Source organism: Clytia hemisphaerica, unplaced genomic scaffold (genome assembly GCF_902728285.1).
Source record: "Clytia hemisphaerica strain Z4C2 unplaced genomic scaffold, Clytia hemisphaerica genome assembly, whole genome shotgun sequence".
Taxonomy (NCBI): Eukaryota; Metazoa; Cnidaria; class Hydrozoa; order Leptothecata; family Clytiidae; genus Clytia; species Clytia hemisphaerica.
The window spans coordinates 80,621-224,799 of NW_027104216.1; the positions used below are offsets into that span (position 1 = coordinate 80,621).

The 144,179-nt window shown below is 35.0% G+C and overlaps 5 protein-coding genes across 8 annotated transcripts in view; 3 read left to right on the forward strand and 2 right to left on the reverse strand.

Annotated features, from left to right (window-relative positions):
* The window catches only part of LOC136815740 (TBC1 domain family member 5-like), a 23,651-nt gene extending 13,905 nt beyond the window's left edge, over positions 1 to 9,746 (forward strand). For 2 of the 4 annotated variants that reach the window (XM_067072190.1, XM_067072188.1), the window contains 13 exons: positions 362 to 412; positions 809 to 896; positions 1,234 to 1,287; positions 1,581 to 1,696; positions 2,742 to 2,884; positions 3,799 to 3,905; positions 4,287 to 4,362; positions 4,560 to 4,729; positions 6,086 to 6,251; positions 6,497 to 6,726; positions 7,257 to 7,359; positions 7,726 to 7,805; positions 8,333 to 9,745. In XM_067072190.1, the coding sequence (XP_066928291.1) occupies positions 362 to 412; positions 809 to 896; positions 1,234 to 1,287; positions 1,581 to 1,696; positions 2,742 to 2,884; positions 3,799 to 3,905; positions 4,287 to 4,362; positions 4,560 to 4,729; positions 6,086 to 6,251; positions 6,497 to 6,726; positions 7,257 to 7,359; positions 7,726 to 7,805; positions 8,333 to 9,136 (2,188 nt within the window). In that variant the 3' untranslated portion in view covers positions 9,137 to 9,745. Of the gene's footprint in view, positions 1 to 361; positions 413 to 808; positions 897 to 1,233; positions 1,288 to 1,580; positions 1,697 to 2,741; positions 2,885 to 3,798; positions 3,906 to 4,286; positions 4,363 to 4,559; positions 4,730 to 6,085; positions 6,252 to 6,496; positions 6,727 to 7,256; positions 7,360 to 7,725; positions 7,806 to 8,332 lie in introns of all 4 variants that reach the window. The other 2 variants (XM_067072186.1, XM_067072187.1) reach the window with 2 other exon arrangements.
* Positions 9,747 to 11,846: 2,100 nt separating this feature from the next.
* Positions 11,847 to 63,846, forward strand: LOC136815741 (zinc finger protein GLI3-like). The gene is made up of 6 exons (XM_067072191.1): positions 11,847 to 12,052; positions 39,394 to 40,495; positions 51,478 to 51,759; positions 56,507 to 56,671; positions 56,988 to 57,098; positions 60,981 to 63,846. Exons 2-6 carry the CDS (start codon positions 39,446 to 39,448, stop codon positions 63,066 to 63,068), a joined length of 3,696 nt encoding a protein of 1,231 aa, XP_066928292.1. The 5' UTR covers positions 11,847 to 12,052; positions 39,394 to 39,445; the 3' UTR covers positions 63,069 to 63,846.
* Positions 63,847 to 65,157: 1,311 nt separating this feature from the next.
* Positions 65,158 to 111,011, forward strand: LOC136815742 (methionine--tRNA ligase, cytoplasmic-like). The gene is made up of 26 exons (XM_067072192.1): positions 65,158 to 65,463; positions 68,151 to 68,188; positions 68,587 to 68,645; positions 68,868 to 68,952; positions 69,152 to 69,271; positions 70,472 to 70,544; positions 71,221 to 71,330; positions 87,832 to 87,925; positions 88,850 to 88,881; positions 92,970 to 93,070; positions 93,429 to 93,545; positions 94,194 to 94,269; positions 94,745 to 94,872; positions 95,417 to 95,506; positions 95,799 to 95,850; positions 96,224 to 96,283; positions 96,531 to 96,605; positions 97,176 to 97,227; positions 104,266 to 104,422; positions 104,783 to 104,846; positions 106,259 to 106,510; positions 107,041 to 107,120; positions 107,503 to 107,634; positions 107,958 to 108,327; positions 110,139 to 110,276; positions 110,749 to 111,011. The coding sequence occupies exons 1-26, from the start codon at positions 65,256 to 65,258 to the stop codon at positions 110,905 to 110,907; spliced, it is 2,922 nt and encodes a 973-aa protein (XP_066928293.1). The 5' UTR covers positions 65,158 to 65,255; the 3' UTR covers positions 110,908 to 111,011.
* On the reverse strand, positions 88,876 to 91,647 carry LOC136815743 (innexin inx2-like). The gene is made up of 2 exons (XM_067072193.1): positions 90,833 to 91,647; positions 88,876 to 90,224 (listed from the first exon to the last, which is right to left on the reverse strand). Exons 1-2 carry the CDS (start codon positions 91,373 to 91,375, stop codon positions 89,565 to 89,567), a joined length of 1,203 nt encoding a protein of 400 aa, XP_066928294.1. The 5' UTR covers positions 91,376 to 91,647; the 3' UTR covers positions 88,876 to 89,564.
* An 11,596-nt stretch (positions 111,012 to 122,607) lies between the features above and the next one.
* On the reverse strand, positions 122,608 to 132,658 carry LOC136815744 (protein FosB-like). The gene is made up of 4 exons (XM_067072194.1): positions 132,544 to 132,658; positions 126,370 to 126,597; positions 123,600 to 123,707; positions 122,608 to 122,800 (listed from the first exon to the last, which is right to left on the reverse strand). Exons 1-4 carry the CDS (start codon positions 132,565 to 132,567, stop codon positions 122,624 to 122,626), a joined length of 537 nt encoding a protein of 178 aa, XP_066928295.1. The 5' UTR covers positions 132,568 to 132,658; the 3' UTR covers positions 122,608 to 122,623.
* Between the last annotated feature and the right edge of the window lie 11,521 nt (positions 132,659 to 144,179).

The following is a 144,179-nucleotide window of genomic DNA, read 5'->3' on the forward strand; positions in this document are numbered from 1 at the left end:
TATTAGCACTTAAAGTACTTTGGAAGCCATTTCTGGAGATGCACTGCTGAACTACTCTGTACCAGAGTGTATTTTATGTTTTTATCGCTTCGTAGTACACTCTGTGCACATTGTCTGTTTGATAAAAAGATTCCGGTATGGAGACCGCTGCGATGAAGTATGATTTATAAATAGCAACACTTCTCTCATCATCTCACCTGCAGTCCATTGCAGCGGTCGGTTTGAAAAATCTCAAATAAATGAATAAATGACAACAGACCCTCTACAGCAATGAATTTTGAAATTAGGGGTATAGATACTACTGCTGAACCTTTATGAAGAGTAAAAAAGCTTCATTGAATATTATTTTTTGTATTTTTAGCGAAGATGTGAAGAACATTGTCGATTTTGAGTTCATTGAGCATGATGCTTAGTAAGATTACATTTTTGACCTCTGATGCTCTCCTCTGAATTTTTTCTGGTCTATTTTTAGCGGTATTTGATGAAATTGAGAAAACTTGGTACTCCAAACTGCTTGCTCTCTTAAAAGCTTTTTAGTTAGAGGAAAATTTGACTTCTATGATAACACATGGCGGTGACCCTAAAAAAATCTAAAAAAATTGAATATATTTATTTGTTTGTGGGACGTTTTACTTTATTGCTCTTGCACATTGAAACGGAGATTGATAGCATTCGTGGTTTTCATTCTTTTGGAAATAAAACTCCTTATCATTAGGCCTTCTTCTCCATAGTGTAACTATTATAGGGAGTGAGTAAGAAAGATATTTTTTTCAATATCTTTATCATTATTTCTAATTATCTTCTCTAGTTTGTTATTTTACAATATAATGGAATCCATTCAACCTTGGTATGTTGACTTGAGACCAATCGAAGCACCTCCTACCCAACAGCAGCAGGTGAGAATAGATTCCTATTTAGAATAGAATACCATCTTCTCTTTTTGTTATTATTGTTTCATGATTTAACTTAGATTTATCCAAGTTATGGCAGTTTGTCACATCTTGATGTACTAAGCAAGCTAAAACATAAAAAAAATTGAGCTTTAATATTTCTCAATTTTTTAAATGAATCACTTATTTAGTAAAGTTATCGTAAGAGACTTGAGCTCGAATTCCATTTCAGTCTAACCCCCCCCCCTTCCATCTCAAAAACACACATTTAGGGTTATATTAAGAGGATTTAGGGTTTCCATATGATATTTCAAATTTAATCTAACTTTTTCCTTTTCTCTAGAGTCTCAAGAACCATGGATCAAGTGGTATGTTTCAGAAACCTGACAGCAAACCTGTAAGTTTGAGACTCAAGTTCTTGATATTTTAATATTGAGGAGAATTTTAATTAAATATGTATCGAGTACGTTTTGTTTGTACAGTGGAGACTCTTTAACTCGAACCTCTACAACTCGAATTTCTCCTTAACTCGAACTATTTTTATGGTTCCTACATCTATTTAATGCCTTATAAACCTTACTCCATAATTCGAAATTTCCTTAACTCGGAACTTTGTTCCTCGTGCGTGTTCGAACTATGGAGACTCCGCTGTACTATTATAACTAAAAAACACTGGTTTTCTATATCTAGGTGAATGCTATCTCCAATAAATTACAACTTATTCAAGGAAGCATGTTACAGAAGTATGATCCTGACCTGGCTGCACATTTGAAGAAAATGAGTGTCACACCTCAAGTCTATGGAATGTGAGTAATTATTTGCTAGAAATCTATATAATGATAGCCGTATGTGCCTGAAGTCTTTTTTGTAGTGTTTTTGTTCTCACTAGCGGTTTTAGCTTTTGCGAGACTTTTATTAGGGGGTGTTGTGTCATTCAAAAGCAATAATTTTCTGCCTGTTTTATTCAAACTACGAATAGTCAAATCCCCCTGTTAAAACCATTAGCAAGTCACAAAAATAATTGCAAAATAGGGTAAAAACAGCATTACTTCAAACACATTTTGTTAGTCATCAAATTCTTCGATAAAAGATAATTAGCAGTAGAAATAAATTATACTTTCATAACGGGTTTGAATGTCCGAAGTGTGATTTATTATTTCTATCAGAGCTGATTACATAAACTTTCCATCGGCTAAGTCAATTCAACGACTGAGGTGGCTATTCATGATGACAACACTTCTTAAAATATGTTTTTGAGTTCATGATATTCTTGACGTAATGTTTTCTATGGAAATACCCCGGTTTTAGCTAGTAGTGGCAAATTTCAACTAGACAAAAGTTGTATAAAGTTTGCCACTACTGGCAAAAACCGGAGTCTTACTAATGTTTTTTATAATTTTTTATGACGCTGAGTCCAGTGAAGTAGACTAGGAGCGTTTGAGAGCGTCATTTTGAGAGAAAATGTTAAAAATCCAAATAACAATAAAACTACTTGGAGTTGATAGATATAATCAAAAATGAGCAACAAACATCAATAACAGATTTGCAATCCCTTATATTCTCAAATAAAATATTGCTTCATACTGTTTTACTTTCCAAAAACAAATAGAATCTGGCAAAGCAAATCCAAACCAAAAGCATATTGACATATACTACCGGGCCACTTAATCGCGCCATCCAGTCTATAAAAAAAGCTTTATAACGTGGACCCCGGGCTAATGTGATCCTAACCTGGTATATCAGGTGTTAACTCCTGGTACTAGGGTTGAATTAAGAACCTTTCTTTAAAAAATTTGACGAAATGATTGTTGGCAAATGACTCTCCTTAAAAAAGTCGTTCTTACCTTCTAGTCGGTGGGTTCGTTTACTGTTCGGTCGAGAATTTTCGATGGATGGCTTACTGGTTTTGTGGGATGCCATCTTTGCTGATGGAATGGCTCTGGAACTCGTAGAGTATATTTATTTGGCAATGTTGATGCATCTCAAGGCTGTCTGTAAGTTTGAACTTGTCTTTAATGAGAGCCTTCAATAGTTTGCACATTACAGGATTTAGTCAGAACTTTTCCTCAAATGATTCAATTAATCTAGTTCGGCGTTTAAAGGACTGTTGATTACTTTCAAATTATATGCAACTTTATTAAAGGGACATAAAAGTAGTAAAATGTGAACATTGCGCGAACCACGTGTCATTAAAGAGAACAATTATAATCACGTTTCCCAAACAAACTTGTAAAACAATAGACGATATCGGCTTTACCGAATTCTCCCCGAATGATTACCCATGATGCATTGCGCAAAAAAATTCACGGACGATAACCCAAACCCTAACAATGCATCATGGGTAATCATTCGGGGAGAATTCAGAAAGCCGATATCGTCTATTGAAACAATCAAAATCATCCATATTTTTTTTAATTTTTATTATACGGTTTGTTTACAAATTTCGAAAGTGCTTTTATGTCCCTTTAAATACACACACAATTCTTGCTCTAAAATAATACCCTGATTGAAATCTTTCAAATTGATTTCAAGAGAAGAGGGCTTAATTACCAAGTACCAAAATTAGCAATCTCCGATCAGATTCTGATACTCCGCGCATGACACATATTCACTATTAAGGCCAAGAATCTGCCTAGGTTGGCACACCGCTTTGATATTTTTCATCCAGATTTAGACCAATAATAAACATAGACAATAAAACCCAGTCGCTCTTGATTTCGTTTTGAAGCAAAAAGCAACGCGGTTTCGATTGTTTTGGCTAAACAACCAGGTCAGATAGTCAGATTCGCCATATCCCTTTAGAGCAGAGCGTATTATGCGGAGAAAGGATGATTTGTTATACGAGATTACAAAATTATGGACCAGTGCCTGTCTTTTTACTTTCTAGCTCTATTTTTATTCTTTTTAGTGCTGCAAAGTGATTTTAGTCAATGTTTGTCATATTTGATGAAGTTCCCTCAAGATATTGACCCGAAACTGATTTTAAGAAGAGCTGTTGAGCTGAAACAAATGAAGGTTTAAACTGTTACGACTGGTTGATTGATTCCATTCATATTTTATTCAAGGGTTTTTTCTTAAATCACTTGTTTGAATTAAAATGGTATTCTTGTCTTACGGACAGCTGACGATTTCCCTCTCCTTCAAAGTTCAAGCCTATTGATGAAGTTCAATTTTTTTAAATATGTTTCGATTTTTAACAACCTACTAAAAAATGAAGGACTAGGAAAAATTCCATTTTCAACTTACCTATCTACCGACGCACATCACCCAGTATCATGCATCATCAGTAATGTTAGTATGGTTCTAATTGAAATTTTACAATTATGGCTTTGGAAAGACTATTTGTAAAATTAAATTGAATTTTATGATTCTTTAATGTACAAAATACATTTTTAGAACAAACCTATGCATCAGCACCGCCAACAACAACAAACGCACCATCCGTTGAACAGCCCCAAAATATCATCTACAGGTACTTAATAAAATGAATCATTAAAACTTTTGTGTTTTTCCGTTAGGCCCAGACATTTTTCTACAACCTTTGGACGCACCCACTCGAGGGTTTTACGCCGCTTTAGAAATGAATAAAGTTTCTTAATTTACTAAATTCTGAATGTAGACCACTTCAATTTAAAATTAATCAAAAAACATACATTCTCTTTTTCACAGCAACAGGAAGCAGACAAAATAAAAGACACCCACAACAACAACCACAACAGCCTACAACGTCAAGACACCAACAACATAAACAAAAACAAGGCGGTGGTGGAATGGGCGTCAAAATCAAACCGTCGATTCATCCTGTTAGATATCGGCTTGGCGAGACTGAAGAACACATGGTAACATTTTACATTATATATATGCTTGCAATTTATCTATATATTAATAGCCGTAGTCTGTATGTCTGTTTGTTTGTTTTTTGTGTGTCACTTTCGTTTTCGCAAGCAATTTTTTTTTGTTCTCGATAAGTTTGTTTTGATTGACAGATCGGATAGAGCCTGGTTTAGACTTTATCCAGCCTTTGTTTTGAAATTTATAGCCCGTCTACATTTAGTGATTTTAATTTCTGCCCAGGCTTGCCCACCAAAGGTTTTTCTCTTTTCTTTTGTTTTAAATGTTTTCGAATGTGATTAACGATCGTATTTATTAATGACATTCGAATTCTTTTCAAAATAAATGATATATATATATAAAAAACATTCGAGTCGTCGTTACTGTTAAAAAGTGTGTACGACATTTTGCATATCTAAATTCGAAAAGTTAGATGTGACAAGGGTTTAAAAAAAGCAATTTAGTATTGTCTTATTATATCTTTTTAATCTGATAAAAACATAGAGTTGCACTATTCTTTGTGGCTTTCTTTCCCGCTTTTTCCTGGACGGTATATTTAATGCGAGCGAAGCGGGACTAAAATCTACTTGCAGATTTAAAAACAACAAATTAAGTCACGGTGACAGTACACAATCCAAATATGGTTAAAAGATAAGCCACCCAGGGGAGGACTAGGGTCAAACTTTGAAGATTTTGTATGCAGACTTTGAGATTTCTTTTTTATATTTGATCGTGCTTTTAAGCCACCTTCAACATCCAAACAAAAAACTTTTAGTGCGTTCAGCTACAGCTTAACCGGCGTGCGACGCCGGGTACCGGCTAGTCTTTAAATTATTTCATGTATACTTCAAAATCTAGCTAGTTAGCGTTACATATTACAGTTACACAGAACGCTCAATGAAATGATCACATCAGGTGAATGCAGTCGCTCTGTATTTGTCTTCTGACCAGACCTCAGAACCGTCGGAAAGCCAACGGACGCAGTTAAACTCAAACTCAAAACCAATAGTATGGGGATTTCCCTCTTCCATTGAGCTGCAATATGATTACAATGTGCAAAGGACAAAATTCAAGAAAAATGTTCTATGGCCAAGCCTTACAGTAGAGCTAATAGTCGATTGATTCCAATGCGCTAGCGAAAACCAGAAATTTGTTTGGGTTCCACATGGAACCGTAGCTCAATGCTAGAGTAAATACGCGCAAATGCTAAAATGGTTGTCATTGCATATTATGTACAAAGCTTCAAATTCTTATAAACGAATTTTTTACTTACTTATTTCTCCATAATATAGACAGTTAGAATCTGGTGGCCCAATAGTTACATCCAAAGCTTCTAATAAATCTTTCCATCTTATTCTCCACAGTATGCCCAAGCTCTGGGATCTGGGGGACCATCAGTTGCATACAAAGCTTCAAAGAATCAGCAAGACGGATCAAGAAGTAATTTCTTCGTTGAAGATGCACCAGACGGAGGTCAAGACGATCATCGTATTCAAGAAACAAGTCAAACCGTTAAAGCTGAATTCTCTAGTAGGTTCTCATACGACCTAAATCTTTTATAAAATGAAAGTTTTTGTTATTTTAGAGTATTGTTAAAACTTGGGAAATCAGAAAACGTTGGATCTTATTATGGCGGTCGGTCATTTTTTGATAGTTTTTGCTCACGTGATTTGCCGAAAATCTCGCATTATCGTAAGAAGCTGGAGGTCTCAACCAGTTTAAAAATTGCTTATAAAGCTTCGAAAGGCCCTGAAGAAATTCTCATTTTTATATAGAAGGGGAACCTCATCACCATGGCAACAAGTTAAACGCAGGAATGGTGGGTAACCTGCGTGAGCGGATGGGTAGCGGCGCTCAAATCATATCAAGGATACCAAACACTTTACGAGATGCAATGAACAGCCCAAAACATCTCAGCAACCAATCAATAGGTCAGCAAAGTGGTGTTAGCAGTGCTGGTGCTGGTGGAGGATCAAATAATAGTTACATCAATGCTATTATTGAGGTACAGTTGAAATTTTTCTGAAACGGAAAAAAAAGAGCTTCAAGGAGAATCAGAACCAGAACCCGGCGAAATTGAAGAACAACTTCTCCCACAGTTTTCAGAAATTGATGATTTTCAATTTTCATTTTTAGGAAAATAAACTAGTCATATTAAGAACATCAAAAACAGCTGAGCCGAAATTTACTGGTTATCTTCAAAAAAGAATATACAGTTGACTCCAAATTCGAACGGAGAATCTTATTTTTTGAGATTACAGAGAGATTCAAATTAAAGAAAGTTTTTTATAGGGTTTCTCTTTGACGGGAACTGGAAGGAAACAAGCTCGAATTATAGAAAGATTCGAATCATAGAAAGTATATTAGGAGGTTTTCTCCTTGAAGGAGACTAGAAACAAGTTCGAGTTATAGAAAGATTCGAATAATAGCTAAGTTCGAATAAGCGAAATTTTATTGTATCCGCAAATTGTTTAAAATACAATAAAGACCAGTAACAATAATTTGAGTATAATTTATTTTCATTTCTTTTCCAAGGATCATACACGATTGCAACGTCAAGTATCTGAGTTGAAATCTGATTTGGACAGTGCTCAAGCCATGGTTCTTTATTGCTCACAGAGAATGGAGCATTATTTGAGTAAGTACAAACAAATATGCTAGTAGTTCCATCGCACTAGAAATTGAAGGTTTTTTACTGTTTGTTCCCCAAGTATTAAGTAGAATCAGTTTTGTTAGAATGGATATTCAAGTCAGATCAACTAAGGGTCGCGGCTAATTATTTAACTGTAAAGAAATCATTGATTTGACTAAGCGAGAATGTGTTCCACCCTGAATTTTGGATGCAAATGTATCTCGGGTAAACTATACTGTAAACACCATTAAGCATTACATTCGAATTCCAAAAAAGTCCAAACAACCAGGAGGCAACAGTATTTGAATTTTCTGTGACGAAAAAATAAAGTTTTCTGAAACTAAAATAATTTTTGAAAATTCTTCATCATAGATGTGATGCAAGAGAGGATGTTTCAGGAAGAAAATTTCGTTGATGAGATTGCGATCCTCGGTTTTGCTGGTTTAAAACAGGTAATTTAAATCGTCGTCATCGTTATTGACAGTTGTTTCTGTACAATTCTTCTTTCATTAGTATTAAAGGAATGTTTTTAATTCTTCCTTTCATTCAAAAAAAAAAAAAACTCACAGAAATTACATACCACCCGATGACAAGAAAGGTCGGGAAAATTTTCAACATCATGAAGTTTTAGATTGGAGGATTTTGCAGCAGAATGACCAAAGCCCTTGTTTTGGGTTCAATTGCGTTTTTGTTATTATTTACGGTTTTGGACAGTTAAACCAGACTGGGGATGCGGCTGATAAACGGGTGACTACCATTCCTCACCGATGCAGAATATGCCGGCTCCTTGAACTTATTCTGCCATCGGAATATGAGATAATTAATTTCAGATAAGAAATGCTTTTAAAACTGATCCGTCGGATCGCGGGAGTTATGACAACCTAGCAAAATCCTTTATCCATTTGATATCGGACAGTTTTTCTAAATAGAAAGATTATTCGGTTACTTCTGCATCAAACATTCCCATTTTCTTTTTCAGGTTCGCGAGATATTAAAAGGTCAGGACATGGACGATGTTGATTTCACCGATATTGACCGCCATATCGGCGTTGCCAGGGAACGCGACGCTTCCAAAAATCATGACAGCCAAGATGGAAAGAAAGATGGTCTACCGGTTGCTGTATTAGCTGACTTCAATCATTATGATGATAAAGATGATGAAATTCAATCTGACGAAACCAAAGATCTTAGTAAAAAGATAGCAGAAAGTGCAGACCCGGTCGAAAAACAAACGCCAGAAAATGAAAATCTGGACATGAAACTTAATACTGAAATTGAAAATTATTCATCTGAGATGCCACTTAGAAACGTATTTCAAAATGAAACTCAAAGTAACGTTTCCACAGAAATTTCAATCGATGAAGATTCGAATATAGAAACTCCAACAACAGTAAATATTGAAGAGGAGAGCAACCCTGAAGACATTATTGTAGGTGACAATCATACTTTAAATTCGAACGTTTTAGAATCATCAGGTAATCCTTTATCTGAAAGCCCTGGTGATATTGGGGATCATATTCAAGCTTTAGGAGATATAACACACGAGTTGGAAGTCTCTGATAAGGCTGATGACAGAGTTGAGATAGATTTAGAAACAGGTACTACTGGAGATGACGAATCTAGCTCTTCAATAAATCCAGATCCTTTGAGCACGTTAGTTGACGAGGGTTCTGAATCGGTTAAGATGGTTGGAAATTCAAAGTCAGAGGTTGATAAAAGTTCTACAGGATGGGTGGACCCTCTTCAAAGCAGTGATCCGTTAAACTCTGATACAGATGCGTAAAGTAAAAATTTCTATGTTGGCAAATTTGTGGATACTCTTGATGGGTTTGATGTCAGATGCTGTCGTTTCCTTTAGCTTAAAATTGGATTTTAATGTTGATGACTCCTTGACTCTTTGTTATTTTTCATCATTAGCAGATAAGATTAGATAAGTTTTCTATTCGCACAATGATTTTCAGAATTTTTTAATAAAAATACAAAAGCATTTTGAATTGTACATGAAATTTTTTTGTTTTATCCAACTTTATTTTCTGACAACTGAATTGAATCATTTTCGTTGATTTCTTGCAGTATTATTGTAATTTATGATTTAAATTATATAGTATTTTCTATTTTTTTAAACAAAATTTTTCCTTTTTTCTAAAATAATTCACTTTCTTATTTCATAAGGGGGAGTAAACATACATCTGCCCTCTTTAAATTGCTAACGTATCCGATTCTCAAGGGATATGGAATCGCAATTATCTTATTATTTTCTTTCATATCATGGATATAAATCCAGGTTGTAGCGTAGGAAATCTTGCAAAATCCTATTTGGCGATCTATCTTGCCCCCCCCCCCTATCTTGAGAGGTTTTTCGGCAAAACCGCGAAAACTAGAGCCCGCGAATTACAAATTTGCTCACCTTTCATCAAAACATGAAAAATTGATTCCCTCGAAATGCATTTTTTTTTCGAATTGCGAAAATTAGTTCCCACTAAAATTAGGGTACTCTTAAGGTATGCTTTGGAATTTATTTTCTGATATCGGTATAAAATTTTGAGATCGCCTAATAATTGTGATTTGTTACTTTTCAACTTCAGTTACCTTATTATTTTCATAAGATATTTAAGTTATTTTTGTAACACACGCCTAGGTTATTAAAAAAAAGTGAGAAATTTCGTTCGTCCTTATTTCGCCAAAGACGAGACCGTTAGTAATTATGATTCATAGTAACAATTTTCTTGACATCCTCAAACCTGAAGTGGTCTATACATTTGATTAATTTCAAAAAACTACGTTTTCTGAACCTTAAAATTTGATACCTCCAAATTTAAAAGATGAAATTCTATTTAATACGTTTTTTTCAGGATTTTATTTAGTTTATTACCATAATAATTATTTTTAAAGTTCATAAAATGAAATTAATAAATTTGAAAAATGTCAAAATTCTTTTCGAGGCTAACAGAATTCCAATCTTGGTTTTCTGGTAATATTGGGTATTCTGTTGACATGATACATGCCTTTTTTATAAGAATGTACACTATAAGAATTTTTAAGTTAAGAATATGCCAAAAATAACATCATAAAATTTGGCATCTTAACCTAGGATTAGTTAATTTGGAACCTATTCTTACCGCTGTGAATTGCTAATTATCTCCCAGCAATGCTCAACATTCCACAAAAATATATTTTTTGCCATATTTTCGCTACATGTTAAATTTAGGTTGATTAGGATCCTGACCTGAGAATCCCTTAACCCTTTAACTGCCGCGCGTATTTTTTAAGGTTCGACCTATTTGCCGGCCTATTTTTTTACACCCTCGACCTATTTGCTAGACTGGAGTTGTTTATAATGCGTGTAATACTAATAATAGCAATACTAATAATAATAGTACTACGGGATTTAGTTTGTAAAAACGACTGGAAGAATCTGGTGTTCCAGCCTTATAGATACAGGGGCTAGCTACGCAGAAACTTGCGTAGCGAGAAAACAATTTTTCAAGCAACAACAAACTCTCAAAACGAAATCAACTCAAATGAAAAACTTTCAATACACAAATCCACACATATTTTTTTTCTCAAGAATTACTTTGAGCAGGAAAAAATTATAATTGCAATATTGACACTTTTCTTTTGTTTGGAGGTTTCTAGACGACTAAAATTGTTCCATTCATTACTTTTTGCTTTATTTCTACTATGTATAAATACCTATTTGCCAATGTCGGCATATGCCGACATGGGAAAAAAGTAGCGATTTTGACTTCATTTTCTGAATAACATATGAAGTTTCAGCCGAAGACTATAATTTTGAGTTGAACATTGTAGAATAGTTATTTTTTCAACATAGAAAAGTTTTTAACTATTCATTTTTTTCATTTCAAACCATCAAATGGAAAAATCTTGTAAAAAATGGTAAATTTTCGGCAAATAGGTCGAAATTTCGCATGTCGGCAAATCCCGACAATGGCAAGGAAATAAAAAATGCGGCATATGCCGACATCGGCACGGAAAGGGTTAAGAATATTTATAGATTAATTTTCTTAAAAAGTTTAGAATATCCTTGATGAAATTGAAAAACACCATAATTTTTCTAAATTTTAAGGCTTAAATGTTCTTACGATGTCCTTAAAAATGGGTTTAAAATCTGCTGAAATCTGTTGAGTCAGTACTTCCTTAGTAATCTGAGGCTCAGATCGTTCTTAATTTGTTCTTATGTTTTTTTATACTCATCACCAGACTCAACGCCATCAAAATTATCAGAAAGTTTAGTCAGAAATATTAGCCGTTAGTCTATTCTGACACCAACTTTTCTCTCCGCAAAAAGGTAATTCCACAAGTTTTGTGGCTGGTGTAGAAAACTACAATTACGTTAGTCCATTAGGGGTCAATGAAGAAATTTCGCTCATTCAGAGTGACTATTTGAGACCCGCTTTTATCAATACCAATCTTTATGTAAGAAACGTCAATTGTGATCGAATTTCTATGTTTTTCTTTGTCTTTCTAGGGTAAAAGATTGAATAAAAAAATTAAAACGATCATTCATCTACTAACCCTTGGTTGAAACTATGACGTAATGTGACAAACGGAAATGACGATGTAATGAATGGAGATTATACCCAATAAAGGAGAGTGATGACGTGTGAGGCCTTGCCCTTAACCTGATGGGTGTTCAATGATGAAGTTGCTGACTGGCTTGGGCTGATATGGAAACTTGGTATGTTTCTTTCATATTTCTCATGACTCCATAGCATATACAAAGACATAGAAGAAGTGTGTTTATATATATGATACCTTAAAGGGGACGTCAGCTTTTTTGGACAAGATTCATCGCGTATGTACAATAGAATGCATAATATTCGATTTAAAAAAGAGAATTCCCTGCAAAGTATTAAACACCACAAATGATTTTAAGCACTCTAATTTACTCTGGAACGTAGAGTTTTAACTCTGAGTTTTAACATTATAGACTTGGGACCAGCATAAGCGGGCGGTGTTAGACCCTGTCGAACCTATCAGATGAAGAGATTTGTAATTGTGATTTCATTGTTTTTTAACGAGCGTTGCACTCCTTCGCATGTTTCTGACGTACTTGCTCTATCGTTTTGAATCCGCCAGTGGCCAGTAGCGTGGTGAGTTGACTAAAATTCGGGCTAACTGGAAAGGCAATTTTGGTAAATTTTGATTTTGGCGCCCCCTATGAAAAGTAAATGTGTTTGTAAAAAACAGCGAAGCGAAAATTTTGGAGTATTTTCTCTCTTTTTGGCCAAAAACTGCTATATTCTAAGGTGTAAAAGAGCAAATGAGCGCCGAAATTAGTAATCGGAGGCGTCTTTTGCGCCCTTTGTATTTCGGCGCCCCCTAAAAAAATCGGCCGTCCAAAATCGAAATGTGCAATTAAATAATGGAAGTGTTGAAAACACTTCACCATATTGAAGACATTGCGTGATGTAAAAAATTTTCATTCATTCATTCTTGCAGGGGAAAATGGCGGCCAATCGAAACTGAAACCTTTGAGGTATACTGCCTTAGAGAAAAATATTTTAAAAGTAAAAAAAAACAACAACAAAATTTTTACAGTTCAATTCATTATCCTATGAAACTGAAAAGCCTCTATTTTTCCCTTCATCCAACCAACGTGGGTGGTATTCCATCCTTCGTACATTACAGTGCAAAAGAGGTCAAGTGTAATTCGGTTTCATTCACTGAAATCAATACTTTGCATTGTACATTTTGAAAAAAAATATATAGAACCACCATTTTCTGTCGACAGACCATTTTTTGTAAGGGCTAAAATAATAATATCTAAATTCAGGTCCTAAAATATAAATAAGTTCTTATCGGCGATCCAATAAATATCTGCAATCTGATTAGTTAAAAAAGAGTACAATATATCTTGTATTTTACATGTACAAAATATAAATTGACGAAAAGATATTGTTGCATTGTAGCGGTAGGAGCAATCTAACGTCACTCGCCTAAAGGCTCGGAAAATATTGTATGGAATAATCTTGGAACTCGTCCGATAACTACATATTGTAATAATTATTTTACATGCAAACGAGGCTAGTCAGGTTATTACTTAATCGAGTTTTGCAATGTCGCCTTTTCGAATGATTTGGTTTTGTTTCTATTTAAAACTCAAGTGGTCTATGATTTTATAGTGATTTTAAGAAATTTGTGGGCTTTTAAAAATAAATTTCTTTAGAGTCCTTTCATTTTTTGACATACTCTTAAGCTTTCCGAGTGGTAACTATAGATTTTTAAATTGAGATCTGAATAGTAGGAGAAATAATATAAGACCACCTTTGAGACTATTTATTATCCAGGCTGTAACTTTTAAGTCCTTTCCTTCTGTATCGTAGCCTCACTCATTCCCGGCGGAACAACCGTAAAAGTGGGGAGGCTGGAGGCTCAAAATGAGATAAAATTCGCTAGCAATTTGGGAAAAAAATCTTCTTTGCTCAAAAAGGGGGAGGCTGAAGTCTCCCCAGTCTCCCCACTTCCGCCGGGTCTGTCTCTCTGGAATCTTTTTGTCAAAAACGAGAAGAAATAGCTGTTAAAATCTATTCGCTTTAAGTCTGTACCCCTTTTTTGCTACAATGTGAAAACCATGTCAACGTTGATATAGTATTTCCCTTGTAAGTGGTTTCCACATGATAGCAAAATAGCAAAACAATAGTGTAAGTGTAAAGGTAATCTGTCTCCCAGGTAGACCTATCCCCATCCTCTCCTTCTCTCAGTCAGACCAGTCTGTTTTTCACTACAGTTGACACTCGCTAATTCAAAGTCGGAATTTTACTTAATTTGAACGGGAAATCTTCTTTGTTCGAATAACAGAGATATTCGAATTATAGAAAGTATTTTAAGAGGGTTTTTTCCTTGACGGGGACTGGAAACAAGTTCGAATTATAGAAAATTCGAGTAATAGAAGTTCGAACAAGCGACGAGTTTACTGTATCTAAAGTAAAAACACAAACAAGAAACTATAGAAGTTTTAAAAGGAACTTGAATAATGTTGATAATATAGTACTCGCAGTAACATATAATTTCTTTCTGAAAATGTCACTCAATTTTGAATTTCATTGTGTAAAAATGCCGCCTCACTCACCAGACCATTTCCTTAATAGACTAAAAAATGGCGGCATTTTTTGACAATCTGAGTCATGCTATACCTGGACAAAACTATCAAGCACTCTTGAATGTTGCTTGTAAACAAACCACTCATTCTGGTCATGAATTTACATGCAAGATGGCTTCTTTTCGTTGCATTTAGAGAGTCAATGCTTGGTCTTGCTTTAACTTGATTTTTTTGGGGTATTTTCAACACCAACTGTGATGATTTTGTATGTTGACCGTTTGCTTTTGATGTTTGTATATTTCTGCCGGTTTGGTCCTGTTTGATAAAATAGATGAAACGAAAAAAGATAAAAAAGGATTAAATGTTACAATCGATGCATTTCCTTGAAAAAGCGCAAGGTAAAGTTTCTAACGGTAGCTCATAGTTTGGAAAAAGGTATCAAATTTTAAAAAGGTTTTATGGATTTCTTTATGAAATTTTAAAGAGATTTTTTATCTTTTTAAATTTTCGAGATTTTTTTTTCAACTTTTTTTTAATGGCCAAAACTCAGAACAATTCCGCCAGCCTCATTTTCTAGAAATGGCTATGAAAATGCTGATTTAAGCCTCTTAAAATCTCAATAATAACATGAGCAGACAATAAAAATTTAAGACTGAAAAGCAACAACCCAAATTTGCTGGTTTTGATAAGAAACTGGGAACGAAACAGTCCTCTGTAACTCGAATGTTCATATGGTAATCAGTTTAAATTTGTTTGATTATTGAGGATTCGTGTATAAATAGAAGAAAATAAAAGAAGATGTGCTTATCGAGCTATGTCGAGTGTTTATCGTTTTTGTTTAATGTCGAGTTATTATTGAGTGTTAGCTAATCCATATTACATGTTTTTATAAGAACGATTTTATAAAGAACACGAGGCTGAAAATTTGCCAAAACCTAAGAACAAATTAAGAACAGAGATCAGAGATTACTAAGAAAACACCCCCTAGGATTTTTCAGCTAGTAGGAGTAAAAATAACAAACTGAAACTCGATGGGGATTAATATTCCCATAGTTTTTGTGGCTGGGGATTTAAATTCCATTGTTTTTAAATCAGAACATTCATAATATTTTACAGTGTGAGGATTGGTTTATTCGATTACTTTCAGTGGGGACAAATATTGGAGTATAATTTTCCACCGGGAACGATATTTTGGCCAATTTTTCCAGTGGGAAGGGGTCCCAGTGGGTCTGTGAGAAAGGGGTGTAAGAAAGTACTGATTTAATCAGATTTTAACAAATTTAAACCCATTTTAAGTTTTTAAGTAAAGAAACTAAGCGTATTATCAAGAACATCGTAAGAACATTTTAAGCCTTAGAATTTCAAAAATTTAAGAACTGGGCTGTTCCAAAATTTACTGGACTTTAGAATTAAGTGTGTTTTTTTTTATTTAAAAAATTACACGTAACCTTTTTCATTTTAGTGATATAACCTGATATTAAGTAGCCCGGGGTCCACTTAAAGTTTTTTATAGACTGGATGGCGCGATTAAGTACTTCACTGGACTGGACTCAGCGTCATAAAAAAGTTTAGTCAAAAGTAGACTCTAGTCTAGATTTTGAGCAACCTACAATTCTTTACCTACCAACAAAAACAATAAGTCTGGCTTTTTCCTTGATATCAACCTACTTGTTTTATCATGATTGATTTCCAATAAAATGTATAATATTAAGATGAAGAGCTCTACACAGCATGACTCTTCGTGAAAAAGGTTCATAACAGGGGGTCCCAGATTTTATTTCATCTTCCAAGATAAGAAGTTTTTATGTTTAAGATCATTATATTAATTCTCATTTAGATCGGTTAATTTAGTTCTAAACATTTTATTTTTCATTTGCGAGGGAAGAATTTAGAAAGATTTTTGTTTATTTTTCCCCGAATTGAACCGAAAGAACAGTTTTTCATTTAACGACCTTCTAAAAGTACAATTTGTTTTTGTTTTTGGATGGAATTACAAAGCAACAAGAAAAACCTTTATTTTTCGTGATTTTCCGAGCATTATATTTATACCAATTGAAACTTGTTCCGTTCTCTTGAATGCTTAAAAATAAAGTTGTTGACTTACTTACGAGTGTTCTCCACTAAAGTAAAAAATTAATCTCTCACAGAGGTGTCAACAAAATTTATGCAATTTTCACCGATGATAAAACTAATGCCACGAACAGGGATAAATGAAGTTTTAGATGACGTCAGCAGAAATTTAGCAAAAAGTCGATTTTTTTGAAGAAAAGAAATACTGAGGTCACCAAGAAATTTCAAAATTTTAGATATATAATTATAAGTAGTTCTATCATTGGTGATGATTTTGTTAAGTTTTTGGTTTCATTAAGTTGGCTTTTGAAATACTCTAATTACACGCTAATTATTTTCTTGGAGATTTCGTATTTTGGGTGTTTTTTTCTTACGTTTTATGTTTTTTTTAGGAATTTGGGAATTTTTTGAGATGTTTTGAGAAATGTTCGAGATTACTATTAGATTACAACTTTTGATTCTGATGCAATACAGAGAACATTGATTGGTTATGATCGGTGGAATTATGAGAAATTAAGGGGGTCAAATTGGTAAAAATAGGGTATGAAAGAAATAAGAACAGGTTAAGAACAATTTTTGCCTCAAAGTGCTGAAAATAATAAAAACAGCTTAACTCCCTCAAAAAATTACTGATTCTTATAAAAAAAGAGTGTACAACAATTAGTTCAATTTTCTAGTTTACTAGAGAGGTAGCTCAAAACACACTAGATTATCATCCAGCCAAAATTTCTTCCGCCTTTCTACTGAAAGAACATCACGTACAAATCAAGTTAAAAGCGTCTCCATGGATTATTATTTCGGTTCCGTACCAAGAGACCGGTGACAGAACCAGGAAACAATCCATCATTTCTTGAATGCTTTGTTTCAGTATTTACTTTTGCTTCTAACAATCTTTTTCATATAAGAAATTTTGACGAAACATTGACTAGGTGTAGTTGTAGTTGTAGATTTCAAGACATTGTTAAGAGCAAGCTTGAAAATCAGAATTTTCAGAAATGCGAGGCTCATCTAACTTTAAATTTTGGTTTAAATTGAGTTGTTTGTTTTTCATAGGAAAAGAAAGGTCTCTAAAACGTTTGTCTCGATTTTCTACATTTGCTTGATAGTTTCTAATTGTAAAATACCATGAAATTTATGTGTTTGATAGACAATTATTCTTTACTTTAAGTCTTTCAGGGTGACTTCAAGTGTTGGATTTTTCAATATAATTGCAGCTTTTCTTCGTGAATTTAGCCAAAAAGTCACGTTGAATTTTTCCTCTTACACGACGTAATTGTAGTGCGTTAAGCAACTAGAGTCCAGAGTCCAAGGTTGGACGGACCAAAAGGGTTTCAAAATTGTTGTTACCTTACTCTTACAATTAATACAAAGAGGAACTAAATTGCATTAATTTTCTTCAAAAATAACTTATTCGTACACCTGAAAAAAATGCCACTGAAATAAAAGTAGAAACGCCTACTCAAATTTGTATTTCCTTTTAAAAATAAATCTGAGATTTCCTAAATTATTCCGATTTTCTTTTCAACTGTAAAAAAGTTAAACTTTTTCTCCGATTTTTCTTCATTCTAAATATTTTGGTCATATCCAAATCAACTTTTCAAAAGTATTTCAAAGTTTTTTTTATCTGTCAAAATAATTGGTCAAAATATAAATAAAGTTCTTTGACTGTCAGGATCACGAGTATCCATTAGTGGATGGCACCACCCTCAGACTTTTCTAAAACTTTAACTTTGCCAATTACAAATATGTCATAAGAATTTTCTTAGACCAAAATTTACAATATTTTTCTATCAAGAGCAAGCAACAAAAAGTGCGGATTGTTAATTTTTTGGATCCGCTTGTCTATCATCCTAAATTATTCTTATGTTTATAATTTTTCGGAAACTTGCTTTATGTAGTCAAGGTTGGTTTTCAATAGCAACAACCAACACTATTGATTATTGCTATGGTTCTTAGTCACAGTAACTGTTGCCATTAGTAACCTGGCATCCGTCGCCATGACTAACTTAGAAACAGAGTGGTAATGACGTCATTATGAAAATTAATGTAAGGTCGATGCCAAATAAAAATCGATATAAACTACAATCCGTGCCATAATATATTTGCACTTTTGGCTAATTCACCATTTTTCGAAAATTGAAGTTCGAGCGAGAATGTCAATTTCAGGCCCTCAAATTGATTTAATCGATTATTTCGATCTGGGGGGGATTTATTGGTTTCTAGGCTATATTTCAAGCCCTACTGGACCATTTTTGAACTTTTGGATCCTCAGATCCTAAGGTTCTAAGTCTTAAGTCTAGCGTTAAAACTCAGAGTTAAAACTCTACCCTTCGAACCTACTTTAGAGCACTTACAAATTGATTGTGGTTTCAAAACACCCCGGTGAATTTCTCTTTTGTGCCAAGTATTTTGTCCCTGATTGTAGCGGTGCAGCATGAAGAGCTGTCAAATTGTGCATTACTTTCTCTTTGTTTTAGCAACTCATTGCATTTGAGTTCAAGTAGTTTGAACAGGTTTGCAAGGTGACAGGTATGTCTGAGCCAAATATCGAAAATTGACTCTGTAAGAGACTAGATTTAGGAAGTCTTGTCCCTTTTGATGATGTTTTTACGACCCTTTGAGAGACCTATGTTCCAAATTCTCTGCCAAAGTTTTCAAACTTTAGTCCAAATTACGAGAATTTATTTATTCCTTTCAGGAAGTCAATTTTATGATATTTTGTAATTTTGGGACCCCTGTCAGAGATTCAATGGTTGTTTTATGGTTTATATACCCCTGTGAGAATGTGAGAGACTTTCGAGGGTGTAAAAAAAAACCCTTTTTGATTAAGTACACACCCCTGGGTCCTCAATTCATGAACCTTGTAATCACAGTGAAGAGCCTGGATAAAAATGTGGTCAATTTTAAAGAGATAATCAGGTGGTTTGAGATCTTTTGCCCGTAGTTTCCTTCTGCTCATCCTCTAGTGATAAGATTTTCTTAGAGATATAGGAAGTATCTGCGATTCAGACTAGTAGTTTTCTTTCATTGTCATCAGGGAATATCTCACAGCCCCACTAAAACTTTTTTCCTCATTGGGGATAAAAATTCCTATTGAAATCCCGATGGGGATAGAAATTCTGTTGTGTGCAATTTTTAAACCACTGAATTTCGAATGGGGATGAAATCAAAGTCACTTTCCCAGTGGGGCTGAAATTCAAGGGTATTCCCCCCCCCCGGGGACGAAATTTTTGCCAAATATTCCAGTGGGGCTGGAGCCCCAGTGGGTCTCTGACACAGGGGTGTGGTAATTATATAACCAAATCTTTTTTGCAATCTAAGTCCTTTAGAAAGTGTCGAAGTGAAAGCATTTTTAGTGAAGAATTTGTTAGAGAGAATGTTTTAGTTTTTATTAATTCATGTTCACCATGACCTTTATTGTTAAAACCGGAAATTCGGTGATGATGTGACAAGGTTGACGAACTTTTGAAAGGAAATTTGTAAACATAGAATATAACTGTAATGATTTGTTGTTTAGTAGAGTTTAGGTAACCTTGTATAAGGAATGTTTTCTCTAAAGGTTTATGGAATTGTTGTGTCTTAAATCTATAAGTGCTCACGATTAAATTATATTTAAAAACAAGTTAACTCTCGCACTAAAGTCCGTGTCAAAAAGGTGTGCAGTGTTTTTACTTTTGGCCATAACTTTCCAACCAGTTGTCATCTGATAAAAGGTTTGGTATCGTTGGAAAGATATTTAAATGCGCTTATATTTTCCACTAATTAGTTTTTCAAAATTTTTTCAAGAAAATGAAGAAAAAAACGAAGAAGAATATTTTCTACTTTTGATAGAAAGCTGCTACGGAAAATTATTTTTTCATCAATCGAAAGCTACGGCCACTTGTTGGAATAGTCTCAAATTAACCAGATTTTTTCTGATTCTTGCCATTCTCTGCAGAACTCTTGGTGCCGGGAAAAAGAATAGCCAAAATTAAACGCTTTTTTATTAGAAGAATTTTTATAAGAACCCGGGGCTGAAAATTTACCAAAACCTAAGAACAAATTGAGAACGATCTGAGCCTCAGATTTTAGAGATTACTAAGACAGTACTGATTTTAACAAAATTTTGAACCCAATTTTAGTTTCTATGTAACGAAACTAAGCGTATTAAGAACATTGTAAGAACATACAAGCCACAAAATTAAGAACAAAGCAGTTTAAGCCAAGATTTACTGGTTCTTATAAAAAAAACGTGTAAGTTAAAATTTTTCCTTTTAAAAGTTGTAAAAATAAAACAAAAAGAGAAATGTTGAATATTTATATGAACTAATCTTTTAATTATTATTTAATCAGATTTAATGGTAATTTACGACATACAATTAGTAGGGTGCATCTCTTTAACAAGCAAAAACGATGGAGCTCATTGCTTATTAGCGAAAATTATCAAAAGAATTTTTTAAGAGTATAATATATAAGAACTATGGCTTTGATGGCCAAAATATAGCCACAACATTCGAAGACTTCAAAAATTTTGGATGTTCTTATAAAAAAACGTGTAAAGCATGAATTAATGGTATTTCTTAATTACTTCTTCTTCCCACAGCTAAATCTATTGTTTTCTTAATGCGTTGATATTTCCTTAAATACCTTTTTTTACCAATAATTAATTGCTGTTGAAAATATAATGACTTTTTTCAATTGTTTTTCCAGTATATAATTAATGGATTATATTTTATTATGGTTTTTTGATGAAGAATTTAATGAATTCATTTTTTTTTCTTTTTATGTATATTTTTCAAAATGGGGTCAGATCAGCCCTTGATGTTGCCTAAATCATGGACAAACCATCTCTTTGTAGATGAACTTGTTTTGAATGCAAATGAGGTTTGGTTTTATATTGGAGTTTGGGTTAACGCAGTACTTTTTTTGGTGATTTTGAAGAAACTTTATTCACATGTTCTTTGAAACTTTCTGTTATATTAGTGGCTTTCAAAACTTTCAAGTCTTTCAATCGAGTGAAAATTTTAAGAAAAGTCTCTCTAAGGGTTCCCAAAAATGCCAATTTTTTCTTCTCTCTAAGGGTCGATTTTCAATTTTTGGCTCGGACATACCCGTGACTTCACAAACCTAGTACCCCCCGGGTTCACTTGTTTTGGACACGCAGTCAGTGTGTGACACTGCGCATACGGCTAGCTCATTTTAATCTGTTTACAAGTGATGTCTATTTATTATTCCAAAATATCAGATGTTAATTGGATTAAATGTAAGTAGGGGATGACATCCATAAATACTTTATTGAAGTTTTGGGACAAAAAAATCTGTATTTTAATTTTGATAAATTTCAATTGATACAATCTGGTAGGACATTTTTGTGAAAGGTATTTTTTTATTTTCTTGGCAATAGATATGAGGGTTCTTTCTCGTTCAAGCTGAGAATTTCTAAGGACGAAGGCAGCGGCAAATAAACTTGTGGATCTTGTAGACCTAATATACATAGCACTGTTTTGTACACTAACAGCCCCCCAGTCTTCTTATGTCTATAGTTGTATACTAAAAAGATCTTGAAATGAAAATTGGATAATTTTTTTTTACAGTAGATTCTTTATGGATGGTAAAGCTCATTTAGGGCCGATTCTACTAAATGCTTTAAAGGTTTTGTTTTTCAATAAGAGTAGTATCGTTTGCTTACTCATCAAATTTAATTCACAAACTTTTTCACATTGGATTGACACGGATGTGGAGCAAAATTGGTCAGAAAAAGGAACAGGAAAAACATTAGTTACTTATATCACTATTATAATAGGCAGACACTGTCCTGGTATGAAATGTGTCTGATATGAAACGTGAACACTTATGTAAAATAAAACTTTTAGTAAGAATTTTTGCATTAAAACTTTAAAGACAGTCCTTAATACGTATACATTAGTGCGTAGGTTTTTGGAATTGATGGTTGTAATAAGAACGTTTTAAAATATGGAGTAGTCTTGTTGTTGTTGTTGTGTTGATGTTGTTTTTCCAGTTTTAGTCTTTTTTATAAAATCATTTTTTAAAATAGAGTACTAAAGTCTAACTATATTGCTTCAGAATACCTCTATGTAGCTGTACTTACATTATTACCATTACTAGCATCTAATGGTGTTTTTGTCTCGATCCTCCGTCCAAAAAAATATTACCATTAACCATTACTAGCAAGGGGTTATTTATCCTTGTCACTAGCATCAAATGATGAAAAGTTGTTTCTTTCTTCATTTTTCATCTTCATTTTCGAAAGATTTTGAAATTATTTTTTTCTCAAATATCATATTGCTCTGAAATATCTTTTCAACGATTGGTAAAGAATGGCAAGCAAAAAAAGAATTTGTGCACACAGTGAAGGGAAGGGAATGACGAATTTTTCGCCAGTAAAGCCTTTTGTTCTTATAATATTTGTTCTTATAAAAGAAAACGTGTAATAGAATTTGAGTTTCGTAATAAATAACGTTCAAATGCAGCCTTACTATTTCTAAATCAAAGAACTGCTCGAGCGGCTCTTGCTTCAAAGTTAAGTAAGAGCTAGACTGGAGTCGTTTATAATGCATGTAATACTAATAATAAACACAAACAAGACGACTCAGAGTCGAAAATTTCGCAAAGTATTTGATTAGTGGGGGCCACTATGTCGCGAAAAAGCTTCTCGTGTGCAGCAGCTTGTGCAAAGGGATTTTATGATTGAATACAACCTCGTCCCCGTGTATCCCAGGCTTTATTTACGCTACTGATTGACGCCAGAGAATACCCTGGTGCTGGTGTTGGCTGATGCTAGTTCCCCCTCTGAGAGGGGGAACTTCTCAAAACAATACGTCATAAAAAAATCTGACGTTACAAAGTTACACTACAATGCAATGGTTTCAAATTCAGGAACAAATGAAATCTGACGTTTTGTTTCTGAATTACGTAATCTTACGCGTTCGAAAACCAGCAAATTCCAGGGTGTTATCTAGCGCTATCAGTAAGCATCAAAAAGCTAATAATACGCAGGGAACGAGGTTGGATTGAATATCGTTCCTTGAATGTAGAAGATCAAAATTTGAGAGGTGGGGCCGGGTGGGACCACCCGCTGCCATGGAAACTAACGTCATTGGTTACTATGGCAACCAAAGTAGAAAGTCGTCAAAATTGAAAAAAAAAAATTTCCATTCGAAAGAGCATGAAAAACTGATAAAGAAAAAGATCACAACCTATATCTGAAAATGAACATATCATGAGATATTAAGGAAATAAGGCAAAATGACATCATGAAACGATGACGCCATCGAAAAATAAAGATTTGTCAAAATTCAAATTTTTCTTTTTTTGGAAAGAATACCTTCCAGTGTTGAACATAAAATATTATTACGAAAAAGTCAGAAAATCCCTTTTAAGAAGTGTATTAGCCAAAATTGATATTTTTAAATTTTGCCTGTAATAATGTGCTGACTGGGCGTACTCCCAAGCTCCAACCTTCGACAGGCAAAAGTTGAAAATATCAACAAGCTGCTGCACACGGGAAGACATAGTGGCCTCTACTATTATTCATAAATGAAATAATCATATTAAACAACTGGGGAATACAAGGGTTGAAGAATGTCTTTAACAGAGAATAAAGTTACCCTTACAGAGACAAGGCGAAAAAGTGACTCTTAGAGCACATTTTCAAAAAATGTTCTAACCTTCTAGAGATTTTTTTGACTTTTCAAGTTTCGTACCTTAAATAATTCCGAGACTTGGGAAGGTCAAAAACAGAACCTTAGCATCAGCATATACCTGGTATATACCTATTTATGCCTAAGTACCCCCCCCCACACCTTCACCATTAAAAGAATGCAATAAATAGAACGGGGCTAGAGCTATATTGTCACCCAAATGTGAACTGTCCCAGTTTAGCCAAGTTACATTTCAATATCATACCAATATCTTTGACTATTTACAAAAATATTAAAATGTTTACACCTTGTAGATAAATCAAAAGTAACTGTTTCAAGGCTCGAAAAGCACAAATTTGGAAAATTACATAAATATTTTAAATTTGATGGAAATTAATTTAAATTTTTAAGGCCAATTTTTTTTCTGCAAAAATGTTTTACCTTAAAGCTACTGCTACTTTGTTACTGTTGTCACTTGCCTTGCATCCATATCATTGAGACGTGGAGTTACATATTTTTGAGAATTTATTGATTGACTAGTAGGAAATCGATTTTGGAGCAGGTCGATCAAATTTGATTGACTTCCATTTCTTTTTTTTGATGAATAACCAATCAATTTGTTCCAATATTTGATAGGTAATGAAGCCCATTAAAAATTTTTGAGTATTGATCATTAATTGGATTTGAATGGTAGCATAAAATCATCGAATACCTATCAATTACTGTACGTTGGTCTAATGTCAACATCCCCCTTCTAATTTCAACATCCTTCTTTAAAGATAGGAATAATTGGAAGGTCAGAATCGCTGATGGAAACTATTTTTCTTTGCTTAGCGATCAGAGAAGAAAAAACCTTTTGTCTATAAGTGATCCCAACCTTCCTATTATTCCTATCTCTAAAGAAGGGTGTCAGAATTAGAAGAGGGATGTCGACACTAGACCAACTTACGGTACCAGAACCCATCGATATCCAGTCAATTGATTTGTTATCGATGTGTCATCGATAGAAAATAAATCAATTGTTTTGGGTGGGAGTCTGACACTGTATAAAAAAGTTTGTCTTTGAGTTATATATCTGATCAATCAAAACCCAAATCCATTGTATATACAGTATTCAATCAAAGTTGATACAAATTTTACAGTAAGATTTTGATATAGACTTCAACAACAGTCTTGCCGTTTTCCCTCGCATCCATTTGGGTTGACCGGGTGAAGGCTCGTACACTTTCCAAGTGAACCGCTGTGAGTGGGAATCCTAAACTTTGACGCCTGCGTAGCAATCGGTTGGCAAATGATATCATACTCCAGGATGCATCGTCTCTTATTTCCCCCCTATTTTCTACTTTCATATCTTCTATCCTGATTTTCTATCTTTCTCAAGTGTTTCTAACTGTTTTCTAAGTATTTTTCTGAAATTTGCCCGTACCGTTGAAACAGATTTCCCACCCCGGCTCGAACCACAAAATGCAAGCAACCTTGGTTTGCAATCCCAATGCTTAACCGCTTGCGCCAACGAGACTCGGCAGAAAGCTGTCATTTACAAATACTTATAGCGTGCAATTTACAGACCATAATAAAGAAAGCTCCCAACCCTACCGGTGCCCCTACAAGGATCCCTACGGCGCTACGGGATCCAAAGTTAAATCTTAGGGTACAAATGCCCCTAAGAAGGCCTTCTGCCTTATATTGTGACTCTCGAGCTCCAACCCTAACCCTAACTGATAATAACCGAACCCTCGTCTAGCGTCCGCGGATTGGAAAATTTCACTTGCATCCTGGAGTATGATATCGTTTGCCAACCGTAGCAATCAAGGTAACTTTTTCCAATCGACGACTAATCGATAAATAATCAATGGATTGGATATCATTTGATTTCAATAATTGATACATGATAGACAGAATCGATAATCAATATTTTACGGGAAGCTCGATTGCCTATCAATTGTATTTTGTGATCCATTTTCCATCGATTTATTCTTAAGATGTTCGATTGATCACAATTGATTGTAAAAACTAATCTATTATCAGTTAGAATAGTCTCGATTATCGAAATCAATCTAAATCCAATCAATTGGTTGGTTATCAATTAGTCATCGGTTGATATTGAGCCTGGAGAACGACAAGTATTAACACATCGCACCTACCTAGCTAGCAAAAGGTATATAACTTCTCTATCACTTATAGATTGACACCCCCTGCCAGCCTGCTATAAATTCTTCTGTGGAATACTTAGTAAATGATAATCTGTCTTACAGCACAACTTAATCAAATATCAACAAATAATAGTCGCGCGGCTGAGGTCGAAAAAAGTGGCTAGAAAATGATTTTCGTGATACACCTCTTAGATTCCACTTTTTTCGATGGAAACTCTCGAATTAGTATATGTAGATTCCAAAATCAAAAAGTTTCCACGATATTATCGTGCAAGTAACGAGTAAATGGCGATTTTTTGCGTTTCCAGGCAAAATTGCAAGGCCTGGAAATTCATGATTTTGGGGGGGTCTTCAAATTAAAAAAAGACCTATATCACATGATAGAGCTTTTCAAACTGAGCAAAAAAGTATATTACACCAAAGTCCCAACTTCTCTAGATCAAAAGTTATGGGCCTATTTGTGGTAAAAAACTGATGGAAAACAGGGAATTTCCCCACAATCTGCATTAATTTATGCAAAATTAAACACCTTTTTGACCACAAATAGGCCCATAACTTTTGATCTAGAGAAGTTGGGACTTTGGTGTAATATACTTTTTTGCTCAGTTTGAAAAGCTCTATCATGTGATATAGGTCTTTTTTTAATTTGAAGACCCCCCCAAAATCATGAATTTCCAGGCCTTGCAATTTTGCCTGGAAACGCAAAAAATCGCCAATTACTCGTTACTTGCACGATAATATCGTGGAAACTTTTTGATTTTGTAATCTACACATACTAATTCGCGAGTTTCCGTTGTTTTTTTTGGAATCTAAAAGATGTATCACGAAATGAAACGTTTTTCGACCTCAGCCGCGCGACTATAATTCTAATTGTAAAAACGAAGATCATACCTGTCTGTGTTGTCTGTATTATTGTTGTTGTGTGTAGTGATATGTTCAAGAGCAAATCTAATTGTAAGATTCCTATCACTCTATTGGTGCATTACTATCTACACAAAAATAAAATACTATGCTGTTGTAAAGAAATATAAACCTCTTTAAGTACTCTAAAAACATCAAAAATATGATAAAAATACAAAAATCCAGAGCAAGTCTGACAGCATGATCGAATCCGCCATTTAAAAAAACTAGCTATGTTTACGAATGCTTGGTTCCACCTACCTAAGCACTTGCGGACTGGAATCATTAAATTTTATTTTAGCGAGTGAGTTCATATTTTAGAATCTTCGAGAATGTTCTAGAAGTTTCAACTACTTTCGTTTTCTAATTTTTTTTCCGATGACACCGCCGCGAAAGGCTATCGTAATACTTTCGCTATGCGAAATTAATAATAATACGGGATTTAGTTTGTATAAACGACTGGAAGAATCCGGTGTTCCAGCCTTATAGATACCGGGCCTAGCTACGCAGAAACTTGCGTAGCGAGAAAACAGTTTATTAAGCAACAACAAACTCTCAAAATAAAATCAACACAAATGAAACATTTTTAACACACAAATCCACACACATTTCATTTTCAAGAATTTTTTTTGAGCGGGAAAAAATTTTAATTGCGATATTGACACTTATTTTTTGTTTGGAGTTAGTGCACAAAGGTTCCTAGACGACTAAAATTTACTTTTTTGCTTTATTTCTAATATGTCTGAATTAGTCGTCTAGCTTGCTAGACTAAGTAAGAGCCAATATAAATTCATCCAACGATCGCGTGCTCTCTCTCTCTTTAGGATATACATTTTAAAATTTCATTAAAAGGATCTTCCCTGCCACTAACCAGACTATATTAATTATGATCTCTTTTTTGACATTTTGACATACACGTTTTTTATAAGAACGTCCAAAATATTTGAAGCATTCAGATGGTTTGAGTCTTCATCCTAAAAATGTTCTTATGATGTTCTTTTAGTATTTTTGTGTAACTCCGTAAGAAATTGGGTATTTTAGACTCTTTTTAACATTAAATTGTTCCTAACTTTTTCTTAACATTTTGGACATTGAAGCCTTGATATTCTTATATAGTTTGTTCGTATAAATCACGTGTAAAGGTACTATATATCCAAAAAGAAAAAGAACATCTTTTCCATATAAGGGCATTATAACAGATTAGACGACGGACTCTCCCCCCGGGTAAATAAGTCTTCTAAAAACAGCTACTCTTTCAATATAAGGCATGATGAGAAAATGCTTTTGATGCGATTACCCGTCTTTTTGTATTGCGGAGGTATTCTATTATGAAAGCTGGTGTAAAGATTTTTTTAAATGAAAAACTGGATTAACATAAACGTATTACGGTGGTTTGTTAGTGCCATGTACAAAACAGATATAATTTGATAACTAGGCCCAAAACCCAATATATTGTGACTTAGCGTGCTAACTCGACTTACTGTTCTAACTCGACTTAGCGTGCAAACTCTACTTAGCGTGCTAACTTGACTTAGCGCCCTTACTCTACTTAGCGTGCTAACTTGACTTACTAGGGAGACGACAAAAGTTTGACCCCTAAAATGGACCACCAAATGGAACCCCTCGAAATTGAGAAATGCGGCTGTTTTTGGCTGTAAAACTCTGATTCAATGATCGATCTGGTGATGGTGACGAAGGCTCTGGTGATTTTGGTGGTGGTATGATTGTTCTGGTGATTAGTTAGTTATGATGGATCTGGTAAATCTGATTATAGTGATGATGGATCTGGTGGTGGCGATGATTTTTCTGGTGGCTATGATGATGACTCTGGTGATTCTGATGGTGGTTCTGAAAATGGAATCAATTTTGTTGATGAATCTGATGTTGGAATCGATACTGACAAATTTGATGGCGAATCATTGGTGCTGGTGAATCTGACGATTGAATTAATGATGCTTATTGATATGAATGTGATGATGGGAGCAATGGTGCTGGAATGTGATTGGAATGATTCACCATCAGATTCATCAACACTGTTGATACCACCAACAGATTCAGCAGTACAATTTATTCCATCATCCATTGGTTTCAGCATTAGAATCGCTAGCACCATTGAATCCAACATTAGATTCATTCAGCACCTTTGCTTTAACTTCAAGATCACCAGTACCATTGATTCTAGCATTAGATTCATCAACACCATTATTTCAAGGGTTCACCATCAGCACCATTAATTCCAGCGTCAAACTCACCAGCACCATTAATTCTATTATCAAATTTACCGGCACCATTAACTCCACCATCAAGAGTTCAAGTTACCGGCACCATAACTCCACCATCAAGAAGCACTAGCTCCTCATCATCATCAAACCACCAGAAGACCCCAATCCATCATGAATCAGGGTTTACAGCCAGAAACAGCCCGTATTTGAATCCATTTTGGGATGTATTTCAGGGGTCATTTGGGGGTCTCCAAACTTTGCCGTCTCCCCGGTAAGTCGAGTTAGTACACTAAGTCGAGTTAGTGCGCTAAGTCGAGTTAGTGCGCTAAGTCGAGTTAGCACGCTAAATCGAGTTAGCACGCTGAGTCGAGTTAGAACAGTAAGTCAAGTTAGCACGCTAAGTCATTATATATTGGGTTTTGGACCCAGTTAGTTAGCAAATTATATCTGTTTTGTACATGGCACTAACAAACCACCGTATGAACGTCATATGGCCTCAATGTGACCTGATACAAATATTGTTTTCCAAAGAGAGAGGAACATTAGTGCTGACGGCAGATTCGTCAGAGTCGTTTAATTGTCGTACATAGGCTTTTACTCTATACTTTAAAAAAAAAACTGGATTAGCATAAACTCAATATGGGTTTCTCTGACCTAAATAATATTTTTGACCCAGAGAGAGAAATTGTGGTATGCGACTAGAGCGCAGAGTCACAGAGTAGATTAACGTCCGTATCAGGAAAAATATGCCGCCGTTTTTTTTATATCCATACAAAAGGGTGTGACGAAAACTTTAAGAACCAAGGTGAAGAATTTCAAGGGGTTCTAAAACAGTTTTTTTTTAAGAGTGTAAAAAAGTATATTCAGGGTATAGTGGTATTGTTAGACGATTTTAGTTCCACTGACTTTAAGGTATGAAAGAATTTTCCAGGGTTTGCAAAAATCGCTTTTAACTTTAAACATTTCGGCATTTTTCGTAAAAGGTTCTCCAGCCCTGTATTGAATTTATGAAGTTTGTTTCTTAAAATAGTTCATTCTAGTGAAAGGTTTTCTTAGTTGTGCATGTTCGATAGGAGTGACTGGAATAATACCTATCGTAATAGCTTAGATTTGAACCACTGGAAAAATAAAAATCTTTGTAAATTTTTAGTTTGAATAGTAATTCATAACGCAGAATACATTTGTAGTTTAGCAATGTCATAAAGTCCGCATCGAAAAGTAGTCAGTTTCAATTCTCACGACGCATCGACGTCGTTTTCGGAAGCATTCGTCAACTGCCTGCATTTTTCCGATAGTGGTTATTTTTATTCGAAGCGTTAAAAATTCGCTTTTTTATTTCGGTCTTCTTTCTCGTGTCGCTAGTTCTCCCAATGTGTTTCACCCCAAGGGCCTGAACGAAAACCTTTAACCCGTCTCAGGCAAAGAGAAATTAAAGTTTTGTTTAAGCCTTCTCCGGTAGGAACGCGCTTAATCATAACAGTTGTTTTAGTGATTTCCTGTGTTTAAACTCATTTTTTGAAATTCAGCATCTAATTTTGTTTGTTCAATCCCCTTTTGTGACAAAAAAACTACGGGGTCGGGGGCGTTCTATGCGGAAAAGGTAACCCTAGTCCTTTTTAAACTCGATGGTTTCTCCCAACTAATATGCTTCATATAATTACCATTCTTTTTCAAAAATTTAATTTTATTATTCATTACCACGAAGTTAAGTTGTTGTTAAAGAGCGTTTGAGGTTTTAACCAATTACTTTAATCAGTACTTTCTATTCAGTTCCGTTCTTTTGTTCTTATTTTTGATTTTTTCGTTCATTGTTTCTCATAACGTTTCTTATAAACAAGAGTGTAACTTTATTGTCTTGATTAGTTTGTCGTAAAAGCGTTATTGCGCCTTTCTGTTTAACGCCCTCTTGTGGCTTTCGGAATTTGAAAATTGACCGGAAAATTGTATGAGTGGGTTGCTTGGCTTGATGGGTACGCGGCCGGATTCGCCAATCAAAAAACATTGCTTCGATTATCAGAAAAGAAAAATACTTATGGAATAGCTATGTTAATTACAATTTAATTGTATGTAATAGAGTGCTCTTTTGTTGTTGTTGAATACCATTAAATTGCAATTGTTATATTATTGGTGAATTTTGACAGTTTTTTTATGTGATGAGATAAAAGTTAATAGAGTTGTACGTGCATTGAGAAACGTTCTATTTTGAATTTGAGAATGTGATCGATTTTACTTTGTGTTTGTAGACCCTTACCTATACCGTCGTTTTGTATATGTTTCTCACTTCTACCTTAAGATTCTTGTCACTTTACAAGCGGGAAAAGAACTTCGGGTGGTTGAGAAATAAGCTTCGGAAAGTTAGGCAGTTTCGTGAGTAGACACAAGATTTTCTCTACCTTTAGAAACAAACCCTTTTCATGGGAATGCTGGTATCCCGGAAAAGATAGCGGAAAGATTCCGGAAAAGTGACAAGAATCTTAGTGTGGAAATGGGAAACTTATACATAACGACGCTGTACCTGTAGGCTTAAATGCTTGTCTGAGTCAACGCTTTTGTATTTGTATCAGATTTTAAAAATATCTCATTTTCACTTTTTAAGAAGAATTTTTTTACTGAACTGTATGAAAGCACGATTACGGATACAAGATCCGTAATCGTGCTCTCTTACACAAATTTGTCGACACCCCTGAGAACGCTACATACTGAATTTTATGTACTTTATTGAAAACGGTTGGACCTTTTATAGAAAGGGACAAGGTTCGGTTGGGTTAGCACACGTTTTTTTTTATCCAAAAATTTTGAAGTCTTCGGATGTTATTAACTTTTTGAGTTTAAGCTTAAAAATGTTCTAATTTTCGCCATTTTGTGAGTTTTTTTGTGTGTCATTTCTTAAGAAATCGATACTTCAGGGCTCGCAAAGACTGACAATGCTCTTAACTTGTTCTTAATTTTCTGGTCATCGAAGCCTTATGTTCTTGTAAAGTCTGTTCTTTTAAAAAACGAGGTAGATTAATATTATTGAAATTGCTGCTGACACTCTTGAATACACCTTTTCGACCGTAGTCGTGCGGTCAGGCGCGTGCCACTTAATTATTCAATGATCCCCCTAAACTCGATCCAATCCTTTTTTTTGACGCATTTTTTTATTGTCTATAGGTGCGAAAAAAGGACTGGAACGGTTTTAGTGGGATAAAGGGAGAAAAAAATGCGCTCGCGGCAATTGGCGGCTACGGTCGAAAAGGCGTATTTGATCATTCCAACAAAAATCAAAAGCAAAAGTAAAAAATGATAATTACATAAAGTAATTAAAAATAATTTCAAAAATACTTTGCTCTGACGTCTTCATCTGATTATCAAATCGTTTCAACACAATTTCTCAAGAAATAAAATGACGGTCTTCTTTTCATTCTTTTTCATGAACAATTATTTGCTTCCTTAATTACTTAGCAACTGGGCCTTAGCAACAAAGTATTTTGCATGAGAGCATGATATTGATCATGAAAAAGTATATCCTAGTTTTTCCTCATTCTTGTTTTGTTCGTGACTACACGTTTTTCTTTTAAAAGAACAAACTATATAAGAACAAGGCTTCGATGGCCAAAATGTTAAGAACAAGTTAAGAACATTTCAAGGCTTTGTGGACTCAGAAACACTCTATTTCTAGCAAAATGGTCAAAAATAAGAACAAATAAGAACATGTTTAAGAACATTTTAGGAAAACATACATTTTAAAAACTCAAAAAGTTAAGTTCAATCAGAATTCTAACTTGCAACCAGTTTTCGTTTTCAATAATTATGATAGCTAAATATAAGGTGTTCTCAATATGGCCAGAACTCCCATTACCAAAAGTCCGATTTTCTTTTTTTAGATAAAACTCACTTTAAGAACCTAGTTTCTTTTCTTTGCAAATTTTAGGAGCGGGTTTTTAATCAGTTCCAAAATTAAAAGAAAAAATTGAAAAAATTGGTTAACATTTTAAACGAGTGCGTGAATTGGGCCCCCTATTTTTAGTGTGAATTCCCCCTATTTTTAGCGTGAATTCCCCAGAGGATAGGGTACGTTGCGTTAGGCTCATTTTTGATTGGATACTGTCGGTAGGGACCTAGGAACGCCGCTACCCACGTACCATTATTTCATAGCACCCATAAAGGCTCAATCGGGTATAAACTCCAACCGTGGTTGACAACTTCTCGGAATGGCCCTCTATCGCGGATAGCCACTTTTTAACCCATCTCGCCAGGAATCCGAATTGGCTTAAATTTCTAGATCGAGTATCCAAAAAATCAGATTACGTTAACTTCAAATGAAATATTGCAACCAGGGTGTGTGAATTTCTTAGAAAGAAATTGAGGTGCTACTTTTTAGCTTTGAATATCCTTAAAAAGGCGAATTTACAGGAAATTTGTTGTTGTCATTTGATGTTTACGTTGCTTGTATATTTAACATTCATTGCCAATAAATTTTGTTTAGAAAGATTTTTGCGATATTTTTGCGGTCATTCATCAAAGAATCGTATTACAAAGTACAAAGTCTTTTAAAGTGAATTTTCAGAGAGTTCAATTCTGTTTTTATTTTTCAAAGTGTATAAATATACCATACTCTTAGCTGGAAGTGGCCTGAAAATTTCGAGGTCAATTTTTTTTATTAGAATAACAGTATTTCTTGTGCTTTTTTAAAGATTGGCTGTTTTAATTTAACTTAAATTAATAAATATTAATAATAATTAATAAAAATTAATTTAAATGTTATAAAGCCCTGTTGGTCAGGCTGTACCAGGCTGTTTAATTATTTAAGAGTTAAATACTCTCGCGAACGAAACTTTCACAAGGTCGAAAAACTCGATATTTATAACGACTATAACATAAACTTTCGTGGTAAGAAATTTCAGAGTGATCCAACAAATTGAAAAAACAGAAAACATAATTCCATACCCATTGTGTTATGTGCCTTGAAAATAACGCATGCAGAACCAAAACATTAGACTAATTTAATTTTGAAAAAATCACGAAAGTTTAAATTATGTTCTTAATCAAGATGGCTGGCAGCCCCGAAAATTATTCAGAATTGATTGAATGAATTGACTCGTGCTTCTGAAGAGGAACCGTTCTAACGAACCTCGCAATCGTTTTTGTATCATCCACTCCTTGTCAGAGTCTTGGAAACTCGTTAATCTTTTTAAAAAATTGACCTTGAAATCACTACCATTTTTGGATCAAGAATTGGCTTTATTTTGAACACATTGGGGTGACTCCAGATATTTTTTGCACTATTTAATCCCGAGTTACCTCCACCCCAAACTCCTTTGGTGTAACTTTTGGTATATGAGTTCTTATAAACAAAAGATGCTTCTAATTTTGCACAAAGCAGGAGCCAAGCTAGCTTTTACCTGTCACTATTTTCAAGGAGGCGCTTTATTACAGATGCTTGAGATTATCAAAAGTGGTTCAAATCTTCACATCTCAAAATATCATAGTCGCAATGGAGCTATTAAGGAGCGAAAACATTGAAATTTTTTCTAGATTAGCAGAGAAAAGTAGTGATCTGGTCTGGGTCATTTTTGGAATTTTAGGAATTATTATGACTGTTCTTGATTTTTTAGATTTTCTGGAGATTTTTAGAAATTTTGTTCATTATTTTTGATGAGGAATGTTTAGGAGAAGTGTTTGTGATTTTTTCTCGAATGATTGCAACTGTACCCCATCGGGCTAAACTATCCAACTGGTACTCAAGTGCCATTTCCATTTCTGGTATCTTGCCCAGTCTGTAATTTTTGGGAAAACTTTCTAAATAACTTCAAACCCAGAGATTTTTTCTTCAGCAAAGTGTTTGGATTATGTGCTATGGATGCGGTATGGATGATTCACAAAAAGAACTTTATTTGATGAATTGAAAAATGCATTCTCAAATATCAGACATTCTTGAGACCTCGAGTTATTATACCTTTTTCGTATAATTGTCGACTTTAGTTTAGGATGTTTGGATTAAGAAGTCTTTGTATATTTATTGTTGACAAATTTCGTCATTATATATTTTAACGGTTTCTGCCTAGCCTTATCCATTAACAAGTTGTAACAGTCCCAATATCTTTCCCGATATCGATTGCGCAATACCCAAACACGGGAAATTCAACATGAAAGCGAGGCTTGGTTTAGTAGATTTCAAAACAAAGCTTAGCGCACAGTGAAATTAGATGTAAAATTGAGATTATTACTGCCACAACAAAAGTTTTATTCTACGTTTATACACCATATTGATGGTTGGTGGTGTGTTTGTGAATGACCCGGCAATGACGTTTCTATTTTGAAAGATTTACATCTTCTCTTTACCAAATGCACTTTCAAATTTCTAAAATATGAGAAGTAAAACTCTGATTCATGGGAACTTTCAAGAAAAAAATTGCAATATGATTCTACGATTGTTCATTTCTGTCGCTTGTTTGTAATGAAATACTTTTGGTCGATTGTTTATTGTGTTTTTACGTGTTGAACTGCCGATTCATTCTTGACCTAAAACAGGACCTGAACTTGCCTGAAATTGAATCAACCTAATGTTTTGATTTTGTTTGCGTTATTTTCAAGGCACATATCACAATGAGACTGGAGTTCTGTTTGTCTGTGCTTCTGTTTTTTTAATCATTTTTTAACGAGTTGTGCTGCTAACTCATTCTTGTCCTAAAACAGAGACTTGAACTAGCCTAAAAGTGTGTTTGTACAATACGATAATGTAAGGTTGAGGAATCACGGAGTTATGAAAACTTGAAATTAAAGTACGCCTTACGTCTATTTGACTGGTTAAAATATACCACCAAAAAATTTCGTCACTTTCGTCACCTGCCAAAAATTTTATATTTAGGTAATTTCCCTGCTCTTCTTTTCGAAGATACCCGAGAAATTAGATTTGTTTACATGGAAACTGTTTATTATCATTGCTTGAGTTTCTCAGAAAGGTCAACACACATTGCAGAGGCTGTAATTGTAAAGGCGTAATAATGAACATCAAGATAGTCATTAACGAAAAAGTAATTATGAGATTTTTATGAGTGCGTTTTTTATGTTTTCACAATAAAATGTAACAATAGCTTTAATAGTAATTTTTCAATTTGACAATCAATTTTGATGGCATGATGATAAGAGAGAAGAGGGAAGGAGTATTTTCTGTTTGTTTCTGTGATGCAGTAGTGAAAAATGCGATATTCATTTTTTGGCGTTTTAACCTTGAGAGAGAATATATCTAATCGGAGTTTTTTATTTTTCTAAAAAAGCGATGCATTGTGGGATTCTTTCGGGGGTATTACAATTGATTTCCCTCGATGAATTCCTAAGAGATTTCTATCAAAATACCCCGAAACAATCCCACAATGCTTTGCTTTTTTAGAAAAATCAAAAACTCCGAGAAGATCTATTTGTGATTACTGTAAGTACACTATGTACCCAGCATCAACTTTTGCAATCTATTGACATCTTTTCCATGATGGTCGGGAATGTTAAATGTTGATTAATTTGTTTATTTCAGCTATTGACAGAGATGAGGTTGTATTTTTCTGAAAACGGGGTTCAAATTTATGAAGGAAGATACTGAAGTTACTCTTTCCATCACAGTCGAAGGCGACCGAAGGTGCTTTTTTGATAACTATACTGTATCTACCCGAAGGTATTCAAAGGCGCTAATCTTTCTCCCTGGATTGCTTCACTTACCACTGATCACTCTCTTTAATACCGTACACCTTTTTGACCGTAGTCACGTGGTCAGGCGCGTGCCACTTTATTATTTGATTTACCACCCTAAACTCGATCCAATCCTTTTTTAACTCTTTTTTTCAATTGTCTTTAGGTGCTAATAAAAGATTGGGACGGTTTTAAGGAAATTTTTCCAAATAAAGACAACACTTTCCTTAATAAGTGTAAAAAATGAGCATTCGGCTACGGTGCTCAAAGCCGTGTTCATTCCCTGACCGGGTCATATCGAATACTCCAAAATGGTACTTGATGCCTCCCTGATTATTGTTTAGCAATACACCTTTTCGACCGAAATTTTAAGAACAAGTTTAGAACATGCTTTGTGGACTCAAAAACACCCTTTTTTTTAGGAAAATGATCAAAGATACTCACAAAATGGTCAAAATAAGAGCCTACTTAGAACATTTTTAGGCTTAAAACTCAAAAAGTTAAAAATATCCAAAGGCTTCAAAATTTTTGGATTGTCTTATGAAAAAACGTGTATTTACCTGAAATCCGCCCGCCAAATTAAGTTCTTGCAAAAATTTCTTCCTTAAGGTAACACAGTTTGTCATGAGTTTTGTTTGATACTGGACAACTGCACTTACTTTGGACGATTTTAAGTTGTTGAGAAGGAAAGATATTTACCTATTTTTTGAATCCCCATGCTACTTTTTAGAATAATCTTAGTTTAGATAATTTCCCGAAGGCCATCGTTTATACAGTGCATCATAGGCTTGGTAAATATTGCATTCTTACAAACAAAAACACAATTTTGAATAAGTTTTGTATACTATTTATCATGTGTGCTTACAGTACTGCTGACGATGATATTTGATCCACATTGCCTGATATACAAAATTTATCTTGGAGAAATGTTTAGTGTATTGTATACGCTTTGTTGTTATTGTAACTTTTTTTTTCTCATTGCGTAATCAGACCCCTAGAAGAGGAATCTGTCAAAGAATCTTTATAAAGAGAGCAAAAAAATGGAATGCGCTCTACTGTCAAAGTTTATTACAAGTAGGAATTGTTTTACAATATTGATGGCTTCTTCTTGACAGTGTGAAAGTGTCGCCTTGAACAGTTGTCTATATTATGTATTTTGATGTTTTTCAAATGTGGATGTTTTTGTCGTCTGTTTTGAAGGAAGTTTATTTGTGGAGCGTCTTTGTTTTTAGTCTACACAATAGACAACTCCAGGCTTTTAGGCCTTAAGAGTAGGAGTTTTACGCTCGAAACGAAGGAAGTTTATTTGTGGAGCGTCTTTGTTTTTCTTTGCCCTCCAGTTTTCAAATTTTGAAAATAGATTCCTGTTTATTTCTATGTTCATTTTCATTGCATTACGACTATGTATTCTTGCATGGAATACTCTATTTTTTAAACGATTCAATAAATCTTCATGAAATCTTTAATGTCTTTTAGTACAAAAGATCCATGTTGATTTCATTATGCGTTTGTGCTAAAAAGTGAAAAGAAAGAAAAAGGACAGACGATTAATAATTAATTCGAACGACTCTCTAAATTTAGAACTCGTTTTCAAAAACATGTATTGCTGCCATTCAATTGCTTTCTGCTCTGCAGACGTCATACTCACATTTGCCTTAACCTCGACAATCTGAACTTGATCACGTCTTCATTAGCATTTTAGCAATAAACTGCAAAGGATGTCGGAAGCTGCAAAAGGATAAATGAAGTTCCATTCTATTTGCCAATTTTTAGATACTGTAATTATTATTTTCATCCAATTGAAATCGATTCATTAGTACACGTTTCTTTCATAATGATAATCCAAAATCTTTGAAGCCTACGAATGCTCTTAACTTTTTGAGTTTTAAGCTTAAATATATTCTAAACATGTTCTTATTTTTGCCATTATTTGAGTATTTATGCTTTAGAGTCCGCAAAGCCTTAAAATGTTCTTAACTTGTTCTTAGCATTTTGACCATCGAAGCCTTATGTTCTTATATAGTTTGTTCTTATAAAGAGAATGTGTATGTCCTTATTGAGACTCCAGCACTGTTCATTATTTCTCTCAGTTTGATGAACCACAACAAGTGATTTTGTGACTTCAGCACGGCATACTGCACCCTGGCTTGCTAGATTGATTGAGCTAGCATCTCTGAACCTCAAAACCACTTGTGTTTCATCAAACTGAGAAAAGTAGTGCTCAAAAGAGAAATTCGCTCCAAAATTCTTTATTGACTTTTTTGGAGCCAAGGTTTACCTTTGTTTTATATATAATCTTCAACCTGACAATTTGTTTTGTTATTTTTCAGACAATTATTACTAAAGAGATAGTGAAAAGACCTGAACTTTGATCACACACAAATGGTGTACCATACAAACACCCCTATGAATGGCACGTATCCCGCCTTTCGTCCTGACCCCGGTAGCATGGTTGAAGGAAAAATCGCCGAACAGAACAATATAAATAAATATGGTGACATGCGACGTAATGGAGCTGGGGACAATTTGAAATCGCGACTCATTGAACACATGAAGCAAGAGCCGGTTGATCAAGGCTACGAACAAATATCACAACAGAATAATTACAATTGGGGAAACCGTCAAAATTCAGTTCACAAAGCTGCTTGTGACAGCACAAGTAACGTATCCCCACCAAGACGTAACACGAATAACGAATTTGCCGTTCCACTACATCCCTCAGAATATAGACAACTCAATAAAATCAACACACCTGATAAATCGTTATCCTACATCACGCCTTTTACGCCAGCCGAATATTTATCAAGCCGTGCTGGTTCTTATTCGGACCGTCCGACATCAACAGCGACCTCTTTAAAGTCCGGATATATGGATATGCCGGGTAGTAGGAATAGCGGAAGCCTATCTCGCCATTCAGCACGTGGTAAAAAGCGTATGCTCTCCGTGTCACCAATATTTGACTGTTTAAACGATATAATCAGAACTTCGCCGAATTCTTTGGTTGCATTTGTTAATAACAATGACCTGAGAAGTGGCTTTATTTCTCGCAGTTCCACGGGGCGGAATTCTTCAGCCGCCTCGCACGCGTCACATAGCTCCTACGGGCATTTAAGTCCTGCACCTGCAAGCCAACCAATTGCAATGTCTAGACAGCGTAACCATTTCGCCTCGAATGAAACATACACGCCCTCGCTTCAATCACAACAATTTATTCAGCACCCAAGGCGGTTACCCATGCCGCCCCCAACTCAAATTCGAGAACAAGTATCCTCTTCAACGGGAGATATTCCACCGCCCAATTTTCCGCCACCAGGAGTAACGAACCGCCCATCACCACAGAGAACAATACAAAATAAACCTCGGGAAGAGGAGCTCTCTCCAAAACAGCATTCACCAGGAAAACCAGATTCAAACGAATTCTCACCTTCTGAGGTATGTGTCCTTTCTTTCTTTATAGGCCGTTTCACAGTCGAAATGGAGCATGGGTAATAAGGACTGATTGCGCCTCCATAACGGCTTTCTGTTGGCTAGACGCAATAATCTTCAAATTTTTTTTCAAAACTTTGGACCAATAGTAAGTCGTCATTAGCGCGCAATGGTCCTGATTACCCATTACGCTTTGCGACTGTGAAATGACCTATATGTATATACAGTTGACGTTCTTTAATTTGACTATTCGATATGCCCCATCACCATTTGATGAAGATTCAATTTCCCTTTAAAATCGATTCATAAAGTGTCAACTGTTATTTAGTTTGACAATTCTGTTTCTGTTTCTGGTGCGAAAAAGATCTGTCTTTGTTAGTAGGATTGGGTGTGGCTCGCACCCATGTCTTGGTCTCGCTAAATGTAACTCGAACAAATGCATGGAAAGGTCTATTTGAGGAGTCTGGGCCCTAAAGGTTACTCATGTAAATAGGAGTGCAAAGATGTGCTGCTGAACATTGTTATTTTGTATAAACTATCGAATTAAGTACATACAAAGCGATATTTTACAGAAGAAAAGAATAGAAAGAGTTCGAAAGCACAGTTTTTGGAACCTTCAATGCAGTAGTTAAGGAAAAGAAACTCGTGTCCTTTATCCAGGGACGCGAGAAATGGGAAACACATTGGGTCGTGATTTTAAAGCTTTATTGTTCTTTATTGTTCATAATATGCTTACTTTATAACTTATTAGAGCATTTTCTTCTGATGCTTGGGTTTTTCTTAGTTTACTATTTAGAGTTTTGACCGAAATCTAACCACATGCACATGTTCTTATAAAAAAGCGTCGATTTTTGAAAATGTGACACAATTTCTTCCCCCTGGTAATGACGTGCTTTGGAGTTCATTATAATTACGGCAATTAAAAAAATCTTCATTTTGTCATATCTTAATGGAGCTTAATGGGAGCTCTAAATGAGATTTAATGGTGCTTAATGTCTATATAATATTTTTATTTTGGATTTACGATTGACTAGAAAGAAAAATCTTATATGAATCTAATGTGTAGTCAAATATCGACATTATTATTTATAAGAACACAATTATAAGAATATGAGGCTTATATATAAGACTAAATTCAGAACACAATCCTAACCCCACAACTTCAGATGTCAGAATCCAGAAATGCTGATGATTTTAAGCCCGAATTGAAAATCTTTTGGGCTATTAAGTCAATATGCGAAGAACGAAAATGCGAAGAAAATATATCACTAAAAATGAGTGTGAATATAGCCACGCTGTAGTGAAAATGTCCTGCTTCTTACTCTCGGGTACCTAATAGCTAATTCAAAAATTTTCCACCCAGGACATTTTTATTCCACCCCCCCCCCCGCTTATTAGGTTTTGAGATTTTTTCCAACCCCCCTCCCCCCTCCCGCTTATTCCAATCCCCCCGGCTATTAGGTACCCGAGAGTATATATTTCTAGTTAAATATAAAACTTTTCAGTGATTGCCTTTCAATTATTAAAACTTAAATATTTGGATGGGTCACAGGCAAGAAACAACAAACATTTAGTAGCTGAATACCTTTTATTAGGGAAACTCGTCTATATATACCTTATGCAGAGATATTTTTAAGCGTTTATTTCCGTCCCGCGTACTCGAGGTATCGATCAACAAGAGTTTTGTTTGTTTTTTTTCGTGGATTTTTCTTCCAACCGGATATCCTTTCCAAATTTAAGGGTCGTACAATGGTGACAAATGTATTTTGGTTTACTAGAACCCAACCTTCCATATAGATTTTACTTTCAATCCGGCGTTTGAGTTAAAATCACACGCGGGCGTGTGACAAGAGTCTCGAGTCTAGCTCTTCGGGCTTGGAAGGGGCGGCAGGATTTGAAGGTTTGTAATTATTTGCCTTAATGAGTTCACAATCATCCTTTTCACTTTAAAAAAAGTTTCGCGCATCCTTGTCCTCGTGTACTTTAGGCTTTATATGCGTTACCGATGGACTCCCCAGACAATAGCGAGTTTATGTATTCGAGATAAATCGAGGGGGACGTTATAAAGCAAAGTCGACATGTCTCCGAAATCACCGTCCACTTTGCTGGACGACGGTAAAAACACCAAAATACCGTCGTCTGTTTAGGGGAGCAAAGGCGATATAGAGCCGTGCATCAACTATCGACTTTGTTTTGTATCGATTTCATTTACCGTCGCCCTCGATACCCTCCGATACATAAACTCGGTAATTCTCTTGCGCTATCAGTAAGCATCAAAAAGTGGGTGACACAAAGGGAACGAATTCAATCTTCGCGTGCATTACCAATATTCACTTTCAGTTTTTGCGTGGAACCCCACTTCAAATGTTTGAAGGATCTGTCACACAATTGACATTTGATGTCAACTCATTTTCGTATTTCAAATGTTGAATGCGTCATTCGCGGCCAATGGGTCCTTGAGTGATAAACCCCATGTCTGTCTATATCGGGTAAGAAGTAGATAAATCTTGATAGATTTTGTATAAGAACAATTAAAGATTCCAACTCAGATGTTATTAAGGTTGGATTCGTTATTTTTTGATAGGTTTTGGTAAGGTGAGAAAAACGGTTTCCGATTTGAATTTAATACACCTTTCGGGCGTGATTGATGCCCGAGCTTTTTTATGTTTAGCTTCATAATACTTTTGATTTCTAATAGAAAAAAAATTTAGTTTCAGCTAAAAAAACTGAAAACCTAATTGAAAGTTTTTGTTTTCATAGGGTGTGCTTACAAATTTCCCGTATTGGGATTAAAAAAACTTTATTTGCGAGGCACGTACAAACGCTCTTTCATTCTTCCGTTGTTGATAATTTGAGCTTCTATTTTTGTTGAAATTATACCTTTCTTGTAACGTCATTGGGGGGCTTAGTAACTAAGAATTAAAATGTTGTGGTAAAATCCTTCTCTCACTGCTAAAACTTAAGTGATACATGCATCCTCAAAATTTTAAGTACCTCAAGGGCTTTTCCTAGCCCTGCAAGAATGAGCTTAGTAGCTAATTTCAATGATCTAAAGAGCATTGATCAATGAGTTAGAGAGACTATTCGAGCAGCATTTTCGTTTTGAATACTTTAATTTTAAATGAGACAATTGAGGCTTATCAAGACTCACCTAATTCACAACCAACTAACTTTTATTGGCAAATTCAAGAGAGCTGTTGCAAAGAATTTTCCTTTTTTTCCGATTTAAACTTTACCCAACTAAGTTTTTACCCTTAAGGTATTCGGAATATCAAAAAAACCTCGCTGGGTCATCCAACAATATTTTCATCTAGCCAATAGCAAAATAACATCTTAACTTATTTTTCACTGACTTTATCTATAAGCTGCTTTAGTATATAAGTACATCTTTATTTATAAGAAAATCCAAAATTTTGGATGCCTTTGGATGTTCTTAACCTTTTGAATTTCAAGCCTATAAATGTTCTTAATATGTTCTTATTTTCACAATTTTGAGGGTATTCTCGCCTATTTTCTTAAAAAATTGGGTCTTTTAGGATCCTCAAAGCCTTAGATTGCTCTAAACTTGTTCTAAATATTTTTACCATTGAAGCCTTATGTTCTTATATAGTTAGTTCTTATATATAAAAAACGTATACAGTAGGACGAGTACTTACCAAATCTCAAAAGCTATTTTTCTTGGAGCAACAAACTATTTGGTCTTATTCGGACGTCGTTAGGACGTTTTTTAAACGTTTCAAGGAAATACAAATTAAAACTAGAAGTCGGAAAAGCTTGCGGTTAAACAAACGGAATATCGAAAAGTAAATAAAAATGTTTGGTTGAACTAAACCAAAAATAACGTTTTCCTTTGGAATGATACATACATGATGGGGTGTGAAGTTGTAAACTATAAGGAACCGTCGCCTGATACTGTGAAGAAAAACCATGCGTGCTATTTTACCAAGCTATCGTCCGTATAATGTATTATTATGATATAACATAGTTTGTATCTTATAAAACGTATAATATGCTGCGCGGCGGATAGAGCCTGTGTTTACGACAACAGCTACCCCCGTCTTCGCGTTTGTTCCTCTTAGATGAAGCTCGTCTTAGACTATAGAATAGTCTACATGAAACCCTGCTCGCCTTAGTTCCGCCGTGAACAAAAAAATACACGTTTTTTTATATAAGAACAAACTACATAAAAATTAAGAAACGGTTTAGTTCTTCTCAATAAACTATATAAGAACATTTCGATAGCCAAAATTTAAAGAATAAGTTAAGAACATTTTAAAGCTTCGCGGACACTTAAACACCCGATTTCTTAGGAAAATGGACGAAAATACTCTTAAAATGGTGAAAATAAGAACATGTTAAGAACATTTTAAGGCTTACAACTCAAAAGGTTAAGAACATCCGAAGGCTTAAAACATTTTGAATGTTCTCATAAAAACAAACGTGTTGGCTGGCTATAATTATGGCTTTTCATGTTAGACATGATGTGTAATACGATTGGTTAAACTTTATAGTATAATATGGATGGCCTAAAATTTTGGAATATCATCTTAACTGTTCTTACAAGGTATACAGTCTAATGGTTTGAAGCAAAAAGTCGATCATTCTTGACTGTACAGTCATCAAGTGGTATGGTGTGGTTTGAAGGTGTCAATTGATAGGTTGTCATTTTGATTTTCCTGATATCACTGCTGAAACATCTCACACCTCTTCAAAAAATGAGTTTAGGGTCTCGAGACACTATTATCATATGAAAAAATCTTGTTTCATGAATTGTGCGACATAAACATAACATTTATACTGTTAATTTTGTAGACTCTGATTTTGGGTCAATATGGCCGCCTTTTTTCTTTGTCATGATAACAGATGCAGGTGAACTAATACCCCATCCTAAGGCCTGATTCTTCTCCCTCCCTTTTCGACTTTCTTTTTACCCTTATTTCACCCCTCTAAACACTCTAAACGATATATATAAGATTTTTTTAAAGTAAAAAAAAATATTGGGGGGTCGGTGACGGGGGCCGGTGACGGGGGCCATGTTAACGTATCTACTACAATTTGCCTTCACAGCATTTTTAACTCATGGACGTTTTCATAAAGCTAAAAAGTCACATTTTTAAGATTTTTCAATGCTAAAACTTTGAATTGAATTATCTCGGCTTTTGTGATGGCTAAACCCTTAATGTTTGGTACTGTTGGAAAGCTCCTTTCAAAGCTCTATCTTTTCAGCATGTCAGATTTTTGAATTAGGTCCTCAATCAAAACTACTGGCAGCCGAAGATGTCGCTGGGGGACGTCAAGAAGATAAACAAAGGAAAGAAAAAACTTTCTACTCTTCCCGAGAGAAATTCGACAAATTCTATTGTTAATTCCGCTGTCTCAGTATATCTAGCTTTACTAGAACCCAACCTTCCATAATATAGATTAGATAGGTCGAGTAGATATTTTACGTGGATAGCCCAGTCATCTAGGACATTTAGACCATTGAGTTTAAAAGGGCTAGAGTACAATCTCCAATCTTTCCCAGGCAAGAAAAAGTGAAGCCACTTTTTTCCCATCTAGAACGCGCCGCAATCATGACGACGGATTGTATCTAGTGGTTCCTTTATTTTCGAGGACTGCATTTTTTGAAATCTAGCAATAGATTTCACTTTCAATCCGGCGTTTGAGTAAAAACCACGCGCGGGCGTTCTGGGTGGGAAATAAGTAGCTTCATTTCCCATCCAGGAGTCTCGAGTCTATCATTTCGGGCTTGGAAGTCAATGATTTAGACAATACTTCGATTGTTTTCACTTAGGAAGGGGCGGCAGGATTTGAAGGTTTGTAATTATTTGCCTCAATGAGTTCACAATCATCCTTTTCTCTTAAAATATAAGTTTCGCGCATCCTCGTCCCCGTGTATCCGAGGCTTTATTTACGTTACCAATGGACGCCAGACTATCATCTTCCGCTTTCAAAAATAGGCATCAAAAATGGGTGATACAAAGGAAACGAATTCAATTTTCGCGTGCATTATCAATATTCACTTTCAGTTTTTGCGTGGAACCCCACTTAAAATGTTTGAATGATCTGTCACACAATTGACATTTTATGTCAACTCATTTTCGTATTTCAAATGTTAAATGCGTCATTTGCGGCTAATGGGTCCTTGAGTGATAAACCCCATGTCTGTCTATATCAGGTAAGAAGTAGATAAATCTTGATAGATTTTGTATAAGAACAATTAAAGATTCCAACTCAGATGTTATTAAGGTTGGATTCGTTATTTTGTGATAGGTTTTGATAAGGTGAGAAAAACAGTTTCCGATTTGAATTTAATACACCTTTCGGGCGTGATCGATGCCCGAGCTTTTTTATGTTTAGCTTCATAATACTTTTGATTTCTAATAGAAAAAAAATTTAGTTTCAGCTAAAAAAACTGAAAACCTAATTGAAAGTTTTTGTTTTCATAGGGTGTGCTTACAAATTTCCCGTATTGGGATTAAAAAAACTTTATTTGCGAGGCACGTACAAACGCTCTTTCATCCTTCCGTTGTTGATAATTTGAACTTCTATTTTTGTTGAAATTATACCTTTCTTGTAACGTCATTGGGGGATAGGTAACTAAGAATTAAAATGTTGTGGTAAAATCCTTCTCTCACTGCTAAAACTTAAGTGATATGAATCCTCAAAATTTTAAGTACCTCAAGGGCTGTCCCTCGCCTTGCAAGAGTGAGCTGTTTTAGCTCATCGATGATTTGAAGAGCAGTGGTCCCGCGTAGGGAACCTTTTAGGGGGAGGGGTTTGAAAAAAGTGGAAAGTTTTGAATTTTTTTTGGAATTTCAGTCCTATTCAGGGTCCATTTTTCCAACCTCAGCGAAACACCTCGTCGGTTGGCAAGGGTGGTACCCCCCCCCCCCCGGTATAAAATAAACCTCGCTGGGTCAGCCAACAATATTTTCATCCAGCCAATATCAAAATAACATCTTAACTTATTTTTCACGGACTTTATCTATAAGCTGCTTCAGTATATAAGTACTTAAATCTTGAGGTATAACTTTTTAAATTTGGTTCAGTATTTACCAAGTTTTGACGTGTTTTTGCACTTTTTCAAAAGTGAATTTTTCCTTTGAAAGTTTATAACTTGGTAAATACTGAACCAAATTAAAAAAATTATACCTCAAAATTTAAGTTAGACTTTCCTCTACACGAGCAAAAAGATATTTTTGAAAATATCCTTTCTGATTATATCACAATTACGTCTCAAAGACCTGAACTTTTTTCTGGGACACCCGGTATTAAGTTAGAAAAATGAGTAGGCACTGTCAACCCCGAGCTGGTTCAGGGCAGAGTCGTGGTGGACTTCCAAAGCGGCGAAGCCCCTTGAAAATTTGACCTTGGTTGTAGAATTAGGAATTTAAATTTATCTCTTTGATACTACACGATTTTTTCATAAGAACAATAAGGCTGAAAATCGTCCTATGTCTTCATGGGTGTATGTCAACTTCGATCACGCCTATATAGAATTAATAATTTTGATATATTTGTTTCTAGGAATGTCTTTGGAAATTTACTTATCAAATATGCTTTGATTTCAGATACATTTTTTTGCGCACAAGGTTCACCCAAACATCTATTAAGGGTTTTTTCACAATGAACATCATACCTGGGACATGTAGATGCTTGAAATCTAATATGGATTTCTCCATTTCCTTTTCTTATCCTAGTTTCAACAAAATCGGTCCTAGTCAAATAAAACAGCCACAGTTTTTATTCCGCGAAAAAAGTTTATTTATACTTATTTTTGGCGGTGTCTTTGAAACAAAAACTACTGGGTTTGTTCCCATAGTCTAGTGAAACATTGGAGACCCTCCCTCAGACAGCTTCTCCATAACCTATCCTAACCTCCATAAAATGTAATGGAGCCCTATTGAAACTCCATGCTTCGTTGTTTGAAAATCTCATTACTGTTACATACAACCAGAGGGGCACCATCAACTTCCAAATAAGGCAGTATGTAAATTAAAACACCCTCCCTCTTTGATGAAAGCAAGCTAATCCTCCGACTCTGTATCCAAATCTTCATCATGTGATGAACAACTAAACCAGTATTAGTGTGAGTACTAGTAAAAATACCGAAATATTTGATGCGGGATGTTTGAACAGAGATTCTTACAACGTAAAGACCGTTATGTAATGTTTAGGAATAAACAACTTTTAACGTTTTTTAAAAGAATAAAGTTATTCTGAAAATGTTTGACTTAATGTTCCTTGTATACCAGATTGAAAGACGGGCCTTTCAAGGTGACGGTATGTCCGAGTTGAATATTAAAAATCACTTAATATTCGCACATACCCGATACTATTCACTCCCTCGGTTCCTGATTAGAATGATCAGTCTCAATCATTTCGATTCATGACAATCTTAGCTAGTAAAACTCTTTCCCCGCTTGCTAAGTAACCCATAACATGTAAAAACCAAATTGCGTTTGATTTGAGGCCAGACCATAAAACCCAAGACAGAACGTGTTCTTGCGTTTGAAGTGAGGCCGAGCCCTAAAACGTAAGACAGAACGTGTCATTATCAAATATTATGTTTGAATTGCGTCCAGACCCTAAAACCAAAGACAGAATGTGTTCTTATAATGTATGTAACTCAAAAGTATTGAACATGCTAAGGGGTTACTCAGGAGTCAATATTACTACAACTGGTGACAGCTTGAATAAACAAAAGATCAGCCTTATTTGAATGGATAAACACTTTTTATACCAGTTTATAGCTTAACTTTGTATTTTCACTTGAAAGCTCCCCTACTGGTCCCCTCAAATTTCAAAGAACATATGCGCCCAATAGACTTTTTTCTTTTACCAATACGTCATTTCTAAAGAAAAGAGTTAATCCTTTCAACTCGAATCAGCATTTTTTTCAAGACAGGTTTCCCAGGGTATTAACCATGGCTATAACTTGATTGGAATTCGATAGAGAAATTACTGTAATGTTTTGCTAAATCAAACTCTTATTCTGTAATCCGAATCAGTTTTAAAAACTTACAATTCTAGAGACCTAGAGCCGCCTAATCTTCCTATATCTTTCCAATGTTATTCTAATATATTTGATCCACCTATCTTTTCGTGGCGAAGATAATACTTCCTTAATGTTAATTTAGTAATATAATCAAATCAAAAAATTTCCACTGAAAATGAAAATTTTCGAATAATTTGACAGACAAACTACTAAACTGACCGTCTAAAAAGAATTCTGCTAAAAGTCTTACGTGATTTATGTTTGGTTTTTGTTTTATTTCAAAGTGAATGTACCGCAGCACTATCCAAATTTTTGCGAATTTCGCACGTTTGATTGTTGAGCAAACTTTTGGTTTGTTATTGTGTCGTCGTCTTTTATAAGTTTCCCATTTCCGCACTAAGATTCTTGTCACTTTTCCGAAATCTTTCCGCTATTTCTTCCGGGATAACCAACATGGGGTTTGTTTCTGAAGGTACGCAAAATCTTGTGTTTACTCATGAAACTTTTCGAAGCATATTTTCAACTACCCGGAGTCCTGGTCTTTTTCCGCTAGAAAAGTGGCTAAGCAATCTTAGTGCGGAAATGGGAAATTTATGAAAAACGACGGTAACTACGGTATGTAAACGATCATTGCCAATGTCCTTAAATAAAGTACTCTATATCATTTTTGCATAACTCTGATTTTCTCCAGTTCCTGTTTATCTCAAACTTTAGCATTTGAAATATTCTTTTTATTCTTCATTTGTATCATAATATAGCTAGGAAGGAAAACTGATTAATATCACAGATGTTGCTATGGAAACATGATACCATTTTTAGTCTGGAGCTTTTAATATTATAAGAAAATGTTTATCTTTAGGATAGAGTTTCTTTTAAGCTCTTACAAACTAAGCTGCAGTCTTTTGATCAAAAAGCAAACATACCTCAAAATAACTTTTGATATTCAACGATTTGATAGATCGAAAAAAACTCTACATGGTCTTACTCAATTGTTTTCATATTCTGTCAAGTTCTTATAATAAAAAGTTTCATATATCCTACTCTCTTTTGATTGGTGCATACAAGGTATTTCTTTTTATTGTTATGCCATGTTTGTTTATGTGGTGTAAGTTAAGCAATCTATGACAACATTCTTGAGGGACAAAATAAATTAATAAGTGTACACAAACTTTTGATTAAGTAAAGTAAAACTGTATTAAATAAAGAGAGCTTTTTTAAGGCATTAAGCCTGTATCGACTGGTTTTTATTGAATAAAAATAGTACCTATCGGAGCAAGTATATCGACTCAATCAAGCGTTTTTACATAAAGTTCGGATAGCCGAGTCTACAAGGACTGGTCCTTTGGAGTAATTCTCACAAAGTTTTTAATTATCGCGTGTGTGGGTTGCTTGGAGTTGTTCTGCCAAGAATTAAGCCATTATTCGTTTTGACATTATTGTTGTGTATAAATACTTTTCAAATTTTGAATGCGTGGGTTTTTTGATATGGCTCCGCTTCAAATTAATACACCGCCAACAGCCGCCGCAGATAACAAAATATCAGTTCTTTGTCTACCGGTGTTTAACGATTTGCGTAATTTTTGGTTACTTCCACCACCGCCCACGCATCCGCCCTTGGTTGTGGCGTCACAATTACATCATCATGGCTTTCTTACAAATTGTTCTTGCGTACGGCTTGCTTATTTCAGTATTTTATAATTAGCTTCTTTCAGAGATTTTGAGATATTGGCATTGGTCTGGAATTATTATATTGTCTAGGGAGCAAATGTCGACGGGGGTGTTTTCCGAGAATGTTATTTATCTGAATTCCGGGGAAGGTTGTGTAGTTGTACGGAGGGGATAGTAATGTTGTTTATAACGTATCTATACAGCAAATGTTATTGGCGTGAAGTTTTATCGGTGATTTTCTACATACCAGGTCACTCTTAAATCTACCACAAGCCATGCTAGTGTTTTTTCATTTTCTTTCCATATTTTCTTTCCATAGGCCACACCAAAATCGAACACCACAGAACATGGCGGTGCCGATTCAGCAGATGATGAAGAAGAGGGCGTTGATTTACGTTGTAAGTGGCGGGACTGTGGTGTTCTTTTTGACGCCCAAAGTAAATTGGTTCAACACGTGAATACGGAACACATACAGAAGAATAAAAAAGATTGCACATGTTATTGGGAAGATTGCAGCCGTGACGAGAAACCCTTTAAAGCGATGTATATGCTGGTGGTTCACGTGCGGAGACATACTGGAGAAAAGCCACATAAATGCCATGTAAGAATGACTACACGTTTTTTTATGAGAACATCCAAAATTTTTGAAGCCTTCGGATTTACTTAACTTTTTTGAGTTTTAAGCCTAAAAATGCTCTTATGTGAGTATTTTTGTCGATATACCTAAGGAAATAGGTGCTTTAGGGTCCGCAAAGCCTTAAAATGATCTCAACTTGTTTTTAATATGTTACTCTTGTATTGCTAACTAGTGGCTGGGAGTTTTAAAAAACTTCTTTGGAAGTGTGACTGTTCATGAATATAGAATCTACGTTTTTTACCAGTTGCCGACTAAAAAATGGACGGTGCTATTAGATTCTTGAAGAGTCCCGGCCAAAGAGCTGGTAGAAGTCAAATAAAAGATTTGCTTATTCTGAGATAGTGAAATCGGTTGGGTTGGACTTTCGTTGGCGACTTTCATTTTCAATTTTGCCGTTGTTTTTCAACGTTCCAAAGACCCTAATTTAAGAAAAAATGCTCGTCAAACAGTGCTGTGCAGTTGAAATTCAATGTTTTTTTCCGAGGATTCTTGAAAACTCTGGACAGACATGGATTTGTGATAAATTTTTAGCTTGACCTTGCGAAATTATAAAACCTCGTACACAGGGCAAAGCAAGATCGATTACAACCCTGTGTTTCAACATTGAGTAGAAATTGCTTAGGTATTGTTAATTCTCGTTCGATCTTGTCTTGACCTTGCTGTGAGATCTTGTGTTGTTTTCACTTTCGTTTTCATATGAAATCAATCTCACTGAAACAAGACAAATACAACTTGTTCTTAACAGTTGAGAAATTATCCCATATTCCTAGATGGTAAAAAACTTTAAAACAACCATATCGTCCATAGGACATTAAATGAACGTTGAGACAGCGATATTTTGGGTATTCGATTTCATAAAAGGGACTGTGATTTAGGGCAAACATTTTCTAAAACATACATTATAAGTATAAAAAACAACATAAAAGTACATTTCTACCTGGGACAAGCTCCTATCAAAGAGTGTAACAGCTATTTCGCTAAATTAGGTTTGGTCTCCGGGCTTGTTTAAATATAGACATTTTGGTTGTGGCATCAAAATTCATGTCCCTTCGAAAGAATAAATGAAGTATCAAATTTTATTTTCAAGGTATTGAGATTTACCGCCAAGTAATATATGCTGAAATTGACTACTTTTGGGGCATTTTATATTTGTTTAACCTCCTTCGACACCCGTCTCATATTCAACTAGATGGTTTCAAAATCTAAAATAAGAATTAAAACAGTTTTTTTTTCGTCTTTTCACCAATAATGTCGACCTATTCCGACTAAAAATAACTTATAACCCACCCTTTGAATCCCAGGCAATTGTATAGACAGTTTTATCCTAAACTCTACGAAATTCTGAACTTTACTAGACAACAAAACAATGCCCTTGTGGAATACAACAATACACAGGTTGCAAAATTAAAGTCTGAAAAAAAAATCGCTTTTACTCGAATTTTTTGTGTGCTTGTTACATGACATTTATTGACACTAATCAGCTGTAAAGTTATAAAGCAAGTAACATGGGAATAAAATCACGTGAACTTTTTCAAGTAATCACATGTTTTGACTGCATTGATATAATTTTGCAACCCGTGTATTGGGAAGTTTTCAAACCTTAATCCAAAGGAATAAACACGAGGCTCACGGACGGTTTGAATTTTTTTTAGAAAATCCCAATTTTTAAATGCCTTCTATTTTATTCAAAGGTTGTTATTTGATATATAGTAGTATTTTTTCAATAGTTAGCCCAAAATGAAATTCAATATATTGCATGTTAGAACTTGTCCCTGTGAAACCCACCGCAAAGAAAAAAATTATTGAAAGGTTTTTTGGCATCAAATCAATATTATGGGCGTTTGACAAATTGAAGTGATGAAGTGTGATACCCACAATTTTCGTATGGTTTTGTATTAACGGTACACTCTATACCGCAAGTCTTGTGCGTGGATCAAATTTATTTTATTTGACCTTAACCCTTCGAGCATCTTCCTAATTCTTTCAATAGGGGAAGATATCGTTTCAGTGATACAACCTTGCAAAATTTCATATCAATTGGATAAATATTTCAGAAGTTTTCAAACGTTTTCGTTAGGGTGGAGGGGGGAGGGGGGTCTCAAGGCCGCCCTTAAAGTCACAAGGGTTAATGTAAACCCGACTTATTAAAAGTTCTTAGCAACCAACTGCTTTGCTGGAAGATATGCCTATTGCCAAATTTCATTCACTACACGGCTATCTCTATTATCTATATTGCAATCTTTTGGCTTCGTTGTGAAAAAAATATTTAGATCGTGCCTCTCCAGCTTCAGCAATAATTAGGTAACATTGAGCCCATTTAGAAACCCTCCCCCTCTCTAAGGAATTTTAGGATCCTAAACCAAACGTTCGCACATTACAGGCTTCAAATTAAGCCCCATCTTTTTATTTGCTTATCATGCATTAAAAAATTCAAATCCATTTTGAAATGTTAGTTTAACACTGATCCATTGCCAAACTTTCTTTGATATTAAATGATTAAATCACACTAACATTGCTTTAAAGGCCATAATTATTAGATAATTAAGCTCTGTTTTCTTTCTATGCATAGTGGTATGTTAGCTTAAGATTCCTATTGACTAAATATTAATATTGGTGCTGAAAGACTTTATATGTTTATATATATTAGACTGGTTCTATTGTAAGGAACTTGTAATAGGGTTATACTGAAATACAAAGCTCTTAGCGGCCAGATTTGCCCATGAATACATATTTTTGCAAAAACCCTAGGGTGCCTGAAAAAAATAAATATGATATGCGACCCTTAAGATGGTACATGAATAGACTTATGCAAAATCTAAATTGCCGCGAAAAATTAATTTCTTTTTAAATTTAAAGTAAGAAGTCTCTAGAGTATAATTCCTAAACTATTTGAAAATGAGCTTAAAAGCACATGTTTAGAAAGGGAGATTTTACCACTGCCGTCGTGTCACGTCACGTCAAAGCGAATCAAACAAAAAAGCTTTATATACCCTGGACAAAGTTTCTGAATTCCGGTAAAGCAAAATCTTTGATCGAATCTTTTTTTAAAGTGGTACCCAAATGGTAGCACTACTGAATAGCGGTGTAAATGAATTGAAAGCGCTAGATCTCTTTTTTCTGGAATACCTTTGATGATTTACTGCGGCGTTAAACGTAAATTTTTAACATTGCAATGGATTCTTTGTGAGTACCACATTCAAAATAAACTTCGATCAAAGATGGTGGATATAGTCAGGGAATTATAAAGGTCAGTGGATGGAAAGCAGAAAGTTTATCAAAGTCTAATTTCAAAACAATAAATATACATTCCCAGCGCTGGCACACAACGTTGTTTCAACGTTTTTCTAATGTTCATAACGTCCATATAACGTTAGATGAACGTTGCAACAACGTTGTGTGCCAGCTGGGATTATAGTACCAGATAATTTCCCGCACTGTAAATATCTCAACCAGGAAGACGGTTTTGCCACACACGCAAGCGATCAAATGATTATCAAAAAGGTATTAGCTGCCAGAACTTAATTAAGACCGCAAAATGTTTCCGACACAAATATAAAATAGGAAACGCCTAAAAATTTACTGTGAAGGTGGTCCTTTTCTGCCTCTCATAATGCAAAATAGATGCATCAATTGTGCTCCTGCAATTATTATAATGTGTAATTAATAATTATTTTTATAATAACTCCGTGAAAATATTGCATAACCTTTGCGTCTGTATAAGTCGGCACAGGATGCCTTTTGATTCATGCTTAATGGAATGGCGTATCGCTCTAAAAGATTCTTTCTGGTAATTCAATTACAGTGGACTTTCCCTAATTCGAACTTCTATTATCCGAAGCTTTCTGTATTTGAAATAATTTTCAGTTCCTATCTCTTTATAAATTATAATTTGAATCTCTCTTTAATTCAAACAAATTAGACTTCACGTTTCGAATTACAATGTGCGTCTAATTGAATTGAAAATTTTGGCTATTTCTTAGACTGGAGTCGTTTATAATGCATGTAATACTAATAATAAACACAAATAATGATACGGGATTTAGTTTGTATAAACGACTGGAAGAATCCGGTGTTCCAGCCTTATAGATACCGGGCCTAGCTACGCAGAAACTTGCGTAGCGAGAAAACAATTTATCAAGCAACAACAAACTCTCAAAATAAAATCAAGTCAAATGAAACATTTTTAACACACAAATCCACACACATTTTATTTTCAAGAATTTTTTTTGGGCGGGAAAAAATTTTAATTGCGATATTGACACTTTTTTTTTGTTTGGAGTTAGTGCACAAAGGTTTCTAGACGACTAAAATTTACTTTTTTGCTTTATTTCTAATATTTCTGAATTAGTCGTCTAGCTTGCTAGACTAGCTATTTCTTCGTTTTTCGAAATTTGAAGTTTGGGCGAGAAAGGCGCGTCTGGGCTATCTGTTAAGTGTAATCAAATATTTCAATTTTGGAAGGGGTTTATATCCTTCGAGGCTATATTTTGAGCCTTATTGGACAATTTTTAGTCTAACGTTAAAACTCAGAGTTAAAACTCTACCCTTTTAATCTAAGTTATAGCGCTTCCAAATCGTTCGTGGCTATAAAATTTCGTGGGAATTTCCCTTTTTACTCAAATATTGTGGCCTTTATTGTAGCTAGAGCAGTTAACTGTACATAATTTCAAATATAATGTTTTTCAAAATATGCATCTTTTTAATTTTTCAGTACGATGGTTGCGATAAAGCATATTCACGACTCGAAAACCTGAAGACACATCTTCGCTCGCACACTGGTGAGCGGCCGTACTTGTGTGAAGTTCCTGGATGTGAAAAAGCGTTTTCGAATGCATCGGATCGAGCAAAACATCAGAATCGAACCCATTCTTCAGTTGTAAGTTTTTATAATTTTTTATTATTGAGCGATGATATCACTCGATTTTTAATCACGCACATATCCTTCGCTGCAAGCTTTTTTTATAAGAATAGTGTAAATCCATTTCATCATGGATAATCTTAACTTTTTTTAGTCGAAATCATATATTATATTCTTAACATATTCTTAACATATTCTCAAGGTTCATTTTTAGATTTTAACAGTCATAGTCTCAAAATCATCGATGGTTTTCAAGTAAGTACTAAGCTCTAGAAGGGTTTTAGACTACCAGTATAGATAGATATACTAAACAACTTCTATTGAAACTTTCTAGAAACAATATGGATGTAAAGTGGCAGGATGCACCAAGAGATATACAGATCCAAGTTCATTGAGAAAACACATGAAAACAGTCCACGGCGCTTTGCCCCAACCGAATAAAAAGGTAAAAATTTTCATTCCACGTGTTCTTAATCTTTACCATAGTTCACAGGTAGATTGGGTTCGAGTTGACCGAGGTAGGTTGACGTCAGGTCAAAATTCTGTGTTCATGATATTCATGACGTAATGTTTCTACTGAAACGCCTCGGTTTTTACCAGTAGTTGCAAATTTAAGCTAGAAAAAAATTGTTTAAAAATTACCACAACAGGCGAAAACCGGGGTGTTTCCGTAAAAAAATGCACGATGAATTTCATGAACCACCGGTGAGCACGGGAATGCAACTCACTTTTGTTTTGTACATTCGTCTCTGGCTCTAATCCTTAGTTTAGTAGTTCACAACTAAGTTGTTGCGACAGTAAATTTTGTAATTCCAGAAATTTAATGTAAGTCATATCTATGGTATAAAATTCATGATGTGCACCATTGCAATTTCTTCCACGGACCCAACAGCTGATTGGTTGCAAGTGACGTATTGACTGGTTTTACGTCACTAACGACCAATCAGCTGTTGGATCCATGATGTAATGTCAGAAGACATTACACCGGTGCATATCATGAATAAAGCCTAATGTTCAATCGGAAGGAACTGGAGGCAGGTACTCAAATCAAGCGGTCGATCGTAGGTATGGCTCTAATTTTGGACGGCACATACCGTCAAGAAGAAGGGATTCGAATCGAGAACCCCTTGTTTGTGACACCCCTTTTTCCTGACTGATGGTTAAACTTTATACACTTAATTGATCTTCGCTCGTGTACGTGCTTACACACATACTCTTTTCGAGTTTTTGGAATTGAAAGTATGATGACGTGCTTTTGGATTGTTTGTTTGTGTTTTGCATAATTTGTTTTGGTTATTATAAGAACATCCAGAATTTTTGAAGCCTTGGGATATTCTTAACTTTTTGAGTTTTAAGCCTAAAAATGTTGTTAACATGTTCTTATTTTCGCCATTTTTTGGGTATATTTGTCCATTTCCCTAGGAAATTCGGTGTTTTAGAGTCAACAAAGCCTTAAAATGTTCTTAACTTGTTCTTAACATTTTGGCCATCGAAGCCTTATGTTCTTATATAGTTTGTTCTTATAAAAAACGTGTAATTTGTTTTGGTTATTACTCTTAATGACGGATTATCTTCATGAGCGGGTTTTCTATATTTCAAGACGCATGATTTACTGCATTGATGAAGCGATTTCTACATCCAAAGGTCTTCACTCTATCTGGAATGTTGGCATGTTGCCATTTTTCTGATGAATAATGCCGTTTATTATAATTTGATTCTTCGATGCATTGATTTTTTTGCCTTGCACGTGCCTTTTTACCATTTCTCCCGTTAAATTTTTAACTTTTGGATGGAATTTGAATAATGTGTCTAGCAAGGAAGTTGAAAGGGAGGAGGAAAGATTAGTCTGGGGAATTGTGAAATTGAAAATTGCGTATTAGTTTTTTTTTCGACCATCAGTTATTTGAATATAAATTATCCAAAATTATCTTTCCAACGAGATTACCATACTCTAATTCTAGCTTCAGGACACTTGATTTGCTAAGAATTCGCCGTCTTAGAATCCAGTATTCCAAAGAGTCTATCAGTCAAACGTTGCAAACATAAAGCAAAATCCCTTTACGAACCAAAAATTCGTTTTTTTTAAACTACAGTCAACTGCCACTAATTCGAAACACTATAATTCGAATCTTTCTATAATTCGAACTAAAACAGCTGTCCTCTCAGCTGAAAAATCGATAAAATACTCTCCGTAATTAGAATCTTCCCAGCTGGCACACAACATTGGTTCAACATTCATATAACGTTATATGGACGTTGTAAACATTAGATTAACGTTGAAACAACGTTGTGTGCCAGCTTGGTTGCTATAATTCGAAAAACATTATTGGTTCCCTGAGAGAGTCAACTGTGTATTATGTTTACTGCGAATACATTACTAATAAGATTTTGTTGAGAGTTTCGCAGAGATTTTCTCTCCAGTATTTGTGGAGGAAGGGTAACCAATCAAAGCATTAATTGGCAAAATTAAAAAGGCCCATAATCGTATTTTAATGTACTATTTATTTTCACGAAGCCAAGCGGTGATATAAATAAAAATCCGCCAACTCACTTTTAAGACCCGCCTTCTATGACAGTAAATGTTACTTTTTTAACAACACCCCATACACGTTTTTTATAAGAACATCCAAAACTTTGGAAGCCTTCGGATGTTCTTAACTTTTTGAAATTTAAGCCTAAAAATGTTCTTAACATGTTCTTATTTTTCACCATTTTGTGAGTATTTTTGTGAGTATTTTTGTCCATTTTCTAAAGAAATTGGCCGTTTTAGAGTCAACAAAGCCTTAAATTGTTTTTAACATTTTGGCCATCAAAGCCTTATGTTCTTATATAGTTTGTTCTTATAAAAAAAGTGTATACGAGGAAATCAGAACAAATCGAAGTAAATAAATACATCAAATCTCCAAAACAAGATAGTTTAAACTTTTTTTTATAAGAACAAACTATATAAGAACATAGACTTTGATGGCCAAAATGTTAAGAACAAGTTAAGGCTCTGTTGACTCTAAAACACTGAATTTCTTAGGAAAATGGACAAGAATACTCAAAAATGGCGAAAATAAGAACATGTTAAGAACATTTTTAGGCTTAAAACCCAAAAAGTTAAGAACATCCGAAGGCTTCAAAAATTGTGGAAGATGTTCTTATTAAAAAAGTGTATACCAGGAAATCAGAACAAATCGAAGTAAATAAATACATCACATCTCCAAAACAAGATAGTTAAAGTGTGTATTGCTTTATTTCCGTATATGATCTATTAAGTAGCTTCTAGTTGCTAGGTAACCAAACTAATGATTAAATACATGATGGTAGCATATAAACATGATCTAAGGCATGTTTTGTTTTCCATTTGGAGATTTACACTTGGCTTCTTTTATAGCATATTGTGGGTTGGCTCTTTATTTTGAATATGGATATAAAACTATGATTAAGCGTTATTGGTAGAAAGGCTCTTAAAATGATGTGACGCATTTCTTTGAGTACTGTAGAAATTATTGATAACTGTACTTGCTTTTGATGAAATTATCGTTGGTAATTTGGTTTTACACAAATAAAACTTTTGTATGCTGTCGCGGGCTGTCGCCAGACTTGGATATCTAGAACTTTTAAAGAACCATCGACCCGACCAGCGAAAAATAAAACTTACAAAATTTGCATATCTTGAAAAAGATTTTTGCTTGGAGATTGCTTTGATTTGATGAAGGAGATTGTTATTATCGCAATTTTAACCAAAGCTATCTTGCAACGCCGAATCATGATGCTTGAAAAACTTAAAAGAAGGTCTAAAAGAAGATGCATTTTCTCATCAGTTCTCTTAGACTGCGATGTTTCATCTAAAAAGGTCAGAGTGCGTGAGATGCTTTATAACTTCCTTCCCATCAATAAATGATATGGATCTTTTACACTTACTGGTAAAGAATCTGTGAGGCTCGATTTAGTTTCAAGACTTACTTACATTGATTGGTTGATAAGAAAACTGTAAAACAGGGAAATCTATATAAAAATATGAAAAATATCTCTCATTTTATTGCCTCTTATGTCCAATGTAAAAACGACTTTTGAAAATCGTAAGGAAAAAAGACTTATAATTTATTCACTCAGAAATTTATAAGGAATCTGTGTGCAAAATACCATCCCATTATCCCAGCTGCCTAACTGAAAGGTTAAAGAGTTTAGAAAATTTGAGGGATTTGTACAAACTTGCCCCAAAAAATTATAGGTGTTCTATCGAAAATGCACCAACAAAAGTGCTGAACTTTTAAATTTTCATAGACTTTGATTGCGATTCAGTTTGTAAAGAAACAAACTCCTTTTTTTACCAATTCAGGTGAAAGTTGACCACAAAGCGATCAAGAAAGAAGAACATTCACCCATCAACATCAAAGTCGAAGTACCCGAGGATGATCCAAAAAGTCCTAACAAACGTAAAAATACAAGCTCAGAAGAATGCAGTCCCAGTAAACACTCCCCTGCATATAATGGACACCACGACGCCGGTGGTAACGGCCGAAGCCCGATTTACAGTGCCAGCTTGAATGGTTTTAATGGTTATAATGATTACGCCATGGGCGGTAGTGGAACTGGTGGTGGTGGATATAACCGGGGTGGAGCTAATAATGGACACCATCAAACTATAGTGAGTAGTACCACCAATTACGATATCGGGCGTAATTGGAGTAACGATCCTGTCGCTAGCTCTAATAACGGCGGAAATGGCCCTATCGTGCCGATAGACAATGACCCTCTAAACTTACGTGATGATTTCATGCAAATGGGTGTAGATGGCGGTGGCATGATAAACGGGGTAGGTGTAAACCTTCAAGTTCAGATGCGAATTCCAACGCAACAGAATATCGGACAACCTCACCTTGGAAAACCTATTGATTTATACTCAAATGACGTCAACAGGCGATTATCAAACGGTTCATTAAAGGGCTTAACACCGCGCCGTGAAAGTAACGTTAGTACGCTTTCTGCCGATTCCAGCTACTCGTCTGGAACGGAATTACCCATGGCGGGAGGACGTCGAGACAGCACCCACAGTACTATTTCTTACGTATCTGGAGGCCGACGTTCGGCAACGTTACCAAGTCCCTTACCGTCACGTAATCTAAGTCCGGGACGTATCAACCAAACAGTCATTGAAGGTGAAGTGTTAGACGAGTTCACTTCGCAGCAAACAGGGGCACAGTTACCTATACAACAAGATATATCCGCCTCGTACGTAGATACCAACAACGTCAACTACAGCCGAGGTAGTAGTGGGTATGGTAGCCAACAGACATACTTCGCACCCAAGACACCATCCCCTATGTCACCTTCCCCACCTAGTAGGGAGATACGTAGAGCAAGTGAAGGGACCGTTCGCCGTGTCAGCGATAGTGCTGTCTCAGGGGTTCCCTCCATTAAGGAAAAACTACAATACCGTCGAGCGAGCGATCCAGTTAAAGTGCAACGTGTCATGGATAATACTCCACGTCGAACATCTTTTTCAACATTCTCAGTTCTCCCAACGTTGTCGAACCAACAACAAAATCAGCAGAATCAACTCAATAATAATAATAACAATCAACAACAGCAATTTCAACAAAATATGTTTCAACAAAACATGAACTCACAACAACAACAACAGCAACAACAGCAAATGCAATTTCAAAATTCAACCAATTTGATGGTGACACCACAACAAAATCTCAGTGTTGCCACAACATCACAAAACAACATGGACTCAGTTGTGTACGCTCAACCAGATTCTACAAGCAATGTTGGTAACAACATGCTAACAAACACAAACGATCTCTCAATGCTGATGGACACTTTTAACATGCAGCAATCGATACCTCAACAAGTGCCACAAGATCCACTACAACTCAACATGGAAAACGTCAACCTACAACAGCCACAGCCACAACAAATGTTCAACAATAACCAACTACCATCTCCCTCAACACTCAGCATGAACAACACTCCACCACGTCTCTCTCACATGCACATGAACAATCAAACATTCAATAACAACTCTAACAACATGCCCACAAATAATGGCGGCGCTTCAAATTTCGTGGTTCCACACCCGCCAGCGATGCGACGTAACACTGTTCAACAAATAAGTCAACCGTGTGCTATCGACACAGACAATAACTACGATTTCACGTTACAATGGCGTAACGAACATTTCGGGGCACGATCACAGCAAAATAACCAACCACAACAAGTCATTGAACCAGATTCGACAGCAATTGACAAGGACTTAGAATCTTTAATGGTGAACAGTATGGCTTCATTGAACACTCAACAAAATGCTCGCCCTAAAACCAACATGGCTATTAACCGAATGGACTCTCTAATGAATTCATACGCCGAAGAGAATAAATATTTTGAATATAGCTCTAATGCCGTTGAACGGTATCAATAAACTTGTTATTCATGACGTAATCTTTTATACGGGATTACCGGAGAAAGACCGAGATTTGCAACCAAATTTTAATTAAAGTCAAGGTTATTTCGGGTTTTCCCGTGTTAAAGATTACCTCATGAAAATATCAAGAATGGAAATTTTTTTGAAGGAATTATTTTTTATCATTCGCATTTATTTTGAATTTGTCCAGTTCAGTTTTTTTTTTTTTTTTAGAGCAATATAATACATATAGATGAGAAATTTTATTTCCTATAGTATCCCCTATGATGTTTTATTTTTTGTATTGTACAGAACGTATTTTTAATTTGAATTCTTTAATTTTTTTTAAATTCGTACGCGAAATTTATATGCAAAGTTTGAAGTTCAACAATCTTCCAACTGTATCATGCATAAATTGCCGAAGCTAAGAAATTTCAAAGAAATTAATGTTATGTGACGACGCCTTTTTAGTAGCAACAAAGTCTTTATGTTAAGAATAATATAACTCCGTTTTGAGTGTAGGAACTTTACTACTTTGAAAGAAATCTTTATTACCTGAACGGTATTTTTACTATCACACCCTAGTTATTTTGGAAAAATCGAAATTTTAATTTTATTTTACGTATTATGTTTTTGACGAAAATCTTTTTTTTTATTTACTGAAAATTTGTTATTATTTTTATTTGGAGATTTAAAGAATTTAGGGAAATTTTTGCTTTTGGTTGTAGATAGAATTTTTATAAAATAAACAAAGAAATAAAACACATACCTCGAAATGACAGAGGGCTGAAATGAATCATTATCAGGCTTTATATCAGACATATAGTTCAAGGAAAATTCATTAAAACACTACAGAAAATATTTCCCCACAATGAAGTTGCTCCGGGGGGGGGGGTAATAGGGCTGTGAGCTGACGGGTATGTGTCGCCCGACTTTCAACCCTCAGACTTAGCGGGACTGTATTTTGCAAGGAAAATCGATCAATACAATTTCTCGTATTTTCCAAGGAAAATTTCGTAAAACAATTTTCATAGTTTTAACAAAATTAGCCAAACCATTTTCTTGCTGCTTTCTTCAAGTTGTTCTTCCATAAAAAATCGCTTTCTGTCCTTAAAAAGGTGAAAAATGGTAGAGTTATTTTGAATTTCAAAATTGAAAGCAAATCGAATCGAAGCTGCCATTAATCTGCTGGCAAGGAAAGAAGATCTCATATTGCTAAAATCTACCACATTCTTTTGAAACTATTCTTAAGTTTGGAGTAGTTCAATTCAGCCATCGTGGGCGGGCCAGACATTCGAAGGTGACTTTGGAAAGACTTTGAACACTTGAAAATTTGATGATTAGATTCTTCAAAATGAAAAAGAAGAAGAGAATGAGTGTGTTCACTTTCAAAGCGCTCTTGAAAAGGGACAACAATCTTCTTTGTAGAAAAAGGAAAAAATACATGTTTTCAGGGAATTGCCGCCTGGATTAAAGTAAAAATCGCTAGCGAAAAAGAATCCGACTTTGACGAGCGTATTACAATATAAAATGGTACTTGATTTCCCGGTTGGCCAAAATGTGATTTTCGGCGAGGATTTAATTTGGAGGATGGGGAAATTTTACGCACTTGTGTAAATCAAAAAATACTAGGTATATATCTCAGATAGAATTTCTATTTATCCTTGAAAATTTTTGTTAAATTTGGCAGGTATTTAATTTTGGGGGCCGTCGATTTTCAAGATTTTGGTGGGTATTTGATATCAATCACGAGTTTGATCAAATCTGCCATGTGTTAACAGATTTAATTCCACCCGCCAATAATCGCAGAGTTTCTCGAGTTATTTTTAATCTTCATTTTCGAAAGTTTTTAAATTTTTCTTTTTTAATTTGTTCGGGTAGTGTTGAAAAACGGGCGGAAAGTTAGGCAGTTTTGGGAGTAAACACAAGATTTTCCGTACCTAGAAAAAAATACCGGTTATCCCGGGAAAAAAGCGGAAAAATCTCGGAAAAGTCAGGAGAATCTTAGTGCCGCAGAGTGGAATAAAAGTGAAGAGTTTGATACAGGACGTATAAAACAGGCTGTTTAGATTTCATCATCCACATGGTTCAAAATGGTAGCTCAAAGCTGTAGAAATCGAAAGTGAAAAATATCACAGCAGAATTTTGAGAAGGAAGAGGTGCTGTGAAAGTTTACACACGAAAAGAGGAGACGTTTTTGATTGTATGATTGGACGTAGCAGCTTTTGTAAGACACTTATTAGCTCCTTTAATGTTTATTCTTCCTTGAGGCAGTTCCATCAAACGAAAAAGTTCTTCAATCACAACGAAATGAAGCTTTTCACTGACAAAGGAAATTTGGCTGCTTTGAAAATACTTGCTGCTTGCACTTACAACGATCAAAGGGTTGAAGTAGAAACAGTTTCAAGAAAAGGTAAAGGTTATTTGAATCATTAGAAAGGTTTTGTTCCTGTATTTGTGTATTTTGACACGCGTGTCTAATTTGGAACTGTGTGTGTCAATGTTCGATCGGAGAAATAAGTTTTACCAATGTCTAAACTTTTGACTATATCTAAAGAATTAGTAAACCTTTTTAAGATCTGTAAAAAGCTCTCTACTCCCAAATAGTTCTAGAATAAACCCTGAAAATCCCAAGATAATTGATAAAATATTAAATCTTTAAAGAAAGATTGGGTTATTCCATTTTTAAACCATACAGGGGTATTGACGAACTTTTCCAGGGGGTTCTGAGCCTTGGTTTTCCAAGGGGTTTTTGTTCCTTTTTCAGATTTTCCAAGGGGGTTATTGAAGGTTTCCAGGGGGTTCTCTCTTTATAAACTGACATCATCAATAGTTGTTTTCCAGCCTCTTTTTCATAAGATTTCACTTTCCAGAGGGGTCTACCCCCTAATTTCCAGGGGATAACTTGTTATTCAAAATTTCCAGGGTGGTTAGTGAAAAAGTTCGTCAATACCCCTGTATAAATTTTTTTTGGACTAGCCCATTGAAAATGAAAATTCACGAAGAAAATACAAACCTGAAGCAAAGAAATTGCCTTTATAGCTCATTTTTCCATGAAAAATAGAAAAACTTTTGGATATTTGAGTTCCCCAAACATTGTAGAATCTTTTAGTACACATGGCAAAAGAAAAAGAAATAATTAAAACCTTAAAATCAACTGAATTCTTTCAATAATCATAAACATCAAAAAAACGTCCTTTCGGTTTCGCCATTTTGTTTTTCTAAAAATCTGAAGTCGGAACTTCTTGTGACGTAACAAATAACTTTTCAAAATCCAATGAAAATGCGCGATTTGTATCACCCGGTAGAAAAAAGTCATGTGACAGCAATTTCCGTAGAATGGCCGTTCTATTATATTTATAGGATAAGAATACAAAGATATAACGAGGGGGTTATATTATTAGCTGGGGCTTCCTGAGGCTAAGTTTTTAGTGCAATGTTTTTGGTTTTTCTGAAGCATATAAGATAGAGGAAGACCTACTGAAAAGGGGAAATTAGGGGAACAATTCTATCAAAAGTTATTGGCAAAGAAAGTCACCTTTTGAGGTCGAAATTATGGTTTTTCTTGCATAACTTTTTATTGCAGTACCCCCGTCTTATTCTGGTTTGACAACGGGTGGTCAAGTACATAACAAACATACGGGAATGTTTACACATGGACAGGATAAGTTTCCACGAAGCCCCAGCAAGAACAAAAGTTGGATTTGGCTGAAAATGGCTGAAATTGAATCTTTGATATATTTCTTTTGGTAAAAGCTATGGTAATTCTGTTTGGCTATATGAAAAGCTTATTTATTCCTTGTCAAGATACTTTTTATTTGAAATTGGTTGCTTTACCAAACAAAAAGATATTAGAATGTCTTGACAGGTCATTTTGTCATTTTTGTGTCATTATTTTTGGTCAGCTGAACGGATTGACGCAGTTCCATTGTTTTGTCTTTTGGAACACGCGTGTGAAGAAAATAGACACTTCCTTAAAACATTCCATAGCATAATAAATATGATATAAACAGTCTTAAGCAGCTTAAACTCTTTCATCTTTCCCTTTACAATAGGGGGGGGGGATGTTATTTTGCAAAAATGGCATAAATTCTTAGCCCATTTGTCAAAGGGGTGAAAAACACTGTCACAAAAAGTAATTTCCGACAGTTGGCAAAATTTTGAGGATTTTGCTAAAAACGCAATTTTTTGATCGTTTTTCTTAAGTTACTTCTTGTTAGAGTGTTTTTCACCCTTACAATATTGATTTTCTTAATCAGCATGAAAATACCTTTCAAATGAGGGGTCACTTCGCAATGTTTTAAAAAATTTTGAAATTTCGATTTTGCTGGCAGAGCGGCGGTGGGACCCTACCCATGGCAACCTTGAAAAAAGTGCCACAGGGTTTTTACATAAATTTTTCTTCTTTTTTTACCCAAAGGCAACTTTTGACAAATGGGCTTAAAAAATTAGTCCTAACACCCTATATTACAACAATACAATGCTGGCAAGTTAACACAACACATTGACAAGTAATCTCTGACGTCTGCTTAAACTCCCACATCAAGATTACGGGATTTGGAGTGCGGGCCGATTTTACTTTCATTTTCAGTGGTTTCGGTTTCGATTTCAAGGCACCCGTGGCCTCTCAGTGCCTTGCACAACGCTGTAAAATCCCACCCTTCATATATATTTGTTTCAATTCGTGATCCTAAGTCTTAGGTTTTTTCTCATCTTCAATTTACTGAAGAAAGCAGGAATTTGATGCCAGAGTTAGATTGTTAACAAAGTGCCGTAAAAAATCATTGAATAAAAGAAGGACTTAAAATCTTGAATATTTTTATTTTGAAAAATTGGTGCAAAAAGTGAAAAAAATAGAAAAGTTTCATTTTTCATTGCATTAACCGAAATGTACTCTAGGGGCTGAGTTAGGTCTCGTATGCGCATCGGTGTATAGTCATTTTTTCTTTTGATCATGAAAGTATAGTCCTTGAAGAGTCAGAAAACGTGTGTGGCGTTATTTGGATCAGGCACAAATTTCCATAATGGCGGGTTTTAGATTTTCAACCCTTTTTAACTTACTGTTCTGTTGAAAAAAATGTATTTTGTTTGTTTTTCTAGATTATGTTTTACCTAAAGGCTGTCCCCCTATTGCTCAGGTATGTTGTAATTAAGAATTTTTTTTAATAACCTCCCAGGGATTGAGAATTGCATTTCACATCGCATCTTACTTTTAAGCCTGAAAGTATTAATTTATTAGCTGTAAAGATGCAAGATTCATGCTTGCTAACTAAATACACTATTTCTGACGTATAAATAATCATTCCTAAGACTCCCAATTTTTGCGCCAGACCGTATTTTGGGACATACATAGTGAGGTCAGATAACTAGCCTGATATTAACTGCTTTTTTAATTCAGATGATTCATTTTTCGTTTTGTTCTTTAAACCATGCCATTTTTTGCAGTGCATTTAAATCAAAATGTCAAATTATTTCAAATCACGTCCTAAATTAGAAATGATAATAATTTCATCATAAAATTGTATTTTGTTTTCAGCTTCCAATATTAGAAGTTGCAGATGGAAAATATTTATTTCAAAGTGATGTTGCTGTTGAGTAAGCCTATTTTCTATTCAAACAACCTTAATTGAAATAAAAGGGTGCTTAGGCTCCAATTACTAACTTGAAATACTTTAAATTTTCTGGAATCACAACGATCAGCAAATGTCAGCTGATGTTTTGTGTCTCTGTTTTCTTTTACCTTCCCTATAAATTTCATTGTGTTTTGAGGGAAAGGGAAAACAATAATGATGGTTGCTCATACTTGTTCAATTTTAGTTTTATATTCAACAAAGCTGGAAAAGGTATCAATAAAGTTGAAGAAATTGATGAGCTGATTGAGTATGACATCATTAAAGTACAGGTAGAAGATTAATTTAGCAACGCCTATTTAAGTAACATGTCTTTGGTAGTATCTTGCTCTCTCTATCCCTTTCTGTACCAGTAAAAATTGAAAGCAAAATATTGATTGAGATTGATATTTTTTCCAAAAATTGTATCGTGAAGTGAGAGTCCATGAAGAATTGTTCTAATCTCTCTATCTTGTTCTATTTCATCTTCAGCCTGCAGTTTACCCTTCAATATTGTCACTCATCACAAAGAAAAATGTCAATTCTACACCATTAGCCTCTATTTTTGGTGAATTAGAGAAGAGGCTTGGACAGAATCAGTATCTACTTGGTGTAAGTTGTGCAGGCTTTTATTATTCGTAATGCAATTTTCCGGAAGGTAGAACTGAGCTTCCATGTCACCCAACAGCTGATTGGTTGAAAGTGACGTATTGACTGATTTTACGTCACTTACAACCAATGGGGCCGTCCACATAGTATGTACGCACTAAAATATCGAAAATCAAGTACCCCCTCCCCCCCTGTACGCAAGCGTACGCAAATGGCTATACCCCCCCCTAATAAGTACGTATTTTTCATTCACCCCCCTCCCCCCACCTCGGTTGAAGAAAACTTCGAATTCAAATCATTTGGTTCGGACCTTTATTTCATACATGAAACTCAATGTTTATTAAGAAACTTTTTCTTTACCTTGATGCGTATAAGAAGCGTAAAAGTACGTACTAAGCGTACGTACTATGTGGACGGCCCCAATCAGCTATTGGGTTTGTGATGTAATGTCAGAAGACATTGCTGTGGTGCATATCATGAATATTTTTTGGAGAAGTCAAAAGGCCATGTTTATGATTTCTTTTCCTTAAATTGTTGTATAAAAAGTGTACTTTGCTCGAGGCTAATCAAAATCAACTAGCAAATTATTATAAACTAAATCATAGAAGTTCGTTGAGTTGCAAAACAAGGTTTTTTCGAAACACTGCAGAAGAAATTGTATTTCTTGACAATAGTCTATGACCAATAAGCATAAGTATGGTATAATACTGGGTGAGTCACAAAAAGGTTACTCTCTTTCAAGTAGATTTTCTCGAAATCTAAAAATTTTAAAATAACGAATTATTTTCGATTGAAAAGAAAAAAGATAAACTTTGAGGGGTCATTTATTAAATTTAGTTCATTAGATCAAAAATTAAACTCCATTGAATAAAAAAGTTACTTTCAAAAAGGGCTCGAAATGGTGCACCCAGTATCAGGGAAGGTCAAGGAATTTTTTAGCTAGAATGCTAAGCAACCCCAGCCCTGACCCGAAAATTGGAATTGCTTACAAAAAAATGTGTATCCTTACATTTAAAATCTCTTAAAAGATTTTAACAAAATCTTTCCAACTGATAACAACAACAATAATGTTAACCTAATTTGATTTAAAAAAAGCAAATGATATGCAAAAACATTTTATTTCAAAACTTGTTGCACAAACACATTTTGTTTGTTTTTTAATTCAATTTCATGGCAAATTTTTGAAGATATTTCTCTATTTAGAACACATTGACATCTGCAGACACATTGTTTTGGGGATCGTTATATGGATTGTTGCAAGATGATAAAACCAGAAGTAAGAAGCCTAATTTTCAAATATTACTGTAAAAAAATAAAGTCTTTACAGAAGAAAAACTTCGAAAACTTCCCTTTTTTCTTACAAATGGCAGACACTTGTCTCTAGCTACTCATTCTTTTTTTTTGTCATTTTTCATCTCCAAATTAGATAAAAACTTACTGGTCATCCTTGGGGGTTTTTGATATCCAAAATTGAATCACCATTTGATATAAATAAAAACTTGAGATAAATAAAGGGGGAGCCCTTCGAAAACTGAATTTCAATGTTTAAGACTTTCTGAAGTTTTCGCCATTTTTTATATGAAAGTAGTACTATGATATATATCAGTGGGGTCTGTTCTAAGCTGTAGGGATCACTGCAAGGTTGTTTGTCAAAATTGACAAAAAAACACTTATCACCAGGTACTAATTGAAGTGGTCAAAAGTATTATAAATTCATATAAAAAACTGACTTTCAACATAGTACCTTGTGCCTTTGAACTAAAAACGTAATTTTACTCTAAGATGAATTTTTGGCACTGGTCCAGTGTACCCTCCTATCTATATAATTTTAGCCTTTTCAAAAGGAATGTTTTTTAGACCTTTGCCTTAGTATAGTAAAATTACATTATTCTCACTAGAAGTTACTGTTTTCAGAATTCATATATAATTTAGAAATCCCAATTGTCTTTCAGGTTCAGCAAGTTCAGTTATAGTGGAATGGTTCAATCGGTTATCCTCTGAAAAAGCTTTCCAATCAGCTGTCAATCAAATCATTGGAAAAAAAGGAATCAGCTCCTGCCAGGTATTTTGTTCTTCCTTTCTTCATGATTGTTATTTTATTTATTTGAGGATAAATAGGTGTTTCGAAGTGGGCCCTGGGCTCATAAGTGAGTGAAGATTCAGACAAATGATCAACATCATTTTATTTTTTTGAAAGGGTTTTTTAATAAACGATACACTTTAAAAATGACATAGGTGAAAAAATATTATAATAACTATTGAAGAAACATCTGCCAATTATTACAAATAAAAAATCTCTGAAAGAAGTTTAGACACTACTGCAACCTGTGAGATGCCACCAATATTTTCAAGTAGTGTAGTCTTTCATTTACTTCTATATATAATAAATTATGTCCATACTTTGCATAGGGTTATTTGTACTTCCAATGTGTTTAATGTTGATTAAAGGTCGAAAGCTCTTTACTTTAGTCTAGAATACTAGACGACTAGCTCAAACATCGTAGAAATTAAGTAAAAAGTAAAGGAACAAAATTGTAATTTATAATTTCCGTACTATCTCGTAACAAATATGGTATTATCAAATAACACTTTTATATTACAGTATTACACGAATTATAAACTAACACCGTCTACTGTACTCCCAATTGACTGTTATTGTTGAAAACGAATATTATGGTCGATGCGACGATAACATTATATTGTTCATCTTTGCTAATAAAACTCGAACGTTTTTCTCAACTAGAATGTCCTTAATGCAAATGTCTACAGTATTCTGTTTATAGAAACCCAGCAATTTACAACCTTTTCTCATCATCAAGTTCAATTCACGTCCGACAAAACTTGTATCGTCATGACCATTCAAGAGGATTGTTAAAGTTTTCTTTCCTCTTCCAAAAGAATTGTATAAAGTCAGATCGGTGTCAAAATAAAATCGTCGGGTCGTAATATCAAACCGTCAGATCGTCGGGCCGAGCCGTCAGGCCGTAATGTCAAACTGTCAGACCGTCGGGTCGAACCGTCAGGTCGTAATGTCAAAAGGTCAGGTCGTCGGGTCGAACCGTCGGGTCGTAATGTCAAAAGGTCAGGTCGTAATATCAAAGGGTCGGGTCGTAATATCAAAAGGTCGGGTCGTGATGTCGAACGGCTGGGTCGTAGCGTCGAACCAGACTGCTGGGTTAAACTGCGGGGATACAATGCCGGATTATCGGGTTTATCGGGCTTATCGGATTAGTTAAAATCTCGTTCCGCAGAATACTATAAATTAAATTCTTGGAAAATATATCTGGGGCCTTAAAATAATGATGTTCCTAAAATGATCCAGCAAGGAAAATTTTGACACGTGCATGGACAACAACACATGGAGACAGGATGGAGATCCCTCCCCATGGGATGATGGCTCCAGTTTCTTCCAAAAGCTGTGTAACAATCAGATCCGACTGACAATTGTTATGTTACAGGTTGAAACACGAGTTTCTGCTGGAAAGATACAGTTTATAAATAAATTCCAAACAACTGACAACCTACCAATAGCTTTGGAACACTCCATAATAAAGGACGATGGCTCTTCTATTGTGGATTGACTTTTCTGGTAACCCCAAACACGACGTGGCATGAAAGTGAAGAGACATGATTTGTTGGTTTTTGTTTGATTTGTTGACTCATATATTTCGTGGCAAATGGGATAGCAAATGACTTTTCATGTTGCTTGGCTCTACGTATGATACCTCTAACTTAGAACACCTCCAGAATGTCGAAAAAAGCATTTTACGAGATAAGTTTCGATTATAATTTTCATGGAAATTTTTAATCGACAGATTTGACTTGGCGTCAGTTTTGTTTGGTTGATAAAAATCTTTAGCTACACCATGACCGTGGGATGATTTGTTATACAATGACTTTTTATGCCTGGCTTGGTTATGACAGAACAGTATTTGACCTTATGTATGTGCACGTGAAAGAAGGTTGGTCACAACACATGCCACAAGTTTGTGTTTGACAGAAAAATTCCATTTTTATAACCAGAAGTTATGGAGATGAGCTGATGCAAAACATTTTAAGCAACAAGTATCATGATCATTAAAAGCAATGAAATGCCACATGATTAGTATCAGCAGAATATGGAAAAAAACATTTTACAAGAAATTGTTGATAGAAATTATACATTATACAGATATAGGGACTTATTTTTACAATTTTGGCGGTGTGGGTTTTGTTGGTTGATAATGTTTACACAGTGGGATGGTTTTCCAAAAACTGTTATATTGGTTGTTGTTTGTTGGAATTGATTACCAAAAAAAAAATACTTTATTTTTTTCATGAATCGAAAAAACTGTGTGGATGGTTGACATCTTTCTCTAGTCTTGTAAACCAATGCAGTGTCTGTTCTCAAATCTTGAAAGCTCTATACCTACTAAATTGAAGCTCTGACTAGCTCTGTTTTTAAAACTTTGAGCCATATTTTTTTCTTTGTTGCTAGATAGATTTTTACTTTGTCGTAATGTAAATTTATGGTAAAGTTTTAGTTTTCGAGTTTAGTTCATCTACAGTAGTATTTTTTCAGTAATCGTTTCTTGTAAATATAGTAACATTTAACTAGACTCATTGCCCTCATTATATTCAAATTTGTATTTTCTTAGGACCGATAAGTACATATTTTTAAACACCAAAACAAAGCAAACAACATGCCAGTTCTTTATGTATACTTTACTGCGTGCTTTGATTTCTATTTTAATCAACCCTCTTCTCAGCTGCTGATCTTTCAACTATCATTTAGGTCATTTAGAAGTATAGAATGGGCTTCCATAGAAAATAGAAGTACCATTTTCTAAGTATTTTGTGCAAATTTTCAACAAAGTACCTCGACTGTCCTTGTGCCTTATGTTAAAGTTGTTCTGATGGAGGACATTGCCATTTTTGGTAGCCTTCACATATCAATAAGGAGCTTTGGTGTAAATGTTTTTTTCTGATGAAATTATACTAATCTGGAACTATTAAGCCTTTATGAACTTTCTAGAACAGTGATCTTGTTTTAATCTTGAGAAACACTGGAAAAATAGGATATAGTAGGGGGAAATTTGTTCGTTTTTTTGAGGTCGCTCGACTTTTTTAGTCAAAGCACTTGTTATACACTTTTGGAAAGCTAAGGGGTAGGGGAATCAAAATAACTTGGGTGCCAATTTTTTTCCGACACTTTGGTGTGATTTTCGGACAAATACGAAGGCCTCAAAAATCATAGGGTGAAAAATTAATGAAAATTTTAGCTTGAAAAAACGGAGACCTGTTGTATATTTTTGGAAAGCTCTCAAAAAATTAAGATTAGTGATATATTGCGAGTATAGGTGATTTCTTTACCTAACTCGAGATATTAATCCTTAAAAGCAGTGTTTTTCAGTGTTTTTCAGCCAGAAGAAACATCTGTTTTGTGCAGTTTTTGCGCTTTCGGAAGCTCAATATCTCGAGTTAGGTACTGAAATCACCTATACTCGCAATATATCACTAATTTTAATTTTTTGAGAGCTTTCTGAAATATACAACAGGTCTCCGTTTTTTCAAGCTAAAATTTTCATTAATTTTTCACCCTATGATTTTTGCCTGAGACCGTCGTATTTGTCCGAAAATCACACCAAAGTGTCCGAAAAAAAATTGGCATCCAAGTTATTTTGATTCCCCTACCCCTTAGCTTTCCAAAAAAATTCACAGATTTCCTCTGCTTTCTGCCTGAAAACCCTGCCGCCGTATAGCCGAAAACGAAAGTGAAACTGTGAAAACGTCCGCAAATTCGGGCCCAGTCCTCTTCCGAGACGGATGCTAATTATATTGTCTTTGGTCTCCCAAAGATTAAAGAATAAAGCAAGGGTGTATAGCCCACAGATATCTGTAAAGCTCGAAGGGCTAGATTTGCGGCTTTTATCGAAAAGTGAAGCCTAGGTTTGGAAGGATTTCCTACCAAAGTCACGTGACTAAAATATGCAATTTCACCGGTTTGAGAGATGTGAAATAGCGTTTGCCGCCTATGTTTTTTCATCTCGCGCTCCGAAAACAATTAAAATGCTAGATCCTATCCATCGGCACGAAATTGAAAAAGTCAAATTTTTGCTTCACTTTTTTTTGCTGGAGAAAGCTTAAAGTTGCCTATCTAGCCCTTCGTGCTTAGATATCTGTGGTATAGCCCCCCTACAATTAAGCACAGAAGAGAAAGATATTTAGGATTATTCTTAGACTAGAGTCTATGAACTTTGCTTTCTCTGATAATTTTAGAGCGTCATCCAGTCTATCAATAAGCACTAAGTGGACTCCAGGCTAGATTTATTCTAAAAACGTCAGAAAAATAAAAAAGCTATGATGTACATCGGGCCTTAAGAAATGATATTTTACAGAACGATGTTAAATATCCCGATAAACCGGCATTGGATCCCGGCTGTTTAAACCGGCGGTCTAGCTCGACGCTTCGATCCGACCTTTGATATTACGACCCGACCTTTTGACATCACGACCTGACCCTTTGATATTACGACCTGACCCTTTGATATTACGACCCGACCCTTTGATATTACGACCCGACGGTTCGACCCGACGACTTGACCTTTTGACATTACGACCCGACGGTTCGACCCGACGACCCGACGGTTCGACCCGACGACCTGACCTTTTGACATTACGACCCGACGGTTCGACCCGACGATCTGACAGTTTGACATTACGGCCTGACGGTTCGGCCCGACGATCTGACGGTTTGACATTACGACCCGACGTTTTGATTTTGACACCGATCTGACTTCATAGAATTGAAACAGCAAAAGAAATGGGCCTCGGAGATGTGTTTGATTCCTAATTTATCCATAAGTTTCGCCATCAGCTTCTCTTGAAAATGTGGTAACACAAAATGAATGTTCAATCCTTTATTTTTCAAGAGAGAAACGAATTGAAATGTTGAATCCAAATCGAAGAAGTCTAGAAACGCTGCCCAATCCACTTTGACATAAACTTGAAATTACGTTTGAACATTTATGTAATGTGAAATCTGAGACAAAAGTGTGTTTGTTCTGTTAAAAACGATCGAAACTAGGGTCAATGATCAATTTGAATGTGTCTTTCTATACAAATGTAATAAATTATCAATTGCAAATGATCGTTCGTGTATGAAATGCATAAAGTATCGATAAGGTGGAGTTTTCTGGGAAATCTTATATTTTCAAATCATGATGATATAAGGAGTTTTTCAATTTTGTTATCTAGCTCATATGGTACAAATATGCTCCTAAACAATAACGGTTGATTTTGGTTGTTACAAATTGTTTGTATAAAATTGTCTGAAAAACTTTGTAAAGTAAGGAGTCCGCCCTAGAATATCAAGTAAGTTATTGGGTACAGAAACAACATCAAATGTCTTCTCTCTAACATCAGCTCTTATGCTTCTCTTCTTTCCAATAACTTGCACTGATGATTGTGAATTCTCATCAATGCAAGGCAGTAATAAATACAAATCGAACAAATCTCTAGAGGCGTAATGATGACAAATTATAACGCGATAAAATATAATATACCTAAAAGACACTAATTGCCTAGTCGTAAAATTGATATGAAATAAAAGTAACATTTGTAGTACCCGATTTATTTTCAATACACGATGGCTTACTATTTGTCAATTTCTTTTTTAATCACCCCTAATATTTTAATCCATCTCAAGATTGTTTATCATGACAAAAATCATTTCAAGTGTTTTGTGCCATAGAAAGTCTTCACTGCAAACCAGAATATAATTTTTATCCCATAATTGGGGGGTTTCTTTACAGAGCTCATCAACAAATGATATCATCATTATTTCATTCTGTGAATGAATTCTTTTTCTACCACCATCAAATGTGGTAAATACTAAAGTGGTGGTTTTATCCTTATTCAAAGAATCTAGATCATGAGAATGTGAGGGGAAATCATCAATATATTCGATGCCTAACTCTTGCAATAATCTTCTCATCCACTCTTTTTCAAAAATATCGGGTAGAAAATAAACGACTTTTAATCCTTTTGATTTCAAAAAACACATGAATTGTATTATACTTTCTGTATCCAAAATTGCAGCGAATAGATCCCAAATTCCGATGAAAATGGTTGTAGATTCAACCAGATTGCTGTTAAATTGATAATTTGATAAATGTCTAATATGTTTTTGATCGAAACAATTATAATCAGGGTTTGATATCAGTTTAAATAGTTCTTTATGAGACTGCAACAAACTGTGAACCTTAATTGACCAAACACTGGCGAATTGAAAAATGAAACGGTGATACGGTAGCCAGCTTTGTATTGATGGAATCGTTGGAGTATATGGCGTCAAAAGGCCAACTATGATCACAGTGTACTTTTCATGTAAAGCTAATTTTTGCAATGTTTGATAATTCTTTGTCACCAAATCACTGATAAAGAGGACCGTGTTTCTAATGTTTTCACTTTCTGATGTTGTTTCATGGTCTGTTTTTGTATTGGCCTTATCTTTATGACAATTTTGGTTCAATTCTTCAACAATTTGCTCCATATCGGTTTTTTTTAAATAATAATTACTTGACCTTGAGACCGTCCTTGTATAACCCTCTTGGACTTCTTCTAATATCATTATAAAGTTTTTTTCATTGACCGTTACAAAAGACTTTTCCATTGGATGATAAATTCGAATAACCAGGCATGGATCTCTGGTCAATAGTTGTAAGAATCGACAATAGTTGTATAAGGTGCTGTCGTTTGTGTGTCCTCCGCCTTCCACAAGCCAATCAATGAGTATTGATAAACGCGTTTTAACCAAACAATAAGATCTTTTAGATTCTACAGTAGATATTATCCAAACGAAAGCATATGTAGCCATTACTGCAAAAAAGAATGACTTTGTCATTTTGGTTTGATCTTTCTAAGATTCGTTTAAGACTCCTTTGGCAGAAGAACCCTTCATTCGGACATACGGGGAAAATGCGAAATCTTTGATTGTCCGAGAATCAGCGAAACTGTCCGGAAACTACTTTAAATTCCGACCAACTTTTAAGTGAGCAAGTAAACACCATAAATGTACATTCAATGCCAGATAAAATCAGATGAAGTTTCCATCAGACCATCAGCTTTAGCAGTATCACTCTCATAAAGATATGAATTACACCTCACCTCTTCAATGCGAAAAAATTCTAATTTAAGATAAAGTACAGGAACATTGCACACTTTTTTTTATAAGAACATCTAAATTTTTTAATCCTTTGGATGTTCTTAACTTTTCATTTTGGAGTCTAAAAATGTTCTTTACATGTTCATATTTTCCCCATTTTGTGAGTAATTTTGTCCTTTTCCCAAGAATTTGTGTGTCTTCAAAGCCTTAAATTGTTCTTAACTTTTTCAAAAGATTTTGGCCATCGAAGCCTTATGTTCTTTATATAGTTTGTTCAAAATATTAAAAAACATGTATTTGTTGTTGGTATGACCAGGACAGATCAGGAAACGATTAGTATGTTAAAGGACATCCTCTACAAATTTGGTGAAATATTGAATTGTTTTCTACCAGTCCATGTCAAATATGTTTTAAACTTCTTTGGATTGGATATTTTGAGATAAATTTAACTATGCGTAATCCAAGACGATGACGAAAAGAAAGGGTGAGAGTGGTGCCTTCTGATCTGGATCTGAGCACTTTTCAACGAAAAAATATTGGAAAATGAAGAAGCAAAACTTTTCAGTTGCTTGTGTTTTAAAAACTTGTTTTTCAAAACAGATGTACTCTGTTTTTTAAGATGACAGTAAACGCACAAAAGTAAAAAAAAGTAAATTCTCCATCATTAATTACTGCAAAATTTATAATATACACAAAAAATCTTTTTAGAAGATCATTTCCTACAATCAAAGACAGATAAGGAAGAAAGCAAAGAGATACTTATTCAAATTACATCACGTATTTAATTGCCTAAATTAAAAAAGACCAAAACAATCATTTTTTTTCTAAATGTGAAAGAAGATAGCAGAGAATACAACAGAATCTCCACAGCTCTAACAATCACGGAGTACCTGTATTTCTTTATTTCTTTATATTTGAATAAAAGACTTGTTTTCAAATTTCTCAAGCAATACTTCAGTTTCAATAAACTTGCTGCTATTGTTAAAAGATATTACAAAACGCTATAAGACTGAGCACTTTTTAACAAAAAAACAAAAAAAATCAACTTTGACTAGTTGACCAATATGGAAATGCAGAACAAAAACTATTCATCTTCTTGTGTTTTAAACTTCTTTTCCGAGAGAGGTGTACTCTGATTCGGAACGTGCAATTGACAAAACTACGGTGTATACGGCGATAACATTATGCGATTCATATTTGCCATTATAGCGCGGAGATAATGTTCGACTAGAATATCTTCAATGCATATCTCCATAACATTATCCACATCTTGAACCAAAGGTTTGCAACCTTTTTTCAGGACCAATTTCAATTCACGTCCAATAAATCCGTAATCATCGAAACCATTCAAGAGGGTTGTTAAAGTTTTCTTTCCTACAAAGGAAGGGAAAATGTTAAAAAAATTGGCATTGGTAATAAATGGTATATCTAGATTACCCAATGTGTGTGCCATTAATTCTTTTTGGAAATGTGGTAACACAAAATGAATGTTCAATCCTTTATTTTTCAAGAGAGAAACGAATTGAAATATTGTATCCAAGTCCAGGAAGTCTAGAAATGCTGCCCAATCCACTCTTACGTAAACCTCATACTCTTTTCGAACTTTTTTATCAAACTTGAAATCTGTGACGAGAGCGTGTTTGTTGTGTTCAAAACGATCGAAATTAGGGTTGATTATCAATCTGAATAGATCTTTTTGCGAATGTAATAACTCGTCAATTGCAAATGATCGATCATGTATGAAATACATAAAGTATTGATAGGCTGGTAGCCATGTTATAAACGAGTTTGCAACTTCAATATCTCGACTATCAAAGAAAGCAACTATCAACAAAGAAAAATTTGACTCAAACTTGCAGAGTTCTTTCAAAGAATGTTCATAACCATTTAAACGGAATTTTCTAATGTAGAGGATAGTATGAGCTCGATGAGAGTCATTCTTCAACTCTGAGGAAGTTTGTATCAAAGACTCCGCTGTGATATGATTGGGGTTCACTTTCCCTCTTTGATATTCCAGAATCGATTCCAAAGCACTTTCGAAATTAGTTTCATTCAATGTAACTAAAGAGTTTTGTAATGGCTGAAAGATTTGAATATCTAGACATGGATCTCTGGTCAGCGTCTTTAAATAACGACAATATTGAGTCACAACACTTTCAAAAGGATAATCGATAATACCATGCCAGTCGATGAAAATATTCAATCGTTTTTCTGTTAAACATTTGGGTATCATACTATTTCTTGATCTAACTCCATTTGTAGGATTCAGTAATAAGAACATGAAAACCAAGGTATACAATCCCAACACCATTATTTTAAGTATTCAAATATATTAAGATTCTAATAAAATTTCTGTTCAAATTATACTTTCTGGTATAGAATTGTATCGGTGAAACTCTATCGGTTCTTATATTAGTTATCTATGTATTGAAATAACGAAAACTCCTCACAGAATTGTGAAGAAGAAGAATTGTCATTTTCCTCATCAAAAGAAATAAAGGAAGTAATTTCCATAGCATAACAATCAAAGGGAAACACGTCACTGGAATGAAAGCAATCAAAGAAAAACATATTCCCATCTCCCAGATACGCTCCCCTAAATAAAAGTGCGATTGTGCACGTATTTATTTTCTATTCTCAATTTTAAATAAAGGATGTTTGTCTTCATACATCTTCATATAAGTAAGTAAGTCTGCAACCCCAGTCAACCGCCCTGAAGGCTCCTCTTTGGATCTTTGGCTATCTACCTGAAGGTAGGGGAGGGCTCCACTCTTTCTCCCTGGATTGCTCCACTTACCCTTGATTCTTCTCTTTTTGTTGAGCATCAAGCAGAGAGGCCTCAAGTACCATTTTGAGAATCTTTGGTATGACCCGGCTGGGGGTTGAACCCATAACCTTGCGAATCGTAGCCGGATGCTCTACCACTGCACTACGGTCGCTCTAAAGGTCTACGGTCGCATCTTCATATAAAACATACGTAAGAATGTCATCGATGATTGGTATATATGGAAGGCGACTAAATTTTCTAAATTAAATTTCTATTCTAAATAAAATGTTTCGAAAAATCGAATATTTTCTGAAGGAATTCGGAAATTCCTTAAGAAAGATAGTTAATATAAGCAGTTTTTCAATTTCGTTCGATCAAATCTAGTTCAATATGGTGCAATGTACTCCTAATATATTAAGAGCGAGATTATGTATCGGAGATATTCTACGGCTACGGTTGCAGGGCTGCCCATACGGGTCGTCGCCAAAGGCGACATGTCGTTGTCTACTTTGCTCTATACGGGAAACCACACCAAAACACTGTAAGCAAAGTCGACATAATACCGTGCGTCAAATATCGAACTTGCTTTCACCTGCCATTACTTGCCTTACTCCCCATTTCCCTCGCCGCTTTAACCGTAGCTGTAAATAATTCCAGATACATAATCTCGCTTACGACCGGTTAGTGAGGGCTATTCTGGGAAATATTGCCCAAGGTCCAGAAAAAAAACCTAAAATGGATTGTTTTAATTACTGACGTCAAAAATGAAAAAAAATGAGCAGTGTGGAGAAAGTAACCGGTTAACAATAGCGAGATTATCAGCCAATTCGATTGACTTCCAAATTTGCCATACTCACCAACTTTGCCAAATCTACAATTTCAATGTCAAAAGATCACAGCTTCATGGCAAATTTGTACATCGCTACGCTGCGCATGGGCAAATGGCAATGCCCGAAATGTGACGGAGCCCGATTTTCGAAAATGCCGGAAATATGCCGGAAAAACGGTGTTTTTGGCATTTTCTCGAGATTTTATGATTAGTTTGTTCTTATTTTTTGCTCAAAGATACGTATTAACAATGCCCAAAACATGGCCGAGTCCAATTTTTGAGAAAATTTTTTTTCGGAAATATGCCGGAAATCGCCGTTTTTCTAGATTTTCATTGGACTTTTTCCTTATAATTGGTTGTTTTTTCATTCAAAAACATTATTAATAGCAATGTCCACCATCAAGCATGTTTCAATTTTCAATAAAATTGATTTTTGAAGCCGGAACTATTTAAAAATCGCCGGAACAACCTATTTTCGCCGGAAAGACAGTATTTCTTGAATTTCTCATGCTGTACTTTTTATTTGTTTATGAAATTTTGCACACTGATACAAAATGACAATATCTAAAATGTGACGGAGCCCGATTTTCGAAAAACATTTTTTCCGGCCGAAAATGCCGGAAATATGCCGGAAAAACCGGTTTCTTGGCATTTTCTCGAGATTTCATCATTAGTTTTTTCTGATTTTTTGCACAAAGATGCGTAATAGCAATGCCCAAAACATGGCCGAGTTTGATTTTTTAGAAAAATTCTTTTCTGGCCAGAAATATACCGGAAATCGCCGTTTTTGCAGATTTTCATTGGATTTTTTCCTTACATTTTTCCTTTTTCCACATCTTTTTCACACAAAAACATTATTGATAACAATGCTAACCATCAAGCATGATTTTTTCGACCAGAACTTTCTATTTATTTTTTCCCTACAACCCTCCCCTCTCCCTCCATCAACAATCAATGATGAATTTATTACGTTATGCATTTTCGCTAAATGCTATATTTTCTGACTGATTTTTTTCATTTTTCTCCTCGCATTGCTATCTAACTTTCATCATCAGGTAGGTCCATTCAGCATCTAGCTTGTTGGACCTACCTCGGTGGGGTGGAGGTCCTATAAATTAACCCATGTTCGTTCGTTCGTTAGTTAGTGTGTTAGTTACCAGCTTTTCTCGAGATTGGCTCATTAGTTTTTTCTGATTTTTGGCACAAAGGTGCATGACCATAAACCCTCGAATGTGACGGAGCCCGATTTTCGAAAAACAATTTTTTTGGGCAAATTTGGGCCAAAAAACGGCTTAAAAACGGGTTTTTTGGACTTTGTGAAAAATTGGATTATTAATTTTTTCTGATTTTTAGCATGAAAGTAGGGTACAATCATAGTTAAAGGATGGCTCAAGCAGATTTTTGCAAAAAAAATTTTTTGGCTCAAAAATCGCATTTTTATCTATAAGAACCACTTTTAATAAGAATACATCAATATTCTTAGCCATATTATTATTATTATATTTATTAGTTTTTTTACTATGAAAATGTCACGGTGGAGGGTAATGATTTGAGTTTTCTGTAAACACTTATTATTTTTTTGGCTGAAAACGAATCTTTATCTATAAGAATCACTATTTATGAGCATATCAATGTTATTAGCCAAATTGTTTTTTTATTATTATTTTTTCTAACAGAAGAAAATGTCACGGTAGAGTGCGACGGTTTGAGTTTTCTGGAAACCTTATTTATTAAGCTGTGCATTTTTCTGATAGTGGTTTTTATAAAGAAAAGCGCTTAATAGCTTTTTTATTTATTTTTCAAAAATCTTTTTCAATAGTGTTGATAGTTTCTCTGTTCTCTCAATAGATATGCTTTCATTTTCTTTAATGTTTTGTATTTTGATCAGTTATGTCTTATGTGTTTCATTGTTTCAATGTTCACTTATTAGTTTGATAACCAGGTAGGTCCATAAAAGTATCGCTTGTTTATTTGGCATTTATGGCACTCAAATTTTGCTACATTTGCCAAATTTTTGTCAATCGAATGAAAACTAATTGGCAATCAGGGCAAAAACGGCATATTTTGAAGTCAATCGAATTGGCTGTATGTCATCATCATCATCGTTCGGCTGCGGAGCAGGCGACTGCAAGTTTCCTCCATCTTTGTTTTGAGCAGCTCGGGACACGTCGTTTGCCGTCAGAACACCAGTTGGGTCAATTGATTTTAAAATTGAGTCGACGAAAGACATCATTTGGCTTCCAGGTGGTTGTTTGCCGTGTGGTGGAAGGTACAGAGCATAAATGTTGATTGGTTCGTTCTTGTCCATTCGCAGGATGTGGCCAATGAACTTGAGTTGACGCATTCTGACAGTTGACATTAGCGGAGATGATGAGCTGGCTTCGTAGATTTGTTGATTGGAAACTCTATCAAGTCTTTTAATTCCAAGGATAGTCAGGCATCTTGTTTGGAATGTGTTGATCTTTGAAGCCATTACTTTGGTGATAACCCATGTTTCACAATTGTAGAGGAGGACGGATAAATATATATTTATAAATAAATATTTCAATCTTCAGATGGATTGGAACGAAATCCGAACGCCAGATTTTTTCAAGCTTCCAGAACACAGACCAGCTAAGTCCGTGTCTCCTTTTGAAGTCAGAAAGACTTTTTGCAACCATGGACCCCAAATACCGGAAATCATCAACCCGATTCAGTGCGTTTTGACCAACCATAAGATGTTGGTTGGTGGGGCAATTTAATGTGAGATATTCGGTTTTGTCAGTGTTTATCATCAGTCCGACTGAGGCAGCGGAATCTGTTGTGCTGGAGAGTTGCTTCTGTGCGCGAGAAATACTGGATTCAAGGAGGGCAATATCGTCAGCAAAATCGTCAGCAAAATCGTCAGCAAAATCAAGATCGTTAAGGATAATGTCTTGATGTCTTCTGGATCTTCTTGGGTGGGTTACGAACCCTCCTGCAGGATTTTTATTTTATGCATCTATCATAACAAAGTCTAATACGATTATGAATAGAAAGTGTGCAAGAACATCACCTTGAAGCACCCCGGTTGTGACATCAAACTCCTTAGATATTAGGCTTTCAATAAGGACAGCACTCTTGGAATCGTCATATAGTACTCGTATGGCATCTACAATAGGTTTTGGTATACCATACGATCGTAGAATCTTGAACATGCAATCTCGATTTATCGAATCGAAAGCCTTGCGAAAGTCGATAAAGGTAGCAACAAGTGGGAGTTGTTTAATTGTGCAACCTTCAATAATGCGTCTCAGTATATGGACTTGTTGGGCGCAACTTCTACCGGATCTAAAACCAGCTTGGTTTGGTCGAAGTCTACGATCGACGATATCGTATATTCTGTTTAGTAGGAGTTCGTTGTAGACTTTAGCACAGATTGACATAAGTGTTATACCTCTGTAATTATTCATTAAAGATAGGTCTCCCTTTTTAGGGACAGGAATAATTAAATTGGTGATCCATTGTTTAGGAGGAACTTTGTTAACGTAAACTTTGTGGCAAAAATCATGGACAATGGAAGCCATTGCATCGCCTCCGTCAAGAAGATATTCTGGAGTGATTCCACAGTCCAGTCCAGGTGATTTGTTTCTTTTTAGAGATTTTATGGCTTTGATAGTTTCATTAAGTGTCGGGGGATCAGTATTTATTGGAAGATCAATTTCATCAGGCGCGGGATCAGCAGCTGGTGTAGTTGATCTGTTGTCGAGGAGAGCACTAAAGTATTCCTTCCATTCTTTGAGGATTTCCTGCTGATTAGCTGGGTCTGTACCGTCCTGTTTTTTTACTTTCGAGGGTAATTGACATTTTTTTCCAGATAACTCGTTGATTATGGACCAGACTTTGTTAACTTCTTTCTTGTTGCTAGCCTCTGTAAGTTCAGCGAGTTGCTTTTCAAGATGTTTCCGTTCGTCATCTTTATATGATTGATTCAATGAGACATTTAGCTCTTTCAGTTGTCTCCTTGAGACAGTAGATTTAGAGATGATGTCTCTTTTCTTTGCAGCATCCCGAAGTTTCCTCATATCCTCGGTTTCTTTGGAGACCCAGGAGGGCAAACCTGTTGGTACACGTTTTCCGAGAACTTCCAAGGCTACTTCACAGGTCGTTTTCTCGAAAGCATCGTAGCGTTCTGTGATTGTTTCTATTTGAGGAATGTTTCGGAAACGATTTGTCTTTTGACTTCTAAGGACTCAAGTTTCTTCCAGTTGTATTTTTGTCTTGCGAGGGATTTTCCTTTTGTCGTTATAAGGCTGACTTTAACAGTAGCACTGAGGATTCGATTATCAGAGTCGACCTCTACAGTGTTGTAAGCTCTACAGTTTCTAAGAAAGTTTCTCCATTTACTGCTGATAAGTATGTGGTCGAGCTGGGCATGGGTGCCAGAAGGATGCCTCCAAGTCCACAACCGCGAGACTGGTTGAGGAAAGTGTGATTGTGCGTGGGTAAGGTTTGATCCTAGACAATACTCTATGAGTCTCTCGCCATTATCATTTGTTTCATCATGCATAAGGGTGGTACCAATACTACTCGGGGCGAATTCATGGCTATCTTTGCCGAGTCTTGCATTAAAGTCACCGAGAACAATGTGTATGTCATGGCGTTTGATGTCATTTGAGGTGTGATTGTTGATATCCCTGTAAAAAATATCCTTTAGATCAGTATCAGCTCCTTCGGTGGGAGCATAACCGACTGTGATAACAAGACGTGGATTTCCGTTGAAAGTCACAGAGATAATACGATCGGATATGAATTTAGATCCAGTAACACACTTAACAAAGTTTTTGGATACAAGAAGACCAATTCCTCCAACTCGAGATTGGGATGCAGAGTTATAGAAGAAGAGGCAGTTTTTATCATCTGACCATTTTTGAAATATTGGATCAGTAGAGTGGAGACGATGCTCTTGGATTCCGGCGATATTGACGCCTGCGTCAATACCGCCGCTACAAAATTGTTGAAACTTTCCTGTTTTATACAGGGTGCGTACGTTGTATGTGGAAAGAATGATAGGTTTGCGAATGGGTATACGTGTACGATAACCCCAAAGCTCCATCAAACTAAATTTAAAATGACTTTCACCAAAAATATTAAAAAAACATTAATTACAACCCCTTCAACTAAAAGATTTCTATTTTGAGTAAAATATAACAGCATCATTACTTGTTAGTTTGACCACGAGGAAGCGATTAGGATTTCCGTTACATGAAACGCTCGTTACATTTTCTTTTCCAATAGTCTTTATCTGTGTTATTAATGAGATTTTTAGGCAATTATAACACCCCTGTGTCACAGACCCGTTGGGACCCCAGCCCCATTGGAAAATATTGCAAAAATCTCGTTCCCGGTGTGAAAATACCCTTGAATTTCAACCCACTGGGAAATTGACTTTGATTTCATCCCCACTTGAAATTCCATGTTTAAAAATTGCACTCCAAAACCATTCCCACTGGGTTTTTTAACCTTAGAACAATAGAATTTCTATCCCCATTAGGATTTCAATAGGAATTTTTATCCCTGCCGATGAAAAAATTTCTACCGCGGCTGTGAGACAGGGGTGTATTATACTTTAAAACTCCCTTAAATAATCTCTCGAGTCTATAGAAGATGGCTGCGGCTGGTAGTTCTCGTTTTCATTATTATTTAACTTAAATAGGCTTCCTTCTAGCTATTGAAAATATAATTGTAATTTTGGAATCAGTAAGGACCAAAGCTTCCTGCCCCTGTTTTATATTTGCCCGATAAAAAGAGGCCTTTTAGTAACGATCATGTAATGAAGTAATCTTTTTTTCTATTGATTATAGGAATTCTTGGAAAGCTATGTGCCACCATCAACTGCAGCTACAACGGGAAAGAAGAGTCAACAAAAACCGAATAAAACAACGTCAGCTACTCAAGGTGAGGACAAAATAAAGGTTAAATCGATAACTTACCTTAAGGGAAGAAATTTAGAAAATAACGTTTAAAGACAGGTCTCCACTTGCGTGCGCTGCGATCGCACTTTTTCGATCAAAGCTACCACGCCATTTGTCAAAAGAAAAATGAAGCAATTCCATTAGTGCGATCTGACGTAACGATTGGAAAAAGTTGAAATGTGCTCAACTTTTTTTTGAACGCGCGCCATTTTGCGCATTTATTAACGCATTTTTATGACGTAATCTTTTTTCCAAGCAAAAAGGATTGAAGCCAAACGGTGCGATCACAGCGCGCACAAGTGGAGACCGGCCTTAAAATTGGTCTTTCTAGGTCAAAATTCGCCATATTATGAATAAGAAATTCACTCAACCGCGAATTTAAATTCCGCGAAAATTTCTTCCCGCGAAAGTTTTTTCCCTTAAGAATAGGGATATGTCCGTCTAATAGGATTCAACCGCTTGATAAATTTACGGAAATATCAGGTTTATTTATAGACAAGGGGAGGGTTTTCTGACTTGGGTTTTCTTGTATGTCCACTCAACCAACACAAAAAGTTGTAAGCCGGTTTAAACAATATTTGTTCTCAACTAATGGGACTGATGGAGAGGGGTGTGGTGAAATTTTAAAATGTAGATTTTCTTAAAAATAAGAACCAGTAAATTCTTGACGAGGCTCGGCCTCAAATGTTTTTCATCCTGTTTTTATTTATAGGGTGAAATTGAGGTATTTTAGGCTTTATACCCAATTTTTACTTCTATGACCCCCTAAATTGTTTGAAATTGAGTAATTTCAGGCTCAGCATTGTTCTTTAATTATTGCAATTTTTTTGTCGATTTTGAGCCTCATTGCTCTTATAAATTGTTCTTATGAAATTAAAAGAGTATCGCATTTTTCCTCTTTTTTCAGCAAAAACAAATGATACAGCTCAAACTAGCGAGGTATGTTCTATTCTAAAATCAAATCAAATTTTGCTATTAATTACGCTCTACTACATTACATTATATTATTTCTACAATATTTTTAATGCCTCATATACATGTATTACAACAACCTCGTCCCCGTGTATTCCAGGCTTTATTTACGTTACTGATAGACGCTAGAGAATATTATCTATCAGTAAGCAATAAAAAAGCTGATAATACACAGGGGACGAGGTTGGTGTTACCCTTTTGTCGCTTTTAAAAATGGATTCACTTGATTCATGCTAACTTTGAATACACGAACATTTTTGGCTAAGTCTCGCATTATTTTATAGTTCCGCTATTTCTGAGTTCGTATAAAAAGTGTGCATGGGATCAAATCTTTAATCAATACGGGACACTAATTAAAACGTTTTCCAAACAATTGCGTGGCACAAATATTTCCTCTTCAACTGACAGTGAAACGTTTCTTTATATGCGTAGTTTTTGTTGTCTATATAAATATATCTGTCGGTGTTTTTTACACTTTTGGCGAAAACGTGAAAAATTGAACACCTTAGGAAAATGAGTCATTGTTATCATTGTATCTGCGTTCCTCGTCAAGTGTACAGTAAAAAGAACGAGAGAGACTTTAATCCTAACGAATTGTGTCACGCCCGTCGATACGTGACACTAGAAAAGTCACTCCTCTATACGTTATCTTAACAAATTGTGTCATGCTCGCCATCGCGTGTCACTAACAAAGACGTGTCACTCCGCCTGACTCGTTCCCTAATCAATGTTTTCAATACGCGCGAATGTAATACCAAGTCATTGAGACGTAAACATTCTAAATATTCCATTTCACGTAGGGTTAGTTGATTGTATAGATTGCTGCTTCTTGAATGTTTCATTGTCCAATATAAAAACATATGATATCCCATATGAAAGATGAAACCTAGGGCTGACAAACACATCCCCATGATAACGAAAAGCCACAACAGCAAGAAAATGTATTGGAAATAAAGGAATGAAGAAACTTCACAAACCACTGTTGAGCGAACACTGAAAGTTTTCGAATGTACCGCGCTTAGATCACACAGCGCGAACGTTGGTAGAAAGCGGTTTCCAGGGGTGGGCTCTGAGCGCCAGTCGAAGTCGTGCTTCATCGCGTCGTCAAGTCTGGAAAATTCGAACCAGTCGTTACCGTAACTTTTGAATCTGTAGTTTGTTGACCAGTCGAGAATGTAAAAAATGGTCATATTTACTATGATGTAAAGGATTTTGACCGCGTAGCTGAAAAATATGCGGATTCGTTGTTTAGTGATGGAATTATTGCGGTGATCGAAATAATAGCAGATGTAATCGTCAGCATTGATTTCCTAGAAAAAAAGTGTAAAATTTTAGATAATACAGTTGTTGAGTCTCCATAACTGGAACACGCACGGCAAGCACAAATTTGTTCAAAATTTCGAGTTACGGAGTAAAGTTTATAAAGGTTTTATTGTTAACTGAAGAGACAAGAAAAACTTGTCCCATATGAGGAGACATTCGAGTTAGAGGTTCGAGTTAAAGAGACTCTACTGTAGTTAAAACATTTTCTCAAACCACCGGGGTTCACCTGTTTTAGTGGGATGTATGGTTATAAATTTTCAGAAAGAGAAATATATATTTTCTGCGTAAGCACGGCAAGCAAGGATAGAGAATGGGCATTCTAGAAATAGTCTGTATTCCCTCCTGTTGGGTAGGTGACGTCCAGGGTGGTCTCAAAAATAAAAATTCTAGGGGGTCTGATTTTTCGAATGTAAAAATTTAGGGTGGTCAGTAAAATGAGGTTGAAAATCCAGGTTGAAAATCCAGGGTGGCCCAAAAAAATGAGAAGAGGTCCTGAAGATTGGGAAAAAAATCCAGGGAGGTCACCTTTCCCAAAATAGACGGGGTACAAATTTTTTTTCTGGAACATCAAAATCTGGAATAAGTTAGCAATTACCGGTGATTTCAAGTTTTGTCTGAGGCTGACAATATCAGTAATGGTGTAGCGAAAGAGGATGTATGGTAAATAGAACAAGAAAGCCATGACAAAAATACAGTACGGCATCCATTGAAACTGTTTAAAGTATTCTTTCTGCATTGGGATACACGATTCATGGACACTCGTTGACCCTCGTCGCTGCCGGCCTCTTGGAGCCACACATAAGCTAGACGGGTCGTTTCTGGAATACCCGGTATAACGTAACTCGTTCGGAATGCCATAATAAGCCGACTGGTCCATGTGGTCGGCTAAATAAGGGTAGATATAGAACCCACGTATCCAGCAACCATTTTGGACAAAGTCGTTGGGTAATTTGACGGATTCAGGGACAATGCAGCCCATCCCTTGATCATAGAATCGACTGCTAAACATGATGATACTGGATACAACGAATACTTTGGTCATCCATATTCGTTGGACTTGATCTGTAAAACTGTCGTGACGTACTTTGAGTTTTACACTCATGAACGATCCAACTCCTTTAGCTAACACGTCGGCCATTGAATACACACTGTTTTATAAACCCTCTTGACTTTCGTTTTAACAATATTGTACGGGTACAAGAATTATAGCTTAAACAATCCGACACAGTATATCTATCTTTGGTATGTCCAATACCAAATAAATCAACAAAAAGTGCTGGAAATTTCGATAAAATAAATGTTCTTCAGCCTTATATTAAAATAATTTTTTACCAACCTGTGAAAACAAAAAAGATTGAAATTCTCTCTCTCTAACATAACATGTTCTTCCATTAATATTTTACGTTTACTAACCTCCATCCCCTTTTCTGCTAATACTTATCCTTTTTTTGTGACCTGGGAAATTCCCTAATTTATCTAATTCATGATATTCACGACGTAATGTTTTCTACGAAAAACCCCGGTTTTAGCCAATAGTGGCAAATTTAAACGAAACAAAAGTTGTATAAAATTTGCCACTACTGGCAAAAACCGGGGTCTTTTCGTAGAAAACATTACGTCATGAATATCATGAATTAATTAATGTTACTTTTCTAGAAAAGTTTTTGTTTTTTCTCTCTTTTCTAACAATCTCGCTGCTTTAAAGGGGGGGTTTCAGGGGGTACCCGATTCCGCAACTCCGCCAATTTTTTCTCCAATTTCCGTCAAACCGTCTTAAATTGAACCAAAATTCCGTCACCGAAAATTCCTTTGAAATTCAATATTTTTGTCGAAAATTCCGCAAAATTTTGAATATCTTTTACCAATTCCGAAATTCCGCAAATTTTTTTGCTAAATTCCGTTTTTCCGCACTAAAATTGTCTAATTTTCCGTCTCCGTCAGAGAACCCAATTCCCGTAATTCCGTCTAAATTTTCGCCAAATTCCGCCACTCCGTCCGAAAAAAGGGCCGATTCCGCTCCTCCGCCAACCATGAAACCCCTTTAAAGGCCAATGGAATAGACAATATAATTGACAATAGAAAGACTGCTGAACTGTTATCCCTTACCTACCCTAACAACCTGTTTAAATGACTGAGCCCTCCTAGTGAGCTTTTAAGAGCACTTTTCGAATTTCCCCATTATGTAAAGTCTCGGTCGTCGTTTATCTTTAAAGTAGTGTTTTAGATTTTCCCCATGTAATTTCTAATATTCCCTTTCATGAATATTTAATAAATACGAAAAGAAAAAAGCTGAGAAAGCATTTTTCGAAATTTATTCACGTATTATGCTTATTTTTGTCTAGTTATCAGTTACCCTGTGGTCCCCAATAATTGATTTTCTATTCACAGTTATTAGTAATAGTGGTGTAAAATTTATAACGGACGAGTCCGCTTAATCTGCAAAATTCCCTAGTTCATTATTATATTGGAACTAAAACTGAAACACTAATTTCTATGAATAAATCTTCTATCACTTTTTGGTCGACTTTTAGTCAGAACTTGCCATATACACCCAAACTCACCTATAGAAGTTGCCAAGAATCGCTTAACACTTTAATTTTCAGGATTTCGAACATTGAACAAAAAAGCTTTTATTTGCACCACAAAGGCTAGGAGCGATCTTTCCCGGATTATGTCTTAGAATTGGGACCCTGCCACGTCAGAGATTCAAAATGTTAATTTTCTACTCTTAGGAAGTGGTGAAGTTAAGTAAAGAAGACATTGCAAAAGCGACGGAAGGGTGGAACAAGGGAGCTGACAGTTTACCCAAACCAAGAAAATATGAACACCCGATGTAAGTGTAATTTAGGAAATTTGAAATTTGGAAATTTTCCAAAAACATGGTTTCATCCAGCTTTGTAAATCCCCAGATCAAAAGGTTAAATCCCCCATCAGCCTTAGCCCCTCCATGACCAAAAAATAAACCTTGGGGACCCATCAAAGGTCTTTTTTTGCCCTTATTTTTTGAATAAAATGCTGTAATAGTTTTACTCGTAGTTACGTAGAGGATTCTTGCTTTTTGGATGGGGGGGGGGGTGAAACCATGAAAAAGTTCCCAAAACCTTCAATGGGATGTTGTTATTAGTGTACGCTCAGTTTTGATTATCCATAAATCATTTTGATAATTAAATGCCAGCGTATATCTTTTATAGATTACCACAAGCTGGAGAACGCAACATTTTGATTACGTCAGCACTACCATACGTCAATAACGTGCCCCATCTTGGAAACATTATTGGATGCACACTTAGTGGGGACGTCTATTCAAGGTAGATTTAGACTTTGGTATCCAATACCGTGCTTAGACCTCATTTTAAAGAACGAATTCCCCAACCCCTGGCTCGCCGTAGTAAGACTCTACTCTATTATATAGTGTCAACAAGGGGATAGCGCAATGACCTCAACTGAGCAGCAGATCGCTAACTAGAGAAAGGGAGTGAGAATCGCGGCGCACGACTTTTACTATAGTGCACTGCTTTACCGACTGAGTTCACCAGTCTATGCCGGGAACTAGTTCGGGAACAGTGTCGAGTTTTGCATTCAATTACTCCAGTAATCGTGCAGCTTTAGATGCAAAAATACTGCACCATACGACTGCGTGTTTCTACTGTGGAACCTCAAATTAGTGGACACGGATCGGATTTTACTATAAAACGGCCGGGGAAAATGAGATTGTTCGCTAATCAGAGATGTCTGCCTTTTAGAGAGTCTTTTAAGTACCAGCAGATATAGGAGTTAAATGAGATGTATTATAACAGAATTTATATATAGGTTGGATACTCCTAAAACCACCTAAAATATGATCAAACATGTTCGTTTTTCATAGCTAGACCCCCCTGAAATTGACCTCAAAAAGTGGGATAAGTATCCAGCGACTCTCTACTTTAATAGTGTTCATTATTCTTTTCATTTCACAGATTTTGTCGTCTTCGGAACTACAACAGTCTGTATATTTGCGGTACAGATGAATACGGAACGGCTACTGAAACGAAAGTAAGTGATATATTCCGTAACAACAGATTTGTGCTTCATAATTGTTCTTATCCCGGGGGTAAAGAAGATCATTCATCCTCTGAACTGGAAAAAAAATTGCGATTTATCATAGTCGGGAGGGATTTTGTTTTGGGGGAGCTTAGTGAGCGAGAAATTGTGTCGCAAGCCCGCTCAAATTCAACGATGAAAACTTTAACCGGGGAAAGTTTTAGTTATTATATCTCTTTTCCTGACACCTTGTAGTAGGCTGCACGCATCCCTTCTGGTATGTTTTGATATACGACATGCGTATTTTGTATAAAATTCTCGTCCTTGAGTTACCCCAGTCTTCGTGTTTTTGAGTTAAAGAAACTTGATTAGCTTGATGAGTAAGTTTTACCAATTGCCCAGTTTTAAACTACTTTGTTTAAGAAAAACTTAAAAAGGAATTTTAACACAATAATTTCTATAATTTACTTTATCTATATCCTCAAAGGCATTAGCAGAAGGTCTCACACCACAACAAATTTGCGACAAATATCATAAGATACACAGTGAAGTCTACAAATGGTTCAACATCGAGTTTGACCACTTTGGACGTACAACCACCGAACATCAAACCAAGTAATTTTCAATTCTTTGAATCAAGTCAATTTACAGTTTTGACTACATAGAGTCTAATATACGAGATTTAAAGTATCAAATTAACAAATTCTCATTGACTGAAAGCTGCTCATATTAACACTATCCAATCAAATAGGTTCATTTATGAGCTTGATTTTTTTCGTGCGCGTTACACTGAATCGAGCTGAAGTAATTCGAAAACTGTGATCTTCAATGAAAATAAGAATTAGTGAAAGGTTCGAATTTACTGGGAGTATACGCCATTCCAGCTGAGAGGGAAGCATTGTTTTTGTTCGAATTACAGAAAAATTCGAATAAAAGAGGTTCGAACTAGAGAGAGATGACAATACGTAATGGTGTCTTTGTTCTTTGATATATCAAAATTAACCTCACTTCATTCAGTTACTGGAGGAGGCAGGGTGGGTTAAATGCAAATCTCAATCAAATATTGCCGAAAAGAACGGTGTACGGCTTTTCAGAACGATGACATATAAATATCTCAAACCTCCTTTTTCTACTTTCTTAATTTGATTTTACTTTTCAGAATAACACAAGAAATTTTTTGGAAGGTTCACAAAAATGGATTTATTTTGGAAGATACAGTTGATCAGCTACAATGTCAGGATTGTAAAAGGTGCACTATTTATTACATTCAGAACACTCCAACCGTAATTTACAGAATATTATAGCCCTCATATTCAGTATTAAAATAAAAGAACCCCACTTCGTTTGGATTCTTTTTCACCTTTGCAGTGAACCTGTCAGGGCTAATGGTCCTATTACTAGTGATAAAAATATATATCTTTTTTTGACTTCAAATTTACAGCTGAGTAGTCTGTAAAGGGTCTGGAAATTTTATGGGGAATATCAAAACGTTTATTAGTCCTCCAGCATGACTTTTTGTTTTTTTGGTTTTTTTTCGGCAGATTTTTAGCGGACAGATTTGTGGAAGGAACATGTCCATATTGTAAATATGAGGTAGGTACCCTGTAAGCAAATTTCATTCAATTAACTTTTATATCACGCCCTACCTAGCAAAAAAAGCTGGACTTTCAGTGAACTGCTTCAACCTCTTGCTTCTCATTTTCCAATCGCAATTTAAGTAAAAAGATGAATTTTTTGCGTGCTTTCATGTGTATTGCTATTTCGCCCATTTTTGCATTTATAATCTTCAGCAAAATACCTTTTAACAAATTTCCCTTTGCCATGTCAATTTTCTGTCTTATTTTATGTCAAAATTTCTATTATTTCACAAATTAACTATAACAGAGTTTTCTTTGTCGCTTATATATGTCAATGGCCCTCTAAAAGTGTATTACTTATCAAGAGTCACGATGTATTTCTGTTTTAGGACGCTCGCGGAGATCAATGCGACGCTTGTGGAAAACTAATTAATGCTATCGAACTCATCGTAAGGCTTTTGTTTTTACTCGTCTCATCTTGTTAAATAAGTGATGATGATTGAATTCTTTCCAGATTTATAACTTTGTACTTTAATCTTTTTCACAAGATTTAAAAGATTTCTATCAAACTCTTACCAGAAGGTTAAATGAACTGAAAAATGTAATACTTTTGAGAAACAAAAAATCGTTTCCGTCAAAATTTTGTCAAGAGACGAATGGGGTAATAGTTACACATTCTTTATTCCGTCACCATAGAAACCGCGATGTAAACAATGCGGAGGATCGCCGCAAATTCAAACATCCAAACATCTCTTCTTAGACCTGCCCAAGGTATGTTTCCATTCTTTGGATCCTTGAGAAGACAATATCCCCAAAACGTTGCTATTGGCGAGTTTATGTATTTGAGTTAAATCAAGGGGGACGGTATAAAGCAAAGTTGACATGTCTCCAAAATCACCATCCACTTTGCTCGACAACGGTAAAAACACCAAAATACCGTCGTCTGTTTAGGTGAGAAAAGGCGATACAGAGCCGTACATCAACTATCGACTTTGTTTTGTATCGATTTCACTTACCGTCGCCCTCGATATCTTCCGATACATAAACTCGGTACTGTCTGTTGTCGGAGAATCTCCTCCATTAGTTGAGGATCATTTTAAGGTACATTTCCAAAATCAGAAACTTTATTTTGAGGTGCGACTCTACCATTATGTCCCCCCGAAGAGCTCGGCCGTAGCAAAGATGGTCGCTGAATATGACCTGAGCCTGCCATAGACATGTTGTGTTGTGCTTGATAAGTCAATATTTCTTTGAAAGATTATAATCCATTAATTTCAATATCCTGAGTGTGCGATAGGTTGATTATTGAATCCGATTCTAACTATTTTTCTACAAAAACAGGTGGAGTCAAGTTTGAAGAATTGGTTGAAAAAATCTGAAACGGGTGGGAAAGGTAAGTTAGATGAGATCTTTATAAATAATTTACCAGTACTTGTTAACCGGTTACTTTTTCAAAGCGGGCTACACGGCTTTTTGCGCAATGCAATTGGTTCTTTTCGCATGACGACGGGTCTACACTGCCCAGAGTTGCCCGTCGTTAGGAAAGTTCATTGTGACGTCACTTTATCAAAGGAAAATGAACCGGTTTTTTCAGCCCTCACTAACCGGTTATTATTGTATTAATATTTACTAGGAGACTCCACAGTTATAAGCAATAGAGCTCACATAATGCAAAAGTGCGATTACAAAAAATATGTGAACTTCATCTTATATTTTGTGACGCCTTTTACGACAATTTCTCTCATTCTCCTCAATAGTGTATATCATTAACCTGTGTTTTTTTGTATCTCCTTGATGCTTCTTTTAGACCAATATACGAGAGAGCTTTTACATACAGTCAACGCTCTATTTCGAACCTCTATAAAACCGAATCTTTCTGTATAGTCCAGGCAAAATGGGGCATGAGGTACCACCTTGACGGCGAAAAAGGTTTGAAACTGTTTTTGGGTTCAAACACATCTATATTTTGAGAATCGCGATGGTTTTCAGGCTAACCAGGGGGGCAATAACTTTTCAGAGGGGGTGTTTCGAGAGTACGTGGCAATCGTTTTTGGAGCCGATTTGCCTGGGGTAGGGTACTGCATTTCAAGATATCTCACGAACTACATATCAAAACCTATTAAAACTTTGCAGGGTTTTAGATAAAGCATCAAAGATTGTGTGTGAAAAATTTCAAGATGGTAGCACGAATAATGTGTATTTTACAGACCCGAATATCAAAATTTTGTGAAAAAATCTAATTTAAAAAAAAAATAAAACTTTTCAATTTCACACAGGGCCAAATTCTTCCATGAAATAGATGTTAATGCCTTCATTGCTCGTAGTCAGGGGGGGGTCAGTGTACCAGAAGGTGGCATGTATCCTGGGGTGGGTGGGTGTTTGAGAAAAAAATTTGTCATGTACTACCTGTGTACTATAATTGGGGTGTTGGGTCCAAACTCGATTTTGATTTTTACTACCTGTGTACCAAAATAGGGGTGTTGGGTCCAAAATTGAATTTGATTTTTACTACCTGTGTACCAAAATAGGGGTGTTGGGTCCAAAATCGATTTTGATTTTTACTACCTGTGTACCAAAATAGGGGTGTTGGGTCCAAAATCGATGTTAACAGTGTGGAAACAAAAAGGTTAAGAAATTATCTGCTAAAATAGAAATGTAAAGTTTTTCTATTATAAATTGATCAAGCCAAGTTTGTCCAAGATCATTCTTCCAAACTTCTTGGAATGAATTGAAATCCTACCAGATCCCACTGAAATGAAGGTTTATCGAGTCAATGTAAACATTCGAACATTTGAATTCAAACATTCCCCATTCGTACATTAGAGGTGCCAACTCTCACGCATTGGGTGTGAGACTCATGCATTTCTACATGGTCTCACGTAATTTTTGAGAAGTTTGATTTCTCACCCATTTTGGATTTTTGAGAAAAATTTTCCCGATTTCCTGATTTTCCGAAAAAAAGTTTTCCCGATTTCCCGATTTTTGGAAAGATGTTTACCCGATTTTCTGATTTTCGGAAAAAAGTTTCTCTATTTTCCGGATTTTTCAAGGTAGTACCTGGTAGTAAATGGGGGGTATGGGGTGGTTTTGGTTTTTTACCAGGTACTACCTGGGTAGTAAATAGGGGGTATGGGGTGGTTTTGGGATTTTTCCATGTAGTATGGTGTACTTCAGGGGTGGGTGGGTGTCAAGTTTTGAAAAATACCTTGTAGTACACATACATGCCGCCTTCTAGTACACTGACCCCCCCCTGTCGTAGTCGGTATAGTTGTAGCATTGTGGAAAGTTTTATTAATTTTAGACGACTATATTTTGATTTACAGTCCATTTATTTTGAAAAATTCGGTCAAAACTGCCCCAAAATACAAGGAAAAATTTTAACGTTTTTCTTTATAGCTCAGCAAAAGGCCAAGTATACCTCATTAAAATTTCACAGATGTTAGTTTTTAAGGCCAGGAACATTCAAGTAAAGTTTCGAGATGGTGGGTGAAAAATGTGTATTTTACAGACCAGAATATTGCGAATTTTTCATAAAAATTAAGATCTCTCTTTAGTTTTGACACCTCAAACGTTGTTTGAGACTCATATTTTCAATCAATTGAAGCATTTTTGTTGATAATATTTATAACTTTATATACATTCTTAGTTTAGAAGTCTGACTTAACAGTTGTTAAGTGCCTTTGGTATTTTACAGACCACTTTTCTGGCTACTTTTGATTTAAATAAAATTGACTCAATTTGAAATATCTCACTTGTCATCAAGTCATGTAAATCAAAGTTGAAACGCTTTTAAAATTGTCATGTGTTGAAAATGCGTTTCTGCTTATTTTTAATTAGATGAAATTGGGAAAATGTAATAATTTACAGGCCAGAAAATATAAGGCATTTTCCATCAATAAAACTTTAAATAGTTAAATGATAATCGTAAGCATACATTTGACTTCATCAAGCTTACCAAAAATACATATCCCGAGCAGTTGATGCTCGTCACATAAAGCACTTTATATTTTTGGCAAGCAAATTTAGGCTAAAAGTGCTCGCTATCTCTAACACTCGTCATCTCGAAACTTCGCTATCTGGATCTTAATCTTGATTCTTTGAGGTGTTTTTCACTATTACAAAACATATGCCAAAAATAATGTAAAAAACAAACAGTAGAGTATATCCGGAAAAAAGGGGAACAGATTGGTACAAAAAAAATCCTCAGGATCTGTTGCTTCAACGGATTTTTCTAATAGAAAACTGAGGAAGTTGAGGATTTGTTATTCTACTATGTCCTCCGGACACACTGTAGGATAGATATGACCAATAATATCATTATTCACCCAATTTTGTAAATTTTCAGTAACCTTTGTTCGATTCAAAAGACCTACGGCGATCCTTCGTGCTGGTCTCATTATGTCAATATTTCTACCGTGCACGTGAATCATCTAAAACATCTGCTATTTCTTTTATTTCTTTAAGAAATACAATCTTAAGTTTAAACTTACCAAGAATAATGTTGCGCTACAATCATGGTTGAAATATAATGAGAATTCCGTTTATTTTAACGTTTTTCAAGATTTAAAGTTCAGGCGAGAAAGTCGATTTTGGGCTATCTCTTTAATTTAATCGAATATTTCAATTTGGGAGGGGCTGGCAGACTTCCAGGCTATATTCTGAGCCTTGTTAGACTATTTTTGAACTTTTAAATCCTCAGATCCTAAGGTCCTCCTAAGTCTTAAGTCTAGCGTTAAAACTCAGAGTTAAAGCTCTACCTTTCGAACGTACTTTAGAGCACTTACAAATCGATTGTGGTTTTAAAAACTTCCCGGTGGATTTCCCTTTTTTCTCAAATATTACGACCTTGATTGTATCAATGTTGGTACTCGCTATTATTTTTACAGGGAAACAAGAGACAATCGTCTTCAATGCAAGTTGAATGGTTTTAAAGAACCAAAATTGAATATCATTTTAGATTTGATCATTAGAAGATCCCTGTCTCAACGACCCATTGAATCTGTGGGAATAAGGTTAAGAAAAGTATCCAATGGGATTGACTATCTCTTGCTTTTAAGGGGTATTTTAAGACTTGGTGGCTATGGTTAGCTTAGTCGTTGTTTGCTCAGTTGGTTTGGTGTGTAGGGGTGAGTCATAGTACAGGTTAGCGCCTTGACCGCTACTACCGAATTCTCCTCATCGCTCGCCTGGGAAGATAATGTTTTAGAAAAAAGCACATCTCAACGTTGTCTCAAGGAGTTCGGCGATCAGATGCATAGTAGTCATCAGTAAATGTGATTCAGCAATGTAGGTCTAAGGTGGTCGTATAAAAGTTGGAGGTAGCCATTACACAGTTTAGCGTAAGCAACATCCCATCCCGTCCTGGTTAAATTGATTCGAATAAAAAGACCTGAGTGAGAATCAACCGCATAACCTAGCGTAGACTGGAGCTACTTTCTTCTTTAGATTTTTATGCTAAAAATTGAAAACCTTTTAAAAACCAGCACAAAAAAAGGTTTTTTAGACAAGTTCCCATGTAAATCTCTCATATCAGATCGCCGTTTCAACCCTCTAATCTAAAGTGATGTTGCGAATGTGATCTCTCGTACAACTTAGTGGATCAACCAGGGTCTGTTCGGAGATAACCGATAAATGCAAAAAAAAAAATTATATCTGATGTAGTATAAGGCCCCAAGTAAAAATTTTACTGATCTTTCTGGGTTACGGATACCACCATACTCTCTTTAATTTGATACAGCAAAATCTTCATTAGTAGTGTCTTAAAGATATCGACGAAAAACTGTATTACTTTAGAACTAGGAAAACGTTTTAAAGCCTAGAAATACTGATGGCTTTGATCTGTAATTAAGATTAGGTACTGTACGCCACCTTGAATGTTGCATGTATCCTACTAATCTAGGCTGTCCTACTAGTACTAATACAAGCTTAATAGTTATCAAGATTATTAAACTTAAAGGTTTTCTTTTTAAATTAGAGTGATATCGTTTACTTACTCATCAATTTTAATTCACAAGCTTTCTCCCATTGGATTGACACGTATCTGGAGCAAGATTGGTCAGAAAGAGGAATAGAAAAACATTGTTTACTTATATCAGCATAATAGAACAACAGGCAGACACTGTCCCGTTATGAAATATGTGTCTGATATGAAATGGGAACACTTGTGTAAAAATAAAACCTTTAACGTTTGAGTCGTTATTAAGACTTTTCCACTACAATGTAAACACAGGTCAACTGTGTCAGTCTTGTTTGATAGTGCAGCATAATACTTTAAACAAGGATTTATTATACACTGGATATACAAGTAACAGATTTTTGCCGATTTCTCGTGTACTAGCTATGTCCGCAGTAATGATATTATTGTTCACTCTCCTTCCCTCATTAAATGTTTTTTCGAAGGATTTTTATTGCATTTCTTATCGAAAACCACTCATCCAATTCCCAAAAGAGACTTAAAACTTTTCTGTGAGAGTCAGATTCTTCCACTTAATTGATAATTATAAGTCGTTGTGACGTTTCAAGCTGTGAGAAAGATGCAAAAGACGTGTTGTGTTTAAGAAATTGAATGTTGACACCGGAAATTTTCAAACTTCAACCTCATAAAAACTACCTTGCCACCACGTGCCTCCAAAGGATTTTCATACCACAGTGGAGCCAAGACACTCAAGTCTTATGTATGCTAATTTCAGCTCTTCTGGGGACAGTCTTGGAAAGATATTTCCAATTGAAAATTTCGTGTCACTATAAGCATTTTGTCTGAATTTCTTGTCTGATGATGATTTTCTCACACCAGATTTCACAAATGTATCCAGCTTGGTATGTTAGCCTTACTTTCAACAACTTTTTTTCTGCAAATGTACAAAAAGAAAGAGCTAGAGAACTTTTTTAAAATAAGACTGATAAACAGTTTTTAAAATCAGACATCTTCGAGCCACCATGACAGTTGTCCTTTGCGGACAAAGCTTGAACATCAATTGTTTTCTGAAACAATAAAAATACAATGATTGCTCTCCATCGTTTTATGAGTCGTTTATCCAGTGTATAATAAATCTTTGCTTTAAATGTATTCATTTTCAGCTACTTTTATATAGATATACTCAAAAAAGGGAAGGCTTAGTCTGTAAAATACCAATCAGATAAATAAAATGTTTAAGGGATATATTTGTTTGTCTGCTTCCACAAGTCAACGTAGCGGGATTTCGTGCAACGCTTTATATATCTGGTCTGTAAATTACATTTTCCATCTAATCGTCTCATCATCTGATTTAAATTGAGCAGGAACGCATTTTCGACACATTATGAAAATTTTAAAATCATTTCAACTTTGATTTACATGACTTGATGACAAGTGAGATGTTTCAAATTGAGTCAATTTTATTTAAATCAAAAGTAGCCAGAAAAGTGGTCTGTAAAATACCAAAGGCACTTAACAACTGTTAAGTCTGACTTCTAAACTAAGAATGTATATATAGCCATAGATATTATCAACATAAATGCTTCAATTGGTTGAAAATATGAGTCTCAGACAACGTTGAGGTGTCAAAACTAAAGGGAGATCTAAATTTTTATGAAAAATTCGAAATATTCTGGTCTGTAAAATACACATTTTTTTCCCACCATCTCGAAACTTCACTTGAATGTTCCTGGCCTTAAAAACTAACATCTGTGAAGTTTTAATGAGGTTTACTTGGCCTTTTGCTGAGCTATAAAGAAGAGCGTCAAAATTTTTTCTTGTATTTTGGGGCAGTTTTGACCGAATTTTTCAAAATAAATGGACTGTAAATCAAAAAATAGTCGTCTAAAATCAATAAAACTTTCCACAATGCTACAACTATACCGACTACGAGCAATGAAGGCATTAACATCTATTTCATGGAAGAATTTGGCCCTGTGTGAAATTGAAAAGTTTTATTTTTTTTTTTAATTAGATTTTTTCACAAAATTTTGATATTCGGGTCTGTAAAATACACATTATTCGTGCTACCATCCCATCCCACACACAATCTTTGATGCTTTATCTAAAACCCTGCAAAGTTTTAATAGGTTTTGATATGTAGTTCATGAGATATCTTGAAATGCAGTACCCTACCCCAGGCAAATCGGCTCCAAAAACGATTGCCACGTACCCTCGAAACACCCCCTCTGAAAAGTTATTGCCCCCTGGTTAGCCTGAAAACCATCGCGATTCTCAAAATATAGATGTGTTTGAACCCAAAAACAGTTTCAAACCTTTTTCGCCGTCAAGGTGGTACCTCATGCCCCATATTGCCTGGACTAGTAATTCAAACTAAAAGAACCCCCCCCTTAGATGAGAAGTAGGGTTATACTTCCTCTGTAATTCGAATGTTTCCTCAATTCGAAGATATTTATTAGTCCTTTGAAGATCGAATTAGAGAGAGTTACCATTTTTTCCCTGCGTTGTTTCTTTTAGATAATTGGACACCAAACGCGCGCCAGATCACTAAAAGTTGGGTGGTGGAAGGCTTGAAACCCCGTTGTATTACACGAGATTTGAAATGGGGAACACAAGTTCCACTAGAAGGATACACTGATAAAGTGTTCTATGTTTGGTTCGATGCCCCTATCGGGTAAGAAAATTTCTTCTGGTTTTTTGGATTTGATTTTGAATAAATTTATCGGGTGATAGAAAAATTTGTATTACTGTGAAGTAATTATTTACGTCAAATAAATTTTTAAATTTCTTCTTTTATCGACTGCTTCTTTCTTAATAAGCCAAATAATTATTTATATATATTTATGAGGCTAGACATTTGTTTCGTATGACATACAAAGCAGGCGCGCCTTTTATGCTGATAAGGCAGAGGTAACGAAAGTGGCCTTTTGCATAGTTTTGTAAGCATAAGTTATAAGTAAGTTGTATGGTAACCTTTAAATCGTTTTTCGCCATTGAAAAGTACTCTACCTTATTTAAATTTTGTTCTTCTTAGATATTTATCCATCTCGGCTAATTACACAGATGAGTGGGAGAAATGGTGGAAGAACCCTGAACAGGTACTTGTCGAAGGAAAAAAAATTTTATGAAAAAGAGGCTGCAAAAGATACGGCATGTTGATCATTGATTTAGAATAGCTTCGATAGTTATCATACAAACGACTTCAACGACTCAATTTCTAGTACTTGATTTTTTTTTTAATTTCGAAACCCTTTTAAAATATTCTCTACAATTCGAATCCCTTATACAATTCGAACAATTAGACTACCTGCTCGAGATCGAATTAGCGAGAGTTAACTGTTTTTTATTGAAATCCTTTTGGTTTCAACTCAAACTGGTCAAAACGATGAAGACTATCATTCCACAGAGTGGTATTTGCAAAATTAGCAACCCTTCTGGGGGATTTGATAGTTTCAAGGCGATCCAAATCTGGCAGGTTTCTTTGACAATCCAAGAATGATTGGACCTACCTCCGGGTACCCCGGTGGAGGTTCTATAAATTAACCCATGTCCGTTCTTCCGTTCGTCCGTCCGTCCGTCTGTTACCAGCTTTTCTCAGGATTGGCTCATTAGTTTTTTCTGATTTTTTACACAATGATGCAAAATGGCAATGTCTAAAATGTGTCGGAGCCCGATTTTCGAAAAAAAATATATTTGGGCAAATTTGGGCCAAAAACTGCCTAAAAATAGGGTTTTTTGGACTTTGTGCAAAATCCTGTCATTACTTTTTTCTGATTTTTTGTACAATGATGGAGGGCAAGATTCTCTAAAAAATGGCTGAAGTGGTTTTTCCAGGAAAATTCTTATTCGCCTTAAAAGATGGATTTTCGTATTTTGGGGAAATTCCCTTTAACCAAATAAGAAAATATAGCTTTTCTCAAAGTTGACTCATTATTTTTTTCTGATTTTTTGCACAATGATGCAAAATAGCAATGCCCTAAAATGTGACGGAGCCCGATTTTCGAAAAAAAATATATTTGGGCAAATTTGGGCCAAAAACAGCTTAAAAGGTTTTTTGGGCCTGAATGGTTTAAGTGATTTTCGTATTTGGGATAATTCCTTTTTACCATTTTACATTATTCAACACACAAGCTTTATTTTCCCATTCTAAATTTTTGTACAATTATTGTCACTTTTTTCTTATTTTCATCTGATGTTAATCATTAGGTAGGTCCATTCAGCATGTTGCTTGTTTTTTTTTAATTTTCCATATTTTATATGTTCAGTACCTGCGAGAACGCAAGGTTCTCCCGTACTGCCCGAGTATCATAATCGATACAGCGCGGCTCTGATGTGTCGCGAGCACAGAGTACAATGTCTGGTAAGCGCTGCGATTTCCCTATCTAGGGGTAGGAAACTATCCCGGGATAGGGCCCGGTCCGATGATATCGGAGGGTCAGCTTCTCTTCTCTTTCTCTCTACAACAGTTATCAAAGTGCGACTTTAAAGTTATCTTATCTTTATCTTTTAGGTCAATTTGGTGCAATTTATGGCTAAAGATAATGTACCGTTTCACACTGTCGTTTTTCCATCCTCCCTTATCGCTGCTAATGATAATTACGTTCTCTTAAACGATATTAACGCCACAGAATACCTTAATTACGAGGAAGATAAATTCTCAAAAAGCCGTGGTGTCGGTGTGTTTGGTGATCAGGCTAAAGATACTGGAATCTCGGCTGATATTTTCCGCTTCTACCTACTGTTTGTACGACCAGAGTCATCGGTAAGTTATTTGGGATTTGTAATTTTCTCTTATAAAAGGAATGAATCCACGACACCACTCTTTAATAAATTCTTCCATTCTTGTTGAACGATACAAATCGTTCTGTATTCATGAAAGTGAAGGTCAAATCAGGAGCTTCCGATGAGTTTAACACGTTCACTGCCGACCCTTTTGCAGTAATCGAAAATATAACCTCTTGAAACTTTATCGAAAGTTTGACTTTCAGATGCTCCTGTGGACTGAGTTTTGCTTCGCCTTTAATCTGTACACCAATCGATGCGGAATTTTACGTAGATTCCAAAAATTCAAAAAAAAAAGAAGCAAGAGATTCTGTTCCAAAATTTAAAGCTTTTTGGAGTACCACCGGTATAAAATCCCTGCTCTTTCAAATTATTCTTCAATTCAGTTATCAATTAGCTTGGCTGATTGCTTAAGGATCCATACTGGTAATATTCAGTGCAGCGTTGCATAACGCACGCCCTAACTATGAAAGGGCGTATTTACTTTTATTTTTTTTTTCCAATTCACAGGACAGTGCTTTCCAATGGGCAGATTTGATCACGAAAAACAATTCTGAGTTGTTGAACAATCTCGGGAATTTTGTGAACAGGTATATTTATCCGGAGGAAGTTTTCAATGATTTTTTGAATTCACTGCAGTTCTTATCAGATATTGACGACAAGTCTTCAACTACGGCAAATTATTTTTTCTGTGACTGCATCTCGCCGTATTTATGATTTAAATTTTGGTGACAACGGGCCTAGTTTTTTTCACACTAACTAACCTATTTACTTTAATTGTCAAAGTGTGCCATGTCATAATGGATTAAAACATTTTCAACTTTGCTGAGTTTGTGAGCTAGATCATTTTTATGAACCTGCTGATGGTATGAACACCGAAAAGCTTCGATAAATATAAAAATTGTTTCAAGAATTTTTTAATTTTTTGTTTTAATCTATTTACCTTAATTCATTCCTTTTTGGTTCTTTCAGAGCTTTGATGTTCTTAAAGAACAGTTTCAATTCAACAATGCCAGAACTGAAGTTGAACGAAGAGGACTACAAATTGATCACCCACGTTGATAAAGAGCTTCAAGAATATGTCACACATCTTGACAGTATTAAGTAAGAATTGCACGATTTTACTCAACACACACCGACGCACCTTCTAAATAATTAGGAATAGTAGCTCACACACTTGATTTGTACTTGACCATGGTGGATAAACCAGCAAGGCGTCACAGCAAGTCGTTCAAGTCATCTAAAAGCATGTTTTACGCTAAAACTGTCAACCAAAACAAACTACATACTATTTTGAAAATGTTGACACACAGTCAAGTTCCCAGTTTTGTAGCGAATAGTTTATTACTTTTTGCAAAGATGGAAAGACTATCGATTCACAACGATCTTAGCTTTTTTTCACTTTTGTTTTTCCAATGTTCCTTTAGGTTGCGTGATGGTCTCAAGTTCATTTTGAACATATCTCGCCATGGCAATCAATACATCCAAGCAAACAAACCATGGGTCATGGTCAAAGGTACGGACGCCGAAAAAGAGCGTGCCGGAACTGTCATTGGTCTCGCTACGAACGTCTCTGCATTACTGTGTATCCTCGTAAAACCTTACATGCCAGCAATCAGTTCAACTTTACAGCAACAGCTGGCGTTAGCGGATGATAAATTCGTTATCCCGGATAACTTCGTTCAACTACTACCGACGGGACACGTCTCTGGAACTCCTGCTCCGTTGTTCCAGAAACTGGAAGTTGCTTTCGGGGAAGAGATGAAGAAACGTTTTGCCGGCAAACGACCGGAACCAGTAAGTTTTACTTTTTTAATTTAGTTTTAGCTTCTTATTCAATATTGATAATCTAAGATTAGCACCTGAAACTGAGCTCTTAATTTAGGTATTATAGTAGGGGGCCAACCCTGGGGTTCCGTGACATCTTTTCTACGACCTAACCATTTTTAGTTTATTCCAAAGAACAGTATATTACAAGATATTTTTGAGAGGGAGGACGCGGATTAGGCCCGGGAAAACTTTTTGTGATCAAAATAGTGACGCCATAGGCAAAACTGCAAGGGAAAATAAGGAGTAGAGAAATAGCTTATTTTCAAAAGTCAAAACAAACAAAAATGATTGATACCATCTGATAGATCATGAAATTCTGAGCAAAAAAATGTATTACAACAACTCTCTGATTAAAACACACAAAGAAATATAGCTGCTTTAAGATCAACTAACTGTCAGCTCTATTGTGATTTGACGTCAAATCTTGTCTTGATCGTTACTGACGTCGGTATGTTTTTGAACTTCAAGCGGCTATATTTCATCGTGTGTTTTAGTCAGAGAGTTGTTGTAATACATTTTTTTGCTCAGAATTTCATGCTCTTTCAGATGGTACCAATCAATTTCGTTTATTTTGACCCATTTTGACTTTCGAAAATCAGCTATTTTCCTACCCCTTATTTTCCCTTGCAGTTTTGCCTATGGCCTAAAAGTTTTCCCGGGCCTAATCTGCGTCCTCCCTCTCAAAAATATCTTGTAATATACTGTTCTTTGGAATAGACTAAAAATGGTTAGGTCGTAAAAAAGATGTTACGGGACCTCAGGCTTGGCCCCCTACTATTAGTGATTAAAAGAAGGAAAAAGTTAAGCAGTTACTTATATGAATCCAACCAGTTAGCCAATGAAAAACGATGTGTCGTTTCGCCACCTATTATTAGTTAGATAGTAAGTAAGTAAGTCTGCGACCGCAGTCGGAGGCGACCCGAAGGCTCCTCTTTCGATAGCTATCTACCCGAAGGTAGGGGAGGGCGCCACTCTTTCTCCCTGGATTGCTCCACTTACCCTTGATCATTCACTTAATTGCTGAGCATCAAGCAGAGAGGCATCAAGTACCATTTTGGAAATCTTTGGTATGACCCGGCTGGGGGTTGAACCCACAACCTTGCGAACCGTAGCCTGATGCTCTAACACTGCACTACGGTCGCTCTAGTTAGTTAGATAGAGTACAGCAGTTAAAATTAGTTTGACATTAAATTTTCCTTCAAAGAGTCTTCTGTTGTACCAAATAATTAACGCATCTTTTTGTAAATCTATTTTCGGACACCTAATACTCAAAAGTTTAGGGCTAGACCTAACTTGGCACCTTCGGTTGGGACTAATTTCCCCCAAAACTGATTATGGGTTAGCCAAATATTTCAATTCCAAACCTTAAACGCGTTTGTCTCGATCTACTCTGCTTCTCCCTACCCAGATGTACGATTTGGAAGTTAAACTTTTATTGGTTTAGAAATAGAGTACAGTAGTAGTTAAAAGTAGTTTGTTGACATCAAATTGTCCTTCAAAGAGTCTTTCTGTTGTACCAAATAAATAACGCATCTTTTTGTAAATCTATTTTCCAACACCTAATACTCAAAAGTTTAGGGCTAGACCTAACATTTCTCAATTTGAATTAAGAGTATCAAGTGTTTAATAGTTGGAAGTTTAGATCAGACAATGAACGTCAATTTTTAAGGATGAGTAAATCTAAATGTAGTTTAGAATAATACAGTTTATAACCGACAGAATATCGTGAAAGTCAAGATTTCAAGCTTTGATATGATGAGATTCACACTTAACTTCAGAATGAAAAGAAAACTGCAAAGAAAGCAGCTCAATCAAAGACAACGCCCTCACAAACGCCTGCTACGACTTCGTCAACGCCCGCCGTAACTGCTGACCCAGCGAAAATTAAAGAACTTGAAGAAAAAGTGACAAAACAGGTATTTATAGAGATTTTGTAATTTCAACATGTTATTTATTTAAATGAAAAGCAAGCTAGGATTTTAGAATTAAAAAATACAGAATATTCTATCGAACACTTTCAATAGCGGACATTAAAATTTTGTTTTCAAATTCGGATGTGTGATAAATAGAAGATGAGTCATCTAAACTAGCAGACCTTTTATTTCTAGATGCGCATGTATTAATGTTCATCGCGGAGAGCGAATTGGGGTCGATTGTTTGATTCAAGGACAATTACCCCCAGGACAATTGCCACCTGGCAATTACCCCTAGGACAATTGTCTCCCAGACATTTGCCCAGGACTATTGTCTCCCAGACATTTACCCAGGACAATTGTCTCCCAGACAGTTACCCAATTATCTGGGGGCATTTCTCTGGGGGCAATTGTCCTGTCACCATTGTTTTAAGAAAACATTCAATTCATATGGAATCCCTTTTTCCTATCATAGGGCAACTTGGTTCGAGAATTAAAGACATCGGGTGCTGACAAAGCCAAAATTACCGAAGAAGTTCAAGCCCTGTTGGCCGTAAAACGAGAGTTAGCTTTAGCCACTGGTGAAAATCCTGATGAAAAACCTAAAGGTAAAAAGAAGGGCAAAAAGAAGTAAAGCACGAAGGACGAAGAAAGAATAGTCGATATTTTAAAAATATTTTTCTTTTACCAGCAATCAACAAATTTATTTATAATTGAAAAAAAATCGTAAAAATTCAATCTGTAATGGTTTATATTTATGATTCCTATGCTATGCATAAAGTCCTAACTTCTACATTTTTTCAAAATCAGTAAAAGATGGAATATGGAGTAGGTTTCCGAACAAAAAGTCGGAAAAATAGATTTTTTCCTTTTCTGAATTTTTAGTATTTGGTATGAAAATACCAAAAAAACCGTTTTTGATTTTTCAAGTTTTTCATTTCTCAGTGAATTCGCTTAAAATTGTCTTATCTATGTCAACCTCCCACAGATACTGTTCAGATATTTACAGATACAATTTGCACATTTTTCTTTTCTTATAAAAACCAGTAAATATTTGCTTGTTCTTGGATACCATATTCTTCGTAATTTCTTAAAATGTTCTTAGAAATACACGTTTTTTTTTATAAGAATGGTGTAAATCCATTTCATCATGGATATTCTTAACTTTTTTGGAAAAATCATCCTAAAATATTTTTTCAGCATTCTTAGGTTAGAATATCCTAATTCAGACTAGATTTAACATTTAAAATGGCATTTATGTGAATGGAGTGATCCTTATTTAGGGGTAAAAATTGACAATTTATAATTGAAAATGTTCTAAAATAGCATTCTTAGTTTGAGTAGCAAAATTCCATGATATTCTTAGCATTATTCTTAATTTTTTGGCCATGGACATTCTATAAAGTGTATTCTTATATAAAAAAGCGTGTATGCTTACTTAATTCACATGTAAGTGCTTTAGTCGATTCTAAAACATGAGGCTCGGATTTTTCTAAATTTGTTCTAGAATTTATGCTTAAAGCCTCGTGTTCTCATAAAAACTGTTCCTATAAAAATGAAGGCGATTTTCTTAAACGGAAAAATTGAAGTATTATCAGCATCAGTTAGTATAAAATGAAAATTTTTGAATATCTAAACCTATACAAAATATTGCTACAAATACACTTTGCCGATACAAAATTTGTTTTCAATCATTCCAAGTTATATATCATAGTCATATAATATAAAAATGGTGTATCTCGTATAGATTCAATCACATAGAAAATATTTGTCGTTAGCCAAAAAAAGTTCCACCGTTAGAAACTAATGTCTTGGTCGTCATTTCGTCAGTCTTTTTAAAGTTTTGTCGTCAGTCAATTTCGTCAAAATTTTATCGTCAGTCAATTTGAAGTTTTGGTCAAAGTTTTTTAGTCAGTCTGTTTGAAGTTTTGGACAAAGTTTTTTCGTCAGTCTGTTTGAAGTTTTGGACAAAGCTTTGTCGTCAGTCTGTTTAAAGTTTTGGACAAAGCTTTGTCGTCAGTCGGTTTAAAGTTTTGGTCAGAGCTTTGTCGTAAGTCTGTTTAAAGTTTTGGTCTGAGCTTTGTCGTCAGTCTGTTTAAAGTTTTGGTCAAAGTTTTTTCGTTAGTCTGTTTGAAGTTTTGGACAAAGCTTTGTCGTCAGTCTGTTTAAAGTTTTGGACAAAGCTTTGTCGTCAGTCTGTTTAAAGTTTTGGTCAGAGCTTTGTCGTCAGTCTGTTTAAAGTTTTGGTCTGAGCTTTGTCGTCAGTCTGTTTAAAGTTTTGGTCAAAGTTTTTTCGTCAGTCTGTTTGAAGTTTTGGACAAAGCTTTGCCGTCAGTCTGTTTAAAGTTTTGGTCAAAGTTTTTTCGTCAGTCTGTTTGAAGTTTTGGACAAAGCTTTGTCGTCAGTCTGTTTAAAGTTTTGGACAAAGCTTTGTCGTCAGTCTGTTTAAAGTTTTGGTCAGAGCTTTGTCGTCAGTCAATTAGAAGGTTTGGTCAGGGTTTTATCGTCAGTCATTTTGAAGTTTTGGAAAAAGTTTTTTGGTCAGTCTGTTTGAATTTTTTATCAATAATTTTTTAGTGTGTCAATTTTGTACTTTTGATCGAAGTTTAATCGTCAGTCAATTTGAAGTTTTGGTCAAAGTTTTGCCGTCTGTCTGTTTGTTTGAAGTTTTGGTCGTCAGTCAAGTTTAAGTCTTGGTCAGAATTTTGTCGTCGATCAATTTGAAGTAATCGACAGAGTTTTGTCGTCTGTAAATTTGAAGTTTTGGTCAGAGTTTTGTCGTCGGTCAATTTGAAGTTTTGGACAAAGTTTTTTCGTCAGTCAATGTGAAGTCTTGGTCAGAGTTTTGTCGTCTGTCAATTTGAAGTCTTGGTTAGAGTTTAGTCGTCTGTCAAGTTGAAGTTTTGCTCATTGTTTTGTCGCCAGTCAATTTAAAGTTTTGGTCAAAGTTTTGTTGTCAGTCAAGTTAAAGTTTTGGTCAAAGTTTTGTCGTCAGTCAAGTTAAAGTTTTGGACAAAGTTTTGTCGTCAGTCAAGTCGAACTCTAGGTCAGAGTTTTATCGTCAGTCAAGTTGAAGTCTTGGTCAAAGTTTTGTCGTCAGTCAAGTTGAAGTCTTGGTCAGAGTTTTGTCGTCATTCAAGTTGAAGTCTTGGTCAGAGTTTTGTCGTCAATATATTTTAAGTTATTTAGTGAAAGTCTTGTCGTCAGTCTAGTCTATTGTCACATTGATAAAAGTCAGTATTGTTTCCAGATATGTAAGGTTCAGTTTTTGTCGTCAGTCTAGCCAATTTTTCAGTCAATATCTAAGGATTGCCAAGTCAAATTTCAGTCAAGTCGAATTAATTTTTCAAGTTTCAATTCAGTTTTCAATTTTTTCAAGTCAAGTCTAAGTCAACATCAAGAGCTGTCAGTCAAGTTTCAGTCAGCGTAAAAAAGTTTTGCTTTTGGTCAACGTTAGGTCAAAGGTAATGTAAAAGAGTTTTGTTCAAGTTTCAGTCGATGCCAAAGCTTTCTTGCCAGTTAAGTCAAGTTTAAGTCAATGTCAGAAATTTTGTCGTCAGTGAAGTCAAGTTCAGTCAATGTTAATACTGTATATTTTTTGCGTCAGTCAAGTCAATTTCCAAATTTTGCAATTAGTCAAGTAAGGTTTTTGACATTTTCAAGTCATATTCATCGATATTCATTTCCAAAACCTTTTGGTAAACTAAGTTTGTCGCAAAACGTCAAGACAAGTCAATGTCAAAGATTTTCCTCGCTTTGTCGTCAAATCTTTTGCTGTCAGTTACAAGTTAGGTAAAGTTTCAGTTTATCTAAAGAAGCTTTGTTATCTATCATTTCCAGTCAATGTAAAATAAGGTGAAAGTCATAATAATTTTCGATTTCTTTCAAAAACTTTGTCATGTAAAGTCGTTTTTCAGTCAATGTCAAATAGTTTTGTAGTCAGTCAAGTCAAGTTTCAGTCTATGTAAAATAGTTTTGTCGTCAATCAAGTCAAGTTCAGTCATAGTAAGAGAGTTTTGTCGTCAATCAAGTCAAGTTTCAGTCAATGTCAAATAGTTTTGTCGTCAATCAAGTCAAGTCTCAGTCAATGTAAAGTAGTTTTGTCGTCAATCAAGTCAAGTCTCAGTCATAGTAAGAGAGTTTTGTCGTCAATCAAGTCAAGTTTCAGTCAATGTAAAATAGTTTTGTCGTCAATCAAGTCAAGTCTCAGTCAATGTAAAATAGTTTTGTCGTCAATCAAGTCAAGTCTCAGTTTTAGTAAGAGAGTTTTGTCGTTAATCAAGTTAAGTTTCAGTCATGGTAAAATAGTATTGTCCTCAGGTAAATCAAGTCAAGTTTAGTCAGAGTGAGAGAGTTTTGTCGTTAGTCAAGTTTCAGTCACTGTTACACTGTTTCAATGTTCTTTGTCAGACAAGGTCTTTAAAAGTCAAGACTTGTAAAAAGGTTTCATTCAACGATAAAGTCAAGTCAGGAGAAAGAGTTTTGTTGTCAGTCATGTCAAGTCAGGTTTAAGTCAATTTCTAAGTTTTTTTTGGGTCAGTCAAGTCGTTCGTTCAATAAAAGGTTTCAGTTAATGACAGAGACTTGGTTATCAGTCAAGTCAAACTTCAATCAAAGATATAAAGTTTCTGATAGACAAGTCAAGGTATCAAAGTTTTTTATCAAGCTTTAGTCAATGGCAGGCACCTTTTTGTCAGTGAAGTTAAATTTCAGTCATTGACAGAAGTTTGCTTTCTGTCAAGTCAATGTAAAAGAATATTTTGTCAGTAAAATCTCAGTTTATAGGTTTCAGTCAATGTCAAATACTTCTGTCGTCAGTCAGAGTAAGTGTTAAGTCAAGTGAAGTTTCAGTCGGAATTAAAGAGTTTTTTCGTTAGTCAAGTTTCAGTTACTGTCAAGTCAATGTTCTTTGTCAGACAAGGTTTCGTCTTTAATAAAGTCAAGACTTGTAAAAAAGTTTCATTAAACAATAAAGACTTTATTTTGAGTCGAAGCAAATCAAGTCAAGTCAATTTTCATTCAATGTAAAAAATGTTTTTGCATCAGTCAAGTCAAGTAAGTAAGTCAATATAAATTCTCAATGTCTTAGTCAATGACAGGAATTCATCGTCGGGTGACGGCTAGTTTCACTCAATATAATAGAGTTTTGTCGTCAGTTAAGTCAAGTTTAGTCAGAGTAAGGGAGTTTTTTTATCAGTCAGTTCAGGTCAGGTCAGGTCAGCTCAGAGGTCTCATTTAATGTATAAGTTTTTTATTGTCAACCAATTCATTGTTATAAATTTTGTCGTACTAAAGTTTAAGTTCATGTAGAATAATTTTGTCATCTGTCAAGTCGAGTTTAGTCAAGTCGAGTTTCAGTCAATAAAAAAGACTTTTGTCGTCAGTCAAGTCAAGTTTAGTCAGAGTAATGGACTTTTTTCATCAGTCAAGTCAAGTCAAGTCAAGTCAGGTCAGGTCAGAGGTCTCATTTAATGTAAGAGTTTTTTATTGTCAACCAATTCATTGTTATAAATTTTGTCGTACTAAAGTTTAAGTTCATGTAAAATAGTTTTGTCATCTGTCAAGTCGAGTTTAGTCAAGTCGAGTTTCAGTCAATGAAAAAGACTTTTGTCGTCAGTCAAGTCAAGTTTAGTCAGAGTAATGGACTTTTTTCATCAGTCAAGTTAAGTCAAGTCAAGTCAGGTCAGGTCAGAGGTCTCATTTAATGTAAGAGTTTTTTATTGTCAACCAATTCATTATTATAAATTTTGTCGTACTAAAGTTTAAGTTCATGTAAAATAGTTTTGTCATCAGTCAAGTCGAGTTTAGTCAAGTCGAGTTTCAGTCAATGAAAAAGACTTTTGTCGTCAGTCAAGTCAAGTTTAGTCAGAGTAATGGACTTTTTTCATCAGTCAAGTCAAGTCAAGTCAGGTCAGGTCAGAAGTCTCATTTAATGTAAGAGTTTTTTATTGTCAACCAATTCATTGTTAGAAATTTTGTCGTGATAAAGTATAAGTTCATCTAAAATAGTTTTGTCGTCTGTCAAGTCGAGTTTAGTCAATGTAAAAGAATATTCTCGTCAGTCAAGTCGAGTTCAGTCAATTCGAGTTTCAGTCAATGTAAAATAGTTTTGTCGTCAGTCAAGTCAAGCTTTCACTTAACGTAATAGAGTTTTGTCGTCAGTCAAGTCAAGCTTAGTCAGATTAAGGGAGTTTTGTCATCAGTCAAGTCAAGTCAAGTCAAGTCAGTCTCATTTAATGTAAAGGTTTTTTCTTGTCAACCAATTCATTGTTAGAAATTTTGTCGTAATAAAGTTTAATTTCATGTAAAATAGTTTTGTCGTCTGTCAAGTCGAGTTTAGTCAAAGTAAAAGAATATTGTCGTCAGTCAAGTCGAGTTCAGTCAATTCGAGTTTCAGTCAATGTAAAATAGTTTTGTCGTCAGTCAAGTCAAGCTCTCACTTAATGTAATAGAGTTTTGTCGTCAGTCAAGTCAAGCTTAGTCAGAGTAAGGGATTTTGTCATCAGTCAAGTCAAGTCAGTCTCATTTAATGTAAAGGTTTTTTCTTGTCAACCAATTCATTGTTAGAAATTTTGTCGTAATAAAGTTTAAGTTCATGTAAAATAGTTTTGTCGTCTGTCAAGATGTTTATTTGATGTAAGATTTGAATATCAAGTTTCAGTCAGTGGCAGACTCTTTACTGGCAGTCAAATCAAGTTTCAGTCATAGTCAATTTCAAATAGTTTTGTCATCGGTCAAGTCAAGTCAAGTTTCAGTCATAGTCAAGTTTCAGTCATAGTCAATTTCAAATAGTTTTGTCATCGGTCAAGTCAAGTTTCAGTCATAGTCAATTTCAAATAGTTTTGTCATCGGTCAAGTCAAGCTTAGGATTTTGTCGTCAGTCAAGTCAAGTTTCAGTCAATGTCAAATAGTTTTGTCGTCGGTCAAGTCAAGCTTAGTCAATGTAAACGATATTTTCGTCAGACAAGTCAAGTTTAAGTCAATGTCAAATAGTTTTGTCGTCAGTCAAGTCAAGTTTCAGTCAATGTCAAATAGTTTTGTCGTCAGACAAGTCAAGTTTAAGTCAATGTCAAATAGTTTTGTCAAGTTTCAGTCAACGTCAAATAGTTTTGTCGTAAGTCAAGTTTCAGTTAATGTAAAAGAGCTTTGTCGTCAGTCAAATCAAGTTTCAATCAATATAAAAGTTTTTTGTTGTCAGTCAAGTCAAGTCAAGTTTCAGTTAAAATCCGGGTCATAATATTTGAGAAAAAAAGGAAAATTCCCATGAAATCTTATAGTCACAAACAATTTCGAAGCGCTCTGGAAGGGTAGAGTTTTAACATTAGACTTAAGACCTTAGGTAGGATCTGAGGAACCAAAAGTACAAGAATGGTCCAATAGCGCTTAGAATATATCCTGGAAGTCTATAAACTCCTCCCGAATTGAAATATTCGATTAAATTTAACAAATAGCCCAAAAGCGACTTTCTCGCCCGAACTTTAAATTTAGTAAACAAGGTAATACCGAAATTCTCAATATATTTTGACCGAGAGTGTAGAGTAAAAGAGTTTTGTCGTCAGTAAGTTTGAAATTGTTTAATCATCAGTCAAGCCAAGTTTAGTCAATTTCAAATAGTTTTTTCAAAATTCAGTCAAGTCAAGTTTTCAGTTAATGTAAAAGAGTCTATTCGTCAGTCAAGTCAAGCTTTCAGTTAAAGTAAAAGAGTTTTGTCGTCAGTCAATTCAAGTTTCAGTCAATGTCAAATAGTTTTCTCGTCGGTCAAGTCAAGCTTAGTCAATGTAAACTACTTTTTTCGTCAGACAAGTAAAGTTTCAGTTATTGTAAAAGAGTTTTGTCATCAGTCAAGTCGAGTTTCAGTCAAGTCAAGTTTTCAGTTAATGTAAAAGAGTCTTGTCGTCAGTCAAGCCAAGTTAAGTTTCAGTCAGAGTGGGAGAGTTTTGTCATCAGTCAAGTCAAGTTTCAATCAATATAAATGAGTCTATTCGTCAGTCGAGTCAAGTTTTCAGTTAAAGTAAAAGAGTTTTGTCGTCAGTCAAGTCCAGTTTCAGTCAATGTCAAATAGTTTTATCGTCAGTCAAGTCAAGTTTTCAGTCAATGTAAAATAGTTTTTTCGTCAGTCAAGTCAAGTTTTCAGTCAATGTCAAATAGTTTTGTCGTCGGTCAAGTCAAGCTTAGTCAATGTAAACGATATTTTCGTCAGACAAGTCAAGTTTAAGTCAATGTCAAATAGTTTTGTCGTCAGTCAAGTCAAGTTTCAGTCAATGTCAAATAGTTTTGTTGTCAGTCAAGTCAAGTTTAAGTCAATGTCAAATAGTTTTGTCAAGTTTCACTCAACGTCAAATAGTTTTGTCGTAAGTCAAGTTTCAGTTAATGTAAAAGAGCTTTGTCGTCAGTAAATTCAATTTTCAGTCAGAGTAAAAGAGCTTTGTCGTCAGTCAAATCAAGTTTCAATCAATATAAAAGGTTTTTGTTGTCAGTCAAGTCAAGTCAAGTTTCAGTTACAATCCGGGTCATAATATTTGAGAAAAAAAGGAAAATTCCCATGAAATCTTATAGTCACAAACAATTTCGAAGCGCTCTGGAAGGGTAGAGTTTTAACATTAGACTTAAGACCTTAGGTAGGATCTGAGGATCCAAAAGTACAAGAATGGTCCAATAGCGCTTAGAATATATCCTGGAAGTCTATAAACTCCTCCCGAATTGAAATATTCGATTAAATTTAACAAATAGCCCAAAAGCGACTTTCTCGCCCGAACTTTAAATTTAGTAAGCAAGGTAATACCGAAATTCCCAATATATTTTGACCGAGAGTGTAGAGTAAAAGAGTTTTGTCGTCTTTAAGTTTGAAATTGTTTAATCATCAGTCAAGCCAAGAGTTTAGTCAATTTCAAACAGTTTTTTCAAAATTCAGTCAAGTCAAGTTTTCAGTTAATGTAAAAGAGTCTATTCGTCAGTCAAGTCAAGCTTTCAGTTTAAGTAAAAGAGTTTTGTCGTCAGTCAAGTCAAGTTTCAGTCAATGTCAAATAGTTTTCTCGTCGGTCAAGTCAAGCTTAGTCAATGTAAACTACTTTTTTCGTCAGACAAGTAAAGTTTCAGCTATTGTAAAATAGTTTTGTCATCAGTCAAGTCGAGTTTCAGTCAAGTCAAGTTTCAGTCAAGTCAAGTTTTCAGTTAATGTAAAAGAGTCTTGTCGTCAGTCAAGCCAAGTTAAGTTTCAGTCAGAGTGGGAGAGTTTTGTCATCAGTCAAGTCAAGTTTCAATCAATATAAATGAGTCTTGTCGTCAGTCAAGTCAAGTTTTCAGTTAAAGTAAAATAGTTTTGTCGTCAGTCAAGTCAAGTTTTCAGCACAGATATCTAAGCCCGAAGGGCTAGATTTGCAACTTTAAGCTTTCTCCAGCAAAAAAAAGTGAAGCTAAAATTTGACTTTTTAAATTTCGTGCCGATGGATAGGATCTAGCATTTTAATTGTTTTCGGAGCGCGAGATCAAAAAACGTAGCCGACAAACGCTATTTCACATCTCTCAAACCGGTGAAATTGCATATTTTAGTCACGTGACTCTGGTAGGAAATCCTTCCAAAGATGAGCTTCACTTTTTGATAAAAGCTGCAAATCTAGCCCTTCGGGCTTTACAGATATCTGTGGTTTTCAGTCAATGTAAAATAGTTTTTTCGTCAGTCAAGTCAATTTTTCAGTCAATGTAAAATAGTTTTGTCGTCGGTCAAGTCAAGCTTAGTCAATGTAAACGACTTTTTTCGTCAGACAAGTCAAGTTTTAGTTACTGTAAAAGAGTTTTGTCATCAGTCAAGTCGAGTTTCAGTTAATGTAAAAGAGTTTTGTCGTCAGTCAAGTCCAGTTTCAGTCAATGTCAAATAGTTTTGTCGTCAGTCAAGTCAAGTTTTCAGTCAATGTAAAATAGTTTTTTCTTCAGTCAAGTCAAGTTTTCAGTCAATGTCAAATAGTTTTGTCATCGGTCAAGTCAAGCTTAGTCAATGTAAACGACTTTTTTCGTCAGACAAGTCAAGTTTCAGTTATTGTAAAAGAGTTTTGTCATCAGTCAAGTCGAGTTTCAGTTAATGTAAAAGAGTTTTGTCGTCAGTCAAGTCTAGTTTCAGTCAATGTCAAATAGTTTTGTCGTCAGTCAAGTCAAGTTTTTAGTCAATGTAAAATAGTTTTTTCGTCAGTCAAGTCAAGTTTTCAGTCAATGTCAAATAGTTTTGTCGTCGGTCAAGTCAAGCTTAGTCAATGTAAACGACTTTTTTCGTCAGACAAGTCAAGTTTCAGTTATTGTAAAAGAGTTTTGTCATCAGTCAAGTCGAATTTCAGTTAATGTAAAAGAGTTTTGTCGTCAGTCAAGTCAAGTTTTCAGTTAATGTCAAATAGTTTTGTCGTCAGACAAGTCAAGTTTCAGTCAATTTCAAATAGTTTTGTCGTCAGTCAAGTCAAGTTTCAGTCAAAGTAAAATAATTTTGTCGTCAGTCAAGTCAGGTTTCAGTCAAAGTAAAGCAGTTTTGTCGTCAGTCAAGTCAAACTTCAGTCAAAGTAAAATAATTTTGTCGTCAGTCAAGTCAGGTTTCAGTCAAAGTAAAGCAGTTTTGTTGTCAGTCAAGTCAAGTTTCAGTCAATGTCAAATAGTTTTTTCGTCAATCAAGTCAAGTTTCAGTCAAAAGTAAAAGAGTTTTGTCGTCAGTCAATTCAAGTTTCAGTCAATGTCAAATAGTTTTGTCGTCAGTCAAGTCAAGTTTTCAGTCAATGTAAAATAGTTTTTTCGTCAGTCAAGTCAATTTTTCAGTCAATGTAAAATAGTTTTGTCGTCGGTCAAGTCAAGCTTAGTCAATGTAAACGACTTTTTTCGTCAGACAAGTCAAGTTTCAGTTAAAGTAAAAGAGTTTTGTCGTCAGTCAAGTCCAGTTTCAGTCAATGTCAAATAGTTTTGTCGTCAGTCAAGTCAAGTTTTCAGTCAATGTAAAATGGTTTTTTCGTCAGTCAAGTCAAGTTTTCAGTCAATGTCAAATAGTTTTGTCATCGGTCAAGTCAAGCTTAGTCAATGTAAACGACTTTTTTCGTCAGACAAGTCAAGTTTCAGTTATTGTAAAAGAGTTTTGTCATCAGTCAAGTCGAGTTTCAGTTAATGTAAAAGAGTTTTGTCGTCAGTCAAGTCTAGTTTCAGTCAATGTCAAATAGTTTTGTCGTCAGTCAAGTCAAGTTTTTAGTCAATGTAAAATAGTTTTTTCGTCAGTCAAGTCAAGTTTTCAGTCAATGTCAAATAGTTTTGTCGTCGGTCAAGTCAAGCTTAGTCAATGTAAACGACTTTTTTCGTCAGACAAGTCAAGTTTCAGTCAATGTCAAATAGTTTTGTCGTCAGTCAAGTCAAGTTTTTAGTCAATGTAAAATAGTTTTTTCGTCAGTCAAGTCAAGTTTTCAGTCAATGTCAAATAGTTTTGTCGTCGGTCAAGTCAAGCTTAGTCAATGTAAACGATATTTTCGTCAGTCAAGTCAAGTTTCAGTCAAAGTAAAATAATTTTGTCGTCAGTCAAGTCAGGTTTCAGTCAAAGTAAAGCAGTTTTGTCGTCAGTCAAGTCAAGTTTCAGTCAAAGTAAAATAATTTTGTCGTCAGTCAAGTCAGGTTTCAGTCAAAGTAAAGCAGTTTTGTCGTCAGTCAAGTCAAGTTTCAGTCAATGTCAAATAGTTTTTTCGTCAATAAAGTCAAGTTTCAGTCAAAAGTAAAAGAGTTTTGTCGTCAGTCAAGTCAAGTTTCAGTCAATGTAAAACAGTTTTGTCGTCAATCAAGTCAAGTTTCAGTCAAAAGTAAAAGAGTTTTGTCGTCAGTCAAGTCAAGTTTCAGTCAATGTAAAACAGTTTTGTCGTCAGTCATGTCAAGTTTCAGTAAATATGAAAAAAAGTTTGTCAATGACCGAAATTTTGTCGTCATTCAAGTTTCCTTCAATGTTACATTGTAGCCGATGAAAAAACATTGTAAGCTGACTGACAGACAGTTTCGTTATCTAGGTTTACAAAATGTCAGTAAAATATAAAAAGAAATTAAAAAATTAAAAAATTCAAGTAATAAAAAAATTATAAGTAAAACTATATCTTGATTAAAATTATTACAGCTGTTTATTCGAATGTCAAAATACAAGGTATACTTTTTAATTTAGTCCTTTGAATTGATGTAGATTCCTTTTCAGTAGCTATTATCGAAAATACTTCAATTAATTTTGAACAAAGTACGACAGTGAGTGGTCAACTCAGTTTGGATTTCATAAAAAAAATGAAAGAGTTAAATTGTTATAATTTAAAAACTCGTGAGATTTGATTTGAGAATAAATCCTAAATGCTAGAAAATGCTATCTAGTTACCATAACGGCATAACCGATCCTTTGTGGTACCATGGACCTCCAAAAAAGCATTGTTGGACATTTTACACGCATGGTTTTTGATTGCTCCTTCTAGTTTTTGTTTCTCATATTCCAGTTTATTGATTTCGTTTTGTAGACTGTTGTTCGATTTCGTCAGGTCGTCTGATTCCTGGTTTTTTGAAGAAAGTTATCAAAAATTGTTTTTGACATCACTTTGATTAGTTTGTGTCTTACTATTGAGTACTGAAGTTTCTTTTTTTCTGAATACACAAAGAGTATTTGTTTTGGGCATTTCTGGTAACTTGGAATGAATTTTCATGCTCGTTTTAGGTTAAGACTTTACAATACTTTTACTCCTGAAAGTCTAAAAATATGTAAATATAAGGGCATTACCAGTGGATACCCCTTAAAACCTACAAAAAGTAGAGGTATCCTCTCTCTGAAAATCAGGGGGAATTTAAGGCCCCGGGGGGGGGGGGGGTACTAGGGCAAGATGGGTTACGGGGATGCTCCGCTGGTCAGGGTACCTTTTTTAACCTCCACGAGTCCCAGGTAGGGTCGCAAAAACACCAAAACAGAAAAATCAGTCCCTCGTAGGGTGCCTTTTTTTGGAAAATTTGGGAAAAAAGTAGAAAATTTGAGAACATTTTGGAATTTCAGTCCCATTCAGGGTCACTTTTTTCGCAAATTTCGAGTCCCACGTAGGGTCCATTTTTCGAACCTCAGCGGAGCACCCCCGTCAGTCGACAAGGGTAGTACCCCCCCCCCCCGGGTTTAAGGCTGAAACATTTTGTGTTGAAAGTACGCTGTCTATGCTTTTTTTCGCTAGCAGTGATGTTTTGTAGAAACCAGTTTTCAGTTACTGTACCCCTTTAAAACCTACAAAATGGTTTTTCTCGAATAATCTTTTATAAAATAGTCAATTTGGTCTAGTCACAAATTTTGACAGTTTGATAAAGAAACAATACCTTCAATAGTCTTCTGACGTGACATTTTCTTTTGACGCGACAACGTGATGCGGCGACTTTGTTACGTTCACGGCGCACCCGGCGTCTTTCCTCTTCTTCTATCGTTAACTGAGGTTGTAAGGGAAATATAGTAATACACACATGAATTAATGTACATCCAAGAAATAGAGAAAAGAAGCCCCTCTCTGAGAAATAATTTGCTACTCAGATACCCAGCTGCACAGGCTTATTATATTCAAATTCTTTACCCCAATCTATTTAGAAGCCCTTCTATTGTTATTTCATACCTTTGAAGACATTTTAGTTACTCAGAGTGGAATTTCACAATGTGAAAAACCATTGCTACATATTTTTGTCAAATACTTCCATAATAAAAAATCAACCATTGTCTCTAGTCCCTGCATAACAATAAATATTCCAAAATTTGAATTTCATTTTCATTTTCCAAAACTGATATACAAGGAACATATTTTCGTTTAAAATAATTTGCCAGAAAACAAACTACAGCACTTTCATCGCCAAATGTTCTTGACTAATGAAATGGTTTACTCATTTCAATCGAAAAGAAAAGCAGTTGATTAAAAGTATCCCACGATGACTTTATAATGACTTTTTAATGACAAGCTCAATTAACAATAGAATTCCGGATTACAGAAAAAACAATAGGAGGCTTATTTCGGAATTCTTTAAGATCCGCTCTCAAAATATCCCTCTGTTCGCGTCCAGGCGATGACAATAAGCTGCTTAAGCGGGCGGACATCAATTAACCTTTAACCTCTTATCTTTAATAGGCAACTATATTTTAGTTTTCCTTTAGGTTTTGCTAATTAATTTCAAAATAATGAAGTATCAAAATTAGACTGGCACGCCAGTCGGGCTGGAACGGTATCACGTGGGAAAAGTGAGCGTAGGAGTTAGGTAAGCGTAGTAAGAAAATTTGTCGGCGGCAAGGGCTGTTAATCAGCAGCCTCTAACCAACTTTTGCTCGCTCTCCTACGCAGCTCCTATTCTAGCAAACGCCCGCCGCCTTTATGTTCCCGCCCTCTGACATGATTAATTAACAGATTAGTTTGCTAGTCTATATCAAAATGAGGATCTCATCATCCCATACTTAACTTTGGAAAATGTCGAATGCACACCTTGGACGCGAACAAGGAACTTTTGAGAGAGCGGTTGACAATCCGATTTCATTATCCTATTACTGAGATACTGCGGAGTTTTCTTTTGATGTGAGAGATTAGAGCTTCACAGTTGACAAGAGTCCATTAAAGATGCTTCACTGATAAGCCTTTCCTTTGATAGGATTAGATAGGTCGTTTATTTGACATCTTTTCAAAGTACAGTTAGTTCAGGTTTTGAGAAGAACTGGTCGTTTTGACGTCCAACCAACATTCAGTTATTACTTGTGATAGAAAATAGTGTTCGATTGATGTCAAAGATTCTGATAGTTATCTTTTAGCCAATCAATGTTAATTTTGCTCGCCATATTGTTTAATCTGATTAGCGTTTTCTTTCATAAGAACAAACTTTATAAGAACATAAGGTTTTGATGGACGAAATATCAAGAACAAGCTGAGGCTTTGTAGACTCTAAATCACTTGATTTCTTCGGAAATTGACAAAATGGCTCACAAAGTAGTGAAAATAAGAATAAACGTGTTAGTGAAAGATAAAGAACCAGTTGAGCTGGTATCTTATTCCAGATGACTCAAGATTATTTTACACCGGAAAGAGGCTTTAAAGTACCTTTGTACCAAAACTGAAGTTTCTGGCATCAAAGGGTCAAAAGTTCATTTTTTTCATCTTCATTTTTTTAAATTTTTTGAATATATTTTTAAAAAAATTGTAGTGCTCATATCATATGCTAGAATTGAAACATTTGTTGGAAAGGGCAAGCAAAACAAAGATCAGTGCACACGTAAGCAAAAATTCAGTAAATTCTGGCTCATCTTTGGTCGCTTTTGTCAAAAATCTTAAACTTAGATTAAAAACCTAAAGACCTTATGGCCTAAAGTTGTATTTCTTCTTAGAGTTTTAAACGTCGAATCTATTTTTAAGCCAAATATCAGCTTCATGTTCTTAAAAACTGTTCTTAAAAAATTGTTCTTTAATTAAAATAGTGTGTAAAATACATGATTTCTTTCACAAAAAATGAATATTTAATATCGCGGTAGCTTCAATGTCATTCCGCTACCAATCAAATTATATCAACTTTAAAGGACGGAAATTGTAAAATTTCGCGTGATTTCAAAAAGAACAATGGCACTCAATACCGACAGAAATTGATATAACTAAGGGTGAAGTAATATCATTAATTTGTGCCATTTGATTGAATTAACGGTTAGAAGTTTTGAAACTAGTTCATTGATGCATTTTTTATTCAGCCCAAATCAAAAGGAAAATCGTGATTCATAATCTACACGTTTTTTTTATCAGAACAAACTATATAAGAACATAAGGCTTCGGTGGCCAAAATCTTAAGAACAAGCTAAGAACATTTTAAGGCTTTGTTGACTCTAAAACACCTGTTTTCTTAGGAAAATGAACCAAAATACTCAAAAAATGCTGAAAATAAGAACATGTAAAGAACGTTTTTTGGGCTTGAAACCCAAAAAGTAAAGCACATCTGAAGGCTTCAAAAAAGTTGGATGTTCTTATATAAAAAACGTTTATGCATTTCCTTTCTTACCAATCTAAATTCTACTTAACCACTCTTTCACTTGCTTTTTCGTCGTCTATAAAATTTCTGTTTTAAAGAAAACATATAGTACCTGTTTTGGTAATCGATGCATTTGTTCGAGAATTGGCATATCAAGTCCTTTTCCTGCTCGTTTTGCCTCGATGGCATATCTTAATTCCATTTTGACTGCTCCGCCGCCATTATTGATTTTGAAGAGCTCTTCATCTTCACTCGTGGTGAAACTTGCGCATGTCTGTTGGGTTGTTTCGTTACTCACTTGATAATTCGCATGGCTCAAATCAGGTACACTCCCCGTGGCCTAAGTAAATATACAAACAGATGGTGAATTCAGTGAATTGCACGCTTTTTTAATGAAAATAACTTCTATAAGAATATCAGGGTGAGATTTCAGAGTTAGAACAATAGGCCTATTGTTTAGAACAATAGAAAAATAAGAATAATACTCACCCTCAGCCAAAGTACACTATTCTTATAAAAAAAGCGTGTATAAGCAACTTTGAGACATATATAAATGTTACTTTAGAAATTTTCTTTCGAAAAAATAACAAAGCAGTCATGAGCCAGCTAACCTCTAAAATGACAAGACCTGGAGATTTTTTCCCACTAAAAATCAGAGATTCGTGCAAAAGCTATAAGGTTTTGATTAATGGTGTATAAACCAGTATAAACTACACAAAACTTCCCTTGGAAAAGTGTAAAAAATGGCCATTAAATCTTCCCACGTCTGAACTTTTATGTATACACTGTTGTCTCAGAAAGGCTTTAACGTCCACAAAAGGTAAAAATTTGCCAAATATTAACAACACAAACTTATTCCCAAATTAAGAAAATTTTTATAATGCAAGAGTTTCACTAGGTTAGTTTTGATGCAAAAAATTCCAGAAATATCGTTAGATTTTAATCAGCGACCATGAAACCTGGAAATTTGGTTCAAAACCGTCAGCTAGCACTGGCAGTCCTGAGCCAGTTTTCAATTTTCAAAGCCTCAACTAAATTTAAAGCTGCTTTTGATACCCTTCACACTTTGAATGTCTTCTTAAGTTCTTACCTTATTTTGTGCCCATGAAAGTAGTCTTTAAAACCAAAATTTATCAGTTTCTCAACAAGACCATGTGCGTAATAATAAGGACAACTTGAAATTCAATCGAAATCCTTCACGTTATGAAATTCTGAAATCTAACACACACGAACCCTTCAAGAAAAACTAATCTAATGACATTGTATACAATTTCATTTCTTGTACAGCACCTGACCCCGAGAATGTAGGTGAAATTTGAATCAGGCCTGAAAGATGTAGATTTGAATTTTTAAAAACAATGAATGTTTTCAATGAAATTTTGAACCTCCAAAATTCTTTCCCAGGGGTTAGTTTCATTACTTTTGATAGATAGGCTAATTTTTTTGGTCCTTGAAGTTGACTCCCATTTTCGTTATAACCCCCAGAATGTAGGTTTGGTTTTATGGCTTTAAATCTAGTAATAGTAAAATGTTGATATTTTTTCAAATGGATTAATTATAACAGCAAGTTTTAGAAATATTTTGTGCCAAAACAATATTCTAAAGAGCTTTTTGTTATTTTGAAAAATGGATTTTTTCGCTTTTTAACCCCCAGAATGTAGGTGAAAAGATTTGGTTGTTGAGAGCAGAATTTCAGTATTCATCAGAAATTATTAATTTCTAAGAGAAATTCATACTTTAGAAGTATACTCTGACAAAAATTTAACAAAGATATTAATTTTATGTGCTACAAATGAGGAAAAGTAAAAGAAAGGAAGAAAAGAAGAGACAAGAAAGTTGTTTTTATTTTGTAGGTTGAAAATTTTTTGTTAAAATATGTGAATAATGTAACTATACCCCTGCCTCATAGCCCCGTTGGAACTTTTCTCACAACGGGGACAAAGATTTCTACTAAAGTCCCAATGTGGATAGAAATTCTATTGTTCCGAACTTAGGCAAGTTTTCTAATTGGGGTTGGGTCCCAGCGGGTCTGGGATACGTCGAAAAAGCTCAAAATGTCAACATCGATCATCTCTCAGGCAGTACTTTCATGTTATGAAAGTACAACAAATAAGTTTTACATAATTTGACAAACTTTTTGTGTCGGATTATGAAGGCCCAAAATTGAAGGTCAACTAACCCCAAAAAGTAGGTCAAACATTTTCGTCAAAATATCTGACTTAGAACAATAAATTTTGAAATGGACTGTTTTTCCCATTTCCTTTTGTTCATTAGGAGTAAGAAAATACCCTATCATCATAACTTAATTCCAATAGATTTCGATTTAGAGAAGATTTATTTAAAAAATGCCTCAATTCAGGTTGTATCCGATCAACTTTGATTCAGATTTCCGTTGGAAAAAGCTAATTCAAGTCTAAATTTTATGTCTATAAATTATAAGTAATATGTAACAGCAGGCTCTGATACAACTTTTTATGAAGTTGAACTATCGTTAGGGCTACAACGCTAAAAAATGAGAAACCTACATTCTCGGGGTTTGCTACATTCTTGGGGTCAGGTGCTGTATTGAATCGAAATAAAAAACACTTCAAAAAACGGCGAGTTGTTGAGAAAATCAAATGAATATTTCCGGCTGCTCTACTTATATCATCGATATTCGATACTGTCTGTAAATTTGATCTCCACGATGGAGTTTGTTACTTTCAATCGGATTAATCGTAAAATTTTATGAATTTCACCTAGAAAATGATTTGACAGTTTCATCACGATTTATTTTACTCAATAAAAAGGATTTTATATTTCTTTGAGAATACCATTCCAATAATATTCGTGTGGAGGTTTTCTTTCTAATTTGAAAATTCCAGTTTTTTGTAAATTTCGTGAAAAAGGCTGTTGTTGCGAAGTTCCTTGTCCAAAAATCTTAGCGTGGAGATAAGGTGTGAGTTACCATGTTTCTGTGTATCCGAGATATAGTTACCCGGGGGGGTGGTACTAGGGTTGGCGAATGAGGGGTATGTGCGGACGGGACCTCCGAAAACCGACCCTTAGAGAGACTGATTTTTGCTGAAAAGGTGACCCTTAGAGAGACTCTTTGAATTTTTTTTTTCGATTTTTGAAAAAAGTCATACACTTAAGACTTTATTACAATTTTTTTTTTGATTTTTGAAAAAAGTCATACTCTTAGAGAGACTTTATACAATTTTTTCTCTGAAAATCAAAAAATTTCCTAAAAATCCTGAATTTTCCGACCCTTAGAGAGACTAATTTAAAACTTTCTGATTTTTCCGACCCTTAGAGAGACTTTGAAAGGTGAAAAGACCGACCCTTACCGTCCGCACATACCCATCATCAATTTTTGCCTAAGTACCCCCCCCGGGTATAGTTAGCTTGGAAACGAGGTTCCGGCTCGATGTCTTTAAAGCTCCGTAAATCTACCTATATTCTATCCTAGCAGTAGCGTCGACAAGGAGGGGGCGCAAAATTTGTGTAGGAGAGTAGATTTTTATGACACAGTAATTATATTTTTATTGTATAAATAGATAATTAAAGTGTCATAAAAATCTGCTTATCTACACAAATTTTGCGCCCCTCCTGTCTACGCTACTGCCTAGCTCGGGAAATCCAGATTTTCATCCTCCATCGTAGAGTCTTTAAGTACAAAATGACTTAAGTTTTGAAATGTAATGATGTGTGATCATTAAGTGTGTAAAAACAAACAAAACCGCGTCATCTCTTTCCCCTCCTTGAAATCCATTTACTTAAATGACAAGGGGTCAAGAATTTTGTGAGATTTTAATTCAGTAGCAATTTTTATTTTTAAGAACCTTATACACGGAAAGATTAATAGTTATGCAGTGTCTCATTAAAGATTGGTCGAGCTATATATATTTTTAACACGGTGTAAAGCATGCACAGTTAAAATTTCATAAAATTTACTAACATTGTTAATTCAATTGTTGATACTTAAGGCAGGATCCTTTAAAGTTCAAAGAGTCTTTTGAAAATGTTTCTAACGATAAAATGCCATGCTCAAAACCTAAGTTTATAAGGGGCACTCTTACACTGCGAAAAATAATAGAATCGGATTGAGATTATGAAAATATTTATTCCCGCTGTTAATCAAAGCGTTAAAGTCAAAAGTCTCCAAGGTTTATTTTTCAAAGATACACGTTTTTTTTGTAAGGAACCTTAACTTGGCTCCGAGCCTGGAGTTCCTTAACAATTCCTTATTTTTCGGACCATTTTCAGCCTCAAGTTCCTTATAAACGTGTTCCTTATAAAAAAAAGACGTGTACTGTAGGTGATAAAAAAAGTTTAAACATCATTCCAAGGATTTGATCATTCAGACACATTTTTATCTAACACACCCAATTTCCTAAAGAAATTACACAAAATACTCAACAATTAGTGATAAAACATTCTAAGAACATTTTTTGGCTTAAAATTCAAAAAGTTATGAACATAAAAAAAGGCTTCGAAAAATATTGACGTTCTTATAAAAAACGACGTCTATAACCACCATAAAACGCTTACTGTAAATACAAAATCAAATGAATGTTGAAACAACGTTCTGTCCGCTGCGATTTCATAGTCACAAAGTCTTTTCGCGTTTGTTTCAAAATGTTTATTTTTCGACTTAAACATTGATCCGGAAGTTTATTTTTCTCGAAGCTCTCTTTAAATTATCATTGACTCACCATTAGTTAGTGAATTTGAAGCTTTTGAGTTCATATACTGGATAGAAGTTATATGACTAGACTGGAGTAGTTAATAATCCGTGCAAAACTGCGATGTCGGTGGTGGTATAACGTGCCATTATACCATTTTTTTAGAGGGGCGCCAAAAGACAAGGAACACAAAAAGGTTCCTCTTATTATTTCCGGCGCCCTTTAATTAGCAGTTTCCAGCCAAAAAAAGGAAAAAAAATACCCCACCCTTGCGGAGCCAGGGCCGTTAAACAATTCTGCGACGTAAAAAGGTCAGTGCCAGTGTCAATGCGTCCATCAGTTTATCAATAGCGTAAGAGGGTCAGATAAGCCCTGGGTTCCAGGGTGGCAAAAATCAGCACTTTTGAGAAAAATAGTCCTGAAGACCAAATTTGGGTGGTCACTGTGTTCCCAAAAACTTTAGTACATGGGTACTGAAATATCTCTACAATGGGGTGATTGTATGCAAAAGGTTCTCGAAAACCCTTTTAGTACTCTAATATGTCTAAGATTTTAGTACCGACCCCCTGAACCACAGATATCTGTAAAGCCCGAAGGGCTAGATTTGCGGCTTTTATCAAAAAGTGAAGCTCATCTTTGGAAGGATTTCCTACCAGAGTCACGTGACTAAAATATGCAATTTCACCGGTTTGAGAGATGTGAAATAGCGTTTGTCGCCTACGTTTTTTGATCTCGCGCTCCGAAAACAATTAAAATGCTAGATCCTATCCATCGGCACGAAATTTAAAAAGTCAAATTTTTGCTTCACTTTTTTTTGCTGGAGAAAGCTTAAAGTTGCAAATCTAGCCCTTCGGGCTTAGATATCTGTGCCCTGAACCCCATGGTTCATGTTCAATATCGGTGGTAAAAAAGCATTCAATCAGATGTTTGTAATACATACGCAGATAATAAAATAAATGGACCACCTACCTGAACTCAATTTTCCTTTCGAATTGCAGCCAAAATTGCCAACAATACAATTTCCATTTTTTTGTAAATTTATTGTTAATTTTGTCATGTTATTTTATACTCAATAATATTCCTGTATTCTAACCTTCAGCTTCAAAAGAAAAAACTAAGAAAAGCCTAACAGTTAAGCAATGCCCTTTCTCTAATTTCCAAGAATATGTTTAAAACTTGTTGTCCGGTTTGTACCCAAAAACTAGGTATACTTGGAGACAAATAAGCTTCCCCGGCTCCAGGCAATATAACTTCAAGGTGCGTCTTGTCGCCCAGTAATCTAAACAACTGGTTCCGGTGTTTAAAAACCGAAAATTTAATTGGTTTTCGAACGTTTTTGTTTTGTTTGTTTCGAATGTTTCTTCAAATGGTGGAAAAGATCTAATCTCATTGGTTATATTATTACGCAATTAAACTCAATGTGAGTAACCTGATACGGTTGAATGCATTTTCAGAAACAAACAAAATGCGGCTATTATATATTTATTGGAAATTTGCTGATTCAGCGAAAATATTAAAATAAATTTTGCCGCTTTTCTGATATTATTCTTCTACAAATTTTGATTAAACGTACAAACGAATTATCAGACACTGCACTTCAAACACACTTAGAATCTCACCTGCGAGTAGAAAGCAAAATCCATAGCCGTCTAACGCGTGAACTTGAAGCGCAGTTACAAATCTGTTCGTCAATAATTGTTTTTGATATCTTTCTGATGTTGCTAATTTTCAAAACAGACGCTACCAAACTGAACTAAACCGAACATAAGGAACCATTTTGAAAATATGTTTGTTTACTTCAAACGCTATTAAACAGTGTTTAGCATCAGTTCATTTGAATGTAGTCACCAGAGTTTTAGATCATTTCGTCTGGTTTAATTTATCTCGGCATGTTATTAGATAGCGTTTCAACTAATTTTTTCTTCAATTTCTCAGGTCATTTTCAGATTTGATGGACCGAGACTAATTGGACACTCAATTAATATCATTTAGGGACTTTTTTGATAGATTCGTTCAATTATCCATTAGCCGCATCATACAGTGGAAATACACAAGTTCTTTTTGTAAAACTAGATAATTAAGATGAGTCTGGAACATTTTAACGAATTTCATTTATTTTCGGCAAATTAGAAATTTGTTTTTGCCAGTTTAAGTTACAAACAAAGAGTTATGACGGATTAATTGCCTCGCCTCCGACAATTTTTCTAAAAAACCTGCCATTATGGGCGAAAATAAAAAAAATGTAGTGTTTCCGGAGACGGCCCCCAAAACGGAGGTCGTCATTAAAATGAAGATTCTGACCTGTAGATTTATCAGAATTAGACTATTTTTGTTTATTTTGAAAGAATGATGATTATATTTTAAAATGAGCATGTTTTTGATGGTTTGAGACAGCTTCAAAATAACATATTTGCGTCTGAAGGAAATATTTCAACACCAAAATTAGATAAATATTGCATATAACTCACTCTAGCTCATTGGATAGTGAAAATAAGTTATGAAAATGGGGTATAGGAAACTTTCTACACCTAATGCCTTTCAGAAAATGCAGATACATCTGTGATTTTAGAGGATGGGTAAAAGATATAGCATCTTAAAGGTCAACCAGTATTTTGGGGTCCTAGAACCAGCATTGATAAAACCGAAAATACTAAATATGAGAAACAGCAAAAAATCTTGGAATTCCATTCTTATCAGCTTGAAATAATAGTTTATAACATAACAAATTTTCGCTTAATCAGCAAAAACGGCAAATTCTGTCATTTTTTTGCAAAATGTAGAAGAAAAATACCTTTAAAGCTTAATATTTTTAGTTTCAGTTAAGCTGTTTTTCTAAAATTTTCACAGCATATTCCATACATGAATGGAACTATTTTAAAAGAGATTGGTTTTCAGACACTGGATTAAGACGTTGTTAAATCAAAATTGTCATTTCTAAATTTTCAGCTTGGAGTTTGCATCATCGACAATCTTGAAATATTTTATAAAAATCATAAATTTTACATCCATCGGGTCGTAAATTTAAGGGAAAACACAAATATGTTCATAGCTTCTCCCCATATTACCACTGGGCTTAATAATTATTTGATTTTAACTACACGTTTTGGGGGCCCCAAACCTGCGTTTTGACAACCAGGGGTATTTTATCAAACAAATTTATGCCCACAAATAAATCACATTTCAAAACTATGGTCAAAATTTTGTATTCGTATCTTATCTCGAGAAATCGCTAAAATTGCAAACCTCCGTTTTGGGGACCATTAGAAAAAAGTTACCTATCTTTAAGCGATTGAAAAATATTGTTGAAATTGAAAATTTTGAAAAATAACTTCTGGGAAATAAAGTACATATGTTAAAGATTTTCATGCAGCAAAAATCTTTGTAAAACGTCTTTTCCTCTAGATTTGAGAGAAATTTTAAATTTGATCGACGTTTTGTGGGCCACATACTCTACAGGATGCAATTAACGATTAATTGCTCTCTTTGAACGAGCGCCAAATAAGAAAAAAAAACTCATCGTGCGATTATTCTTGTAATTACTAAGGAAACTGATCCGTTCGTGTAACTTCCAATGAAATTCATTCTTGTATTTTCAAAGGTAATTTATTCTTGTATTTTCAAAGGAACATTCTTGTATAAGATGAATAAGATAAATCCAGGCGAAATTGTTCAAAACGCTTGCTCTTGAGAATAAATTCAGAAAATTGTGCAGTTGAAATACTTTTTCGAACCTAAAGGCTTGGGGACACGAGAAGTTTTTTTCTCGTTGGTGCAATGCAACAACATGCTCCATCCCACCAACTTGAAACGCTTTCTCGTGTCTCCATCCTATTTTTTGTCCCGGGGACAAAATCAGCGTGTCTTTTGGGTATTTCCCTCACTTTTTGTCCCATGAAAGAAAAAAAGAAAAACCATGGAACACGCACTTTTTTTCTTGTGTTGGTGGGATAGAGCATATTGCATTGCACCAACGCGAAAAAAGCTTCTCGTCGTCCTAAGCCTTAATAATCTTCATCATTTTATTCGTGACGGTATTTGGCGGTTTTTTGGTATCAAACTGAAACCCCCTCATTTATCTGAGCTAACTATTTCATATCTCAATAGGTTCAAACCCTGGTGAAAGAAACAGGGGTATCCTTTGACATGATCTTATAATATTCTCTCCCTTTCATTACACGTTTGTTATAAGAACATTCGAAATTTTTGAAGCCTTTTTCTTAACTTTTTAAGTATTAAGCCTAAAAATGTTCTTAACATGTTCTTATTTTCGCCATTTTTTGAATATTTTTGTCCATTTTCCTTCGAAATCTAGTATTTTAGCCATCGAAGCCTTATGCTCTTATATAGGTTGTTCTTATAAAAAAACGTGTAGTTAATAAAAAAAAATCATACCTAGTTATGTATGTTCAATGCTTTAAATACTAAACAAGACGACTTGAAGTCGAAAATTTCGCCTAGAATTTGAACTGCATGGGAAAAACAAGAAGTAGAGATTGAAGCTAATCTGAAATCTACTTTACATCGAGCCTTAATGAAACAATTTTTCAAGAACAACAAGGCTTAAAATCGCTAAAAAATAAGACCAATTTAAGAACAATCGTTGTTGTTTAATTTCTAAGAACTTTTATAAAGTATATGCTTATAAAAATAAATATGCTCATATTGCGACGCCATGCCTTGTTTACTTTACAAAAACTAATAATCGAAAGGTATATCACCGTCTATCAAGAGTTATTTATTTGATTCTTATAAATTATAAGCTTATAAGAAAAATAAATATGCTCATATTGTGCGCCGTCCTTTGTTTACTTTGTAAGAAGCAATTACCGAAAGGTATATCACCGTCTATCAAGAGTTATTGATTTGATTCTTATAAAGTATATGCTTATAATAAAAATAAATATGCTCATTTTGTGTGCCATCGCTTGTTTACTTTGTAAGGACTAATTACCGAAAGTTATATCACCATCTACATGTTTTTTTTTTATAAGCAAGTGTATGCCCCTTGGTCAGGCTCGAGTATGCTTAAGCTTTCAAAGCATCCAGACATGAAATATGCTTATTATATGCTTAAGAATTATTATGCTTTTGATTCACCCAACCAAATCTTTTAATAAAATCTTTAAAATTTTGTTAATATTCGATTCAAAAAGCATTTAAATTTTTGAGCAGTGGAATGAGGCTAGCCATGGAATGTCTTTTTTTACTTGACCACTTGCAAACCTTTTTGAATAGAAAGAGATTGACTACTTGAAAAAATATTTCAGGCTAGCGTATATGCTTATGTTATGCTTAGGAAATCTGCAAATCTGAGCCTTCGTATGCTTATAAGCGTTATGCTTATAAAAAAAACATGTATCAAGAGTTATTGATTTGATTCTTATAAAGTATATGCTTATAAGAAAATAAAGAAAAAAATCAAAACTGTGAAGCTAAAGACACAAAGATATAATGACGTAATCCAAAAAAAACCTGCGAAAATCGTCCGTGGTTATACGAGCGTGTAATTTGTAAAATTGATTTTAGTGAGTTCGTCCACCGTATCAAGTACTTTCGTTTTCTAATTTTTTTATTACACCGCCGCGAGAGGCTCTCGTAATACTTTCACTATGCGAAATTAACTAGGTCACAGTGTGGATGTAAACCATTGAGTTTCAAGCCGAAGGCTAGAGGTCAATCTCCTTGGTAGGATTTGAAGCCAACAAATCCTACCAAAGTTGCGCGGCCTTGAGCGAACCGCCTGGTTTTTACACAAATGACAGATTGAAACTAAAATTTACCGCTTAATTTCGAAAAATATATCACTCGAAAACAAAGGAATTGCTAGATTCAATCTGTCATCAAAAATACGGCGCATATTTTAAGGCTTCAATTTTTCTTGCCTGAGAAAGGTTAGAGATTGACCTCTAGCCCTTCGGGCTTGAAACTCAATGATGTAAACCACACTGAAACGACCGCCTTCCATCACGCATCACGCTCGCGAAAGAGCGCGCGCACATTATTAACGCCTACATGTCATCTCCAGTACATTTTAGATTATTCATTGAAAACAGATTACAATATAGTCATTTTTCACGTCTCGATTATTCAATTACGAATTAAAGACATTCAGGCAAAAAAAGGAGAAACACCTGGGTAATCTAGTTAAAAAAACCGAAAGTAAATGGTAGACAAAGTAATGAGCCAAGGCAAAACGAGATTAGCGTACCACTATGAAAAAACCGCCTCCGGCGGTCGAAAACACCCCCTGCTTTGTATTTGACTCATTAGCTTTTACCCTGTTCTCAATTTTTATCAAATTTATTATAATTGAGTTCGTAAGCAGTTTTTAACCAAAATATCACATGATTTGGCTGGTCTATTGTATACGATTTTTTTGACGATTATTTCTATTGTTCACTCTTAAAACAGTATTCACGCGTACATCTATTTGAATAACCGATCATTCAAGCATTTTGAGTAACTCTACTGTATTTAGTGAGAGAGAACGAACTTTTGAACTGAAGTAAACATGTGATCTACTTACAATACAACTTAAATCTACTTACAATTCACTGGTGAAAAAATCATTATTTCATATCGATTTGTATAAGATAGCAAATTTCTTTTCAAGCTCAATGCTTTTATGAAGATTCAAATCGATCTGCCACGGAAAGAGGCATGCGAACGTCTTGGATACGATTTTTTGGATGAAAGCAAGAGAATGGACCAAGTTGGTTACATTGCAAATATGGTCAATCAAATACGGGCGGTATTGTTTGACATCCGATTAGAAGCTCTGAAGTATCAAAACGACAATGCTTTGACAGATGGTGATCTTCGCAAATGTCCTCACTGTGACCTCAGTTGGTTCAAGGCTGAAGGATGTGATGAAGAAACGACCTGTGGTGATATACCATCTCTTGCTCTTGATATACCACCTGATATTGCTGTAATGGCAGGTTTCTCCTTTAAGGTCCTAGGATCTCGCCAGATTTGGATCGAAAAAACATACGAAAGAGTACACGATTTTCGGTTAATTGGATATTGGCATCTTAATCCAGCAGCCCAGTATGGGGCTACCGAAAAAGAGTCCATGAAAGAACCATCAGACCCTTTGTTTGGTATTGTCAATGGAGAGCGTATCAAACAACCATGTGGGAGAGAGATAGTATGGAGAGATATGCCTGTTGTTGCTATCCCTACTGAAATTAAATTTGATAAAGACAATGCTAAAGCTTGCATTAATACTGCTGACATTCCACATCTTCCAGACGAAGGTAGATGCGTTAAATGACGAAATAGACCAAAAACTCAGAGACTTGAGTGAGAAAGATATTTCAAATTAGGTTCATGTTTCCAATATTTTTTTTTATAACTACAGTTATATGTATATCATAATTGACATTATATTTGACATCACAAAACATAACTCTATAAAAAGCGAATTTTCAAAGAAAAAACATCAGTTGCAAAAACACCATCAAAAAGACAATCAAGGTTGACAGCAGTAGTTCCCTGCCGTAAAAACGCTTACCGTACCGACCCAAACCCGTCAGAAAATGAAAATAGCGATCTAAAGGACTCATTGAACCAAGAGAGGTCGTTTGTCATACCAAACTCCACAAAGTCGGTTATTAGACGAAGAAGAAGGCAGTGCAGCAATTATCGATGAAAACGACCAGTCAGATTCGACTTCTCAGGCTAATGATGTCGGTTGGAAACAATGGTTTTGGAATGTGTTAAAAAGAGTTCGAGATGTGTTATATTCTTTTCTTTGTCTATGCCTTACTGTCAGTGAGTCTGGGGATAATGTAGGAGAAGGGACTCTAATGTTGGAGGAAGACAAAAGGACGATTACTGAAACAGAAGCACCTGTTAATAGCCTCTGGACCTAAACGGAATTTTATATAATATAATTTTAATTGCACTTTAAATTTGTAAGATAAGAATAAAAACCCTGAACTTTGGAAGATTGGAAAGAAATATTGGTCTCTTCAACTGGAAAGTATTTTGAATTAATCTCTGTAATCCGAATCATTCTCTAATTTAATTTTTTTTTGGTCCCTTGAAGATCGAACTAGAGAAAGTTAACTGAGATTTATCAAATTTAGGCAGCCCATATCTAGATAAACAGCCCTATATTCATATTTCCTCAATTTTATATACTTTTATCTCAAGATATTTTGAATAACCCGTTGGAACCCTTGGAAGACTGAACAATTGGCCGAAATATCTCTAAATTTCATCCTCATTGCTGGTAGACTACTATTTGTCGAGTATTGCGGATCCCTAATGATATTATCAGCCGCAAATGATAGTATTTCAATTCAAATCCATATTTTTTTTTAATTAAGGAATTTGTATTTTCCAACGTCGTAGATCTTTAATTCTACACCATTCTATCCTAATATATATATATAAAATCTAATAAAACAAATCAATCTCTAATAAAATCCTATACATAATAGTAGGGGGAATTTTGTTCGATTTTTTGAAATCGCTCGAATGTTTTGTTAGAAGCACTTGTTATACATTTTTGGAAACTTCAACCTTAGAGAAATCGAAATTACGATGTTTCCAATTTTTTTTTCGGACACTTTGGTGTGATTTTCGGACAAATTAACCCTTGAAAACCGTGTTTTTTCAGCCAGAAACAGCTGTTTGGTCCAGTTTTTGTGCTTTTTGAAGCTCAATATCTCGAGTTAGGTACTGAAATCACCTATACTTGCAATATATCTCTAATCTTAATTTTTTGAGAGCTTTCCAAAAATATACAACAGGTCTCCGTTTTCTCAAGCTAAAATTTCATTAATTTTTGACCCTATGATTTTTGCCTGAGACCGTCATATTTGTCCGAAAATCACACCAAAGTGTCCGAAAAAAAATTGGAAACATCGTAATTTCGATTTCTCTAAGGTCGAAGATTCCAAAAATGTATAACGAGTGCTTCTAACAAAACAATCGAGCGATTTTACAAAATGCCCTCTACTATAATGCATCTATATACATATTTTTGCTTTACAAATTTAATAATTTATTTTAATGATTAGCATCCGATGAGAATGTTGACATATAATGTTGGAAATACCCGATTATATAGGAAACATTTTACGGGTACTTAAAGTCATACTTACTTACTTTTTTGACAATATCCCAGTATTTATTCATGCTACTAGTGTATTAAAAATATTTAAACTATTGGAAAGATATTTTTGAAAGAGAGAAAGCTGGAAGAAATGAAAATATTTTCTGCTGGTTCAAAAATCTTGACGTTAAATTTTTTAGAAAATCGGAACCTTGTTTATTTCAAATCCGCCTTCAGATTTTTCGTATCTTTGTTCGATAAAAAGTTAGAATCCTTTGAAGTAGGGTTTAATTTTGCCAAAGATTACCAAAAATTATGAACCATACCATGCTTGAGTCCATTAAGTTAAACTTTACGTGTGCGTCTTAAAAATTAGTTTTACTTTGGCGATATTCATTCGTTAAATAAGGTGACGAAGAATTACTCTCACCAGAATTTGTAGCCAGTGTGAATCCAAAACTCGTTGTATTCGCCGAATAAGAACTTTTCCTTCCCTTCCAACCAAAGCATTTCGGAAATCGTTTACGCATGCTCATCTTCAAGACACGTGCTGTTCTTTTGTTAAAAATGTAAATACAAACAATGAAAATACCACGTGAGCTTCTCAAAATGGCGTAACATAAACCAAAAATGGCATTAACTGTAAGTTCAGCTTGACTATAATCACCGACAGTTTTTTGTATTTGAATGAAACCTACAATTTCTGTAAAACCCAACACGAGACATAAATTTAAAACAAATCGAGTTATTTTATGACCATGCGTAACTGATGATTTCATGACAGGACGAATCGAAGCAATTTTTCGGGTTAGGGACAATATGATGGTACCAAGTGCAAACATAGATAAAGCATATCCTATCCCAATCGGAATAATATAGAAATATAACCGGGATTTAAATTCGGTCATCCAGCATATTCCGTTAATCCCGATTCCCGATTTTAGAATTCCGTACGAGTCCAAAAGATGAGTCAGCAAAACAAATACCAAAGGAACGGATACCGCAAAAAATAAATACGCTGAAAAACGTCGTTTATCGATTTTCGAAGGAATCACCGCATTTTGGTTGAAAACTAAGGCTAGTTCGGTTGCCGTTAGAAAGGCCCACATCATAGCACATAGGAAAGCCCATTGAACAATAATCGCATGTATTTGACAAAAATGAGTACCAGCATTTTCACCCAAATGAAAAGTGACATAAAACATTGTATCACCGATAAATAACGCACATGTCATGCAAATCGAATTTAATCTCGGTAGATTCTGCAGTTCTTTGAAATACAAGAACCCAAGAATAGACCAAATATACCCACAAATACTTAACGGCATAATAAACATGGTCACGTATTTTTCAATGTCATCAACTTGTCGTTGCCAAGGTAATCTAACGCCATCATGGCCCATAGTTACGGTACCGAGATCAAGAATACAGCTACCGTTATGATACTGGTACGGTTTCATGCATGCGTCTTGAGTACATTTCAAATTTCCAAGATTGAAGCTTTGACCTGATTGACAAGTCTTTGTGATGGTTCTCCCCATCAGGTTAGCCATTTGAAGTCGATTGTTCACAACTGAAATCATAAGAGACCAACGTATATGGCCTCCGGGTAGGTCCTTCAAAAACGTCCTGTATAATTGACGGAACTTCAAATAACGGAGATCATTACTACAAACGTGTTTGCTTGTTTTCTTACATTTATGTTTAAATGAACGATCTGAAAGTTTCACCATAGCCATTGTAAGATTATAAAGTCCACCGCGCTTAATCTCTGATATGTCTCCAGACATTAATGAGTGTATTTCTATAGTTGCTGGGTGATATTTCGTGACGCCGTTACATAAAGCAGTATCTCTAGATTTATATAAGGTTTCTTGAGAATCAATCACGGGTTGGAAATCATCGTTTTTACTTTGGTGAGTTTGTCCAGGACATGCAGAAACCATAAAATATTCGGTAATTGAAATAATCCCGTCTTTTGAAAACACCGACCGTGGTATAATCGATTCACATGACAAACTTCCATCAAGCGACACTTTATCGATGAAGTAATCGATGTAATCGGTCAACGATATCGGCTTGTGTTTGTCCCATACAATATCGATACAACACGTTCTCAAATAAACACATTCGGTTATATTACACGAGCATGTTCGATTCGAATCGACATGAACATTTCTAGCCGAACACAAAAAATCGTTCGCGAATGTACTGTTTATATTATCGACCAATTTATCGATTCCGCAATCGTTCGTTTTTAAATATTCCAAAAAATCATTTACAGGGAAATTAGATGCCCGGCAAATTTCAGTAACAGCGATTATTAAAAGTAGTAAAGTCTTTAAATTCATAATAAAAATCGATTTTTGAATCGACTGTCTCGTAGCTGTGGTATTCTTTATACGGGATTATAAACAACAGAACTTCAAAACATTCACCAACCAACTGGTACAATAACGCCTTGATTTGTCACTTGACTTATGTCTTTGTTGACGTCTATTTAAATTCCAGCTATAAAACATCTGAAAGAAATCCGCTATCTTCAAAATTCTATTTCTTGTCAACAATTGTGACTTAACGTAAGCTCGTGAAAAATTCTTTATCTTTTCATTAATCTTGATTTTTTAAAAATTCATATCAAAAGGCATCAAACTAGAAACTGTGTGTATTTGTTAGTTAGTACCACTCAGCAAGATTATTTCCCCCTCATCTTAAGAAAATTCTTTGTTGATGTGATATTTTTTCGAGTGCATGGACAGTTTGCTGGTTTCACTAAACAAAAATACAATGTAAACTACTCACACGATTTTTTGTGTAAAAACAAATTATATAAGAACATAAGACCTCAAAGACAAATTTTAAGAACATTGTATAAAGCTCTAAGTAGATTCTGAAGCTTACAGTTCCTTAGCCTTAGGAGATTTGCCTTAGTACTCACAAACCAAAACACTGAAACTGAGAAAATTTCAAGAATATTTCTAAGGGTCAAAGCCCCTAAAAGAAAAGAAAATCCTTTGAAATTCTTAAAAAATAACGTATGTGATATCACTCCATTGTGTTTCCTTAATACTGATGACTAATGACATTTTATCCCTTACTTAATGATCCTACACTTTTATGACGTCACTCAATCTAAGTCTTTACACCCACTTTGAAATTTGTCACATTTTGACATTGTCACACACTATGATGCCTTTGCCACACTCTCTCTTATGACAAACAAACAAAATTTTTATTACAGTATTTGCGTCTCCGAGAATAATGATTGTTATGCCACACGTAAACAACTAAGATTTATCATACCGTATTTTCCTTATTTTACATTAAACTCTCATTAACACTAATCCTTAACAGGGCCCGCGCCACGATTTTGAGAGTGAGGGGGCCAACAAAAATATAGTGACTAAGGAGGCGCAACCATGGTTTGCGCCGACGGGCCGGAAAATTTTCGATTTTGACCTGTCTTATTTGGCTAAAACAGCTTCCTTTTTGTTCTGATTTTCTGAAAGAAAACTGTTAAGTTTGTTTTTTTAAAACAAAATAGTAAAATTGGACTTATTTAAGTGTCCATCTGTCCCCTTTTAGAAAGGTTCTAATGTTTTTATTGACACGCGCACAGCAAAGAAAAAAATAATTAGGTTAGGAGAATTTTTTTATTTTGCTTTGCAAAAAAGTGGGAGGGGGGGGCATGGCCCCCCCGCAACCCCCCCCCCCCGGTGGCGCGGGCCCTGCTTAATTCTAAAAAGAAATTTTGATTTTAAGTATACTATACTTTACACGCTTTTTTTTAGCAAAAATGGTGTTTTTTCAATTCAGCATGAATATTCCTAAATTTTGGGAAAATCATCCTGAAGTATTCTTACGGTATTCTTAGGTTTGGATTCAATCCAACAAATTTCAAATCTACAATCTGTGACTATGAATATTGTGGTAAGAATTCCCTTTCCCCCCTAGTATGAATGTTAATGGGTAGAAAGGCTGCCACCATGCTTATATAAAGCTCACATCAACACTGATATTAGAGGGAAGGAATTTTTAAAGAAATTGCCACATATTTTGTCACTGATTGTAGCATGCAATACATACCTCAAGCAAAAATCTGGCATTTTGGTTGAACCTTTTAGCATTCCTGGGTGATAGTTGGCAATTTAATGATAAAATGCTCTATAAAAATTCTTAGGTTCATTT

Bases quoted from the DNA above. Each gene is read 5' to 3' on its own strand.
- LOC136815743 (XM_067072193.1), bottom strand. From the start codon at position 91,375: ATGGCCGACGTGTTAGCTAAAGGAGTTGGATCGTTCATGAGTGTAAAA. The intron at 90,225-90,832 runs GTAATTGCTAAC...CTTTTTTTCTAG, and splicing joins GACAAAACTTGAAATCACCG to GAAATCAATGCTGACGATTA.
- LOC136815742 (XM_067072192.1), top strand. From the start codon at position 65,256: ATGATTGGACGTAGCAGCTTTTGTAAGACACTTATTAGCTCCTTTAAT. The intron at 69,272-70,471 runs GTAAGTTGTGCA...TTCTCTATTTAG, and splicing joins AGAATCAGTATCTACTTGGT to AACACATTGACATCTGCAGA. The intron at 96,606-97,175 runs GTATGTTTCCAT...CTACAAAAACAG, and splicing joins TCTTCTTAGACCTGCCCAAG to GTGGAGTCAAGTTTGAAGAA.
- LOC136815741 (XM_067072191.1), top strand. From the start codon at position 39,446: ATGGTGTACCATACAAACACCCCTATGAATGGCACGTATCCCGCCTTT. The intron at 51,760-56,506 runs GTAAGAATGACT...TTAATTTTTCAG, and splicing joins AAAAGCCACATAAATGCCAT to TACGATGGTTGCGATAAAGC. The intron at 56,672-56,987 runs GTAAGTTTTTAT...GAAACTTTCTAG, and splicing joins ATCGAACCCATTCTTCAGTT to AAACAATATGGATGTAAAGT.
- LOC136815744 (XM_067072194.1), bottom strand. From the start codon at position 132,567: ATGGATTTTGCTTTCTACTCGCAG. The intron at 126,598-132,543 runs GTGAGATTCTAA...ATATTTACTTAG, and splicing joins ATTTTGCTTTCTACTCGCAG to GCCACGGGGAGTGTACCTGA. The intron at 123,708-126,369 runs GTACTATATGTT...TTACAACCTCAG, and splicing joins TGCATCGATTACCAAAACAG to TTAACGATAGAAGAAGAGGA.